The following is a 124,530-nucleotide window of genomic DNA, read 5'->3' as shown; positions in this document are numbered from 1 at the left end:
ATCATTTTAATGTACTTTTTTTCATTTTAGCAGTATTTACGAAATTGTGTTCTACTGACTCAATTTAATTGAATTGTCATGATGTATGTAGATTAGGTTGGACCAAAATAGATGTATTACGTGGAAAACCTGCCATCAGTCCAATTGAGTTCATCCAATGACTTATTTTTTTGAGTGCATTAGAAAGACATCTAAAAATGTACAGCATCTTTACTTTACATGTGTACACTACGCGACTTTTGCTACGAGGTAAAACTCGAACTCTTTTGCTTGGTGCGTGCTCTCTGAGCTTATGTGCATTATTACGTTCCATTGAAATATGAGTTGAAAGCAGAGATAGTGGTGTTATGCCTTCATTTCTTGTCATAACGTCTTCCCTAATCCCCTTTTCCTGCTTTAACTGTACAGTCCATGTAAGTACAAAGTGGAAGAGTATGAGTACCTTTTTTTGGCCCTCTTGTCTTCAAAAAAACCCGTTTTTGTTTTTTTTCTTGCTTTGACCTTGTGCCTCAGAGTCTCAGATTGGCTTTGCTGAGCTCCTCATGATCCCATATTAAAAAACATTGTATTGACAGTAAGGCATGCGACTTTCCCTCTTTTGGGATGCACAAGGCACATAACCTGTTTGAACTTAAACTTGAACGCTGCCAAGGCCGCCATCTTGGCTCAGAGCTTTCACTCTGTGTGGTTTCTCTAAAGCGCTTGCCCCTTGAAAAGCAGCTGCTAAAGGCTCCGATGTTTGAAGCCCATTCACTGGACAAAGCTTAGATGTGTTCACAGGTTTTATGCTACATGTGGATAACAAACTAAAATCCAATCAGCTGCTGGTTGATATCTGGTGCCTGCGAGCAGACTGTGCTGCTGAGTGCTATGAAACTCTCAGTAGGTGGACTGGAGTTAAAGCAGCAGTCATGCCCAATAAAGCCTGAAAGTGAGGGTGTCGGTTTAGCTCACTGGCTGGAGCAGATGACCTATGTGCCATAAGGCTATTGCAGAGGCCCGGGTGTGAATCTGCCCCAGGCTGTTTCCTGCTCTCTCTCTCTCCCAGCTTTTGTCTTAAATCTAAACTGTCCTGTCATAATAAAGGGTAAAAAGCCCCAAATAAGAAGAGGGAAAAAGGATGCTGATGCATTGCTGTGGTATGTGTGTGTGCGCTGAGCTTGAAAAAGTTAGAAAATTATAATAAGATGCTATGGAAAGCACGAGCTTCTTGTTTAGTGAATGATGATATAGGTTTCAATCAACAAGATAATTAAGGTTTTAGAGCTACACTGCATAAGATCTAGAAGTGGTGGGGTTGGAAGCCTTTTACAAGTCTGTCCATGCATGTTGCACTGCACATATTTACTGCTGACTTCTCTTGAGTTAGGGCATGTCTACTAATTGGAAGGTTGGTGGTTCGATCCCCGGCTGCTCTGGTTTGTATGCCAAAGTATCGTTACGGAAGAGTGAAAAAAAAAAAACAGCCCATTTACCATAGCCAGTCAACCAAATTTCACAGAAATAGCTCCCTTTAAAACCACATTTATTAAATTCATGATGATTTCTCTGAACACCAGAAATATCCTGTGTTTTTTCATTTGACTCTCAGATAAAAGGGCAGGAAAAAAGTCTGTTCTCTTTAAGATAAAATCAACTAAAACAAATGGACAAAATTAAAATGATTAGAACTGGGCCATAATTATATCCCACTACTGGTAAAAGCATTAAAAAAAGCCTAAAAAGTGGTGGTTGCCACACAACTCGGTCTCTTTCACTCTCTCTCACAAATGCACACACGCTGCTCTTAGTGCCCCCCTTTTAGTGAAGGACTATGTTTGTGGAAAGGCCATTTTAAGGGCACCAACTGAAATGTTTAACGTTCGCCGGTCGATTTATTGAGGTCAGGGGAAGGCTACGTTTTGAAAAATAGAAGAGCGGGTCGTGTTTGGATTGATTTTCATGAATGATTTTATGCTGTGAGCAAAAGAGAAACAAAAGACAATCACAGCACATCAAATCACGGCCACAAAAGAAAATAAGGGGAGGTGACATAAAAAATGAAGGCCACGGCCAGAGCCGTGTCACTGAGCGTTAAGCTAATAAATATCAGTTTGTTTCTTGGAAATGTGAAGACAAAGAGCGTGAAGAACTCTGCTGGATTAAGCTGTTACAAGTGTTGAAGGGGGGAAGAAGGGGGTATTAGCACATTGTTGCTATTGTGTAGTTGCTGATTTATTTCCAACTTGAAAATAAAGTCCAAAGAGAGTATTTGATTTGAAAATGTGGGGTGAAATAATAATAGCAATCAACACTAAATCATTTAAAAAACAAAAACAAACATCAGATATTACAGCTAGGAAATCTATATGGTGTCATTAAAAGACCTACATTCTGCTATATACAGGGAAATAAGGGTCTTCATTTTGATAAATGATGACAACACTGCCTTTTATTCATGTGGTTCAGTATTTATTCTGACTCTAGTATTGGTATTGGCTCAATACTAGCATGACAGAACTGCTACGTTGTTTCTATCCTCTATGTTCAGCATAGCTCGCTTAATTGTTTTAAATAAATGATTACCTTTTTGGAAATGGAAAAAATACACCTCAAAGACACACTGTGAAATCTGCCTGCACCTTTTTCTGTTGGCCGTCACGTCTATTTTATTTATAGCTTATGACACATTTAAAAGAACAGAAGTTCATCCAAAGTGCTTTAGAAACAGACGCGTTACATTCCAGGTCTCTAACAAACCCAGTTTCAAAACACATGAAAAGCTAAAAGGTGTTTTGTCGACTTATTATTGTGGAAAGTAAAACTCACAGTTATTTAGTCATCATTGAAAGCTGTTCAGAATTTGCAAGTTGATGATACGATTCATCTCATAAGTCATGACACACTCCTTGCCCCCACGTTAGCCTCCTTTATAGGTTAAGAATATTGGTTTTGGTATCAGTGATACTGGTCCTGTATGTACTTGGTGTCAGTGTTGCCAAGCACTACCGTGTGATACAGTCTGTGTGCTCTGTATGCTGGCAGAACTCTCTCTCGTTCTCTCTTTGTGAAATGAATTAGGAGAACATGAAAACTGAGCAGACCTTCAGCAATACATTATGTATGAGAGCGCTTGAAGGCTCCTGCTGAATTCTGTTCAGGTGGCATCAGAGGGTGCAGCCAAGTGGAAATGTTGCCGTGGTCACATCAAATCCACTATCTGTGGTAATCTTTCTACATGAAAAAGCCACACATGACTCCAGCCATACTCTTCCACAACGAAACCACGTTTCTATAGTGGCCGCTGAGGATTAAAGGCCTCGCTCTAACCTCCGGGCTATCTTCTACCCTGCATAACTTTGCAGCTGCTATTTGCAATGTAAATTAAAATCTATATTTTGTTTACCGTCTCGCACTTGTGTGTGCTAATCAGCTTCTCTGCATCGTTAGAGGCTCGCTGCGTACACCCTGTGCAGCGGTGAGTGTGACAGCTCGACGTAATTCTAAAAATCAGATAACCTACCATATGATTCCTCATCTTCTGTTGTTGCGCGATAACATCTAATTTCCCCATCTCTTGAGTCATCTTACAAAGACATCATCTGCTCATCGTGAAATCAATATGCTGCGGAAACACCATTACAACAGTCTTCACAGCGTGCTTGAGTGAATCACTCGAGAGCTGAGATGAAAAACGCACACACGCAGGTACACAAATACACCGTCTCCTGTGTCCTTGCATATAATAAGAATAATTCGACTTTCGGTGTGTAATTTAAGTTTGTCTCATTGCACATTCAGAAAAAAAGGTAATCAGGAGATCGGCACCGGTATCAGGATGAATTATGGTGGGTTCATAGGGGACAGAGAGATGTTGTTGGTGAAAGGCACAGTGCTGCCTTTAGTAGTAGCAAAAAAATCAAAATATTAAAACATGCAGGCAGTGCTGTCCCCTCACTGCAAAAAAGTGGGTTTAAGAGACAAGCAGGTCAGGTAGGGCCGCTCTGTTTCCTCACATGTAGATGCTTCCACAGTCCAAAGTCCCGCACTTGAGGACAAATTAAAGGAAAAACAGGAATAAACTGCATGGGTAAGATGATGAGTCCCAGAGTACTTTAATGGGGTTTGGCTCTGATTCCAAAGTTCCTGGAAGTCTAGCGGAGGGAGAACGAGGATCACTCTCATGAAAGACATTCCCTCATTTGGTGCTTTGATGGATGGTGGTAGACAGCGCTGTCTGACGCATCAGGCTAAAATCTCCCATGGACATTCAGCTGGGTTGCATAAGATCCACATCATATTAATGCTCATCAAACCATTCGGTGACTCCTCGTGCAATATTGATGGGGCCATTGTCATCCTGGAAGAGACCACTTCCTACAGGGTAGGGATGTTTCATAATGGGATGAAAGTAATCAATCAGGGCAATTTACTTAATTTTTTAATTTTATTTTATTTTTTACAATAACCCTTCATTTTAAGGAGACTATCTGACCCAAACCATGCAAACAAAATTCCCAGATCCTCCAGTTTCCCACACAGATGGAGCAGAGGATCCTGTTTTTCCCTTTCATTATTCACCTTTCTATATGCAATGACTAACTGGTGATTTTAAAGTAGCTCTAGGTGCAAATGAATGACCATGAATTGTTGTCTCTCTCTGTCAACCCTGTAATGGACTGGTGACCTGTTTGTACTGTACTGCCACCTTTTCCCAAAAGTCGGCCGTCAGCTTTGCAACCCTTTAAAAGATTAGTCAGTGGCAGTTACTGAAATTATTTGCTTTACTACTGACAACAGAAGAGTCAACCACCATGCTGGCGTCTCTGTGAGACTTTGAGCTAAATGCTAACACAAGCTAGCTCATAATAATAACGGTAACACTCTGATGCTGAGCAGGAACAGCACAATGTTTAACATGCTAATGTCTGCAAATTGGCACTAGACAGAAAGCAAAGCATTGAACCAAAGCATCAGAGAAAATAAAATATGGATGATGGTGGTTCTACACGATGGAGTGGGGCTCAGAATCACAACTGAGAAGTGAAATAAACAAAAATAAACAAAAAATCTGCATCCCTTGATATGATAAAATAAAATAATCTGCCTCCATCTCAGCCACGTCTCTCTGACTTTGTCTCCAAATTGCCCACCTGCCCTCTGATAGGCTCATTTCCAATCTTCACATCTCTGCCATACATCATACCAGGTCTCTCTATTATCTTGTAAACCTTTCCTTTCAGTCTTTGCTGTTATCGCTCTGTCACAAATCACCCCTGATACTCGTCTTCACCTGCTCCACCCTGCCTGGACTCTCTCCTTTGGGTATCTTGTGCACTGTCTATCGCTTTAGATCGTTGAACCCTGGTATTTAAACTCATTTACCTTCCCTACCTCTTCTCCTTGCACCCTTCCACCTGTCTCCTTTTCACTCACACATATATTCTGTCTTACTTGACTACTGACTTTCATTCCTCTTTTCTCCAGTGCATGCCTCCACCTCTCCAGCATCTCTTCCACCTGCTCACTATTCTCACTACAGTTCACAGTGTTGTCTATAAACAAACATCAGTCCACAGAAACTCCTGCCTGACCTAATCTGTCAGCCTGTCCATTACCAGCAAACAAGAAGGGGCACAGACCAGCTTAAACCCATGTGCCAGTCCTACTGCACTCCACACCGCTGTCTCGCTGCCCCATCCTCACCATCGCCATGCACTTCTGACTTCCTCATGCAGTACCGCAGTTCCTCTCTTGGCACCCTATAATATGCTTTCTCTAGATCCACAAAGACAGTGCAGCTTCCTCTGACCTTCTCTATACTTCTCCATCAAAACTCTCAAAGCAGACATCACATCTGCAGTGCTCTTTCTCAGCCAACTGACTGTCAGCTCTGTTTGTAACCGAGTTTCAACAACTCCTTCCCATAGCTTCACGATATGGCTCCTCAGTTTTATCCCTCTGTAGTTACTACTCTGCACATCAGCCTTGTTTTTAAAAAATCAGTACTGGTACACTGCTTTTCCATTCCTCAGCCCTTTCTTACTCTCCAGGATTGCCCACTGCCCTCTCTCCAAGACATATTCATACCTGCACAGGTAAGTCACTAGACAATTTAATAAAGACAGTAAGATTCATCTTTTTGGAAATATGAATGTATGTATAAAATAACTGAGCCAATTAATAATGTAAATGTTGATCACCTGGCTTTCAATAATCCGATGGTGCACTAATAAAAGGAAAGGTATCCTCTGAGTCATTAGGATTCATCCTCTAAGAGGAAATGTGTATGCAAAATCTGATGGGGATGCTTTTACTGTCTTCTAGATATTTACACCAGTGATGGATCAAGTGACTGACCAACATGCAACGTGCCTATATGCAGACATTTAAAATGGATTGTCTTTAGAATATTTGGCTCTGGGCCTATGATGGCCAAGTTAATATGCAGTAACCTGAAGTGGAGCCCAGCAGCTAGACAGTATCTTCCTAAGAATCAAAGCAAAATCAGATTGAGCAGTTAAAAACAATAACAACAACGAGCCGATGACAGCCTAGGAGAAGTCAGACCTGTAGACATCCCCTCTTTTAAAGTCCCTCTCTCTCCTTCTCTCTCTGGCACTGCTATAATTTTCCCGGGTGAAATGATGGATGAGGCGGTGTCAGCCCATGTTCATTATAATGCACACTATCTATTCTTCTCAGCCAGACTCTCCGCGCTCCAGGAAATGCCAGAGTGGTATTGGACCCACGAAGAGAGGCGAGAATCCCATCTGATTTTACCGAGAGGATTTGCTGCTAGGTGCATGTTAACTCAGCACACGGTAATTCATCAATCGCTAATGAAGATACTGCGAGGCGACTGCTCATTCTCAAAAGAAACACATTCCTCTCTGGCTGTGAATGATGAACTCCCTTTGATGCCCATAATCCCCTGCAATATGCTCGTCTTGAATTAATAATAATGTGGATGGCGGCCTTTGTGTGAAACATTTGGAAAACACAGCAGTGTTTGTCCCTGAAAACTGATTTTCACAATCACATTCAAAGTAACGTCTTCATGAAGTGTAAATCCATGGCTAGGAATGTCTCTAGTTCTGCCTTATCAAAAGCAATCAACTACATGTGCAAGCTGTATCACAACCTTAAAATACATTTCCTGTGGGTGAAACATGGCACGGTGGTGCAGTGATTAGCACTGTCACCTCACAGCAAGAAGGTTGTGGGTTTTAATATACTGGCTGGCTGACTGGGAAATTTGTGTGGAGAAAGCATGGATTGCTCTATTAGCCCTGCGACAGACTGCTGTCCTGCCCAGGGTGTACCGTGCCTCTCGCCCTGTGACAGCTGGGGTGTCCACCACCACTATAACCTTAAATTGGATGAGCAGAAGAAAATAGTTTTATGGAGGTGGCTTAACAAGATGACAATTATTGGTGTTTTTCTATTATTCACACCCTTATGTGACCATTTTTTGGCCCTCATATTAAATAAATAGCCTAATTAAAGTATATATTTTACAATCACGCTTGTTAACATGTCAAATTTGTAATTAACCGTGTGCTACTCTTGATTATAAACGTGACTAAAATAACGCAGTGGATGTGGATGTTATTTTTTGACATGTACCTAACCCACCCTGGCAAAGGCAGCGCCTTCCCCAAGTGTCAGCTACCTCGGCAGCAGAGGAGGGTGACCCAGCGCGCCGTATAAACACTGCTCAGTACTGCCTCCAGGAACACCGCAAAAAGCACAAAGTACTGATTTGGACTCCAAAGATCCCGATCAGATCAAGTGACCGTGAGATTTGCCAGAACAAATGGGATGCACAGATATCTCACCACCCCATGAATCCAAAGGCTCTGCTGCCCACATTCCCATGGGAGGTCCTGTGTCTGTGCCCACATGAGTCAGAGCTGTTTTGGTATCACAGGGGACAGGGCTGATTTCTGTGAACAACTTTTATTTGCTCCACAGCAGTTTCACAGTTATAGGAAATGTCTTTGTTTGTCATTGTTCATGTGGTGCAAACCTTTTCAAGCGTATTAGCAACAGAAAAAAAAATCTTACTGATAAGGATGTTTTCCAACTTAAACTTTGGCTGTTATATCTCATCATGAATATTTAATATCACTAATAAATATTTAAGAACCGCAAACACATTTTTTAGGAGCATTAATAAAACTTGATGTCCTGACTGATATAAAGCGTCCTTTTACATGTCAGGAGACACACTTCCTGAATAAAGCGCACACGGATGCACGGCACATCTAAACAGATTGTCCGGACAAACATATTATCTTTAATCACAGCAGTAATGCTTCCTTTCTCCTCGGTCAGCAGGGGCCTGACAAAGGGGAAATGTGTGGCATATTGAAATAGATTTATTCAAACTGATAGCATCTCATCCTATCAGCTTCACACCAAGTGGGCCAAACAGTCTTCAAAGCCTTTAAGGGTGTATTGAACAAAAGAGGGGGGAAAAGTGTCCAAATGAGTTCTGGATCATTCCAGGAGCAAAGGGATCGATAACCACCAGGCTAAGCTCCTCTCGCTCATCCATCTGATTCATATCTTGCCCTCTCTCTGCTTTTTTTTTTTTTTTTTTTTTGTGCAGATATGAGAGGAATCACCAGACTAAAGGCTTCTGGTCTGTGGCAATATGTACCAGCTTCTGGCTGTTTTCTCAAATACATAAAGCTGTATGTAGTGATTAATGTGAGAACTGAACCAGTGTCAGGATGGACTAGATAAGTCAGCATATTGGGATCTTCACTGGAAACATAAGGCAACAAAGGGAATATACAGACATCCGTAAATAGCTCTGTTAGATCTGGAATTAGAGGTAACGTCTCTTGTGTGGAAAGGATCTTCTGATTAGCCTGGAAGTGCCACTGAGCAACTGTTTATACACTTCAAATAAGGTTCAGATGGCTGCAAATTTCGTGAAAAGTTTGCATCATGTGTCCACCTGACAGTCATGACTCACATGATTAAATTAATCAAAACACTACATCAGTCAGTTATTGTTAGTATTATTACAAATACTGTTTTATATTACTAATTTCTTTTTATATATATTATTCATGTATGTCACTTTTATAATGCGTATAACGAGTCATACAAAGGCTGTGAGACACTGGTGGCCCTTCTCAGCTGCTTTTTCTTTAAAGATAACATCTCAGTTCAACAGAGGGAAAATAATACACGGGCAGGTGGTTTTGTAGTGTGTAAGCACTTAAAAATCATTATATGACTCCAAATGAAAAAGTCAGATCAGGTCAGTGTTCAATGACATATTTCATTTTTCTGAGGGCGGAGAGATGAAAAGCTTTTGGGCTAAATAAAGTAACTATTGAATCTTAAGGCCTCTAGGGGGATCCACATGCAAAGGTCTGCATATTCTTCTGTTTTGAGCAAGAGCAGCCCAGTTACTTCAGTGTAGTCAGAAAAGACTCTTTTCAGAAAAAAAAAGAGCATCAGGTTAGCATAACTAAGTAACTGCTGAGCAAGATTAAAGACCGAATCCAGTTAACTTTGATATCCAACCATAAAGAAAACCCAAGCAAATATAATGCATGTACAGCATGTGAGTCACTAACAGTAACACAAATATTTTATGTGCTGACTTCTGAATGGCCTCTGCAGTACAAGGAAAGAGTGTCTGCATAATAATGCTTTGTTCTTAAGCCTCAAAGGAGACTGCTTGACACAGGACCTGAACCGCATGTTTATGGATGGAGTTTACAAAATCTCTAACAGCACACTTGTAATATAAATATAACTTGTGTACACTGCATTGACAGAATAATAATCAGTACATATTATTATAATGCACTTCCACTGGATAGATTAAATCAAGCAAAAATTGGAATATTTCCAGGCAATTTCATGTCTTTGGTATTCTGCCTGGAAACCCGAGTAAGTATCAAATCAAATCAAATCACTTTTATTGTCACATCACATGTGCAGGTACACTGGTACAGTACATGTGAGTGAAATTCTTGTGTGCGAGCTTCACAAGCAACAGAGTTGTGCAACAATACAATAACGTAAAACAAGCAAAATATAAGAATGGCTAAATCTGAGACTAATAAATATATGTACAATATATAATAGTATATGCATTACTGGATGTGTATACTAAATATGTTTTTCTACGTGTGTGTGTGTGTGTGTGTGTGTGTGTGTGTGTGTGTGTGTGTGTGTGTGTGTGTGTATACATATTTTACAAATTAAATAGAGTAAACAATAAAATAAAATATATAAAAATATACAGAGTTGGTTGAGACATGTGCAAAACAGAGGCATTTATATACAGTGTGGAGTGCATAATGTTGAAGTAGTGGAGGTGAGGTGTCTATGATGTGTTCAGCAGTCTGATGGCCTGATGGAAAAAGCTGTCTCTCAGTCTGCTGGTTCGGGACCGGATGCTGCAGAACCTCCTTCCTGATGGAAGTAGTCTGAACAGTTTATGGCTGGGGCGACTGGAGTCCTTGATGATCCTCCCCGCTTTCCTCAGGCAGCGCTTCCTGTAGATGTCTTGGAGGGAGGGAAGCTCACCTCCAATTATCCATTCAGAGCGAAGTATTTGTGATGGGTTGAGTTTGTTGGCTTACTTAAATTTGAAATTAAAATTTAACAATAGCATGAGATTCTTTTCAAATTATTTATTTGATCTATTTTCATGCTAAAACAATAACTACACATATTACAAAGAAAAAAGCATCAATGACAGAATTTGCTAAGTGTGTACACAATTGTTGATCTTGAGAGGAAACCAACAAATCTCTATTCAAACCAGCATTTATCAAATGTGTGGCCTTAATGTCTTGGAATATGTAAAGCTGTAAGAAAATTACAGAGGTGCTTTCACTTTTAATGCTGTTTTAATGTATAGTAAAAGCTTTAGCAAACTATTGCCCAGTTGCGAAAGCCTGAATGGGGCCGTATCAGCAGGCTACTATTATCTCCCAATATTAGCTATTTGTTGATCTATCATTAATAACACCCGATAGATAAAAATGTAAAAAGCAAAGAGACGAAAGAAACACCCTTCAGCATAGTTTGTTCACCACCAGGCGAATAACTTAATAACTAACAGGAATTCGGTATCTTAATTTTTTTTAAAAAACTGCTTGACTGTTTTCTTTTTTTGTAAAACTGTACATTCGAAAATTCATTGATGACAGCAACAATTATATTTTAGCATTAAAAATATATTCAAAATGCATTTTAGCATTTTTAAATGTTTTTAAAAATAAATATTTAACTTTTTTGACACCATACACTAAAACAATAGTTGAAATATAGTAGTAAGTAGATATACAGTTAAACAGCCAACTCAACATGACCTTGGTTCTGGCGTCTTAGGCCTTGGGGCTAGGGTGGGGTTCATGGTGGACTTGACTCGTGATAACCTGTGTGTCTTTCAAATCTTGGCTGCGGCCCTGAATACAACCACTCTAAATAACTCCCAATCTTTGGTTTGACTCCTATTGAGTATTTTCATTTTTTCGCGTGAGACAAGCCTCAGAAATGTTTTCAGATTATATGTGATGCACATGCTGAGTGTAAGACTAACCTACATAGATATCTCTTATGAAACACTGTGTGCTCAGTAAGTCATTCTGACCTCTATTCTGTCACATCCTCTGTTGTGAGAGCACAGATACATTATGTAACCAATGCATCACAGAATGACACCGTGCAGTGATAAAAAAAATAATATATATATATTTAATAAATAAAATAATAACCCTTCACGGCGCGTTTCAGGCAGAACAAAAGATCACAGAAACAAAGCGCACTGTCGCGTCCGCCTCTAATATTAAATACACTCAACTACTGTAATCCTGGACTTTGATCACGTGAGTACAAACTTGGCCAAATGGAAAAGGCGAGTCTCGGGTAGTACGCTTCCGACCGCCATTACATTACAATGCGCGGTGGGCTGGACGATCGTGCGCGAAGAAACGCCACAGCGCTCGGCGTAAAACAAACAGACACGGAGGGTGAGAGTGACACATTCGGGCTGCGCGCACGCATACACTTCCATAGCTGCATAATAACGCCGTCTGAGAGATAAACAATGAGGAAGGAGTCGCCGCCGAGGAAACCAAACACGCCTTTGAGGATTTAATTCAATAGCGAAAGAGAAACAGGAGGATGCGCTTTTAAATGCCGAGGTGGTGCTTTATGAGACATTTCAAATATCTTTATATCTGCAGCATGCAACATATTCTTTATGTCAGCAACGGGCGCCAGACAAGGACGGACACTTCTGCTTGAACTGTGCGTTTTTAAAGAAATCCTACCTGATATATGTATTTTTTTTCTGGTGTGCAAGACTGAGGCTGTTGTGGTCGCGAGAGGACGTTTCGTAATGATACAAAGCTGAAAGGAAGGAAGGATTTTTTCAAACCTCCGTCTGCACAGACGCCTGTTTGTCGTTTTCCTGCTGGTGGAGTGAACCCTGCAAGAAGAGTTTTTTTCTTGTCTCAACGCTTTGACTCATGATTCAGGCTAACTGAGGAGCCCGCTCGACTTTGTCCGTCCTGCCGCGGAGGAGCACTTGGTTGGTTGGTTGGTGTGTGTTTGTGTGTGTGTGGAGGGGGAAGCTTTTTTTAGAGACCTCTCCGTCTGCGCTCCCGTTTAATTCAAGAGCAACAGAGGGATTAAACATTCCTGCCCGCACCACCCGTTTGTGTGTGTGTGTGTGTGTGTGTGTGTGTGTGTGTGTGTGTGTGCGTGTGTTTTCACGCACACTGGGGTTACATTATTGTGAGAGGAACGGTTGTGACAAGAAAGACGGCTATAAATAGCACACGCGATTCTCGAAAACTATCACAAGTGGTGCATCAGCTTGTGGAAACGGAATCAGATATCCTGCGTGCTCCTCAACTTGATTGTTTCGCAGTGCAGCGATTATATTTCAAGAAGTTTTGACTCTTTAATTTTTTTGTTTGTTTTAGGAGGAGGAGAGGAGGTAGGCTGTTCCCAGAGCGAGGAAGAAAAGGGAGTCGTCGTCGTCCCCCCCCCCCCCCCCCCCCCCCTTACAAATGGATTACGGTCATTTAATGATGAAACTATCCGCGGAGAGACTGATTTGGAAACAGGCGAATCTTCCTCGGGATTGAAATGGATACATTTGTGCGCTCTCCGGCTGTTGACAGTGATCAGATTTGGAATCGCCCGACCTGGATTGTAACAATGTTGTGATCCCCCGCACACGCTTGGATATATCAACACTACAACACAGGCTTTTTTTGTTTTTATTTTTTTAATGCATTTTGCACTTCTTTTTGAAAACGCCCATCCGACCACTCCGAGCCTATTATCCGGACCTCTTGTGAGGTTATAAACCTGCTTGTTTTTTTAAATTTCATTTTTTATATATAAATTGTTATTTTTAATTTTTTTTTTATATTTTTGGGGGGCAGATTCGTGAGGGAACCGATTTGTCAGCCCCTGCTCGGTGTTTGATAACCGATGTAGGATTTCGACATGCCCTGCGCTGACGACCCCAAAGGCGGACCATTATGACTACATCGGCGAATTGGGTGGCTAACGGGGCAAGCCTTGAGGACTGCCACTCCAACATCTTCTCTCTGGTACGGTATTAATAAATCATGTTCGTCACAGACACGCGAGGCGGCTGTGATGGACAAGTCATAAGACAGTGGGGAGGCACGCTTTAATGTGTGTCTGCTGTACGAAGGTGAACCAATCGCTGATGTTGTTATTAGGCAATCATTAACACGGGTTAGTGATTCGGAATAAACAGCATATTTCACCACTGTATGCCTGATATCATAAAAGGAGGGTTTAACGAGGATAATTCAACTTTGCTATCACATTTTCAAACCAAAACAAATCTCGTGGCGCTTTAAAACGCAGGGTTCAAATGCTACTACAACTGACTGGTCAATTATTTGTGTATTTGCATGTATCTGGCAAGTAAACAATAGATAAACAGTCATTTATTTTCTCCCTATGAAGAGCACAGTGGCCATTATCCTCCACCCCCTTTAAATAATCATTTCACTGGAAATCTTGCAGGAACTCTGACGCATTGCCAAGCAACTAACTTGGAAAGGAGCCCTGCTGCTGCCGCTGTCAGATATCTCTACAGCCAGAGAATAAAGCAAAAAAAAAAAAGCCCAAAAAAAACAAAACCCAAAGAACCCCCCCCCCCCCCCAAAAAAAACAAACAAAACAAAAACAACAAAAAAAACAAAAAAACCTCCGATTTTCAGAAAATAATAGTTTTATGCATGGCGCTGCTAGAAAAAAAAATGCTACCTATCTCATAAATTGGAAAAAGAAGAAGATCTGAGAATGAGAATTAGTGGAATAATTGTCTCACAAGAGAATTTTTTTTCAAAGCAAGAGAGATCTTGACAGGCAGCATCATGTATTAGGCACACAACGGAAGCAGCACTTTCACACTGAAAACAAGGTGTTTTTGACTCTCCAGGCAGCAGCATTTTTGCAGAGGGTGGAAGAGAACCGAGCGGCGGTGCTTTCACAGTTTTTCATCCTGCAATCAGCGAGTTAACTGTCTTACTACAACAGGCAGCCAAGTGGAAAGGCATGCGGTAGACTGAGCTCAGGCGCAGGCTGCCGCTGAGAACCACAACAACATATGGGTCCTGGGGGCTTTTCTTTAGGTGATCATGCAGGTTGTCGAACTGCAACAGCAGTTGGGACCCTGTTACACTACATACTGAAGTCATAGGGGCACATGTCACATGATTTAAAAAGCACGACACAAAACAGGAGATAGGGAAAGAATAGACTTTGTAGTTAGCACAGAAAGTCAAAATGAATCATCACTTCTTCTTTCTTGTGTACTTGAGTAATATTGGTGTCTGTAACTGGAACAAAGGGGGGGATTTCGAGCTATTTGAGACGCTTGTTTGGATTGCAGTTGCACAGAAACACTGGCATTACGCTAGAAGTCAGCCTGTCAGAAAAGAAAACATCGATTGCCTCTCTGTCACCGTGTCATTCGCGGATATTCCCTTGTGTGTGCGTGGGTGTGTGTCGGGGGAGAGAGCTTGCATTCACTCGCTGTGGCATTATTGGCCATCGTGAACATCCCTTTCAAACGCAGGGAGAAAGACACCATCCATCAGCTGACTTGTTTAGAATATTTATGACTGGCTGGTGCCTAAGTGGTTGCTCACTGGCAGGACTCATGCAGTTCCAAGACGGGACAAAACACTAATGAGACACCGAGTATCCTGATTATAGGGGATGATGGAGACAAAGAGACAGCAATGAAGAGTTGCATTTTGATGCTCATGTGACAAAATGCGGCAGAGGTGGAGGTTGAGGTGCTGTTAATATCACCCGAAGGGAATGAAATGAATCAGCAAGCAAAATCTTCAGCATATTCGCGCTTATTGTTTCCTGCAGGCGTCGCTTTAATGCAGAAACGGTTATTGATTAGTGGATGGAATATTGATCAACAAGGAGAGTAATTATTACCTTTATTTAACCAGGAAGTCCCAATGAGCTCAGATCTGTTTTACAAGGGAGGCTTGGCCAAGGTAATCAATCACAATATAATAAATATAATATGTTAAAAAAAAGAAAGCTACAAATACAACTTAAAATACAAGATCTACAGCATAATGTAGAATATATAAATACTCATAGCATTTAACATGCACAGGTCTCCTGCAGTGCATTCATTCCTTATGATGCTTTTAAACTCACCACTAGATGCAGGCATGATGGAGATGAGGTCTTTCTGTCTGAACTATAAGCACATCAGGAAACAACCATTTAGAGGAAAGTAGCTGGTAACTGTTACAAAGCTACAAAGGTAGAGTGGAAGCTTAGTTACTATTGCTTTGTAGATTAGATGAACCAGCTACTCCTATTCTTCTGATTTTATGAATCAGTCGAAGGCAGCATCAGGTTTTTTTTTCTTTTTCATGACAATAAAACTGGCTCTGAGGTGGGATGTTTGTGTTTTTTATCTTTCCCTCTAGGTTGTGTTCTAGTGGCTAATCACTGAGCGCTCCTGCTCTGACAGCCTGTTAAACAGCATTCTAGCATGCATTAACCTTGTCGCTCACACCGACTTGCTTACTGTTATTGCAACCCGCACCAGTAAAAAAACAAGGGTACCTTAGGAAGCATAAGCTCCCATAATGTGGGAACTTCATGGGGGCACGGGAGGATTACTGTCATGAGCTCCGTGTGGCCCGTGTCAGATTCTTGAGATTGCTGCAATCACACAACCCACAAAACAACTGTCTTGTGTGCTGGAGATCATCCATCTGTGACAGAAAGCAAACAAGAACCTTTTAGGTGGGAGGCAAAAAAAAAAAAAAAAAGAAAGAAAGGAAAAAGAGGTGACACGGTGAGCTAAGTCGAAGTGGCACTGAAACAGGGAAGGGTGGAGGAAAGGGAGAAGAGGAGAAACAGGAATGTTTTGGGCTAAAGGAGCGAGCAGAGAGAGAGGGAGAGGCTGATGGACTGAAGCAGAATCTGTTTTCATTTTAGGAAAGTATTATGACTGATGTGCATTTCCTGACTGCTAGCCTCAGCCTATTTGAGCGAGAAACTGAGAGTGAAAGAGTGAGACAGAGCACGAGAGAAAATTAAAGAGGGAGAATGTAATGGGAAAGAGAGTGAGAGAGAGAGAGAGAGAGAGAGAGAGAGAGAGAGAGGGAACAGTCATCTTTCTGTGGACTGGGCAGGTTCTTGTAAGACTGAGTCCCAGCCTGAATATGAAACGCAAGGAGGAGACAGTTAAGAGCCTCACAACACAGGAAGCCTGTGTGTGTGTGTGTGTGTGTTTGCACTGGGCACACTGTAAACCATGCAGACTCTGGAGGAAAACTTCAAACACCCGTCATATTATACACACAGGCAGACAAACACACCCGGAGATGCTTTCACAAACACAAGCAGCAACACAAAAAGAGAGGTGGTGGTTAAGAAAAATAAACACCCACATTCCCACACTCAAACATATGTATCGCAAAAGTGCACGGGCACACTAAAGTCCTCCCACTCTTGCGTGCGCGTACACACCATGCACCTCGTCGCCTTCATCCGGGGTGTGAATGTATCCTACATCCCGGGCTTGTGCAAACATATGTGGAATGGAGAGACCTTAATTAAAGGACTTCTCCTGTCCCCCTCGACAGAGGCACGTGGAGTGTAACACTGGTAATTAAGTGTCCTCAAGTAGAGGTCTAATGTGATCAACTAAAAGGTGCTCATTAGCCAAACTATTCCAATAGAGATCTTGCTTGTATAATGATGATGCTACTGTCTGGCGTGGACATAAAAATGCTAAGAGATGAGGCTGAGGGAATAGCATTAACAGCGGCGTCTTGATTTATGCCAGGTGAGCGGCCATGGCTTGTAAGAAGAAGCAGGTAATCAGGAGCAGTGCCTTTTTAATTTAAGCTGTTTGCGTCTGCTTGTTATTAATGGTAGAGAATATTGCAAGGTTGCTTAGGGATGAAAAAGAGCTGGTGGTTGGATAGTGTGCATGTCGTGGTCTGCTGAGCCAAGAAATTGTTAAACTGGGCATCATTTGAATTGTGTGTTGGAACTATACAGCAAGACTACTGTTTTTGGTATTTGGTACACTCAGAGAATGAAAAATGTATAGCTGTTTAATATATATATATAGGTTGTTTGTTTGTTTCTACCATAATGACCTCTAAAAATAAATAATTATTAGCAAATAATGTCACGTATATTACTAGTAGTAGATTGTCGGTCCTCTCAATACGATAGATATTTTTAACATTTTGAGATATTCAGAGATTTATCATTTTTTATTTAAACTGCTAATTATGATCACCTTACAAAAGCACCCAGGACCCATATGTTGTTGTGGTTCTCAGCGGCAGCCTCCGGCTGAGCTCAGTCTACCGCATGCCTTTCCACTTGGCTGCCTGTTGTAGTAAGACAGTTAACTCGCTGATTGCAGGATGAAAAACTGTGAGTTAAACTTTGTCAGTATTTGTTTTACCAAAAAGATAGTTATGTCACTTCAGTTTTTCTCTTGCTGCAAAATGAGATTAGATTGTCAAGCATCAGGGCGATCGTGGCTCAAGAGTTGCGAGTAATCGGAAGGTTGCCAGTTCGAGCCCCGCCTTGGACAGTCTCGATCATTGTGTCCTTGGGCGAGACACTTCACCCGTTGCCTACTGGTGGTGGTCAGAGGGCCCGGTGGCGCCAGTGTCCAGCAGCCTCGCCTCTGTCAGTGCGCCCCAGGGTGGCTGTGGCTACAATGTAGCTTGTTATCACCAGTGTGTGAATGTGTGTGTGAATGAGTGGATGACTGGACGTGTAAAGCGCTTTGGGGTCCTTAGGGACTAGTAAAGCACTATATAAATACCGGCCATTTACCATTTACCATACCAACGCTGTCACTGGAACCTGCTATAAATGAATAAAAAATTCAGACTAAACAATAAGTTGGCAGTTACATTCAATCTGATGATAGAGCAATTAACTGTGATAACTTTAATTGTGATGTCAAAAATCACATGTCCGTTGCTGTCTGTGTAGAAATTCACTATTAACGATTACAATTGCACTGAGCAATATTCCTGTTCTATAGTAACATAACCAGAATACAACCAGCTGGCAGCCAATTGAGTCGAGTCCCCTTGAATTCTGCTCATTGACAAAGATTCATTCAGACTGAGGGCAACATGCCTGCAGTCTGTATTTATAAACTACTTGCAACTATTTGCAAACCTTCGACAATCTCGCTGAGAGCAGTTGCAGTCAGTCCAAGTCAGACTGCAACTGTTTGCAGAAAGGTTGCCTCCTACCAGGTGACATGTACCAATCGCCTTATGATCAAAAGTGTGAGTGATTGTGCTGGTGTTGGATGTTTTTTCGGTTTCCTTGGCTAACATTATCTCAGGATTGTGGTACATGAGGTTATCCCGCTTATTCATCGAATTCCCAGAGTATTTTAGGATTGTCTGTCCTGTATCGATACGCTATCACTACGTGAAACTATGCTGCATCAGGTTCCCCCTACATCTAATAAGTAGCAAAACATACAAAAGTAGCAGGAGTATGTGAGTAATAGCTTAGATGTAGTGTCACCATGATGCTGTTTATTCTTCTGCTGTAAATGGCCTGCTCAGTGCACGTCTCAGTCACAGTTATTTACCCGCCAAAATCATGGGAGTCCAGCCATAAACCAGTCTTTAGTAACAATTTTTCAAACTGTAGCTAAAGACATGCAGTGATAGCACGCAGAATGACTTGTTTCCTTGTGTAAACACAAGCATTTTTTTAAGAATAAATTAGCCAATAAGCAAGAAAAGGTAAAGGAAAATTTTTTAAGAAGCATTAGCTACAACATATGTAGTGTTAAACTTGGTTAAGACTACATTAAGCTGTTGAATCGTGTGTTTTTAATGGAAGACACCCCACGCTGTCCTTGGTGAACATTATAAAAGCGGAGGAAGAAACTGCTCACTGGTGTGTTTTGTTATAGAATATGCAAGTGTATAGCACAAGGGATTAAGTCATTCCAGGCTTGTCTACACATACAGTTGTCAGTATAAATTTAGCATCTTTCAAATCTATGTGTATATAAATAAGAAAAAGATGATTACAAAATCAGGATCTGTCAGATGAAATGATGAGTAAACAAACCTTAATCTAGGCATTCGATATCAGATGCCGGCATTGTTTAAATAAATGCGCTGCGGCTTTTTTATACAAAGATTTTTAAGGGCGACACTGAAGCCAGGACAGCATTAAGGAGTGATCATTCCAGGCTGCTCGCTTGTAGTTCACACAGGTAGCGCTGGCTTCACCTAGCCTCTGTGCGACACCTCCCACTAATCTGCCATCGCCGCCGCAGAGGGAATCCTTTGTCATGGCAATAGGTCTTGTTCAAGCAGTGGCCCACCTGTCTGCCTGGACAGGGCATGCTCTGTGTCAGAAACACATGCTGCACTCAAATAAGTTGTGAATGACCAGTGTAGTAGTTACAGAAATAGGATAGAGTACGAGTCGAAAACAGGAAGACGGGAATCGCCTCGCTCGTACTTCTGTTTTCACTACACATCCCTTTTCTCGTAAATACTCTCGAGCGTAGTCATGGATCTTATCTGAGCAGAGGGCTTGTCAGGGACCTGCCGCAGAGGTGAAGAACGGTTCAAAGGCAGAGTGGGCGGGAAGGGAGGGAAGGAAGCGCCGCCGGTCCCAGAGCTGGATATGGGACAGGATGGTGCAGGAGTATTTTGGAGCACGGTGGCTTGAGTGTGAAATATGTAAACCCAGCAGTGCCAGCTGTGTTCTATTCTTAGCGCCCGCTGGTGCTCCTGCATGTGTGTAGGGCGACAGAAGTCTGAGAGGGGAAGGAGGATTGGCAGGAATGGGCAGTAGCTGGTGCCATCAGCTGCCCGTGACAGCTGGAAAGTTTGGTAGGTGGTTGGCGAATAGGCTGATAGACTTTTAGAGAAATGTGTATTGAAAACATCATTGTTTAGTGTTGCTTTTGCCATTTTCTTGTCATACTGGGATAAAAAGTACAACATTTTCTTAGCTTTGCACAAGAAAACATTTTATTCACAGAAGAAAAATACATATATATATATATATATATATGTATACAATTTAGACTAAATGGATACTGTGTATTACACAGTAGGTTATATTATTTGTATGATAATGACATTAAAAATAATCCAAAAGGTACAAAAGAGCACAAAGACAGCTGTGAGCTGTAGTTCAGACTTATTCTACCTGCCACTCAGAGTGGTCCCACCTCTAGTAATGCATATATTTCAGCCGTAATGAAATTTAAATGGGCCAGTTATAAATAAAAATCAGTTTCATGCAGCTGTTATGAAGGGGAAAGTAGCTATAAAAACCAAAGCTGTATTTTACCATGCTATAAAGACGTTTAACTCTATTGTAAGGTTGGACATTTTAACATGAGGGTCTGTGGGGACTGACTTGCTTTTAGAGCCAACCACAAATGGACATTGGAGGCACTGCAGTTTTTGGCACTTCAGCGTTGGCTTCATTTTTCAGCCCTGGAGGCTGTAACTTGGATGATGCAAAACAGCTCTTGATATACATTAAAGCCATGATTTAAATGTTTTATGAAAATATTTAGAAAATAAGGAGCCATGCATACTTTCCTAAAACAAGTTGACGTTGTAGTTAATTATAGATCCTAAGTAAATGCAGTTTCCATCAATTCAGTTGTTATTTGTTATCTAAAAAAAATAAAGATATCCCCAGCAGAGTCACATTTCCACCTACTTCTGCTGTTTTCCGCTACACATGAATTTCACTTTGCTCCTCCACATCTGGATTCAACACAAATTCCAAAGGATGGTACCTAATTGTTAGACATATTCCAGAAACCAGTCAAACTTTTGTTTTATGATGCCGCAGGTCTCATGTAGCATCACACAGGCGTGCTGGGCTTTCCTCGGGGAGATCTGTTTGCTGTCTCTCCACCTGACTGCAGGCCAATTGACAAAGAGAATTTCTTTTAAGGGAGATATTGCCCTGCTTGTAACTGGGCAAATATTTTCTGCAAGCCAGACAGCTTTGCCAATATCATGGCTGGCTGGGATTCAATTGCTGTTAGAGCGCACTTAGGTTAAAGGGTTTCTCATAGAGCTGCAAAACAAGAGGGGAGAGAGAAAACATTAATGTTGTCTGCCGCGCTGTTGCAAATTCTAATTATCGTGTGTTCATGTTCCATTGAGAGATTATCTGCGACCAATCAGACGGGTACTTGATGAGAACAAACACATTATGTGCAGACTGTTGATTCACGACCGTTTGTGCATTGATTCTCACTGCTCTGCCAAACGGCGCGCTCTCTCTCATCTTGAATTAGGCAGACACTCATGATTTTTCAAATGCTAATGAAAATTTGTACAGCTCAATTTCAGTCCTGGCTTGCTTTATGGAATAAATGGACATTGCAGCGTAATAGCGAAGCACAAAGAGGTTTGATGGAATATTTACCAGACAGGACTGAGTGAGTGTGAAGACACGGGGCTGAAAGCGTTCATGCCATGTTGTTGTTGTATCGGGTTGTAAAGAGTGAATGGATGCAAGAGGAGGACTTGAGTGGGATTACATAAGATTGTGTGAGTGCAGAGGACTTTTAGTGTAAAAGCTCTGATTGGCTACCACGCCCACTTAGTAAGCAAAACAATGGATTACAGACAGCAGTCGGGTGAGTTGCAGGTTGGAACCTGTTCAGGTGTGACCTACTGAGATACTAATGGCCTGGCAATGCCTTAGCCCTCCACCCACTCACCTACATGCAGTTTCGTGCTTTTCAGGTTCCTTCCTTATATTCTGTTTATCTGCTGTGTGATGAAACAACTGAAAAGTCATGTTGACTTATGGAGGGCTGTCTTTTTATCTGAAACGGTATCCCTGTGGGGGGGGGAAAAAAAAATCAATGCAGGAAATTACAAGCCAAATTAGATATTTTTCATACTGCTTATGCTCCATTTGCCCAATTTCAGGAACAATCAGACTATTAACTACTTGTAGGCATTTCAAAAAGCCTCCATGCAGTGCTAATTGTACAATTACTGCACTGAGTAATTTTTTTTTAATACAATTTAAGTCATTCTTGCTGCACAAAAACTCAGTGTGTAATCCTGTACAACGGTAATGTTCAGTCACATCGGAGCTCATGAATTCCAGCTGTATGGGGCGGGGGGGAGTAATGCTGTAATTTCTAACAAATATTCTTAATCTATTGTAAGTTCAGCATTAATGAAATTGTAAATAACATTTAGCTGTAAATAGTGATATGATGAGCAATAATACTTGCTAATTATTATTAACAATATAAAATCTGAGACTTTGGCATTCATTCATTCGACTAATTTGACTGAACTGTCATATAATATGTCTTGTATCATATCTGATAAAAGACTAAAATTTCCACTGTGCTGAAATGTGCCAACAAACAGTTTATTTTATATTATTTTTAATGAACAACAAATTTCTAATTAGTTGTTAATGATTAGCAGATAGCTTTGCTCATATTAAAATAAAGATGTCATTACTCACTAGCGAGCCTAGCTCATTCCCAGGGTGTCAAACCGCCGTTTTGTCAAAGCCACTGGCGTCCCAAAGATCCACACAAGGCGGCCTTTGGTGTTGCAGCTGTGACACAACTGTCCCAGCAATAGTGAGACTGGTCTGAGATCCAGCGTCACGTATTAGACTCCCTTGGTGGCATATCACTGTGTTCTGTATATGTGCCATATAACCCCCACACACTCCTAAACAAACTGCCATAAATGTCAGTTTGAGCTTAATAATATCTAATATTGTAAATACTTTATTGCATATTAACAGGAAATAACTATTAACAAAAATGTAATTAACAGTAAATTAAAAAAACTAATTAATGATCAATTTAGCATTTATTAACGGTGGTTGTTATGAAGTGTTGGGAGGTGTAGCTGTGCTCAGGAGGGTCATGCAGCATGCGGCTCTGTGATTTTGAGATTTTTACAGTACTGTAATGTTATATTTTCACTGTAACCCTGGAGACAGAAATCTCCAAACTTGAATATCTTGCTGAATTCCTACAGATGTTGTATGTTGCCTAGCAACTGTTTTTACTTCTCTCTCTTCCTCTTGTGATTCTCCGTTTTTCTGTCTTTTGTGTCTTTTGCTCATTTCTCCCTCCCCGTGGCTTGTCACAGTTAATTAAGTTACACCAGAGACACTAGTAAAGCAGGGGCTGGTTTATTTATTTGCACGTTAATAATTCAGTCGGAGCTGGACCGCTGCTTTAGTCTGTCCCTTAATGCTTTGAAAGCAGCCTAATGCTGCAGCTTGTGTTGTTTCATTTTGCAAATGGCAGGGGATCTTGTCTTTCAGATGTGGCTTCGCTACTGTACGCAGTGTCCAGCTGTCTTTGTTGGTCTTCCGCCGCTGCTCCTCCTACCTCCTACTTCTCTTTGTGTCAGGTGAGAAGTCAGGGTTTGATGGAGGCTTTCCGCGGCGTGATTGGCAGGTCTATCCGTCACTCAGCCCTGGGGACTCTCACTGCTCTAATTAGGTCGCTTGGCTTGCTCACCTCCCAGGGCTGGATGCTGCAGCAGAGCACAGATCAAATGACGGTCCCTTGTTTTGCAGGGGCTTGTAAAGGTGGTGGCAGAGGGCAGAGGAAAGGCATCTGTTTAGTGTCCCAGAGGCCTTTTTTCTACACCTGTTTGGCGCTTTGGTGTCGCTCTCGCTTCCTCGCAAGTGCAGTAATGTGCATCGCTCTTCATTTGTGTTGTAAAATGCCAGAAGGGAGCGCGACTCCTTGTGGGTTAATTTGATTTCAGCGGGTTAATTGATGAAGGGGGAGTCGTTGCCTGTTCTGATTTTTGCCACTGGCTCCTCTAACTGGTGCCTTCTCGGTGTTGACTTAGCAATCGCAGCCTCAGAGCTCACGTTGTCTTTGTTCATATTTAATTTCCGCACTTGATTTTCCGTTGGACTGCTTCAGCATTTCAGCGCTGAAGCGATAAACAAACAAACACACACGCAAAAAAAAAAACTGTCATTAAAGTTGTAAGATTTCACTTCCTTTTTTAAAATTGTGACATCTACTGTAGAACCAAGTGTGGCTCAATGCTGCAGCAATCACTGAGCAGTTACTTTGCTGAAAATACTAAAAGAATGGCAGCTACTATGTCTGCTCGCAGCATGGCCAAACAGATCAGTAATTGACCTTTCTCATCAGGCCGCACAAAAAAAATTGGAATCTGATTTCATTCTGCAAGCAGAACAGCAGAGAAGTGGCAACCTATTTCTTTATCCGACGATGTAAGGGAAGAGAACCAGGCAGCATGTGGAGAAAGAGAGCCGTGAAAGTGGAGAGAACTGAAGCAGGGAAAACTACTGTGCCCCAGATTAACGCTTTCTTGATTTGAAGATTGATTTTGAGGCTAACCAAGGAAAAAAAATTACATTTTGTTTCATTTAGCTCCTTCACAAACGTATCCAGTGCGTTCCCAGTTGCATGCTTTTAACGTGAATGCTTTCAGTTCTAAGAGAATAAGAGGATGTGATCTTGTTCACATTGGCCTAAATGTGACAGCCACATGCCATAAAAATGACTATGAGGGGAATTAATACGTGTAAATATTAAAGGGGATTTCCATAGATGGAGTTTCTTAATTTTATTCTGCATGCACAGCTAATTTCTGTCATGTCAAGAAAACAAAATCAAAGTCCAATTATTGCAAGTACCATTCATGAAAATCTTTATACTCCCAAGTACAATATGTAAGAAACGATGTTTAATAATCTCACATTTTACATGTAACAACATTATGTGTGTTTTCTTAAGAGCTTATCTAACTTAGTGTTGTGGGAATGCGACAGTCTGTCCCAGCTGATACAGAGCTAGCGGTTTACACACACCTAGGAGAGGATTCTAGTTCATCACTGGTCCTAAAACAACCAAACACTGTCTTAACCCACACCTACCAAATAACGGGACACGCACGGCTTTACCCAGAATACCCAGATTACCCAAAATCCACTGCTTCTTATTCGTATACAGCGTATGTTTCTTCCTACTTTTTTCTACTGTGTGATGTCAGTGAGGGCAGATATGCTTGCGATCATCTCAGGCGCAGAAGTCCTGCCCACCTGCTCATCAAACCTTCTGCTTGCGAGAGGCAGCCAATCAAAAGACACTTGACTTAAAGCGGCGAGGACTCATTTTCAGAGAGCAAATAAAGTCCTCTGACATTGAATCAAAGGGAGATGGATGCTGTTGTGTTTGTCTGATAAAGACAACAAGTCTTATCTAAAGACTCACGGGCATCACAAGCGATCTGAACACACCCCAAATATTGGCAGCTTGGCAAGCGGCTAATCAGATTTGACATTGATGAGAAAGCTATGCCACTCTAAGACAGACTAAGTGTTCGGCATGTGCCAGAGTAGGTAAAACTGCTGAGCCAAGCTATCTCTCAATCGCCTAAAGTGGCTCCTTTGTCAGCCGGCTCTTGCGCTGAGATTCCTAAAGAAGTGGCGTCTCTCTCAGACGACATTGTCTGTGTGCTTTCTGTCAGCTTTGGTAGAGTATTAGGCGCTTATCCTCTCAGATGATCACATCGGCTGCGTTCCTGTTAGAAGCTCAGGCATTTGCCAAATATATTTAGTCGACCAAGACTAAATATATTTCCTCTTAACTTTCGGTGTAAACGCGTGTTTTCAAAGATCTCTTCTGTCTTCTGCGGCTTTATGTGCTATGGCTTTTCACGGCAGTCGTTTGTCCTGAAAGTGAAAGGAAGTGCTCCGCAGAGTCATGTCTGAATGCTTTGTCAGTACACGGCTCTTTCTTTTTCTAGGGTTGGGCCAAAGGAGTGTGTGTGTGTGTGTGTTTTCCTGCATCAAAGTACTACTCGGGGAGTTCAAGAGGTCCATTCAGAAGGTCTGCAAGTTTTCAAGAGAAAAATGAGGGGAGTGAAAATATTTTCAGACTGCGGAGACGTTCCTGAAAAGTCTATGTCAAGTGTGTTTTCCTCTCAGCTTTGCCATCTGAGTAATGAATGTTTCCTGTTCATTGTAAAGCTCCCGGGCTTTAAACAGCATATGCACACGAGTTCCAGTTTGTTTGAGCTGCAGTATGACAAACATCTCTAGAAATGGGATCCACTTCTCTCTCTCTATTTTCCTCTTTAAGTTATGTTGTGTTCAAGCACAGTGCGCTAAAGATTAACGCACTGACTTCCATATTTTTGTGATTACAAGCGCGGGACTGGTGTACTGAGGCTGACCTCTGGTTTGGAGACAGATTCTGTTATTCTGAGCCCCCCCCCCCCACCCCTTTTTTTTCCTCCAGGAAATACCTTTTAAACTCTCAGCTTTAAAGTTTGGATTTCTGTCCGACACCACCTTTCAAACATAAAAGATTGAATCTATCCTATTGTGCGAATGGTGGGAAGATTTTAAAGCAGCTATAGCTAAAGCTAAAGCTGTGTTTTCTAGACAAATAAAAAAAAAACAACAAAAAACACATAAAAAGATAAATAAATTTAAAAAAAAAGGCAAAGAGAAAAAGTATGAGACACACCTGCCGGGATGTATTACATAGGCATCTGTGGAGGTGAGAAAGTGCTGAGAGATGAGCGGGAGAGTGAAGACGAGGAAGATAATAGAGGTGAGAGTAAGGTCAAGGCTTTGGTCCGTCTTAGCAATTGAAGGAAAAGCTTTTGTTTTTGGTCCTGCATTCAATCAGAAATTGAACCAGCCAACCTGGAGAACAAGGGGCTCGGAGGAGTGCAGGGTTTTATTGACAGTGAAACAAAATCTTCCCATCTTTTTTCTTGACCCCTTTGCCTTTTCCCCCTCCCCGTGGTAGTGTTTAAAATAGACAGAGACTGCAGCCTGGAATAATCTTTGATTTGCTCTTTTCTACTCCGACGGGTGATGAGGAATTTGCTGCTTTCAAATACATATTTGCTGTGCTCTTTTTGCCGGCTTGCAGACTGACAGTCGAACCAAGTGCGCCGACGGCACAAAAGGACATTTTTGTCCTAGTTAATTTCTCTCAGATTGATGAGAGTCGAATCCCAATTGGGTAATCCGTTCTTTTATAACATGTTTTTACAGTTTTGCCTCATTTAGCACCAAAATTGCTCTACTCATACAGCACATTGTTGTTGTTGAAATCCATTCTCTGATTTGGTGTGCACTTCAGGAACTTAACCCCCCCATTCCTTTAAAGAGCGGCGATGACAGAATTATACTTAAATGAGTCAAATAACCGTTTTTTTTTTTGTCCTTTGTGACTGGATTTTCTTCAGCAACACTGATTTGTCAGTGGAGTAGCAAATAATAGCTCCGCTCTTTGTCTCCAGACTCAGTTGTGATATCAGTTGAATTCACATGCTTGACAGATTTTCTCTTATGTGTTACAAGTGGTAATTTATTCATACAAATATGAGAATTAGCTGTTTGTTAGCACTGCTACTGATTTCGGAGGTCTGATAGTGAAGGTGAAGAGTGCTGAGAGATCATTATCATCCAGCAAGAGTGTAGCTATCACTGCCTCCGTGTACAACTCATATATTAAAGAAAAACACGGACACAGTATTGACGAACGCGCACGTAGCCGATAAATGAACGAAAACACACACGCGCGCACAGACAGATAGATGACCAGATCTTAGCTGTCACGTCTGAAAAATAACTGGACATCAGTCGGAAAATATGTCCGCCTCCTGATGCACGCCAGTGATTTCTTTTTCTAATTTTTTTTTTTATTTCGAGCACTTCTGGTCTGCACATCATCACAGCTGCAGTGTGTGTGCATGCCAGTGTTTGTGTGCAGGCATGTGTTTGGATGTGCCCGCCAGCGTATGAGCGCAGCTCTGTTCCCCCTTCCTTCAACTGTGCCACAGCTAATCCTCCACAGGAGTTCAGCAGCACTTGCCACATGGCCAAGAAGCACACAGCACCTTTTGACAGCGCACTCTGGCCCAACAAGACAAAAAACAAACCAAAAAAGCTCATTATTTGATCAAACCTAAGCCTTCTCCACACAGATTGGGTTTTGTCTGATTGTTGGGGGTTTCTCTGTGTTATTGTTGGCTCTTTACCTTAAAATCTAAAGCGCCTTGAGTTGATTAGAATTATACTGGCAGAAATTAAGGTGACTTCTTCCAACTTTTGCTATAAATTGCTGTGCAGACTTCTAAGCGGAGCATGTCTGAAGGGGGCCGTTTGAAGAATCCGTTCACGGGAGCGTGCGTTTCGCTGGTATGCCGCCATTGTAAATATATATTCTGACACTTTGCTTCCATCATCTCAGAGCTCCTGATTCAGTAGAAGCAGCAGACAGCTGTGCCAAACAGTGGAGGAACTTTTGACATTGACTGGGAGTGACGAGGCAGTGCAAGCAGATGTCTTCCTCTTTGCTTTGGGACAAACAGCATCTTTGACCTTGTCACGGCTAATTTTAGGGCTCGGCTTATCACAGCGCCAATGTTTATATCTTCTATTACACGCGCTGTCGTTATAGAAGGGACGCGCTCGTAATTATGGGTTCGTTTTGCTGCGAGGATGTTCCTGCGTGCCAAATGCATACTTTATTGTACGCTCACAATTTAGGACGTGTGCCAGTAGGTAATGTGGATATGTTCGTTAGGAATACTTGAGCATATACAGACCCTTCCTCAGAGTCCTTGCTTTCTCTTTTTAGCTTCTTATTTGGGTGCAGAGAGTAGTCGCCAGTTTGCAAACACACTTAACATTTCTATAAGCCTCCTTGTCCCCTCTTTTTACAATCATCACAACCGTAGAGCCTGCTTTTCTTCACCCACTCAAAGACACCGCGGGCTTTAATTTCCTTTGAGCTGCTCTTTTCTACCTGTGTCTGCGTTAAAGTGGGTCAGTATTTTTCTTCCCTTCGTTGGCCTTGGATGGCTTGGTGCCTGGGCCAGTGTGCCAAACATGATCCTCACAGCTGGGTGAACACAGGGGAGGAGAGGAGGGCAGCGCAGCACACTCGGAGATTTTCCCTCTGCCTGCCAAATCTCTGTCCTGTTCAACAATGCCTTTGTGCACTCTGCTCATTCATGCTCGAATGCAAACACGAAAACCCAAACAAAGATCAGAATATAGTTTCCGGAGCACACGTGATCATCACAGGATCACTGACATTTGTGTGTTTTGGTTTCTTTACCCACACTATGTGTGTGCTCCTAAAAAAAAAAAAAAATCAGCATTATGACAGGATTATGTCTCCTGTCAGGCTTTGATGGAGGAGACGTTTCCAAAGTTGCAAGTCTGCAGCAGGCGACAGAAACACCCTTTATCTCATTAGGCTAAATGGAGAAGATGTCAGTTGCTGGGCCAGATTCCAACCATTGAACCTGACACTTGTTTCCTCTTTTCATGTCTCTCTCGCTTTTGGCTTGGCCTGCATTTCAGTGCCGCCACTCCTGCAGTAGTTCATTCATGCATTTCACTCAAGGCCATCCTTTACGTCTCCCTGTCACTCTCCAGCTCGTCTCTCTGCAGTAGTTACACACTCTTTATGCTATCTTTACAGCAGCACCAGCAGCGGCGAGAGCGGCGAGTGAAAGCATCGATTAAATAAGGTTACAACAACACAACAGGGACACGTTAAATAATTTTAACTGTTTACGCAACGATCATAGCCGTGTAAACAGGAAGCCGGCGAAAATAGAAAATGAATGGACGGGACATGTGCAGATATTGATTAAATCAGCAATGTCTGATGTGATAACACCATTTATATGGTCACTGTTAAAAATCACACCTAATGGGTTCATCCATAATGCTCGTTTTAATTCATCTTCTATATAATAATGGTTTATTTAGAAGCTGATGTTTTTAGAAATCCTCACTACAACAGTATTGCACATTAACTATTAGTTAATAAATGATTAAAAAAAAGATATTTATTAAACTCAGGATCATTTTAATCATCGTTCTGCAAGACGTTCAACTGTAGTTCATTTATGCAGCCGACAAAACACAAAACAAAACAAAACAAAAGGTAAATGAAAAAGAATGAATAAATAATTTAGTCATGAAAAGTAAAGCTATTATCTGTGCTGAAGTGTGGAGGATGAAATCAGTAATCTCACAGCCCGGGGAAAGAAACTACTTTCTGTGGCACGGAAGTGGATACATCTGTATCGCTTGCCAGATGGCAGCAGGGTGAACAGGCTGCGGCTGGGTTGGGCATTGTCATTTAGCATATCGCTGATGTTCGCTAGATCGGTACCTATGATATTATGAGCATTTTTAATCACATGCAGCAGAGCCTTCCCATCCTGGGCTGTGCACAACCTATCAAAGTTTGTGATGTTTCCAAATGACTTTTTCTTGTGCGTGATTTAGGAAGAACATTCATTTCCAAGGGTGTAAATGTGTCATGTCGGTGTCCTAACGATTCCCAGGAATCTAGAAGCGTTCACATGCTCCAGCTCAGCTCTGCTGCTGTGTGCGTGTATGTCTTTGCCTCCTTTTTTTTTTTTCAATCATGGAACAATCAGTTTCTTGGTTTTGTTGTTGTCAAGCAGTAGATTGCTCTCTGCGCAACACACTGCAAGATTGTTAATTTTCCTCCTGATATAAACTCATATCGGTGTCAAAAATAGAAAAGAAGAAAACCAACCGTCGCTTTTTAACTGAAGCCAAGACAGCATCCTGTAATGTCTGGCCTGAAATGCAAAAATATTCAATGCAGAAGTATAAAAAAAAGCGTGAAACGGCAAATCCGCTCGCTTTGGTGAGGCTCGCACCAGAGAACAAGAGAAAAAAAAAGTGAAATGATTAAAGAATTGTTAAAAAGATTACTTGCTAAATTAACTTATAAATGAACTAATTATTTTACATTGCATTTAACTGTGTTTGCACTGAAGCCACGGGGAAATTACTCTATTATTTACTGTAAGTATTAACAATGCATTACAAATACAAGATTTAAGGTTCTTTTAATTGCTCTTCTCTTCCAGGCGGAGTTGACGGGCATTAAATGGCGTTGCTACAGGTTCTCCAGCGGCGGGGAGTACGGGCCCGTGATCTCCGCCCCGGCCCAGGACGACCCGGTTCTGCGCAGCTTCATGCGCTGCGTGCAGTCCAACCTGCTGTGCGTGTGGCGACGCAAAATCAAGCCCGATGCCAAGGAGCTGTGGATCTTCTGGTGGGGCGAAGAGCCCAACCTTACTGGTGTCATTCATCAAGAGCTGGAAGGTGAGAAAGAGGATGAAAGCGATGAAGGATGAGGGTCGCTCCTGTGTTCTATCCATCTCAATTATTTTTCCATCCCATCGGTCTTCGCCTCAGCTTCCATTGTGCTCTGGAAGTTGAGGTTGTAAGCTTTACGGGCTTGTAGTTGCTTTATATAGAGGGGAGTTATCATGTGAAATACAGTCTTCTTGTGCTTTTAGTGGATTTTATGAAAAACTGTCAGAGAATCGTGAAATATGTGTTGTGTGTTAGATACATACACACAATAACGCAGGGTTTCATAGTGTGGCATAATGCCTGTATGTTATACATGAGCCGCAGGGGCTCTCATATAGCAGACCTGAGTATTATGCAGATTCAGGCTGTTTAGTCGGCTGCACATTTGTTTAAGATGTTTTGGGGCATATTGATCCGGTTTGTGTGGAGCAGTCCTATTTTTGAGCCTCTTATAGCTCATATCTGTGTTTGCTTTTGCATCTCAAGTGTTTATATGCTGCTTCAGGACTATCACTATGATGAAGCGCAGCAAACGAGTAGATTTTTCTTGCCAGCGTGACTATGTGTGGCGGCGTGTGCTGGTGAAAATTACACCGAGATATCTCACTTGAGAGAGTGCTACTGTCAGCACTGTTGTCCCTATTTATAGCAACATTTGCATTATCTCACTGTGCACGTGTGTGGAAGTCTAACGTATAAACCGAGCCTGTGGAAGACGGGGAAACAGGAGAGGGATTGTGTTGGGTTTGGTTCAGCAGGACACGAGTCGGGAGCTGGGAAAGACAATATTGGATGTAGAGGTGGAAGCGATAGCGAAAATTTCCGTTTTTCGGTTATCTATTAAAGCTGACTTGACGTGAAAAGGCCTTTCAGGCACTGCAGTAGGTATTTGACAGATGTTTTTGCCACTGCCGGGGAGAGCCTTTTACTCTGCACAAACATGTGTAAGAGAGAAAGATACGCTGTATATTCTGAGTTACGTTTGCATCACTGACACAGAGAAAACTCACCTTTTTTTCATTGCTACCCCTCCCCTATCCAAACTGCCAGCATCCAAACTCCACGTTTATATCTACTCACATCATCCAACTCCGATATAATCTGGCCTTTGTGAAAATGGTATTTTTTTCATCGATTTAAGAAGATCTATGAAAGCTGATAACGATCACGCAAACACATTGAGTCAGTGTAGTGAGAACAGTGGCAGCATTTAGGCTTTCGGAGCAAAAAAGTTACCTGAAGCCATAAAACAAGCATGTAGAGCATGAAATTTTAGCATTACCTCACCAATTTACAAGCTGCTAACGGCAGCCTAAAACACTGATAATAACTCTCTTTGACTAGCACACTAAGGTCCAATAAAGCTGATAACAATCTAAGCCTTTTTAATTACATTTTATGGTTATTGATTTCTTCCTGTTGCAGTGGTGTCACTGTTCTAAGAATTTTATTACTATTTGTCTATTTTTCAATGCAGAGATATATCCTGCATATTAACACGTGCTAGACATTTTTCTTTATATGTTACTTTAAAAGAAAGTCAAGGTAATATTTCATGCACTGGTATATTCTGAGATTTCGGGAGGCCTTCTTTTAGAGTAGTAGAAAGAAAATGACCAAAATGTACATTTCTTATATTTTATATACGGTGTAAACACGTTTATATGTACTAAAATACAACATATTTACATTTTTACAAAACCTTATTTTGCAAAAGTAAGTAACAAAATGAAAAAATAATTGTAATGAAACATTTTTACTTCTTAAGTCTGAAATATATTTTTTCTGCATTACATGTGTTTAAAGGCACGAATTGATCTAATGATCGTATCTTTGTTATGTAAAAAGAAAAAAAGATAATCATTTACACATTTACACATCCATTGTTTTGTTTAAAAAATTGTGTTAATGTAATAATCAACAACAAAAGTCACACGTTGATATTTCTGCTTATTTTTTCTAACTGTAGACTTGTTTCTAAATATTCAGGTTGAATTAGATTCAACATAACTACCCAAACAAGAACCCAGAGATGTTTAGAGATGGCTGCCAAGTGGCAAGGCTTGCTTTGGTGACAATGTTGGCCGGCTGTTTATGTTCACAAATGGCCTGTTAATAGCTTTAATTGTGCATCAGCCTGTTGTACTCTATACACTCTTCTCATAGTGATTAACTGAATCCTGAAACTATAAATATTTCATTCTTTTATATTGATAAGGTGCTGAAACACAACGACAGCGTCACACAACTGAAACTGAAAAATGATGCATTCATTGAGCTATTGATATATCTATTTCTTATTATAGTCACTTTTATGTCTTGCTGTATATGCCGTTTGATTTAGCAGTGCCTTGTGTTACAGGGGTTGATCTCGCAATGTTGTTTGTTTAACTGAAGTCCAAGTGAGCGGGTTTCAGGTAGTCTCAGTCTATGAAGTAAGAATCTGCTGGATTATGTCTTTGACTTTCAGTACTTCCACTTCTTTATCTTATAGAGGCCAGTTTCGGAGCGATGTTAGTGCTGTGGGATCTCTTTCTACGCACAACAAATGTAGCCTACACATACTCACACACACATCAAGCATACACTTATGATGATAACACTTCTTATTTGTAAAATCTCACAGGTCTCCTATGTATAATTCCTATTAAGCATTGAAAATAGCACTTGGGGTGTAAGAAGTGGTTGATAATTGTTAATTAAAGTGAAGCTGGATTTCTTCCGAATTAGAATCAGTTGTAACACACACACAGGGGATATCAGTGTTTTAAGGAGTCTTAAAAAAGCTGCGCACCTGCATATCTGTTCATAGTGGAAAAGCTTGATCTTAGCTTGCTCCCTTTTCTGCGCCTCTTTCTCTGCCTTGCTTACTCACTGCTCTGACTTCTGTCCTCACTTTTGTCACATGCGAAAGTCATGTGATTTCTCACATCACATTGCTCGCCTTGCTTTCCTTCTTAGTTGACCGAGCCAGTCTAAAAAAAAAGTTTCATTTTTACCCCATTAAAAGCCTTACACCTTCATATATTCAACACACTGTTGAACGAACCTTAAGCTGGTATGCCTACCTTTGTACTTGAGCAGTTAGTTTGCATTACTGCTAATGCAAACTAGATGCAAATAACAATATGGGCTGGTGGAAATGTCACTAGTGCTGCAGCTGTTTAGTCGTAAACCAAAGTATTAAACAAAAGTTCACTACAGTTGAAAAGAACAGTTATAAAAATAGGGGATAAAAGTTATTACGTTGAATCTCCAGGGTACCATGTATGTCATACTTATTTTGGTGTTAATGGAAAAGTGAGGGGATAATTAGAGCCACTGGGATTAATCCATTATAGTCTACAAAGATTGTGGCCATTCCGTACTTACTCCCATCTGGAACAAGGGGACGAATGGATAAGAAAAGAAAATCTAAACTCTTTTTTAAAATGTTTTTTTAATGGATTTACTACCAAATGGACATGATTTCCAGATTCATATAACAAAATTTAAAATCCAAGAATTCATTAAAAAAAAGAAAAAAGAAGACTGATTCATACACATTTGATGGAACAGCTAGAGCTATTTAGAGTATTTATGTTTTGAGTCATACAGCAGATATTAAAGCAGTGTGCTCTGACATGTTTTTATATTAGCTGGCTGCTCCACTCAAAGTGTGACTTTACTGACACGATGTACAGCTTATCACTATATCCAACAATAACAAAGCCAAGCAGAATAACTTCACATAGCGACACTATTATTGACAATATTTTTACTAATGTCATGGATTTCCAAATTAATAGTGGCCTGCTTGTCTGTGATATAACTGACCACTTACCAGTTTTTACTTTGTGTGACTGTGATTTAAAAAAAAATAGATACCAAGATCATGATAGCAAAGCGAACAATAAATGAAGAAGCAATTCATGCCTTCAATTTCGATTTAGCACAACAAGATTGGAATTCGGTGTATGAAGAGTCAGATGTGGACAAGGCTTATGATAATTTCCTAGATATTTTTACTATGTGGTACAATAAACATTGTCCTGTAAACGAACACATGACAAAGAAAAAAAAGATAAAAAGTCCTTGGCTCACAAAAGGAATTATTAATGCTTGCAAAAAGAAAAACAATCTGTATAAACAGTTCATCAAAGTAAAAACAAAAGAAGTGGAACAAAGATATAAAGCATATAGAAATAAATTGACTGATATTATAAGAACGAGCAAACAACTTTATTATAGAAGAAGATTATATGAAAATAAAAACAATATAAAAGGAACTTGGGATGTGTTAAACAACTTAATTAAACAAGGATCTTCTGGAACATCATATCCTGAATATTTTACTGATGCAAATGGTGAAAATCACAACATGAGTAATATTGTCGATGGGTTCAATAAATTCTTCATAAATGTTGGCCCTGAACTAGCAGCAGACATCCCGTGTCATAAAAATGAAAATATCAGTAATATAAAATCAAATCCCTTTTCACTGTTCCTCTCAGCTACAAATGAGCAAGAAGTAATAAATATCACATTAAAATGTAAAAGTAAGTCTTCAATGGATTATCATGACATAAATATGTCTGTAGTTAAACAGGTTATTCTGAATATTGCTAGTCCCTTAACATATATCTGTAATTTATCATTTCAGTCCGGTTGTTTTCCAAAAAAAATGAAAATTGCGAAAGTAATACCACTATATAAAAGTAATGACAAACACAGTTTTACCAATTATAGGCCTATTTCTCTACTGCCTCAATTCTCAAAAATTCTAGAAAAACTTTTTAATTCAAGATTAGAAAAATTCCTTGAAAAACATCAAATAATAAAGGTTGGTCAGTATGGTTTCAGAACGCAAAGAACCACTTCAATGGCGATAATTGAGGCAGTAGAAGAAATTACTGATACACTGGATAAAAATAAATATGCAGTTGGTATTTTTGTTGATCTCAAAAAGGCCTTCGACACAATCAATCACTCAATATTATTGGATAAATTGGAAATATATGGTATTCGAGGGAAAGCTGGTAACCAGAGATGGGCAGTAACGCGTTACTTGTAACGCATTACTGTAATCCGATTACTTTTTTCAAGTAACTAGTAAAGTAAGGGATTGCTATTGCAAAAACGGTAATTAGATTACCGTTACTTTCCCGTAGGAACGCTGCGTTACTGCGTTACTAAAACCGTGATTTTTTTGCGAGAATGTCTCATGACAGTGACGTAAGCGAGTGCGACGTTAGTGACAACAGCTGTGTGCAGATCAACAATGGATCATATATCGAGTGCGGGAGAGAGTATGAGCGTGCAGCGTTTAAAGCGTGGAAGTACTGACCTTACTTTGAGTTTGATTCCATAAAAAGTGACAAAAACATTAGCGTCCATTAGCATTGTGCGTGGGAAGAAAACATCTTTTTACAGCGAAAAAAAACCCTAAACTTCCAAGCAAGCTCCGAGTGCGCAACGACGTAATGGGAAACTCACAGAGAAACTGCCGTATCCTTCCACTGACTGCTGCGGCACACCTGCACCAGGGTAAACCTCCGCCTACCCAACTCCTGCTGTACAGGTGAAAATAGAGCAACAGGACCGCTAGTCTTTGATTTTATTTATTTTCTGCTGTGTTTTACTTGCATCTATTTGAAAGAGTGAGTGTAAACACAAAAAAAAAAAAAATTTTATGTGCTGGAATGTGCAGAAAATAGGTTTAAATATTAAACAAATTTCTTCCAGTCAGAGAATGTTGCATATAATTAAATTTTTGCTTGATGCATAAAGTTAAAAGATTAAAATTAATAAAACTATAAAAGTTTTAAAAAGAGACTTTTCCATTTGATTACATTTTGTATGATGGATTATGCAGAAAAAGTAGAATTGGGCTGAAAGATCTATCACTTTATCACCTACTCAGGTTGTAAATCGTGTTTTTAAAAAGTAACTAAGTAACTAAGTAATTAATTACTTTTGAAAATAAGTAATCAGTAAAGTAACGGGATTACTTTTTGGGGGAAGTAATCAGTAATTAGTTACTGATTACTTTTTTCAAGTAACTTGACCAACACTGCTGGTAACTGGTTAAAAAGTTACCTAACGGGTCGGGAACAATATGTTAGCATAGGGAATTACCACTCAGAGAAACTTGGTATTACATGTGGTGTTCCCCAAGGGTCAGTGTTGGGACCAAAACTTTTCAATGTATACATAAATGATATTTTTGATGTTTCTCAAGTACTTAAACTCATAATGTTCGCAGATGACACCAACATATTTTTCAGTAGCGATGATTATACTGATCTTGTAATGACCGTAAACAGGGAGCTAAAATTAATAAAAAAATGGATGGACATAAATAAATTATCATTAAATATAAATAAAACTAAAGCAATGTTTTTTGGTAATTTAAAATATAATGTAGAATTACCAATTATCATTGAAGGTGTACCAATTGATAATGTGAGTGAAAACAAATTTTTGGGAGTTATAATTGATAACAAAATTTCATGGAAACCCCACGTCAGACACATAAAAACCAAAATTTCCAGAAGCCTCGCAGTTTTGAACAAAGTGAAACCATACCTTGATAAAGATGCACTTCGTACTCTGTACTGTACTCTGGTTCTTCCATATCTTACATATTGTGTGGAAGTGTGGGGAAACACATATAAAAATACAACTAATCCATTAGTCACAGTACAGAAACGAGCACTGCGTATTATTCACAAGGCTGGTTATCTAGATCATACTCACAAATTCTTTCTTCAGGCAAAGTTACTTAAATTCCAGGATCTGGTTAATTACAATACATCCATAATTTTGTATAAAGCTTTTACTAAACTTTTACCGGCAAATTTACAAACTAGATTTGAAATTCGAGAAAAGGTTTATAATGTGAGAGGCTTTGGAGAATTCAAATTACCCAGAACTCGAACAACCCGTAAAGGTTTTTGTGTGTCTGTATGTGGTGTGAAAATCTGGAACAGTCTGAGTTTACAATTGAAACAATGCAAAAATATTCATAGATTTAAATTTCTCTACAAACAGTTGGTCTGGTCACAGTATACTCAATGATGCTTTTAGTGTGCTCTGTAATGTCTGTCCTCTTACCATTGCTGGTATGGATTCCAAAAAAAAAATAATAATAATAATAATAAAGTGTGCGTATGTATGTACATATATGTACATGTGTGTGTAGATATATATGTATGTATATGTATGTGTGTTTGTTACTTGTAGTTATTACTGCCTGTTACCTGTGGTAATGCAATTTATAATTTATATATTCTGTATTCAGTTATGAAGGCTCTAATTGTTGTTTGCGAGCTGCCGTTTAGATGCTTGTATGTGCCCGGGGCTGTTGATGGGTCTGTATGCAATGATGGGCGTAGCTGCAGGAAGTTTTTTTTTTTTGTTGATGAGTGAGTATAGGGGTGGGATTTAATAAGTTTTCTTCGTCCCACTCCTTTTTCAGGCAATTTTTGTTTTTTGTTTTGTGCATTTTATGTTCAATATAGGTATTTGTTGTGCCTGAAAATGAACAAATAAATGAAATGAAAAGAGGTTGTCATCCTTCAAATTTTCAGAAGCTATATCAGACTTGTAATAGTTAAGAAGACGATGATGCTTAACATCCCTTACGCATCAGCTTAAAAAGAGACTGACTGTAGAGTTTTATTGGAATAGCTGAACTAAACTGTAGCCGTGTAAAAACAGGCAAGGAGCTAGGACTCTTAGATCATTTAAACAAATGCATCATCTTGGGAAAGTCATCTTGTTAAAGCATGTTGCGTGTAATGTACCCATGCTGGTAGGTGTTAGAAGAATTTAGAAGAAAGTAGATTGTCTTTCTTGAGGTGAAACGTTCCTGAAAGTCACTGTCAAGTAATTAAACATAATTTAGGGAAACAGAATTGTACAGTGATTGGATTTTACCCTTATTGTTATCTTTTGCTTTAAAAAAAAAAGTAACATATCATTTGCATCCTTACTCACTCGTTGTCAAAACTAAAAGTTACTGTTCGATTAGAAACTTGTTTACAGCAGCATCCCCATATGGAAAAGAAATAGTAAAAACTTATATGATTTACTCATGAAAGAGGCCACTTTCTAATTACTTTCATATATTGTTTTAGTAAGCATCCAAAACATACAAGTTTCATTTATATAATTTTTCAAGGGATCTTATATCTGTTTTCACTCTTGTATGCTTTTCATACAAGTTTCACACAAGACAGATACAAACTTTATAAGATTTATATATATCTTTTCCATATGGGTCAATATCAATGTTACCGTCTTTGTCTCATCACTAGCAGTTGAACTTTGACCTTTAAAACACTAAGCAACACTTGGAAAGGTCAATGAAGCTTCAGTTTCAGCAACATTGAAGTACTGAAGAGGTATTATAAATATTAACCTGGCCTGTGCATACGTCAGTGTTAGCCATTTAACTATTAGCAGTTACCTGAAAGCTGCATCAGGTGGTCACAAGCTCGTTTACTCCCAGTGGTGGTGTTGGTATTGGGAAGGTTGCATCAGGCACAAGCGCTTTGCCAGATCAAACATGTTTAGTTATCCATACACTACGTGTGTAGACCATGAGTGGCCACAAAACAACGTAGTACAAGTAACGCGTAGTGGCTACTTGAACACAAATTTTGGTGTCGTGCATGCTGCTTTCAATGTGAAAGAGCCCTAAGCTGTCTGGTGTGCTATCAATGAGGTAGCGGCTAAAGGCTAATGACTATAAATAAAATGATAACTTTAAGGTAGGAGCCCAGCCCGTCTGTAACATTATAATAAGTGTTATTAATTTAACTGGATAACAAATTTATTTGTGTCTAAAAGTGATTGTATTTCTTGTAAAGTCCCAGATTGAGGCTAAGAAAAGCCTAATGTCAGCTAGCCAAAAACAGTGGCAGCCTGTCTTACTTGTGGAGCCAAGTCACCAGAAGTACAGCACTACCTCAAAAAGCCTAAAAATCTTTTCTTTTCTTTTTTCTTTTTTTCTTTTTTTAGGACTACCTAAGACAACCTTAACCCTTTAAAGCCTGAACCATGAATTAATTGGCTAATTAAATTAATTGAAAATAGTGTTTCTTGACCCATCTGATAAAATAAAAAAAAAAATATAAATAATAAAAATAATATCAATAATGTTGGTTCTAATTTGTATCATATTTACTACGTCTAGCTTTTTTTGTAATTTACTGCTTAAAAATGTGTTGTGCAATTAATTTTGTTAGTTTTGGGGGTAAAAATCACAGTGATGAGGTAGAAGTCTCAAAAACCGATGTATATATACATTAGGCTTAAAGGGTTGAAAAATAGATGGAATTATATTTGGTCATTTGTTGTCTAAGCAAACACTGTAATGTTTATGTTCGACGTAAGTAGAATTGATTTAAGTGCTTTTCACACTTAAATTTTCTAACCCACTGCTGGACAACTCTACAAACTCATTGTGATACAGGACAGACATCTCCTCTGGCTGTCCTGATAGGCACTGGCTGGCACCAAGTAGCTGTTTTTAATATTTTTAATGTTCTGGTGATCTAAGGTAACAGGACAGGTTTAGCCGACTCCCCTGAGCTCATTTGTTTAAATATTCACAAAGTAACCCAATTCCAAAATATATCGATATGGGCTTCCGACTATTCAAAGTGATGGATATTTTCACCTGCTGTTTAGTCTTAATTAATTGCGGCTTTGAGTTACTCCCAGCAGCATGTGCAGCTTACTGTTAGATCCAGCCTTGCATCTTTTTCTACTTCCTCACTATACTGCAGCACTCTGTGGTATTGCCTTTGGTTAAATGACAGGCATTAAAGCATCATGTTCAACTCATGGTGACTTGCTGTCCTAAAATCAGACGGCATTGGCCCATAATGTATACAGCATAATAAAACCCAGTGTGGGCTGAGTACAGTTTGTGAGGAAACAGGATTAGTGTGCTGAATGGGCTGAGTCATCAGCGTGTTGCCAGCACAGCCAAAGAGAAAGTGACACACATACACACAAACACACAGGCTGTCGTGTACACACGCACACACACATATGCACATACTTAAACATGCATAATGGTCAAAGTGGTGGCTGAATACACAATCTGGACCTTATGATCATCCAGCAGAAGCAACACCTACCAAAGAGATTTACATACTCATACAGAGCCACAAAGAAGCCTGTGTGCATGTGTGTGTGTGTGTGTGTGTGTGTGTGTGTGTGTGTGTGTGTGTGTGTGTGTGTGTGTGTGTGTGTGTGTGTGGCACTGTCTCTTTACAGCAGCTACAAACAAACACACACTTCTCTTTTTTGTCTGTTTGCGGGACACGGCGGTGATGAAATAATTTATTACAAACGCTGAAAGTGCGGTCGCATCTTTGAAAGAATTGTTGCATAAATTACTCGTTAACAATTGCTCGTAATTGTAAATAGCACCAGAGAAGCTTCCTGGTTAAACAGAATTAACCAGGAAGCTTTCATGAAGCAGCATCAACTACCTGGTGTGGATGTTTCTTTGGTGTAACTTACATTTCAGGGAACCAGAAGACACATGCTGTGAGGCAACAGCACTTGGTGTTTTGAATATACCTTGAGATGATTAGGGACAGAACTGGTTTGAATGAAACCACAACACATTAGTCAAAGTGTCATAATGCAAGAACGAGGTAATGCATTTTACTGTCTGGTTCTGTTGGTCTTTTTTCCCCACCTTTGATATGCCAGACGAGGGAAGAAAAATCTTCGACATTAACGATGGCTCTATTCCCTTGAAATGTCCCTGTAAGTCATGACAGAGAGCCAACATGTCACTACACAGCCACAGTGAGAAAAGATCAGTTCAAATGGTTAAAATATCTGGCAGTCAGTAGGTGGGTTTTAAGTCACACGTTCACACATGTAATCACAAGTGTCAAACAGATGATTCGAGCCACTCTTGTGTGTGTGAGTGAGAGTGTGAGGGTGATGGCTCATAGACCTGTAAAGAGCTGCTCTGCATAGAAGCGCTGGTTAAAATGTTTCAGTTCTGAAGGATGCACGGCTAAAAATGTGTCAAAATTGTGTCCACTGTAATTACTACGGTAATTACTCAGCCAAACCAAGACAGTACATCAAATAATATCTTAAACTTAATACCCCATGTGGTCTTTAAACTAAAGAGGTGATTTATCGCTCTTGAAGCAAAACACAAAGAACCGGTTTGGTTTGCTCATATTTGCTGTAAATCTGTTACATGAAAGTGATAATTTCATGGTGGTTATACTCTTATAACCTAGTTTTGGAGTGAAAGCTTTCAGATTTACTGTTTTGTTTTGTTTTGATTTGAAGGAGTCAAAGCAAGAGCACAAGAGGCCGGGGTGAAAAGCTTTTTAGGAATAAGTTTTTCTCATGATTAAATAGTCAGTATAAATCTGTATGAAAGATTCAGACTAGTGGGATTGCTTTTCAGAGCTCTATCTTCCACAAGGAGTCACACGTCTTGGAAATATTAACAGTGAATTCCTGGGTTTCATTTTCTTATAACTCCCCAGACTTTTTAATCACTTGCTTTATTATTATTATTTATTGATGATCTGTACGTTCAACTAGGCTAAGCTTTTACTCCAGATGCCCCTTCCAATGCAACCTTCTCCATTTATCCAGGTTTGGGATTGGCACTAGGAGTATACTGGCTTGTGGCCCCACCATGGGGCCCAGGGTTAACAATGATTGCCTCCAGTTGGCTGACAGGATGCCGGTGGAAACTATGCTTCTGTTGGCCAAATACAAAGGAAGAGAAGAGAGGGAAGGCGTGTTAGGAGGGAATGAGAGAGAAGGACATAGATGTAGTGAAGGAGGACACGAAGAGAGGAGGATTCTAGTGATAGGATGAAATGGAGACAGATGATCTACTGTAGCACAGCTGAAAGAAGACTATATTGTATTCTGGTCCAATGGTACATGTTTTTTACATGGAGGCGTTCCCCAGGGTTCACTAGTGGGCCTCCTGCCATTCCTGTTAGACTTCTTTGAACAAGGAGGGCCTAGTCTCATTCCCAGTGCATCACATGCTGACGCTTGGTCACTTCCCTTTGGTGTCACTTTATAACACATAGGCTACCCTTCAACGTCACTGTTCAGTGTCCATTGTGATTGGTTCATTTTTAAAGTGTAAACCTAACAAGTGAAAAGTTTAAACATTCACGTGAGATATGACGAATGGCACTTCCTGTCTTCTTATGCTCCCATAAGAAGACAGGAACTATGGTAAATGCATTTAGTCATTTTTCCTCCATCAAAGAGAACTGTTCATTCTTACCACTAAATATTGCCTTTTGAGATGCAGTCAGCTATGATGAAGCAATATTTGCTGACGGGATATTTAATCATAAACTATGTATAAACGATACGGAAGTGCATCCTATCTGAAGGTTGCCAGACTGTTGGATTCTATAAGTTTCTATGTGAAAACGACCCTTTGGGTTACCTGGTCTTTGGTTTCTGTCATTAGTTTTAAGAATTATGTAATGTATATAATGCCACATTTAGAATTACTCAGACAATAAAGCAGGGTTGGTATGACTGCTTTGTGGTCGAAAAGACTTGATTGAAAAAAAAAAGTGGTGAAGACCGAGTGTGTACAACCATCTTTTCAGTACAGTCAATAATGATGACACTTTTTTTCTCAGCCTCACCACATTCATGCCTTCCTTCCTGCCTAACCCAAATCACAGCAATCATCTCGGCCTGCCACAGCTCCCAAATCGCACTGTATCCACTCCTGCATCCTGCTAACCTTTTCCTTCTTTTCATCCATACAGCTGCTGTCAGAATTGTCCTTTGTGTCTATTTATGGCCGTGGCTATACATACTGACTTTAAAAACAAAACTTGTACTTTCAGGTCGTGACCTAGACACCTCGCTTTCTGCTCTGGTGCAATTGTCTAATTATTTATCCCTTTCCCTGCAGTGGCCTTGCAGTCTCCTTCCTTTCCTGTGGTGGAATGACTTTCCCACAGTAGTTGGATGAGGATGAGTCATTACCTCTCCTCCACTGCGACTTAAAAAAATCTTGCATCTGAGTCACATCTTTGTATCTGCGTAATGGCCCAGTTTTTATTAAACCTCCTAAATTACGTTGTTTCACTGCCGATTATGTTTTAGAGCATAAAAAAAAGAAGGTCTGTTCAGTCTCAAAGAAAGTGCAGATGTGATGGTTAGGATCTCTTTTCTTTCATAGAGAGACATTTTCATGGTTTTCCCATTCTCCTGGCACAAACACATAAAAATATCAAACATGGCTTTCATATATATATATATATATATATATATATATATATATATATGTATTATAAAAAGACTTGGTAACAAGTGTTACATGTGCTGTAAAGCCACTGAACCTTGGAACCCTAACAGTGGGCTTATGAATTTCAAATTATTCTGCCGCTGCGGTCACAAATTATTCCGTATAAAAGCAGCAGCTTGATCACTAAAATGAAAATGTCAGTTTGCTTTATCAGCCCACAAATGTGTTCGGTTAACAACCGGACAAAGAAACCTATAATGGGATTGATTATGGATTTGCTGAAGAGGGTGTGTGGGTGGAGCGTTATCTAGTTAGGACACTCTGCAGCGGAAAACGAAAGGCTGATGACTTTGATAACACCATAGGCGGTGCTCCGGTGTGCCACCAAAACAGCATGTGGTCAAGGTGATTGCAGGAGGAAGAGTTAGAGGGATATTCACTTAAGCGTGTGTAGCAGGTGTTTGCAATTTAATCTATGCTGTATGATCGGAATAATTTCATCTGAGGCTGCTGAAATATTTATGACGTGCATCCCAATCAGGCAAATTTATGATATTTGCATTTCCCTGGCGTCAAGGCTCCTGCTGGAAATTCACACTTGAAAATCTATATGTTGTTGTTTAAGCTTTAACTAAGAGGACGACTTCCAGCACCCTGAATTTTCCTTTTCTTTCTTGAAACTGTAGTAAAGCTGAGGGGAATACAAAGTAGGAGTCGAGGGTGGAGGGGTGGGGGGGATCCAGCAGAAAAAGACTCTGACTGGAATCAATCCTAGCTTGGGGTGAATGTTGTTCCAGAGACGGGCGTCTTAACACTGTCTTAACACTTAACACCGCACTGTCTCAAGGAAATTATGTACATGTTTATTCAGAAACGATCTTAAGAGACCACAAACGAAAGAGCAAAGAAAAACAAGGCGGCAGAGAGATAATTATACATCATATACTCCATATACCTTATCTTACATCCAAATGTCATCAGCATCATTCAGCATATTTTTGCAGTACCAGTGAATGTGTGAGCCACAGCAGGAGTGAATTTTAAAAACACCCTCAATTGTGCATATCCATTATCAGTTCAGTGTTTGGCTGCTGCTACAAAGATGTGCGACCCAACAAGTGGATTAGAGTAGAAATGCTTATGAGAAAATAATCAGACTTAATGAAATTAAAAGAGAGAAGAAGAGTGTGAGTGTGTGTGAATCGGACATTACTGCAGGCAGTTGGTTTAAACAAGGTGAAACGGGGAAATCTGTGCCAAATGTGTACGGGGAGTCTGATAGTCTCGTGTGTTTGAATGCTGCAGCTGGGTGCTGCTGTGCCCTTCAGAAAGAGAGTGCCATATTTTGTGGCGCTGGAGGGGTTGTGGAGTGTGTATACGCATCATGACAGGTTATGTGTGTGTGTATTGCTTGACTGTGACTGTTATCATTCCTTTACTCTGTCCGTAATTGGACAAGTGTGTATGTGCGTGTGTGGGCTGGCAGAGGTCGCAAGGTAATTGTCCTGTGAAAAAACGGTTGCCAAAATGTGTGTGTGTGTGTCGTAGAAGAGAGCAGGGAGGAGGGCTAACCTCTGCCTCTATCTGTCCACGTCTGGCTGTGAACTCATAATCTGGCCTGTGGAGACAAACCCTCCTCACCACTTGCCACCTGCTTTAGAAATACAGGTTAGATTTAGGTTATTACTGTTATGGAGCTGCCGGCAGGAATGCACAGTTATTAGAGTGCCATACATACACAATTTCCAGGTTATTTCGCAGCTCTGCCTGACAGTCCTGGATTTGCATTTTACACATGGAGCAAGCTCATAATTTTATTGGAGGAATTCAACGGGGAGACACTGCAGGTGAACGGGGCACAATATAATAAAATAAGAAAAAAAAAAAATTTTATGATTAGTTTTCTGCGATATTATGTTTTAATGTGCAAATGATGCGTATTATTTATCCAAATATGCACTGCTGTGCTCACTTTTCCTGAACGCTGGATAAAAAACCAGATAGATTCTTGTTCTTGGTTTGTTAACATATCGGAGTCAGTGGTTTTTAATATCTTTTCATCACCTTCATGAATCTAAAAATACTGAATAAATTCAGAAAAATAGATTTTACGCCATATGTTCTATAAATATTGATAGTAATAAAACTGGATATAACAGTCTTTAAAGCTATGTACTGTGAAACCTCTCTAGGTTTTGATTGGAACAGAATAACATGCAAGCAACAAGAATCATCATAAAACCTCCCCACATACTTCATCAAGTTTTCTGAAATGCCGTCTTTAAACATGCAGATATGCTCCAATTTACACAAACATCCAACAGACGTCTCAGAATAGAGTAGCCCAAAACCTCAAAATTGACTATAGCATGAACTAGAGCATGCTTTTTCCACCAGTATCCCACCTGAAATAACAATGAGGTGACTGGTAATGGAACAAATGTCATCCTTAACTGAGATACATGCTTTGTTTGTTCCAACTGTCACTGCTCACGTCTTTTAAAAGTGATGGACTTTGACAGTTCCTGGTTCTGCCTCATTTCTAACATTTGTACTTGTTATTTCTCTGCATTAGAGAAGAATAAAGAGACAGCAAGTGTGAACTTCAAAGTTACAATTTTTCTTTAATGTGCAAACTAGATTACTGTCTGCTGGAACTACATAAGATAACTTAATTAGTTCAGAGCAGGTATTTGCACAGTTTCAGTCTCTTCGGCTAAACATAAAAGCCGTCTCATTAAAGAAATACTGACAATTTAGGAAAAATTCTTTCTGAATTGTTGTTCATCAGCTGAAGAATGTGTGATGAATAGCTTTTATTAACTGCTTTTCAGAGTCGCAAGGTGAGGGGAGCTGGAGTCTATCCCAGCTGACTTTAGGTACACCCTGCACAGAGACACAACAACACACGCTCATATCCACACCTAAGGCAAATTTAGAATCGCCAATTAACCGAACAAGCATGTCTTTGAACTGTGGGAGGAAGCCCACGCTGATAAAATGAGAACTTGCAAACTTATTGCGCTGCACCACTCTGGGTGTGTGTGTGTGTGTGTTTTAAACATTTGAAAGATTTTGCATGGATTAAATAGGAAGTACTGCTGTGTTTAAAGTGTCCTGTCAAGTAGTTTCATTATGTGTTGTTTTTTGAGGTTGTTCAGAGTAGATGCGGCACCATTCCAACACAGAGACAGATATTTGCATCATATACCTAATAGCACTATTGTGTCCTGCAGAATGTAGCCGGTCGGCTAAGGACCCTCTTCGAATCAGTGACAGATTAAGCGTTTTGCTGAAGTGCAACTCGGCAGCAGTTGTTAGCCGACTGGAATCTGTTTCACCTCTCTGATTATTGCAGCCAGGATTCAAGGTGGTGATCCTAAAGTGCTGCCTCTACACTTTTTAGCTTGAGCTGTGACCACCTGATCATTTTAATGACGGCAGCGAGCAGCTGAATACATAACCTTATGCTCCAATGGCACTCAGATCTATTACTGTATATAAAATCTAAAGATTGAGCAGATATAATCTTTTCTTTCTCCTCTGCTCTCCCGTCTCTTCTCTTTGCATATTGTTTTAGCCGAGCCATTGTTCCCCATATCATCATAATGATAACGTATAGTGGAAAATAAAGAAGTGAGGAGGAGTGAAGAGCTCGCGACAATGCTCTCCCTGCTCAGCAATGTGCCGAAGTGATCCCTGCATACACAGCAACATTTTTTAAGAGCTGTGTGCAAACACGATGAACCAGTCCTCCCTGGATGAATGTTGAATGCTGTCGCAGAAAACAGGTGCCAGTGCGCATAGCAGAGAGTGTGCTTCCGACCTGATAATGTGGGCTTCAAAGTGCAGCTTTCTTTCCACATAGGTTTTGTTAAACCCCCTTGAAATGGTGTATATATTTATATACTTTTTCTGCTGAAAGCATAACTTGCAGCGCTCGTTCGATCTTGTGCACTCTTCTGGAGATTTGGCAGTAATTCAAGTGACATATAGTGAATGAGGTCAGAGTTTTCTTAATTGCTATGATAATTAAATAAGCCACATCCTTTGTGTGGTTGTGAGAAGACATCCACACACTTAAGCAGACAGACCAGTTTTTAAACTGTGGCTTATTGTGAGACAGCACAGCTACCTGACGCGAGGAACACAGAGTGATTAGCTGTTAGATGTCGATTGATCCTGTCGTCATGCTTGCCGTAATGAAGTTCTCGCTATTGTTCGTTTGTTGTTTTGGGAGGAGCTCAAGGGTGGCTTCTGCTGTTGTCTGATGCAGCAGGCCTTCTAATAAACTGGGAAGAAAGACTTCTAAAATCAGCTGGAAGCAAGAAGACTGACTCACGCCAGTTAAAATTCAAAAGTGGGATTAAGTTCGCTACTTGCGAATCCTGTAAACTTGACCTTTCACAGCATTAAAGAACTGACATAATCGACATTACCCGAAACTCCTTTTAATCCTTAATCGGGAGTGCACCTCCGGAGAAATGTAACTACATGTTGCGTCGATGCCGCCCGCGATGACTTGAATGGCGTGAAAGGTTACAGCGTAGGGCTAAAAGCTGCTTCCAATTACGTCGTAAGTTAGGATGTAGATTCCCAGCAGAAGTGTAAATCAAGCTTTAGTGTGAACTTGCAGGGTTAAGTGAGCCAGGAAAGCTCAACTTTGGGATTTTGGGGAAGACTTTGTGTGCGTGTGCTTGTGTGCTTCTGGCCACTAAAGAAATGCAAACTGTATGTTTTGTGCTGTCTTTGTGATGTTGATGAACCAATGCAGGAGACGAAATGTTAAAATGTTCAGACTTTAACCTGTGTGGAGAAAATAAACATGTTACTTTTTTGGTAAATCTTTGAGGTTTTCTGCCAGATAAGTTCGGGCAGATGAAGACCGAAAGAGGATATCACGTGCCAAAAGTGTTTTTTCTCTCTCCCTTTTCTTACGTTATTGCCGTTTAGGGTATTCTCCAAAACAGCCGTGCCTTCAGGGAGATGAAAGAATGTAAGAGAGACATGTGCACAGTCACAATCTTGTGTCTGCCTTTCTTTAAAACAAACTTCTGCCAAGTTCAGAGTGACACACAAATATTACTAGGCTAGACTCACTGTAGTAAGATTGCTGTTGAGACTGTTTGTGGTAAAGTGACTACGATGTGCATTCAGGCATGAAAGCGACATGTTCAGATGCCATCAGATTAATGGAAAAGAGTTCACGTCTGAAAAGTAGCTTTAGAAAATCCTTGATATTTACAACTTGCAGCCAGAAGTTGGCAAATCGAAGGTGGAGGTTGTTAAAGACTAACGAGACAAAGGCCACAGGGTTCAGCTGGGGTAAAATAAAACAGACAGGAAGTGAATGAAAGAAAGTCGATAAAAGTCACTTCTGTGATTGTGGAAAGAGATCTTTATGGGGCGGTTTCAAAGAGAGATATTCATGGCGAGAACAGTAACCTGCTACATTTTTCATACATTGCAAAGCGTGCTTTTATCATAACCAGCCTTTTCCATAGATTCAATAATATGACTGTACTGAAATGTGTCCTTTTAGAGGCAAAAGCTCAACTTCACTTTATTGGCTCACAGCAGAGGAAATCTGCTGTCACTTCATCTAAAACTGTTTGATTTTGAGAAAAATAAAGCAATAAAATAATTTTAAAAAAGAAATTAAATCTATCTTTAATCTTAAATGACTCCCTAGTAGCCTCTTTTCTGTGTCAACAAGTTTTACTTGGCATTAGCTCTATGCACTGACGCTCTCCTTTTCTAGCCATCTCTCCTCCTCCTGCTAACCCTCCTCTTGGAGCTTTGTTGTGCTCCCCCCTCCTTTCTCCTCCCTTGTATTCGGGGTTGCTCTCTGTGATGTTAAGGTGGCGAATATCTGCGAGCACGCTTAGTTCCTTGGCAAATAAAAGGTGTGGGTGTACGGTTGCCAATCAGGGCCTACTCTTTCTCTTTATTCCTTCACGGTTTGTCTTAGGAGCAGCCCTCAGAAGCGAGACTCGAACAGAGGGGGTGAATAATTAGCCTCCCAAATTTTGCTCGAATCGTGAACTAGGTCGCTGGCTGACACATGTCTCAATAGGAAACAACCTCGCTGAAAGAGGGAGACCTATGGAGGTTATAAGAGGCCCCTGAAGGAATGCTGTTTCACCTAGTGAGAGGGACTTACTAGAGTCAGAGAGGCAATAAGACTCATGCATTTTGACTTTTTTTTTCCCCCTGTCTGGCTTTGGCTGGTGAAAAAGTGAGTCACATGTGGAAAGCAGCAATTCCATCATAGGAGAAAAAAAACATGAGCAAGAAAAAGAGAGGAGGAGGGGTGGGAAGAGTGGGAAGATGAAGAGGGAGGGAAAGGACAAGGCAGAGATACATATAGTGAGAGAGGGGAGGAACGGCGGGAGTGAGTGTGTGTGTGAGAGAGAGTGAGAGAGACGGGAATTCATGCTTCAGAAAGAAGAAAAGAGGTGGTTTGTTTGGAGGGAGAGCAGAACATCTGCGATTTCTCTTTAGGCCTTTAGATATGCAGTTGGTGTGGTGTTCTGCACATGTTTCTCCATTTTTTTTCTTTTTTGGTTTCTTATTTGCTGTGCTGCCAGCAACAACAACATACACTCATTTTTAAAATTGGTCACTTCACACCTCCTGTTCACATCTCTCTTATCTCGAATATGTGAGAAAGGATCAGTCTGTTCTACAGCTATGACTGTTTCTAACAGGATGGACAAATTTACTTGCAAATTCCAAACGCAAAGAAGAAAAACATGCTTTCGTGGGGGGAGAAACTTTATCCTCTGGCTTTTATTTGACAGATGGAGGCACACACACGCCACACGAAGGGAGGAGGGAAAATGAGTTAGGAAACAAGGAAAAAATTGCCACAGTCGTGTTTACTTGTCTGCAAATTTGTGGGGAAGGACAGAGAATCTCTGATTTCCCTCCTCCTCTTCTCTCCTCCCCTTGTGGGCTCTCAGGGCGTGGCCCGTGACCTCCTCACCCCGTGTGCGTGTGTGTGTGTGTGAGTATGAGTGAGAAAGAGCGATGCAACGGTAGGGGTGAAGTTTCCCAGCTGCACGGAGAAGGGGTGGGAGTGTACGCTTTTCCTTCACAACCTTTCAGTTTTGAAAGAAAAACCACAAACTGAAAGAATGAAAGCTTTGTGTGTGTGTGTGTGTGTGTGTGTGTGTGTGTGTGTGTGTGTGTGTGTGTGTGTGTGTGTGTGCTGTTGTGTGGGTGCGTGTGTCTTAGATAGAAAAAGAGATTGAGAGACAAAATGAAGGACAGACTGGGAGAAGGAGTTTTACAGAAGCAGGCAGAGAAAGAAGAGAGGCTGTAAGGGAATTGTGGGATTAAACTAATCTGGGCAAATGTGGACACGGTATAACTTTTCGATCTGACCTCAAAGACATGAACAGTTTGCTGCTGCTATGAAATATACAGCAGATTTAATAAAAATCTCTTTGTTTATGCATTTTTCACCAGTGTACTCCTCGCAAAGGCAGCTGTGCTGAGAATCTGTTTTTTATGATTAAGTTGAGGAAGGTTGTTGAACTTTAGCTGCGCTTTATTTGATGATGTGGCAGTACTATAAAAGGAGACAGTGGCACTTAGAACAGTTGCTAAACTCCACTTTTAACTTTTCTGCATGCATGGATACAAGATACAAGAAATCTATCTATATATGTTTGTGTTGTTCCTGCATGACCATAATAATGTTGATTCAGGATCAACATTGCAACTGACCAATGGCATTCTCATGATGTCCTAGCATTGCAATTTGGGGAAAAAAGAAAAAGAAAAAAAATGCCCTGGTTCATATTTAACACTATTCTGGAACAAATGGTAAGCATCTCAGATGTTTTCTTTAATAATTTATACATTATGATCAATATATTATGGAAATAGTTTGCTGCCAAATTTAGGTAACTCGCACTAGCTAGCACTAGCTAACTAGCATTAGCTAATGCTGGCTCTCTCTCTCTCTCTGTATATATATAAAAACACCCAGCACGCCCCTGCGGGCGGTTTATCCTTCAAGCTCGGGTCCTCTACCAGAGGCCTGGGAGCTTGAGGGTCCTGCGCAGTATCTTAGCTGTTCCCAGGACTGCGCTCTTCTGGACAGAGATCTCCGATGTTATTCCCGGGATCTGCTGGAGCCACTCGCCTAGCTTGGGAGTCACCGCACCTAGTGCTCCGATTACCACGGGGACCACCGTTACCTTCACCCTCCACATCCTCTCGAGCTCTTCTCTGAGCCCTTGGTATTTCTCCAGCTTCTCGTGTTCCTTCTTCCTGATATTGCTGTCATTCGGAACCGCTACATCGATCACTACGGCCGTCTTCTTCTGTTTGTCTACCACCACTATGTCCGGTTGGTTAGCCACCACCATTTTGTCCGTCTGTATCTGGAAGTCCCACAGGATCTTAGCTCGGTCATTCTCCACCACCCTTGGGGGCATCTCCCATTTTGACCTCGGGACTTCTAGGTTATACTCGGCACAGATGTTCCTGTACACTATGCCGGCCACTTGGTTATGGCGTTCCATGTATGCCTTGCCTGCTAGCATCTTGCACCCTGCTGTTATGTGCTGGATTGTCTCTGGGGCATCTTTACACAGCCTGCACCTGGGGTCTTGCCTGGTGTGATAGACCCCAGCCTCTATGGATCTTGTACTCAGAGCTTGTTCTTGTGCTGCCATGATTAGTGCCTCTGTGCTGTCTTTCAGTCCAGCTTTGTCCAGCCACTGGTAGGATTTCTGGATATCAGCCACCTCCTCTATCTGCCGGTGGTACATACCGTGCAGGGGCCTGTCCTTCCATGATGGTTCCTCGTCTCCCTCCTCTTTCTTGGGTTTCTGCTGCCTGAGGTATTCACTGAGCACTCGGTCAGTTGGGGCCATCTTCCCAATGTATTCTTGGATGTTCCTTGTCTCATCCTGGACTGTGGTGCTGACACTCACCAGTCCCCGGCCCCCTTCCTTCCGCTTAGCGTACAGCCTCAGGGTGCTGGACTTGGGGTGAAACCCTCCATGCATGGTCAGGAGCTTTCTTGTCTTTATGTCAGTGGCTTCTATCTCCTCCTTTGGCCAGCCTATTACCCCAGCAGGGTACCTGATCACGGGCAGGGCGTATGTGTTGATGGCCCGGATCTTGTTCTTACCATTCAGCTGACTCCTCAGGACTTGCCTGACCCTCTGCAGGTACTTGGTGGTTGCAGCCTTTCTAGCGGCCTCTTCATGGTTCCCATTTGCCTGCGGGATCCCCAGGTACTTGTAACTGTCCTCTATGTCTGCAATGTTGCCTTCTGGTAGTTCAATCCCCTCAGTTCTGACTACCTTCCCTCTCTTTGTTACCATCCGACTACACTTCTCCAGTCCGAACGACATTCCAATGTCATTGCTGTATAGCCTGGTAGTGTGGATCAGTGAATCGATGTCTCGTTCACTCTTGGCATACAGCTTGATGTCATCCATGTACAGGAGGTGGCTGACAACTGCTCCGTTCCGTAGTCGGTATCCGTAGCCAGTCTTGTTAATGATCTCACTGAGGGGGTTCAGGCCTATGCAGAACAGCAGTGGGGACAGAGCATCTCCTTGGTAGATCCCGCACTTGATGGTAACTTGTGCTATGGGCTTGGAGTTGGCCTCTAGTGTTGTACGCCACATCCCCATTGAGTTCCTGATGAAGGCTCTTAGGGTCCCATTGATCTTGTACAATTCTAGGCATTCCAGTATCCAGCTGTGGGGCATTGAGTCATAGGCCTTCTTGTAATCAATCCAGGCAGTGCACAGGTTGGTCAGTCTGGTCTTGCAGTCTCGGCTGATTGTTCTGTCTACCAGTAGCTGGTGTTTTGCACCTCTGGTATTCTTGCCAATTCCTTTCTGTGTCCCGCTCATGTATTGACCCATGTGCCTGTTCATCTTAGTCGATATGATGCCTGACAGGAGCTTCCATGTAGTACTGAGGCAGGTTATTGGTCGGTAGTTGGAGGGGACCGGTCCCTTCTTGGGGTCCTTGGGGATCAGGACCGTCCGGCCTTCAGTTAGCCATTCCGGGTGTCTCTCGTTAACTAGCAGCTGGTTCATTTGTGCTGCCAGACGCTCGTGGAGTGCAGTCAGCTTCTTCAGCCAGTAGGCGTGAACCATGTCGGGCCCTGGTGCTGTCCAACTCTTCATACTGGAGACCCTTTCTTGGATATCTGCCACTGTGATGGCATCACAGTGGCAGATATATATATATATATATATATATATATATATATATATATATATATATGTATATGTGTGTGTGTGTGTGTGTGTGTGTGTGTGTGTGTGTGTGTGTGTGTGTGTATGTATATATATGTAGTGCGACTCCAAGTGTGAATTTATTTGTCTGACATGTAACATCTGAAATTAAATGAATGGCATATATGACGGTATGTAGCTCGCTACAAAGCACTCTCTCAGTGTTATGCTGTGTGCTTTGAGATGATACATTAAAAGTTTATTTGTGGTGTCAGAAGCATTGGTGTAGACAGTAGGTGGTGTTTTATGTTGTACAGATTTTAAAGCTCTGTGAGGCAATTTTGTGTTTTCATTTATTTATTTATTTATTTTATTTTAGACTACATGCATAGAATTGACTTGACTGTGGGGAAAACATCATTAACAAAAGGCAGAAAACAACAACAACAAGACACCATGCTTTGTTCGAATAAATAAAGAAATAAATAAGAATAGCACTGCTCCAAATCTTCCTCCATTGTGACTTTTGAGATTAATTCTATTTCGCTTTAGGACACGAGTATTATGCAGTGCAGACTAAAGCCAAATTTGTTTAACAGCAAACATGACTCAAAAATGAAGCTATATATGCTTATATTTTAAAATAGATGGTATGAATGCTGTTGTTGTTTCCTTCGAGCCTCCTTTCTGACGATGAGCCAGCTGCCTTTGATATCTGCAGTTTGCGAGGCCTCTCAGCCCGCATCAAGTGACTGCAATGGCCAAATAGATTTTTTCCCTTGGCGTTTTTATCACAAGCAGAGAAATGCTGATTTTGTTGCAGTAAACAGACAATCAATGTCTCCACAATAGCCTGCGATTCTCCTACAGGGGCTAGAGCTGCTTGTTAAAACAATTACCAATCATGGAGACTACATTTTTTTGGATACTGAACACCTCCACATGTGCTCTTTGTTAGGAATGTGTTCAATAATGCCCATAGGCTACTTACACATCGGCCAGAAGAATAATTAAATAGTATTTTTAGCTACTTTGGTATTTTATGCTATTACTGTTATGCATTTTTTAAAAACTTTGTTGTAATCAGGTGGGAATAACGTCACTGCCTGTAAAATGAATTCCCACAGATTCCTTACAAGCTGTAGTTTTTCATCATCAGTATGTGTACATCTTTTTTGCCTATAATCATAATTCTGGCACAGTAAAGAAAAACTATTATACTCATGTCCAATTCCTGCTTTTTAACACTGTGCTGTGCTAGCTTAGCTATGCATGGCTCATGATTCCTGCCATGGCCAACTCTCTTGGCTTCTATGCTAAATCTAAACTGTATGTACGTCATAACTGCAAGCTCCTCTGATACCCTACACAGCATGATATTTAAAGTGCTGTCTGCAGTGTAGTTCTTGATGACCCTGATGAAGGCTGCAGGCCAAAAAGCACTGGTTAAGTAATAAACATAATGGCTAATTTTCCGCTGCAGTTTTGAATGGATCATTAAGTGCACAATAATTGTCAGCCTCTGTATAAGGAACCATAATCCTAGCCTCAATATAAGGACTCGCAGATGTCATTATTTCCTGGACAGAGATTGAAAGAACTGATGTGAGTGAATTTACAAAAAAGTGAAAGAAAAAAGACAAAAACAAGGAGCAGAGGATCATGGGAGGAATCCTCGCACTGCATGACACGACCACCAGGTGAAACACATAAGCATGAATGCTGGCAACGGTATCGGCCGCTTACATAGTTTATGTTGTACGTTCTACAAAGATGTCTAAACTGTTTTGGATAAAATTGCAATCACTTTCAGACAGATTTGTGAAGGTTTGCAAATAATTTCTGATCTCATTTAAAATCTAAAGGTCGACTGCCAACATGTTGCAGTCACTGTGAGCCAGTCTGTGCCGATGAGTACAATCTGTGATGCGCCTCTTTGTAGATGAGGACTCAACTGAACTGGTTGCCAACTGATTGTAGTTAAATTGCTGTCCTGCAGCAACTACATCGCTATGAAGGAATTTCTGTTTCAGATTTATGAGTTTCTGGGTGGACTCTTAAGTAGTTAATGTGAATTTTGGTGTATTTAGACAACAACATTTGTGATTTCCGCCAATTTATGATAGTTTATTGTCATATTGTGAGAAACAAATTGCATGTAGTTGCAGTTACTAACTGATAGCAGACTGACTTCATTTTATTGCCTTTTTATTATCATCTTGAATCACCGAAATCTGTGTAAAGACAGCGGGAGCTGACGGCGAATGGTCGTGGACTTGGTCGGTAATTTCAAAGATGGGTGTCTTTGGAACAACCGTTTCAGGCAAAGTTGACGGTTGCAGTAATTTTAGTGCGACGATGTCCATGATGAACCACATCCACTTTGAAAGCTATTGATTAAATGCTGTCATTTTTTCTTGCAATATATATTTAACAAACTCTAAATTAAGCTGCTGTTCTTAAGATAGCTGATAAGTGGTGGCGTCTCAGTGCCTGGCAATGAAGGCAAGAAAATGGTTAAAACTGAATAAAGACTTGATTCCTGTGTATCCGACACTCATTAGAGTAAACTGATGGCTCCCATTTGAGCATCTCTGTCCCTGCAGCCCTCGTGTGGCTCCACTGAGATGTTTAATTCAGTTTGATGAATAGTGGTGTGATGATCTCAGAGACCAGGCATATTTGCTGATGGGCTGTTTTTTTACCATCTAACTATTGATCTCTGAGAGTACTTTAAAATACTTCACTGAAATATTTCCTCATAAGTTCCTAAACTCTGTGGACCAGACAGGGACCAGCACAAATACTGCAATGAATGCTCCCTGGAAAGGGAGGAGGAGCAGTCCATTTCTCCAACATCCTCGAGAGAAAGAGACAGCGCTTCGGTCTCTGTCTCTCTCCAACTCTTTCTCTCTCGCCTCCCCTCTAGTGGCAGTTAGGAAACTCTGTGGAGGCCCGCTGAGCCTCTCCATGGCTGCCCTGCCTCCCACCTCGAAGCCCATTCACTTCTAATGAGGTGCTCAAGTGTCTGTGGCTTAACTTGAGGGTCAACACACAGAAATGGTCCCTCTTACATCGCTACCTTCTCCACTCTGGCGAGTGCTAAAGATTAAATGCTCTTATATTTTAATCTGCCGGCGTTTCATTTTAATAGGCATCAGTTAAAATGCTTGTCACACTTTATTTTCCGTGCACCAGACTAAGTCATTATAAATGAACACTTGCTTGCATGATACTATGCCTACATTACTCAAAGTCTACTTCTGTTTAATCCTCAGCCGTCTCAAAAAAACAAAAAGATAAACTGTTTTCTTTACTGTAGCACCGATGCTTGACTCATACAAATCCCAGCACAACTAGCTGCTCGACGCTTGACACATTACTTTGACAGTCTGCAGATACACCCTGGATGAATGGGGATCAAAAGGCAGTGCTTCCCCTCTACCTGAGCAACTCTCAAAATATCAGACCTCATGCACTTGAGAAGGCATTACTGACAACAAACAAATACCCCTTCAGCTGCAGTCACTCTCCAGCGTCCCACTTCACAAACACTTCCTGCGAAACCGTGGACATCAGACAAATTGTTTTTGATTGTTTGCCAATATCTTTTTCCCCGATATGGTGTGAACAGGCTGTGTGTGGTTTTTACACCATAACCTGTGAGCCCAAAGCGAGCTCACCTTCTCCTAATTGCGTGGATTAAAACAAGCACGGACAGGCGCAGGCATGCTTCGCCGTCAGGGGCAGCTATCAAAGATTAGTTGGTTAGCAGAAGAAGAAGAAGAAACTTAATTAAGCAAGGAAATGTGGTAGTAGAGGTGTGGAGACTCGAAGTCTACCTTTGTTTGTCTGTATTTGAGCTGCCACAACTTTTCCCATTGACACCACAATTAATAACCTAAATAAATAAATTATGGGAGCTCAACAACAGTGGCAGCTGGGCGAGGTGGGTGGTGGAGGGTGGAGTCTTGCACAGGCAAAAAATGAAACCACTTTCAAAGGCCTTTCAAAACTTTTGCCTCTCTGCTTTTTAGTAATCTGGTTGTGTGCTTTTCAATTACTGCTGCAGGCTTTCTGTTGAGGAGCTGAATATGTATTTATTATCAAACCTTTAACTTGTTGTTTTTTTAGGTATTTATTTATTGGTTTTCTGGACACTGAACCTGCCAGAATACTACTCGCTCTCTGACACGATGTTGCAGGGGGATATATTCGACTGTCTTTGTAACCTTCAGGACCTGTCAGTCCAACATCCATGCCCACTTCACGCCAAGCAATGAACAGAAAGCTTCTGCAGCTTTGTGCAGCTTCAGCTTTGTAAAGCTGAGAGCAACCGCAAAGGAAGGTCATAATTCTTTGAAGGCTGAACATTATAAGCAGCCCCTTTAACACTCTGCCCTGTCCACTTCTCATGTCGGTATTTAATTTAATCTTTTTTTGTGGAACTGTGTATCTTTTATGCATTTATATGCTTTTATTTAACGCTAGCAGGCATAAATCTAGGTGTAAACGCTACAGTCACACAGACCAACAGTGCAATAGCTCATCAGCATCTGCTTATATGAAGAGCAAACTGTAAATATGAGGCATCAACACCGCATTCAGCTCTGCCTGCTGATAGAAAGAGTTGCTATTGCTTCCTGTGTATTCAGCCAAATAGGATTAATTCTTAGAGGATGCATTAGACGGCAAGCATGGATGAGATGATTGACAGTTTATTCATGCAGCAGTCTGAAGTCCATAAACTTGAAATTGTGAAGGGAATACACATTAGTGTAATAATATGCTTGGCTAATAATTATCCCTGAGTAAAGACTTCACAGTGAGCTACGTGTACAAACACCTCTCATTTGAATACACAGTTTCTTGAGTTACCGTGCGTTGCTCTTTATGCAGTAGGATATCTAAAGGAATGCAAGAGACATCGTGTAAAAGTGCTAACTCAAACAGGCCAGTTTTGATGGTAAACATTCAGGTTTAGAGAAATGCAGATGAAAGATCTGTGAGTCAATACAGGAATAATCCAGACGTTTGAGGCGTTTATCTGTCTTGATTAATAGCCGTTTAATGCGGTTCAGCAGAGACACTGACGCGCGCAGATTTGATTCATTTTCAATTCCATTATTATTTTTTTGCTTTTAATTCTGTGCTAAAACCTAACAGGCTAATTGTCATTATGTGTGTCCACAGAGACAAAATGTGTTTTCACTGCAGCGCGTGACAAATAGTTGAGACGCCACATCCCGTTCATTCATTTATATATTTCCCACTGACTTATGGGACAACACTTGACACTTAGTGCTTAGCATCCATCCATCCATCCATCGTCTGCATCCTAGACATCAAAAGATTAGTGTGTACCGTTGATTTGTGTGTGTGTGTTGTACTGGTTTGAGAGAACTAAGTGACTGTCAAATTACATAAGGGTGTGGGATAAATCTGTTGGCTTTTCTCTGCAGACTTGGCTCTTTTTTCTTTTTTTTGATTGTCAGGGTTGGCAAGAGGCCAGCGTGTGTATGCACACACCAACACAAGTGTATTTTACTTTTTTTTTTTCAGCTCCGTATCTCCTATTTCCTGCCTGTGTTTCAGTCTTTTCCCCTGATTCTGTCCTCTATACCAACAAACGCACTAAACCTATAAACGCACATCTACACCCCAATTTTTTTTCTAGCAGGTTATATTAGAGATAAAGTGATAAATCTTATATTGTTCTTTTTGTTGACATAATAGCCTGGGCTTAGTCCTCTTCAGTCACTCTGATTGCACCATTGACTCTACATTAATACGGTAAATATCCCGTAAATTATAAATTATGGTGTCGACAAGCTCTTCCCGATTAAAAGCTGCAGAATCATGCACAGCATCGCTTCAAATTAGCGCCAGGCTGACTGGTGAGATGATAAATAAATCAAGAAGCTTACAGTATGCGCCACATTTGTTTACTGAATTAAAAATAAATGAAAAAAAAAAAGTCAAGAAGCCGACAAATGTAGAAACATGCATAAGAAACCGATCGCCGGTTAACTTTGAATGAGTGATGTGTTGGAGTCTGTTTTGTTGAGCTGATGAGAAAATCTGAGCTGCAGCAGCTGGCGTCTTTCAGTTTTAGCGTACGGTTGCAGTTTGTGAATTTAAAGATGTTCTTTGTGTTTCTGTTAATATTATTTTTCTTTCCCATTTCCGACATGCCCCCTGTTGAGTATATAAAATGTGCCGCTCACACTGAGGCTGACTTCTCAGAGAATTTTCACTCAGACTTTCTTGACTGTCTACTTTGAACCTTCAAACAAACAAACATACACACAGTAACCCTCACATTTTGTGCTTTCATTTCTTACTTTCTGCTCTCTGAACTTTTCTTCTTCTCATTAATATGCCTTTTGCTTGCCAGCGGAGGTGCTCCAGGCTCTCCGAGCCCTCTTCAGTCCGCAGTTGTAACATTTCACCATCTATTCCTGACCTAATGTACACAAGCACTTCATATCCCAACACCCCAGACGCTGAACTGTAGCTGTGTAACATTTTGAAAATATTAATACTGTAATACATATCATACTCCAAGTTCAAACAACCTAGCTTAGGCTCTTTTTGACCAATTTAAACAGCGCTAGTGTGTTTTTTAAATTTATTTTGCTTTTATTGACAGAAAAAGTTTATAGTATATGTGATTGTGAGGATTTGCTTTATTTTAGTTTAGTGTAGTAGAAAAGGCATACTTTTTTATACATATTTTGTAATGATTATATAAGTGATTATGTCTGAGTCACAGTTTGCAATCCTTTCCTCCAAATTCCTAAAAAATAAAAAAAGACATTTTATCCTTGATCCAAGGTTTGCAAAATAATCTTAAGAAAGATTTTCTTTTTTTTTCTCGTTCAGAGGGTTCACATCCGGCCATCAGTGACGCTGCACAACGTGCTTTTGAAATCACGTGAATAAACCTCAATTGGCGTTACTTGAGGTTGTGACTTCACTTTATCCTCTGCATATGTTTAACCATTCACAAACCATGGCTTTTCTTTCTTTTTTCTTTAACAACACGGACTACAAAGTTCACAGTGTTGCTGTTTTTTTCCCTCCTTTGTCGAGTCAAATTCCCCCAGTGTCAGAGCCAGCGCAGGAATACACTGTGTGAATCTGGTGCACGCAGAAGTAACGAGGGGAAGTTGCGTAAGGGAATAGTGAGAGCTGCTGTGTTGACATGGCCTGGGTCTGTGCCAGCCATCCGTTCTTGTGACCCACTCTGACCTTAGCTCCGGAGCGCTCAGCGGACGAGGGGCTTTACTGCGGCTTGACTTTACTGGTTAAAGAGATGATGTCAGGGCTAGCAGGTAAAAAGGCTCACACGCATAGTTAGATATGCCGTCCAATCAAAACGAGCGGGCGCATACTGCACTGAGCTTGTGTTTATATAGACACATTCACTCATGGCACAACACTCACACCCTGGTCCCTTCTCTTTCCCCTCCGCCTGACTCCCCACCACAGCTATGCAAGCAACTTCAGCTCAGTCACCTAATTGATTCCAGATCTCTCTCTCCCCCATCTCCTCATCCCCTCACTCTCTCAGAGCCTCCTCCTCCTCCTAGCTGTCACTGCTGCCCCCTCGCTCTCTCTCTGAACCTCCTGGGTCTGAGTGCCTTCCATGTGTACATTCCTTTTCTTTTTGTCTGTTTCCTAAAGGTGTTTCTCCTCAGGTCGTATACTATGTTAAAATTTATTTTCACCTGAAGGTTCATGGGAAACAATCAGTATTCAGTGAAATATGATGATAAGCGCACAGCTGACAATTAAATCTTTAACCAGAAGTTGTAAATCTAAACTGTCCAGGGTGGATTAAGGGAAACAGAAGTCATTGTGCCAGCAGTTTAAAGGTTGTAAACAATTTGCAAGCTGTAAAATTCAAAAGCCCACAGTGTTTCCTGTTTACCGCCTTCTGAATCCTGCATTGTTAGCGGGGTGTTTTAGAGATCTGGTCCGTTGCGTTGAAGTGACAGGTGTCGGTAACGGGTTTAGGAGAACGGTGTCACTGGATCATGAGAGTGTGTGAGGGATTGAGGGCACAGTATGAAGCTGAAATCAGGTGAAAAGGAAATATGTTCCTTTTTTGTGCGTGTGTTGATACAAAATTTAATGTTACATAGTGAGCTGTATGAATGAATGTAGAAACCTGGTGTTGATCTCTAAAGCAACTGCAAACAAGCAGCAAGCACAGAAACCAAGTTTCTTTTAATTTCAGAAATCCTTGTTGTGTTTGTTACCTCACATCTAAACAACCTCTGCTGGATTTGAAGCTTGTGATCCTACAAGCATATTACATAATAACTTTTAAAATGTGTAAATCTCACAGTAAAGCACCAATGTGAGTATTACAAGGATAAAAAGAAAGCACCGTACGACGCCGAGCCTTTGTGCCACTAATGTCAGCTGCTGCTTGTTTAACTGATTTCCTCTCATCTTATTCTCGTGTGTCATTCACATCATGTAGTCACTGAAGACAGTGAAAAAAATAGCACTGCTTTTCAGCCAGTTATCCAGGCAATGCACGCAGGATTCCTTTCTACCTAAATTGTACAGCTAATTTTAACACATTTGCACACCTACAACCAGAAAGAGTAGGCCGGAGAAGAGAACTAGCTGCTGTTACATAAGACAGCCACACCATGTCAAACTCATGCAGGGGGGAAAAATGACCATGTAAAACAGACAAGCTGTGGAGGAAAAAAAAGGCCCTTTAATATTTTAATTATCCAAGAATTAGCAATGCTAATTGCTCCCAAGAAAAATTCCAGTATGTCTAAAGTCAAACAAGAGAAGTTTCCAATACTGCAACAGGTTCTCGCTTCGCCTCACCTGTGAGCTGTAGCAGGTTTGGATGCCTCAGATGTGACCTCCTAACTGACAAATTAAGAACTGTGTTTTCATCTCCAGCTTAAGAAAAAACACACGTTCTGGCAGTGTGGACCAGTGCTGCGTCTCCTTTCATCTACCAGGAGACCTTATGAATGAATGGGGCTCGCGAATGATAGGAATGGCTGGGCTGGCTCCGGGCAAGCGGCTGAGGGGGGAGACAGGGAGTGATTTGCGTTTTCACAGATCTGCTTACTCAATAAGGCGCAAGAGGAAAAAGAGGAGAACAGTGATGGACAGTTCTCTTTCTTTGTTTATGACTATACTTAGGGTATAAGCTGCATAAACTCTGGCTCATGCTGCAGCAGTGCCATTTCGCCAGCCAGCAAACAGACAGCAAACTACTGTTACTGTACTGGAAAGCGGTTAGTAATCCCCTGTGGGCATCTGGCTTCTCCCTGCACACTGTTGTTTTTTATTGTTATGATGTCTGTGTGAGTATTAAATAAGAAATATAAAAGATAGAAGTTTGCTGCGTCATATCACAAACTCACACATTATTAGCTGGAATATTCCCCTTTATGTGGAGAGGGGAGAAAAATAAATTGAAGTGGGATAGCGTCATGGGCTAAATGTGCCGATCAATACATGAATAAAAAAGAATTGAACTTTGTGTTTGTGCTGATCTAAAAGATCACTGCAGGCATGTTGAAATGGGCCGCTTTCACAGCCTTTTAATTTTCCTGGGTGACATCTTTAGACCTCATCAAGCGTTAGCGCTTATTCTTGTGTGTGACTGCCAGGCATTGTCGTAAACTGTACTGTGAGCATTTCATGACATCAGCACATTTACATACACGCTGTAGATGTTGTCTGTGTTCAATTACAGCTATATGCAACTCTGAGTATTCTTAGTCTTTTGGTAACCTTATCCTGCTGGAAGGGTACGCTGTGGTCGTAAAAGGATCCATGCTTTCATGTTGTTTATACCAAACTCTGACCCTGCTATCTGAATGTCACAGCAAAACTCAAGGCTCGTGAGATTCAGCAATATTTTTACAATCTTCTATTGTCTAATTTCGAAGAGCCTGTGTGAATTGTAGCTTCAGTTTCCTAACATCTGCTTTGACATTCAACACATTGTATGCTTTTCTACATCCCTTGTAGCAAGTGGTTATTGGAGTTACTGTTACCTTCCTATCAGCTCGATGCAGTCTGGTCATTATCCTGTGACCTCTGGCATCAAGCCATCAACGCGGCGTTTTTGTCCAAAAGCTGCCACCCACTGGATATTTCCTCTACTTTGGTCCATTCTCTGTAAACTCAAGAGATGGTTGTGTGGGAAAATGAGCAGTTCTGAAATATCCACACCAGCCTGACAGGCTCCAACAAATATTACCTAATTAAAAGTCACTTGAATAATCTTTCTTCCCCATTCTGATGCTCACCTTGACCTTCAGCAGGTCATTAGGACATCGTGTCTACATGCCTAAAAGTGCCGTGTTGCTGCCGTGTAACTGGCTGATTAAGTATTTGCCTTAATAAGCAGTTAAACCTAATAAAGTTGTACCTAATGAAGTGTCCACTGAATGGGTGAAGTTCAGTTAAAGTTCAAATTATTTCTTTTAATAAAAATGTTTAAATAGTTACAAAAAGAGTAGTAAAACAGTTATAAGTTTTTACTCTGAGATAAAAAAAAAACTCAGTAAATATGGGAACAGTTATAAAAGATTTTTTGGGGGATAATTATGAAAACTGCCTCCATCCCCAACCCGCATTTGCAGATTTGTTATCCTCTCCTGAGATGTGTCGTTATCGTCCTCCTCCCTTTTTCTCTCTTTGCCACGTCTTCTTCTGTTTCACTTTCTCCCCATCTGTGCAGCCTTGTAATGTTTCTTTTCTTTCATATTAATGAAAACACACACTGTGTTGCCATGCATACCCAAGCATTGCAGACTCACACACATAGATGCTTGCACACATACACACAGAGTAAACAGAGACCAACCTCTGCTCAGACATGCAGCGGGCCAGCTAATTAGTAAAGTGGCAGCGGGGTTTGTGTGAAATTGCACACATAAACACACACACACACGCGCTGCCCAGTGAGAGCTCATAGTGTGCGCACGGCACAGACACCGGTGGACAGCAGAACTGCTGGTGCTATTGATCCAAAACAAGACAGAGAGCAGGAGGGGGAGACACAACAATGCTTAAGAAAGTCATGTATTAGACCTCACCTTTTGTTTCTTTTCATGAAGTAATTCAGCTGGAGGAAGTCATCTGCCACACTTCTCGTTACATTACTTTTGCATCGTCACGAGACGCATTGTTACATTTGTGCTAATAATTATGTCTACATATCAGCACAAATCCCTATACTAATAAGGGCGTATCCAGCATTCTTCACTTTAACCTTCACGTTCTCGGTCCCTTTGCACAATACATTTGAATTATACAGCATATTTCCAAACCTTAGAAAGTTGTAGATTGCTCTGCCATTTTTAGCCCCAGCTTTGCCACGGAGTTGCTCACATGGTTTTTTCACAAAGCATGAGGGATCATTAAAGAGCTCAGTATTAACCATAATGTGCTTTACCCACAGTATTTGAAAGATTGCAGACAAAATGTAATGTGATTACAGTAACGTGTTACTTTTTCAAGCGTGGAAAAAGGTCACCGTATGAAAGGCAGCGTGATGTCACCGCTAGACTTCGGATCAATACCGTCTTTGTGTTTATTAGCTCAGAGTTATAGTGAGCGGTCAGTCCCTCTAGTGGTGCCAGGGCAACACAGTCTGAGGAGCTGAAAGAGAAGGCGAGAGAGAGAGAGAGCACACAAAGCGAAAAAAAGAGGGACTGATGGACAGATGGAGGTGGAAAGCTGGGGTTAGATGCGGAGGGTGGAATGGAGAAAAAGAGAGGGAGAAGTTTTCAGAGTGGTAGTGGCGACCCAGTTCCATCACTGCTTGTTTGTGTTTGACGTGGCGCAGCAGTTAAGAGCATTGTGGCACGAGGATTGAGGGTGGCAAGGCCGCGTGAAATAAACATGCATTTGTGAGGATGTTACCTCACGTTACACGCATGTACACAAAGACTTGCACCCACGCACGCGCTCATAAAGATATTAGTTGAGCAACTGATTGCCATGATTAACAGCAGCTGCTTTGCTAATTGCGTAATTTTTCCACATGATTTTTATTTTTGACTTTTTCCTCCAGTTTCTCAGATGTTAGAATTTACTCCCATTTTTCATCTCTTATCGCACTAACAAAAGAAGGAATCGCTGTTTGTTTATGTGCTCTTCACTTTTCTACTTCACACTTGGCACGTCTGTTGCTAGGGACCAAATGAACAGTGGCGTTGAGTTTACATTTCTTAAAATGGGCAGTTCTTGTACTTTGGCTATGCTGTTCACGTCGTATGATATCTGCGGGTGAAGTGTTTAGGGAATGTCGTTATATTGGAGCTTACAGTTCGTCATCATTGGAATTTAAGGGTTTAAAAAAGTCAGCCTTGATTCTGGCAAAAATACTTTCTCGTTGTTCCTCTCACACAGCCTTAGTCTCGTCTCCCTCCTTTCCCCCTCGGCTGATGGTTGCCCCTCCCTGAGGTTTCTTCCTGTTAAAATGAGTTTTTCCTTCCACTGTCACCAAGTGCTTGCTCATAGAGGGTCATCTGATTGTTGGGGTTTTCTCTCTATTATTGTAAGGTTGCATCGTAATGAAAAAGGAAGAGATCCTGAAGTCATTAAACATATCATTTCAATTATTGCTGTTTACTTAGGTAGATTGCACACACACTCTTTTTTTGCAGTTGTTTCCCCTCATTTTTCTTTACTGTCTTTCAACTTCGACATAAATTTGAAGTGAGTGTAAGATGTAAATCAATGTGAAAACAGCTTTTAATTGCATCTGCTTCTTTAAAAACTGAGTGCTAATTAGTCAGACCTAGTAAAACAAAAACTGATGAGTCAGTTTAATCTAATGGAGACCGAGGTCGATTGCACCCAGCTCCTTTAAAATCTTTCAGGCGTGATGCAGTTCCCTGTAGCTCGGGATGGTATGAATGATTGATCATGATGCTGTAAAGCTGTATTGCACTTAGCTGTGCATTTAGCGTTGACAGTGTGCTTCTTCATCAGGCCTTCCGTGTTGCTCCTCCAATAAAACAGGCAGTTAAAAGTGGAAATGTAGTGATGGTCATCAGCCGACTGTTGGTGAAATGACAGTTTCATGGTATTTTCTTCATCCCCTTTTTGATATCACTGCTAGTTTATTTCACACTCCATTTTTTCTATATTTACACTAATAGCGCGTGCACGTGCTTGTGTGGATGCCTGACCTTGTTTCCCTGCAACAGTGATTTGTCACACCTCGTGTTGATGTGGCGCAGTGAGCTGGCTCTTTGACAACTACACTATAAACGTGAGCGTCCAGTGTGAATCGCGTGTTTTCTGGCATCTAAAGCGTACTCTGGTGCTACCGTTGGGATTTGCTACACACGTTCTTCTCTTTTATTAGCTACAAAATTACATGCATTAGGGGAGCGAATGTGGCAATGTTTCCTTTTAGATGGTGGCTCAGTTTGTTGACTTTTGGGTGGAAGTGCTGGAAAATGTGAGGCTGAGGAGTCTGTGACATAGTTCTGGAGTAATAGGGGTCAGGAGCGTGTTATGGAGCTGGTCATGAGGAGAGTAAATGAAGATGGGTTGTACAGGACTGCCAGAGTTTGGGAAGGTAAAAAAATTGTGGGATTTTTAATAGCGGGAGAGAGAAGGGGAGATATAGAGACAGTGAGAGCTAATGAGCTGGATTTTGTGGAGACTTGGCATTCTGCTCATGGTGTTCGCTCTCTCTCTCTCCTCTGTAGAAGAGCTGGCATGAGCGAGCTTCCTGTCTGAGCCCTGAAGCAGGAGTAAATGAGGGGTGGGTGGGTGGGAGGGCGGAAAGGGTGGGGGGGACGCGGGGGCACGGTGGAGGGGTGTTGGAAGCAATAGAACAGAGAAAAGGAGGAGAAGGAGGAGGAGGAGGGGTGAGGGGTGGGAGGGACCAGTGTTGAAATTGAATGCCAGGGCGCCATGCTCTCACCGCCAGCGTTTCCATGGTTACAGGGTAATTCTGGCGAGTAAGGAAATTTCATTCACTCTGGTATGGAGAAGAAGAAGAAGAAAAAAATAGGAGGGAAATATCAACAAAGCAACAGAAATGGAGAAAGACAGACACGGCGAAAAAGGAAAGAAAGAGAAAATCAGGGAGGAGATAAAAAGGAGACAGAGGAGAGAAAGAGGAAACCTCTTCTGGGGTTTGTGCCACCCATCCCCCCGGCGATCTGCCTCTGCTTCTGTCTCTCATTCCTTTTTTTTTTTTCCTTGTGTATTTCTGTGATGCTTGGTTTGTTTGCCACCACCCTATAAGCAAACACAACACCCACCCACAATCCTCCAGTTCTTCCAGCAGCCCTGCAGGTATATGGCAAAGAACAAAGAGAAACACTGTTAACTGGCCGCTGTGTGTGCATTTGTCAGTGTGTGTGTGAGAGTGTGTCTCCTTTTTTTTTTTTTTTTTTTTTTTTTGGGAGGAAGGCAGTGGGGGTTGGTGCCAGGGTAGGTTTTGGGTGGGAGCCGGAGTGGGGGGGTAAAGAAATCAGGAGGCAGAAGGATTGTTCACAGCATACTGCAGACCCAACTGCTTAGACAAACTTGATTTAATTTGTCTTCAGACATGTTTTTAAAGGAAAAGTGAATTGAGTTAAAACTCTTTATTCATGTAAAAACCTGAGCAGGGTGAAGCCTGTGTGTCAGCCTTTATAGATACAGGCATGCTCTCACTCTCAGGCTAACAGGGGCTGACAACTGCATGGGGTTTGACTGGGCCGTCGTTGCAGCCAATGTGACAGCTGTACAGCCGAGGAAACTCTCTGTCTTCACACACACACACACACACACACACACACACACACACACACACACACACACACACACACACACACACACACACACACACACGGGCATCATCTTGATTTTAAATATGATGTGTAAATTATCTCATCAGCACATGCAGCATGTTTTGACAGAGTTATCCATAAACAAAATTTCATTAACGTGTTGACCATGTGCTGTTTATTATTGTCAAGGTGGCGTGTGCAGATGTCCTACTGTCACAGTGAATGACGTTACTTACTGAGATAACAGTAATGTAATACTTTCTCATTAGAGATGCACCGATTCACGGCTGCCACATCACAATTTTCTTGGCTGATTCCAGTTTCGGATCTTTTGTGTGACCTCCTCATACTGATTTTTCTTTCTAATGACTATGACTGACAGCATATACAAACCAAATTCTGATTTTTTCCATGCATACGCCTGTAACTGCAAAACTTATTCACTTACACAACTGAATACATTTATATACAGTTAAGTAGTCTGCTACTGGAAAAAGAAATGAACTGAAAATGGGTTGCTGCTCACGCGCCTTTGCTTGAGAGATTTTACCTTACATCGAGCAAATAGAGGTGCAACAGATTTAGATAACAAAACAAGTGTCAAGTGTACATAATCTCTCACTATGTTTATAGCTTCACCAGCTTTGATGCTCATACCGAGGCTCTGGGTAGCTTTAATCACTTTGCTTTATTGTACTTTGTCTTTATTAGCTTCTTTATAATGTCCAGATCAGTCAGATGAGGGTGATTTTAAGTGTCTGATTGGGTTTGTTGTTATCAACAGCGAGCAGCTTCCCCACTAACAGCATGTTAGCATGTGGCTCGTAATTGAACATATTACCTCTATATCGTTGATCTATTTGAAGATTAGGGCATTGACTGGTTCTGATAAGGACACAGCAGAGCAAAGCATCCGAAAAAATGGCTATAAATAATAAATAATAATGTACAAGGTAATCATGAGTGAATAGTTTGAAGGCTAAAAGTGTGCGTTGGGGGTGGGGGGGTGGTTTACTGCAGTTTTACACACTTGTTGGCAGTTGCTATTGTAGGTGAGTTGAGATTTGGGTAACACAGCGGTGCCAAGATAGAGCTGAGGCAAATGAGCAAAAGATGTGCTAGTTGCAAGCTAGGCCTGTGACTGGTTAGGGCTAAGCATGCTGGAAATTGGTGGATGTCGCTCCATGGCTGGTTGATTGATACAACTACAAATTTTCATTAACAAAAGAGTAAAAAAAAAAAGAAAAAAAATCTTGACAAATGTCTTTGTTTCCTTTTCTTTCAGTTGGTGAGGAGGGCCTGTGGGAGTGTGGGCTTTCCTACGAGTGCAGAACCCTTCTGTTCAAGGCCATACACAACCTGCTGGAAAGGTAAAACCATCAGCGCTTTCTCCAGTCCACCGCGAGAGCTGTAAACAAATGTAAATAAATGGTGTCTAACAACACGCGTACTGCTGGATAACTCCACTGTGGCACCCATAAGTGTAGCCTGTTGAGGCAAATAATGAGCAGTCCTGTTTAACACAGAGATTTCACCATGCTGGTGTCCACGGAGACCCCGCTTTATGGCGCCTTTGCTTGTTTACGCTGAACCACAGCGAGCTAGTGTAATGCCACCAGAGTTTACACAGAAGGGCTTCACGTCTGACACAGCAGCGTCGCTTCATGCCAGCTCAGCCTTTTACACACATGTAGATTAGATTTTTTTATTACCTTTGCACCCAGCTCAAAGGTGCAACAACAAAGCGATAGGGGTAAAATAATAGTGCAATATGTCCTCAGATTCCCATTTCCTAAATATTTACACAGTGACTTCTAAATGCAAAATAGGGGTGTATTTCTTCCTGTTTTGGGAATTGAATTGTGAAAGTCACCAAACAAACAAATAAAAAACAACAACTTTAAGTCAAAGTGACAGAGCGTGTTAGTTTTCCTGCATGAGCTTCACCTTAATGGAATTATAAACTGAGTGCTGAATCACTTGCTCAAGTACCCAAAGCTCTCCTTTCTGAGTCAGAGCCATCTGTTAAATGAAGCAGCACATATTTGCTCTCTATTAGGTGAAGCATCAGTGATCATCATAGGGGGCATGCTGAATTAACCTTCCTATTACCTTGAAGCTAACTCCTTAAATAGCTCACTGTTTCAACACTAAAGGTATCAGTTCCACTTTCTCTTTTATATTCTGCAGATCAAGCTGACCTCTGTCTCAGGCTGCCGATATTATAGCTCTGATTTTAATTATGATTATTGTCATCAAAAACTATTCAGTTTTTTTCTTTTACAAGCAGTTTTTTTTTAATTTAAAGGATTGAATAGCATAAAGACAGAAATATAACTTTTGCTAAAGTTAATGAAAAAGTTAAGATGCTACAATAACTCTGTTGTGCTGCTCGTCAAGTTGGGATGAGAGACAGAGCGTCACAAGGAAACCGGCCAATCACAGTAAAGACGTTTTGCTGAATAAAGAATCAAAGTGTGACATCAACCACCAGATTTATAGATTTAAATTTATATCCCGACTCTCAAATGGATGGATGCTATTTTATTGTTATTTATTACCATAAATAATCCTCATACCCTTGATCTACTGGAAGATGAATGTATTGGTTGGCTCCAATAAAGACAACGCAGTGGGCAGAATCAGAAAATATGATCATAAATAAAATGCAATAGCGACACTCTGTACAGTGTAATCATAAGTGATTTGTTTGCCAGATGATTAAAAAAAAGCTAAAAGTGTGTTTGGGGGTTTTTCCTGCTGTTTTTCTCCTGCACAGCTTTTGGCAGTCACTGTTGCAGGTAAATTGAGATACTGGTAACACAGCGGTGTCAAGATAGAGTTAAGGGAAATGAGAGAAAAATATCAACTCCCCACATTTAAAGGAAAAAAAGGCAAGGCCTCATTTTACATTTTAGCATGCAGTTGTATGCGATGGCGATGACGTGACGTGACAACACAATTCAGTCAAGAATTAGTTTGCCAAAATGCATTTACAAACAACAACATACACACAGATGCAATGTTGATACAGTTCATTTTGAGATCAGTAACTACATAAATTATGCATAATTTGTGAGGATGTCAGTGTTATAAATATAATTCCCAAAAGCTGTATAGATGTTGATGGTCCTGGTACCCCAGCCAGTTTATGTAGCAAGTTTCATCCAGATTGATTAATAAATCTAGGAAGAGAAAAGAGACATACATACCCTACAGTCATTATAGTAATCTGTTCCTTATGAATATTGTTGTAAAACTCAGAAATAGCTTATATGTAATGGAAAGGCACGATCAGATGAGAAAATGTATTAATCAGAATGCACCAAAGATGGTACAGCTGGAGACTGAAAGTTTTGGATAGCTGAGTCTGGGTGAGTGAGGTGGACTTGAAATCACTGTAATTCCTTAACCCAGGTCAGAGATTTCAGCGGGGGATTCACTGGCACCTGCACAGAGAGACGAGTCAAAAACTTCTAAAAGAGCTGGTTGCACAGCCAAACAGGGAGCGTGATGACTGAACTGAACTTTGATGTGATCATATTTTGTTCAGATGAAAGAAGTGGTTTTGGCAAGCCATGTGCAAAAGTGCAAAGCACGTTGGGGAAACAGATTAGCAGAAAATTACTCTTCCTTCCCCTGTGCACTTGCAAACTACATATCAGCATTACTAGTAATAAGTAAAATAGTAGATAGTTCTGAGAAGCAAAGAGCCAAAGTAAAATGGCTCAATACAGGAAGATTAGAACGCTAATACAAATTTTGCAAGGTCATTTTTTGGCTAATTATAACTTTTTTTAAATAATTGTAACTGTGAAACTATTCGGCTGAAAATGATTGAAATTGCACGCTATCATGCAGCTGCCTTAAAGTTCATTCTGAACATCACTTTTACAAACTCAAAAACTCTTTCAGCTTTACAACAATATTATTTGTTACTTGATGCTTTGATTGAAGCGCACAATGCTATTCAGATGTTGCAGTTAATCAATCACTTGCTTGCTGATGATGAGAGAAAACTGACGGCTCTCTTACTCTCTTGTCCTCTCTTGCTCATCGCTGCAGATGTTTGACGGATAAGGGGTTCGTGAGGATTGGAAAATGGTTCTTCAAGCCGCACGAGCTGGAGGAGAAGTCTTTAGGCAACACGTAAGTCGAACACTTGGCACAAAAGTGCATGCACACGTCTCATTTGGTTACTTTTAATAGGATTTCTTCTTCTTTTTTCCTCTTTCATGTATGTTTGACTCTGAGAAATGCATGTTTGCAAAGCGTGACACAGCTTGGCTGTGCGAATAGCTGTGTCAGACTTTGTAGTGTCGTCTGTCCTTGATGTTTCAGCAGCTGGCCCATGGTGGGAGACTATTAAAAACTAGAGCAGTGTTGGAAGGTGAGAGCATAGCTGAGTTCTCACAGCTCCCCCTCTCTCTCGCTCCCAGGGTGAGGGAAGGGTTGTGGATCACGCTGTGTAGGCAGTGTGGGAGACAGTCACTGAGACTGAAACAGAGTAAAAAGAGGGGTGGGTGTGATGGCAGTAGTTCAACTTGTTGCTGCAGCCATTACACTTCCCTCACACAGCTCGGTCGGCCCACTTCAGCTTTTCCTGCTGGTGAGGAGGCACCATTCTTTACATTTCTAACATAGCAGAGCTCAAACGCTGAGTGGATAAATAAGTGGCTTTGTCAAACAGCTCCTTTTGGAAATCTGCTTTATATTGCGTAGCTGCAGCAAACACACACACGAGCACACACACGCACAAATCATGCATGCGTTTATATAATATATTTGGACATTGTTAAGTTGTAAATTGCATTGTCATTCAAACGTAGCGCAAAGGAACAAATGCACAGGAAACTCTTCCTGTAGAAAGTTGCTGACACGAGTGCACTCTGCTGTGATGTGCTGAGGCAAACTTGGGTTTAGCTGTTTAGAGCAGGTGGAAGCCTCTCAGCGAGGCATGCCGCGTGACATCTCGAGGAGTGTGTGTCACTTGTATTGCATATATCTGTGAAACACTGCGAGAAAGCTTGATGCGACGGTGACATCTTTGTACCAAAAAGTACTCCCGGTAGAACGTACTGTATGTATCGGTGATAAAGTAATGGAGGAATCAGATATAATTCAGAATGTGGATGTTTTGATTTTTTCGCTGACTGATTTTATGAAGATGGAGAGAATGTGAATGCTTGTGACACTGCCATCAGACTCCTGAATGAGACTGCTGAGTATTACTGTGACTGTTGCTATCTGCTGCTCCACTGATTTATACAGATGTGTTTGCACACTTGCACAAAGTTGAGGTACAGCTCAGTTTTTCAAACGCAGGTCTTTTGAACTCTTTTCGTTGTTTGCACATGTATGACTTCCACTTTCTTTTCCAAAGTTTATTTATTTTTTATTTTCATTAGAATTTTTAGAATTTTTTTCTGTGAAGGGAGAGATCGGTGAAATACAATTTTCCCAGTGTAGGTTGCTGTGTATATTTCCACTGTGCATATGAAGATAAAACCTCTTAACTTCTATAACAAGCTCGTCCCTCTAATATTTTTTAAAAATGCTTATAAATAACATATTAGAATGAGCACTGAAGCTCTGGCGGCTTGTGTTGGCTCAGGAGTAGTTTCTGGCGCAGCTTCTGAGGTGCATGGAGGAGGGGGAAGACTCTAAAGTAGCAGTAACTTTTATAGGAACTGAGGGACAATGAACTAAAGTGAATTGAAAACAAAAACTATAAATGAAATAGAAATAGAAACATTAAGTCAGGGATGCCAAGCTCTTTGTACATCATGTGCACATAAAGCTCTCTTTGATCTCACATGTGCCAGAGCGCTGAAATCCCCCATTTCTGTCAGTGTAAAGAAGTTTATTGACACATTTAATCCCTGAGATGCATTAATATAAGAAAAGAAGTGCAATTTCAATAATGCTGCTCGATTTTTATATGTGATAAATAAATTCTGCTGTAATTAATAATAGAAGTCTGTTTGGGCTTAAATTGTAAGAAATAAATGTGTAAAATTACAGAAAATGTTCTGGTAGCTGATTGGCCAGGCTGTCTTGTAATTATAAAACAGAAAGATTTTGCTAACTAACAGAGAAATGTCTGTTTTCAGAACTTTCAGCTGGAAAAACAAAACCAAAAAGGAAAAAAAAACAGCAACATTTTCGTCCTTCAATTGTTTCTTTATTGGTTCATCATTTTAATGAAGTATGAATGGCCATGCTTGAGCTCCACGATCATATAACTTGGCTCCATCGTACTATCAGATACTTTGATACTGTGTAGCAAACCTTTTGCTGCCTCTGGTTCAAATGTTTGGAAGTAGTACAGGTTTGTTTCAGAGGGGATGTTTGCTTTCCAAGGGCCTGTTTAACCCCAATGGGGTAATGCATTCAGGGCAGAAGAGTCCAGCTATAACGGCATGCAGCTTCGGCAATAGATTCTTAACATTTTCTTCTTCCTCTTTTTTTGAGGTCATGTGTTATACTGGTGATGTGTTATGGCTTGCTGTAAACAAGAAACCCCCCAACAAATGCTATTATCCTCCAGTCCAGTCAGGGCCTTTGATGTGTGACTTTGTAATAATTTGAAACATCTGGTAACAGCTGTTTTTTACAAATGCTATACGTTTGCATTTGTTCTGGTAAAAGAGCGACTACAAAGTAATGATGTGGTAAATTAAAAAAAAAATATTTTTCAGGGACAGTTCATGTGAGTGGATTTCAGTATAAACCATATTTACTGTGCAAAAGTTTTGATCTTGGAAAATGTGAAAAGACCTGTTGCCGCTGATTTTTAATCCATTTCTCGTGTAATTTGGTAAACGCCAGCCTTTTCTTCCTGTTTCCCTTCCTTAAGAGTGGCTTCTTGACAGACACCCTTTCATTGCGATCATCTCTGATGAGGCTTAAGTGAACAGTAGATGGATCAACTGAAGGGTCAGGTGCATTTCTCAAGTACCGTGTCAGGTCTTTGCTGGATTTTTATTCCTGTTTCCTAAGGACATGACTTTCAGATTCTGTTCATCTGCCGCAGACAGTTTTTCAGTCCAGCTGTTTCCTCTTTTATCCTTCACATTTCCAGTTTCCGCAAATTTTTTAAGAATACACTCCACACCATGCCAAGATTTGCATAATTTTCAGCGAGTTGCTCTTTGGGATTCACTTTGTATTCTAACAAAGTGGATCCCATTTGTATTTTTCTATTCATTTGTATAGAAAAATACAAATGAACTATTAAAATACAAATAATACAATAGATACAATTCAAAATGGGTTATGTGTAGACACTCTTCAACACTATATTCTATTTCTGTACCGGTGTTCTGTACCAGGCAAACTTGGCGTTAAAACGTAATTCTGATTCTGACTCCGTTCTTGCGTTAGGTGTTTGTTTTATGCTTAAATGATTCATGAGTCAAAGACTGACGAGCAAACAACACAAACAAAAAACATTCCTCTAGAAATGGCCGTGTACAAGAACTCAAGCGATAATGAGTCAAATGAGTGTCCAAAGAAAGCATGGAGAGCACTTTACAAGAATATAAATAAATCATGGTTTGCGCAAGACTTTTGCATATTAATGTAAGATGCCCAATTTTAGCAAAACTATAAATTTATCTCTGTAGACCCCATGATGGCACCATAAAACTGCACAATATACAAATGACGTACAAGTATACAACAAATCAACAACCCACTGCAAACAGTACATCTTAGTAAGTAGAGCTAGCAGTGATCACATATCTCGTTATTGGAGATTAATTAAATTATATGTGGGCAGTAGGGCGGTGTGAAGACGCTGTTACGTGTGTCCTACTGTAAGTGGACATTCATACACATTTGGCGTATGAACATGTGCCGTGCTTTTTTTGTGTTTGCGTGTGTGTGACTTTTGCACATCATGTAATTCCTCTTGAGTTCGACAGCTCTGTTTGAATATGTTGTCAGCTGGTACGCCCCCCTGCTATGCCAATCCTGACTTGTTCTTTCTGTGAATTATTACAAGTCCTGCGAGGGACGACAGAGACGGAGACGGAGAGGAATGTACTTGAACGCTCACACAAACAAATACAAGTGTTTTATAGATGTCTGTACATTTTGTACCTGCACTTGCCACATATCTCCACAGCTCACTTCCAGCACACAGCCTCCCCCCTCCCTCATTCTCCACACACACACAAACTATCCCTTGTTCCCACAATTGCACTGTTGCCCCACACTTGACAGTGTGAGTCCTAAAAACCCCTGCAGATCTCTGGCCATCAGCGTTTTCGTGCCATGAGGGGGACATTGCTCAGTTAGGCGTACAGTGACCTCCCGCCTCAGCTGTGTTACCACCTCCTTTGTCTCCTCTTCACTTCCACTCTGTGCCTTTTTATCCCCAACAGGGGGCGCTTTGGTGCTAATATCAATGGCATGCTGCCTCTTCGTGCCAACTCCTGCGCCTTGGCGCTGCTGCCTTTGTCAGGCTTATCTGGTGTTTATCTCGTATGTGTCCCTGGGGCACAGCGGGAATCGGCGCATCCAGGAGAACATTCCCAAACCCACTCCTCCCACCCACCCCCACTCCCACCAACACCACCACCAACAACAACACAAACGTCAACCCCTCCTTTCTTAACCCAACACTCCTGCTCTCTTTGTGTCTGAATGAGAGGAAAGCACTCTGGGTTGGTAACGCATTGCATCAGACGCTGAGGGGAGAGAGTTACAGGGGAGAGCATGAGAGGAGAAGCGTGAGAGGGAGGAAGAGTGGGGTGGAGGCTCAGTGTGTGTGGTGGGGCTCAGTGAAAGTAGGGGGTCATAAATTAATCATTACTATAGACGGCTGAATGGTTGTATTAGAGTCTGTCTCTCTCATTAGTTCAGTCAATTCTATGCATGTCAAGTGCAGTCCACAGTATGCTTGTTAATATTGGTGCTTTAATTTCACTAATGGTTATATACTCATGCATAAATAATGTGGTTATTTTAGTGTAGCATGGCTATAAAACAGACACGAGCTGCATCACCTACCTAAATATATATTTTTTTAAATCTCAGAAATTCTTACCTGACCTGACAGAACAAGCTTTTTAAAACACACTGCAGGTCCTCCCCTCTTCCTCTCCTCTCCTCTCCTCTCCTCTCCTCTCCTCTCCTCTCCTCTCCTCTCCTCTCCTCAGGGATAAGTGACATTGAGATATGAGCCATCTCCTAGGCAACAGACATCTGGTGTTAGGCCACACCACAAGGTCACAGAATCTCCAGAAATAAAAACATAACATAAAGAAATGAAAGGAGAAAAAAGATCCCCCCCCCCCCCCCTGTCATCTCTTATCCTTCACATTCTGAAAATTCTCCATGTACCTTTGCTACATCTCAGTTTTAACCTGTGAAATAATTTACCAGTCTTTGTTTATGTTTATACAGTTCAGATGCCACGGTTAACTGCATGAGCAGGAGAGGAGCGAGGCTGGAATTGGGTTTTATGGAGTCCTAGCTTAAAAATAAATAAATTCAGTCACATTCATTCACAAACAACACAAACAAGTTAGTAAAAACCCCAAAAACAAATATAAACAATCGGATGACCTAATTTATTTTCATTGTAAGTATGCAACCACCCCCTCCCTCACTGCAACAGACACAGTAACACATTCTTTATCCTCATTATTGTGTGGAGAGTAATACTAATGTGAAAGTAGGGGAAAGGATCAGCTTTGAATTTTTTGCACATATATATTCTTTGTTTTTTGAGCTATTAGAAAAAAAAGGTTAAAAAAAACTGATCATATATGTAAAACTGCAACTGGGAGGAAGTCTGCATCCCAGATGTGGGATCATTTCAGGCGAATTAGCTGCTTAAATTAAATCACTGTATTTTAATTTGTTTATATCGGCTCTTTAAAGTTTAGCTGCTGGGAGTTTTCGGTACTTTTTCCCTTCATACTTATTTCATCCAATAATTTGCTGTCGATTTTTCTCATTTCTGCGCGGGCGAGCACAAAAAAGTGAATGAACGGCAAAATTTCAAATCGTATTTTAGTCTAAGCTTTGATTGTATTTGTTTTTGACCGAGATGAGTGTTGAAGATTTAGCAGCTAGACCACATGACTGTGGAAGCAGGAAGTTCAGAGCTGTTGTTCAGATGATAATTACAGCAGTATTCCTGTAGCTTTGGAGTCTATTTACCAGGAAAATACGGGAAAAGTGCTTGAGTTTATTTATTTATTTATTTATTTTTTTGTATGCAGGAAAAACTCTAAGGTTCATGCAACTGTTTCTAAGCCGCTGTATTTTCATACTTATTTTAGAGCCAAATTATTATATTTTACTACACGGTACAGTATTGCACTGGAGAAAAATAATGGCTGACTTGCAAATGACTCTGAAACAACTGTTTGTAGTGAAAATTGACAACAAAAGCGATTAAAGATTAATCGCTTAAACTTCAGCAGTCAGTCGTGAATTTTGACTACTTTATGTTCATGTTCCCGTCTCTATTTCTTTTCATGAACTAGCTAAAAGTCTATACAATGGCTCATTGGTTGACTAAATGCACTGTGAGCCATAAAATTATTAATTTAACACAAGACAATGATACTGATAGTATCATTTCCAGAATTAAGTGATCATCAGTGGTCATCAGAGGGCTTGTTAATCATTTGGATTATTGAGAGGTTTGTATTTTCTCCTTTTGAAACGTTTTCCACGTGCATGTTCAGCCTCCCTATGGACAAAATGCAGAGAACATGCGATGCGCAATAACCCAGATTTCTTATATTACCAGGTGAGAAACCACAGAGAGCATGCGAGAGAGTTCAAGAAGGAGGAGAGAAAAAAAACATACAGATCAATAGAGAGGATGGTGATACATCAGAGCAACAACCTAAAACCAGACCTCTTCCTTCTGTTTTTAATTAGATCATAGATATGAAGTAAAAGCCTGTATTGGCTCACATTGAAGTTTTTTTAGCCACTTGGTAATGATTGGATTGAGCGTTTGCAGAGATTCTGTAAAAAAAAAACACCCAAAACAATCAATCAATCTTTGTGCTTTTTTTGTCTACATCACACCTTTTCATTTGAGGATTGTTTGAACACAAAGATTGTGATAGCAACACTAGCTAAGGCCACTCACCAGGGGCCGCTGAATAATACATCAAACTTACCACATGTGCCCCTATGTTACTTTTAATAGTGGTGTTGTACATGCAGCAGCATACGTCTGAGTCTGTTATGCGTTATGCATGGTAGGTGGCTTGGTTAGATTTGTTTGCCGTAATTTCAGCAATTCAGCAGTGAGAGGACTTTCGGAGCGTGTGTGTACACGCTCCTAACAAGAGCTCACAGGAGTGCAAACATCCTCCACAGTGGCCTGTGTGCACCAGAGGAATGTGTACACTCGTGCAACTGTGTGGGAAAGGTTAGACTGTGAGAAGGAACAGGGTAACCGTTAGTTTAACTCTCAGTTTTGCTGGTAACAGACAAAACAGTATGAGTGCAGATTAAGCAGATTAATCCCTCTAGATTTCAGAGAATCTTAAGAAAAATACTGATATGTGTGTTTTGTGCATGTAACTACAGTTGATTATATCTAAACATAGTTATCACATCATGGGCTTTGGGAGTGCATCTAACAGTGGAAACAGGAGCCTTGTGTGCCTTGCGCATTGTGATTGTAATGCTTAATGCTTTGTATCTCCTTTAATCTAATCTTGCTTTATCTTTGTGTCTCCTGGGTTAGACATGAGAGCAGCCCAACAACCGAGATAAACATTATTATTTTGTGTGCATGTGATTATATGCACAGATGTGTGTGTGTGTGTGTCTGTGTCAAGTCCATGATGCATGTCAGACATTAACCAGCTTCCCTGCTGGCTGGCTGGCTGGTACTGTTGTGATCGGGTAAAAAGACACACGTTGTCACACGAGCCAAAACACAATCCCTTCAAACACGCGTGCAGCATTTAGACCGTATGTTGTCGTTGTTGCATTAGCTGTGCTTGCATTTAATGCCACTTTCTGCATGCATAAGGCATTTGCTTGTTTGCACATACATAATACATTCGCTTCAACTACATTTATACCGTTACCTCTTATTGTGGGCACATAACATGCACATGAAACCGCACAAACAGTGTGCGGTATGTCTCTTTGTGTTGTCTGACTCTACATTTCCTGATTGATTTCACCATAAAAGTATGCTCAGTAGCCACCCATTAAAACTCTGATCTCATCGATATGTGTGCAGCAATTGCAGAGTGTGGCGCTGAATTATTCACTTCTTCCTCTTTCTCTCACACACTTGTTTTGCTCTCACTCCTCATTTTAACTCCATCTTTCTTTTCCTTGTCTTCCTAATTTCCTCTCCATCCTTCCATACCCCACCCCCCCTTTTGTCTCAATTTTACCCATGCACGGCTTTAATTCGCTCTCTCCATCTTCTTCTCCTTCTGTCTTCCCTTTTCTTCCCCCTCACGCTCCCGCTTCTTTCTTCTCATCCCACTCTCAGCCTTCCCTTTCTCACTCTCTCTGTCTCCTCTCTCTATCTCTCCTCCTGTACTGTCAGCCCTTAGGCAAGTCTCAACCATCACTCCTCTTCATTTATTAATACCTGTACTCATACAGCCCAGCACAGAGAGCTGCCTCGCATCTCTGTCTCCCATTCTCTTGCACACACATGCCTGCCGACTGCACAAATGCCCCAGAGGATGCAAGGAGCCCAGTGCGTCCACACACACTCACAGTCGCTTACTGTGCAGGAAAATGCCCTTTGTAAAAGGACAGGGAGCATCAATCTCCCAGCTGCATCAGCCCTACAGCTTGATGCTCTTTCTGTAGTTCTGCTTTTCCCTGACTTGCATATGATCGCATATTTATTGCCGTTGCGAGAGTTCCTTTGTTGCAATTGTTGCGCACTAGTTATTGGCTTCATTGATTGCTTTATCGGTCGGCATGTTTTGCACAAGCAAATATTTCCTCGTCTCCCTGCAACATTTTCACTTTTTTCGAGTGCACTTACTCGGCTGCCCCATTGTGAACAAGACGGTATCAGTGCACAGTAAATTGAGCTGAGATATCAGAAGGATCCAGCCCTTAATTATGCTGGATCAATGTCTGAGTTACAGACGGATAGTTAAAGAGAGATATTTCTCTACAGTGATTCCCTGCTATTAGGTCTCGGCTGTCTATAAGAGTCCTTACGGGAGTCATATTTTTGTGTATATATAAATAATGATATAAAATAAATTACAAGCATAAGAGGGCAATAAACAGCCTTCAACAGCTTTATTTTATTTGTGCAGGACTGTGTACAGTTAACCAATCAAGAGTCAATCAGCCAATCAGACAGTTGATGGACCATAAAATATTTAAATAAATAAAAACTTACTAATCCAACCAAGTGCTGAAACTATGTGAAAGAGTGAACACATTCAGAATCAAAGCATGTAAGAGTGGAGACACTAAAGATCCCTCAGTGATAATTGTAGTTGTTTGCGTATGTGCATGAGCGGTATTCATGACTTGCAGCTGTTTGCCTGAACTTCCCCATGCAGCTATATATAGCTCTTCATATGGTGGGATGATGCAGTGAGGCCAAGGTTGGAGGACAGTGACATTGAAATCATTTTGAGTCATGTCTTGCAGAGATGTGAATTGCAGAGATGATGAACTGTGTGTGTCTGTCTGTCTGTGCGTGCGTGAGGGAGACAGTGGGGCAGCGCCTGTAGGTGTGGAGGCGACATGCGCCTGTGCGCCCGTTTGTCGCAGCCCAGTGCATGCATATGCATGTGCTTCAGCTCTGCTCTTCTCCTGTGATTGTGCAGACCTGTGTTCAAACCACCTGCTGTTAGGAGGGTATGCGTGTTTTTCTCTCCAGGAGCATCAGGAATGTTTATGAAGCGGAAAAAAAATTGGCCTGCTCTGTCTTAGGGTGCATTCAGCGCCATCTGGAGGCCGTCTCCCTAGACTGCGTTTTAAGCTCTGCCCAAATGAGTGACTGTGGAGCTGGCCATTTTATTGAATTTGATGATCCATTACGACTCAAATGGAGGTCAAGCTCCCTCGGGGCAGAAGGGATATTGCATAGGCAGCAGGGTAATCGCAAGAAGATTACAGTACCTGCTGACTTTATTGTCAGTCTGATATCTATAAACCAAGGTAGCAAGGAAGTTTAAAGATTAAAAATATACATCAGTGAAGCTGTCGAGGTACTTGTGATGATGCCCAGCCCGCCCACTGGTACATAGATTGTAATAAGGCCCCAGCAATTATCCTCTGTGATTAAAAAAAGAAGAAAAATATGATGAACTATGCCCAGGCTGTGTAATAAAGAGAGCGCTGCATAATGTAAACATGTAGTCACCACAATCACTCATAAGCAAATGAGGATTTATACCTGCAATAAGGAGCATATCTGGTAACTGATGAAGATGATCAATGAAGGTGGAGCTCAGCGAGGCTTTTACCAAGATCCATTCTGAGGCTGCTCTCTAAATTGCTATTTGCAGAAATGCTCTCATTTGTTATTCTGTGGCCTAAAAGGCAACTTCATGTTTTACTTTTTAAACATTTTTTCTACAAGATCCAATCTTTGGGTTTATTCAGTCTCAAGTAACGTAATGATGTAATTGAATTTAAAATGAATTGTGTTACACTGAAAATTTTACATGGAATTAAAATGGACAGCGTGAACTGCATTGTTATTTGTTCAGGCTGTGTACCTTTACTCGCTCCCATGTCTCTGTGGTCAGCACACTTCACACACACGTACTCACATTCAGTGAGCGCGCCGCCACATTTCTACGCTGTTTACGCTCATCCCTGATTCCATCATCTGAATCTTCACTGTCGTCTCTCCTCAGCGAACACCTGTCGTGTTCCTTCTCCTTCTTCCTCCACGGAGAGAGCAACGTGTGCACAAGTGTGGAGATTGCCCAGCACCAGCCTGCGTACCACATCACAGAACACCACATCCGTCTCGCGCAGACCTCCGTCACACCAGTACAGGGTAACACCACAAACCCGATGTTTTTTTTTCTTCTTCTAGTGCTTATGCATGTAAAACAAAGCAATCCTCATGTTCGATATATATCCAACAGAGGTGTGATTATTATTATGTAAAAATGGAAGTCTCTTAATTTCCTTAATGGAAAATGAGATGACAGTGGCTGTCAAGTCAGCAACAGGTAGAGAGGAAGCATTTGAATCTTGAACGCTTTTGCTTTCACTTTCAAGAAACCACAGTTAAGTGAAATAAAAGTGATCACTGCTGGTAGCCCATAGAGTTATTTCTGAATAAGCAATTGTGCCCATGCTGTTTATAATAATGAAACATCACTCAGACCAGCAGTGTGGTTCAGTCATGTGTTTTTAGTATTACCGCACAGTTGTAATAACAAAGACACATGACTGCTTATTGCTTGGATGAATGAGCAAAATCTGTTGTGATGCACAAATAATAGTTATTTTTGGTCTTGTGAGTGTGACACTATTTTGTGCATTGTACAAATCATTATGTAATTAGAATAGAATAGATTAGCCCTTTCTTGTCAGTGGTCCAACTGTGCTGGAATAAAATATAAACATATATATCCTATATACAAAAACAAAAAAAGGCACACAATAGAAGAAAGAATTGGTCTGAATAGAGTGGCCTGAGTGATGGGGGCTACTCAGACCATGGCTTTGTTAACAGTGTTTGTTAACAGTCCAAATGGCCCAGTGGAAGGGTTGGGGCGTTAGGGTTAGGGTCAGGGAGGTGTGGGACCTGATTGCCCTGAGGGCAGCAGGTCAAACAGGTGGTGAGTGGGGTTCATGCTGTCACCTGTGATGGCCCTGGTTTTCCTGAGGGAAGAGGATCTGGCGAGGGCCTCCAGGGGTGACAGAGGGCAGCCAGTGATCTTTTTGGGCTGTGTTAATCACTGTATGAGCACCCTTCATTGTTGTAGCCCCTGTGTACCAAAACACCCAGGCAGCAGGAGTGCACGCTCTCCACTGAGGAGTGGTAGAAGACCAGCAGCAGCTTCTGGTCAGGCTTATTCTTCCTCAGGACACCGAAGAAGTGCAGCTACTGCTGGGCCTTCTTCAGCAGGTCGTTGGTGTCAGCAGAGATGTGGGTGCCCAGAAACCTGAAGGTGGAGACAGATTCCTGTTCTCCCTTTATAATCAGATTGGAGTGGACCTGTCTGTGCCTCCTGAAGTCAATTATGAGTTCTTTGTTTTTAAGGACGTTCAGCTTCGGACTAATTGAGGCCGGCTGGTTAGGATGCTGTAGTCCACAAAGAGCATCCTCATGTAGCTCTTCCTGTTCTCCAGATGGCTCAGCGCTCTGTGAAGGGTGATGGTGATGCCATCCTCCATGGACCGATTTGCTCTGTAAGCAAACTGGTGGGGGTTGAGGACAGGGGGTAGACAGTCTCTGATGTGCTGAGACATTATCTGCTCTAAACACTTCATGACTACAGACGTGAAGGCTATAGGTCTGTAGTCATTGAGGCTGTCTATACTAGTTCTCTGGGGATAGGAATGATAGTGGAGGCCTTCAGACAGGTGGGAACAGTGGCACCAGTCGGGGAGAGGTTAAATAGCCTAGTGAGGATCCCGTTGGTTACAAAGTATTTTACATACTGTACTTTCAGATTGCTTCGTTAAAAGTAATATCTTATATTTTAGGTGCTTCTTCTTGTGGGTTATATGTGTAAAAAGTCCAATTCTACCAGTGGTAGAAGTTTAAATAGCACAAACCAAGAGTAAGTATTTCAGCATTGCAGTTATCACTAAAGGTTTGCTGTGCAAAGAAAATAAAAATCAATGCAGAAAAAAATAATAAAATGGTTCAGAGCTACTGATGTGTGAACTTTGTTTCTTTCTCTACATTATTAATTTATCTATGCAGTGATCCTGAGTCCGTACGGTCTGAGCGGCACTCTTACAGGTCAGGCCTATAAGATGAGTGATCCAGCAGTGCGGAAGCTGATGGAGGAGTGGAGCTACTTCTACCCCATGGTACTTCAGCAGAAAGAGCTAGGTGGAGAGAAGGAAAAGGAGGAAACAAGCCAGGCCTACGATCGCAACAGTCACGTGGCGGTGGAGGTCGTTGTAGGTATGGAAAAGCAATGGTGGTGAAAAAGACATTGGATTTAAAATGGTATGCAATTCAGTTCAGTACAGTTTTATTCATATAACACCAAATCACAACAACACTAACCTCAAGGTGCTTTTTTATTGTAAGGCTAAGATGCTACAATAATATAGAGAAAACCCCCCAAATTAGATGACCCCCTGTGAGCAAGCACTTGGCAACAGTGGGAAGGAAAAACTCCCTTTTAACAGGAAGAAACCTCCAGCAGAACCAAGCTTAGGGAGGGGCAGCCATCTGCTCTGACTGTCTAGGGGGTGAGGTGAGGGAGACAGGCCTGCTGAAGGTGTGGAAGAGAGCCAAAAAATAATAATAACTAATGATTAAATGCAGAGTGGTGTATAAACAGATAGAGAGTCAAAGAGGTGAGTGAAGAAGAAACACTGAGTGCATTATGGGAACCCCCAGCACCCTGGGCCTATTGTAGCATAACTAAGGGAGGATTCAGGGTCACCTAATCAATGCAAAAAAAAAGAAGGAAAAAAACTTTTGCTGTGCAGTCAGTCTGCAATGAAACTCATATCCTGCATAAAATAGTACCAAAAAGCAGTACTTAGTAAAGAGGACTGCAGTTCTTTCAGATGAGAAGGAACTAGAACAAACACCAAGAGATCAGCATCATGTTAATTACCCTCTGTCCTCATGTAGACTCCCAGGCAGTTTGAGCTGAGGTATTAGTGGATGAGGTGCTTATACTGCAATGATCCTTACAGTCAGTTATCAAAGAGCAGAAGTCAGGAAGTGACTGGAAGGCAGGGGAGGAGAGAGCAGGACTGACAGAAAGGAAGAATAGTGAAGTGAAGTTGAGGTAGAAAACCCCGGGGAGTTACTCTAACAGTTACTCTAATCAGTCTGATTCCACAGCTTTGGTTTGACCTGATTACAATTAAAACTGCTTTGCATCTAAAGAGGAAAGCCAGAAATAATACTGAAGGAGTGAGTACAAACGGATTTTAGATTTGATTGTGTTTTCATGACTGGTGAGTACGAAAGTGGGTAATTACATTAACAGAAAAGCACCAGACATTATACAGCCTCTTTATTTATGTAAGGTTAATTATTAGCAATATCTAGAAATGGTGCCCATTTAAAAAATTAAGCCAGCGTTTAAATGTATCCTATAACAGCAGATCCTCTTTTCTTGTATTCTCAGGTGGAGTAAGAATGACCTACCCATCTGCTTTCGTGCTAATTGCCCAAGGAGACCTACCAGTGGAGCAGCCTCCACCTGTTCCCACAGCTCAGGGCCTCAACAAAGAGCTGAACCACTGCAGCGTGCCACTGACGCCACCAACATCACCAGAGCAGCCATGCTCCGGTAACAGGGACACAGACATGCCGCAGCGTTGTACACACATGCTGAAATGTTAAAACTACACAGTTTTACATTGACGGTGTTTTTTTCTTTTTTTTTCAGCGGACAGCGGCTTCGTAACCTCGGCCTCGAGTGTGCCCACACCAGACAGCAGCATGAGTATCACCAGCATCAGCCCAAAGCATTCTGGGAAGAAGCTGACTTGTCAGGTGGTCCATCAGGCCTGGAGGGAGTGCTATCTCAACCAGCCTCAACATGTGTAAGTAAATCTGGAGTTTACTCCCTGACTTTGGCCGGATTATAATTGAAGTGCAGTGATGCAGCTGAGCTGGCGCCCTCATGGATCTGTTCGTTCCCTGCAGACCGAATCAGTCAACTGAAGTAACGCCTCGAAAGGAAGTGCCAAATGGAGTTACCACGTGGGATTTCAACGATCTGGGAGCGAGAGCACCTTGCAGCTGCTCTAGGTACTCCAGAATTGCACCCAAGCTGTTCCAAATGTGTTAGATTCAGGTGTTCTTGTTTTCATGCTGATGCGTTTAAAAAACAGACTTTTCAGGTATATAATTTAGTTGGAAGTATTTTCATAGAATTTTAAGTAGATTGCTATTTATTTTTGTTTCAGGTTAAAGCAGCAGAAGTCGAATCTGACCACTGCGTCCACTGCCAACTCCCAAACTAGTGCCAACCCCACTCAGTCTTCTGGCCCATCATTATACACTCCCTCCCTGCCCAAACACAAGACCAGTGACAAGACAGAAAAGGGTGACAAACAGTCCAAGAGGCCAGCTGTTATTCCTTTCCACCATCGTCTGTCTGTCACACAGGAGAGTCCTCTGGAACAGGACTCTCCAGGAGGGCCCCAGCTCGGTGGCCTCGTGGCGCTGGATCCACCCATAGAGTCCCTGGCCACTCTGCCAACCTGCAAGTATTCCAAGCCCCACTCCAATGGCAGAAAAGCCCCCGAGTCCCTTCTCCATTCACCAGTATCTCCACTTCCACCCACTCTTAGCCCGCATCCCCGGGTACAAGACCCAGAGGCTATGGATGGGCCTGTGGATATGCCCGCCTGTCAAGATGGCGCTTCAGGATTGGGGGTGATTACTAGCGAGACAGCTGTGTATGCAGCTCTGCTGAGGCAGAGGGAGAGTGGTGCTGGCTGGTGGAGAGGCTTCAGGACTCCCAGGACTGATAAGACTGACTTTAGACCCTCTGAACTCCCCATTGATAAACTAGAGGAAGTGACAACAGACACAACCATCGAGGGAGCTTCGCTTAAAAGGTAGGAGAGTTGCACCAGTGTTGGGGAAATAATATTTGGAAGTATACTGAAAATACTGGGAATTTAGTGCATTTGTATTGTACATGAGAACGCAGAAGAATAACCTTGTTTTTTTGTCTCCTTTAGACTATACGCACAGGCGCACAAGAGATTTAAACTCTCAGAGGAGAGAGTGAGGCAACACATCCAAACTTTGGGCCTGTTCCAGCAGCCAGGTGTCGAGGCACTTCGGGATAATGGGGACGATCCCTATGACTTTAAGGAAGGAGACATTGAGTACACTTTCTCCACTTCCAAGAGATTAAAGGGTCAAGGGCGAGAACCCAGCAAGAAGGCCAAGGTAGGACAACACACAGTTTGAAAATACAAATACAAACAAAAAAACTGGATTCAGGGAAAATGTAACGTGGTTAAAATCAATATTTATCTATTAATTATGGATTGCATGACCACTTGTATGCAAGGAGGTCTCATAGTAGCTTTGTTGTTTAATTTAGTTTTACAGTTGCCATCAATCGTGCTGTAACAGGTAACTGTTTAGAGTAAAACATAAAATAAATAAAGCTATCAATCTTATCTGTCCAGTCACCCAACCAGCAGACATAGTTATCAACCAGGTCACGGCTTTCAAAGTTACAGCCCAGCGGTCAAAATCAGGCCATCCATTCCACTTTGCAAAATGTGACTACTGCAAAGACGTAAAGTATAAATGTAGATTTTCCTCTGGTTTTCAAGCTTAAAAACTGATCACATCATGAAAGTCCAAACTGAGGGTCCAGAGATCTGAATCATCGTCATTTTTACAGCCTTCGTACCGATAGACTTCACTGCTGACCTGCCATGCTACACCGAAATAAGTAATAGACCCACCATAAAAAAAACAACAGAATGAATTAATAGAGAATTTGCTATTTTATTCAGTATGGGTCTACAGTGAAAAAAAGGGCATTTCCTTTGAATTGAAAGAAAAATTTTTAATTAAATATTTTTTAAATTAGGACTAGACATGAAGTAAGTTCAGTTTACAGATGTATATCTTTAACTGTAACTCTCTGACCCTGCTGATCTGCTACAATAACATGTCTGTATAATTTATTAAGGCTGGTCAAATTAGAAACACTAATGTGTACCAGTTTTAGAAAACTAGTTCATGAAATCCAAACATTTCCAGAATGAACTTCTGAAACACTTCCTAACACTAAAAAAAGGTATATAGGTTATAGTCTTTATACGTTATTAGAAGTCTACTTTACTTAAGTTCAAATTTAAATATATGCAGCTCATGTAGTAAAATGAGTTTAACAACCGTGAGCCAGAGGGTGAACATAACAGAGCATTTTGCAGCTAAAGACTTGGATAAGCCACTAGTAGGGTGGACAAGTCAAAAAAAGCTAAATGGAGAGTGAACAGTAAACTTTAACCCATCATTTTGTCTGAGCTATACCAAAGTAGGTTCTATTTAATTCAATCCAATAAAGTTTTATTCATATAGCACCAAATCACAGCAACAGTTGCCTCAAGGTACTTTAAATTATAAGACAAAGACTCTACAATAATACAGAGAAAACCGCATCAATCACATGACAAGCACTTGGTGACAGTGGGAAGAATAAACTCCCTTTTAACAGGAAGAAACTGCCAATTAATACTGAAAATGCTAAAATGCTAATACTTTGTGTTCTTTGCTACAGAATGCGGCATTTTATTAGGATGAGGCATTTTGTAGCACAAAGCGTACATTATAATAATGAAGTGAGGCTCTCGACATATTTTATTGAATCTGTGCTGAACATAACCTGCGAATGTTCTCATTTTATTTGAATCCCTCCACTAGGGAGAAGAAATCACCAGCAATGGAGCGTTAACTGATGGAAAAGATGCTATGTCCATTTTTAACTCTGCTCCAAAATCAGGTGGGGGTCCTAATCACAGACATAAACATAATTTACATGTTCTACAAAACAGCAATTCATGTCACACATGAGTAGTTTTGTTCAGTCTAACGATGTTTTGTGTTGTTTTAGACGAATCAGGCCAGGACGACGGAGCTGCTAAAACCAATCCCTCTCTGACCAGAGAAATAGATCTAGTGGTCAACATCTCTGATCTAGACAACATACTTGATGAAGACGATGAAGACCCGGGGGTAAAATATAATGTTCTATCTATATTCTTGTAACAATGTTAACAGTGGTAAGACACTATGTAATTTTCGATTTTGATTTAAATTGAAACAAACAAACAAACAACAAACAAAACTCCAAACATCATATTAGAAAATAAATAGTATTTTAGTTAACGATTTAAGAATTTTAAAGAATACATTTTTTAGTCACATAACTTACCCTGTAATACTTTTTAGACTGTTTACCCAAACCAGCACTCAACTAAGGTACCAGTGTCAACAGAAGATCGTCCTATTGGAAAAGAAGGAAGAGTTGCAGTACCTTATCCATCAAGTGAGTCACTCTGATGAGTATCTAGTTTTAAAATCTCAAAAGCTCCCTCAGTTTGGTGTTTATTATTCCGCTCACCATCTATTTACCTCCCCCTGCTCTCTCTGTGTCTCCTTGTCCATCTCTTTTTCTTTTCAGCAGTAGCAGATCTCCAGCGGATGTTTCCCACCCCGCCTTCTCTAGAGCAGCACCCAGCCTTCTCTCCCATCATGACCTATCGGGACACCCCTAGTCAAGAGCCCCCTGCGCCCACTGGACCAGCTGACCACCTTCCTGCAGCAGCCTCCACCCAGCTGACTGAACACAGGATGGAGGTGGAGGATGACATTGGTAGTCCCAGGCAGGAGGATATCAAGGTGAGGAGAAGCGGTAGTTAAGATTGTTAGATCTGACACTCTGAATTGTTCCCTAGTATGAAAACATATCATTATCTTTTTGCAGCAAGCATCAATTTAGAAAAGTGCACAGATGGATGGAAATAAGATAAATTGTCCATTTTACTTGTTATTATTTAAATGTCTGACTTGGCTGAATTGGTGCTAGCTCATATCACACTGGAAGTGTTTCACTAATACCTTTTAATGTTAGAGAGCTGTACTGACTGCAGGTTCGGTGAGCAGGGAATGCTAATCATATGCATTATGAATGCATTTGCTCCGTACTGAGTGCATCTTCTTAACAACACAAGCAAGTTACTCCAAGCAAATCATATTGTTAGAGCAGCTTCGATATGAGAAGGAAGACTGAAATACATAAATATTAGATTTGAGTGAATATGACTTCATGATGAGTTGACATACATAGTGATCTAAAGCAGATAAGGGTTGTCATAATCCTGCTTCTTATGACATGTTATTGAATGTTTAAACGTGTGAATAATTCAAGGAGAACATCTGCTTTTAACAGTTTCGTAGAATCCTAATGCAGTCCCTAATGCAAACAGAAGATCACTGAGGAATATCTTGCTAACATATCAGTTATGCAGCTAAAGCTGAGAAAATGTCACTGTTCTGTTTGCTCTAAAAAACATATTAATATGAACATGGGTAGTTTCCCCAAGCCATCCTGTTGCTTTAAATAGTCAACAGAGTACCACAGACAGGGGATGTTTGCTAAAAAACACAGTTCTCTGCTCTTTCAAGAAATTATTTATGTTTTTCAAGAAAATTAGCAAATAGATTTATGACTGTAGACTTTGGCCTCCTGTGACCCTGAACTGGATAAGCAGAACTGAACTGGATGGAGGCATTAATTTTGTGGAATCACTGGTTTATTAATTTCAGTGATTTTCAGGAGGTATTTATAATTTGAAAATCTGTGATTAGTAGATAAGCAACAATTCTGAAACTCAAGGCAGGGACTGCTAATGATGCTGGGGACAGACATTCAATAATGTGGCCACTGAATTGTTTTTTCCAAAAATCTGGAAAAATACTGTCTTAGTTGATTTATTTGCAAGCCTGATTTCTAAATAGCCCTTTTAACCCTTGTATGGTGTTCGGGTCTGTGAGACCCGTGTTCAGTTTTTTTCAAAAGAAAAATTAAACAATTAATTATTTTTACACGTGTAAATGTGTTGTGTCTTTCCACTCACTCCACTTGATTATAACTGATTTATTTATAACATTTTATATAAAAGAAAAACGAGAAGCACATTAATTCATAAATGTGATCTACCAAAGGTAAAGGGAAAAAATTAACCATGTTTGCTGTTCATATGTCTTGTAATTGGGATGAAGTAAACATCTGTTGAGTAATTTAACATAAAATTGTTTGATAGTGTTAATTTGGAAAGCCAAAACTCTAGCGGGTCCACCAGACCCATGAACACTGGCTGAGTAACAAAAATACGAACACCACACAAGGGTTAATTGCGCCTACAGTAGAAAGAAGCTTTTCCTCAACTTCTGCTCTTTAACCACTTATTCAGCGTATTGAAACATGTCTTTATACTTGTAAATAACAAACATTTATTCCTCTCTTTGTCCAGCCGCTGATAGGCTCCTCCATGTTTGCTCCACTAGCCTGCCTACCCAGCCAGAATCTTCCACCACTCAAGATTCCTGAACAGTGTTATTACCGTCCTTCCTGGTCCTTGTTGCCCAAGATGGAACATTTCCCCACGGTCATGCATCCCCAGAATTCTGCTTTCACCAAGGATGGATACATGTGAGTAATCAGTTATCACATTAGAGAGTAAAACGACTTTCATCTTGTGCTTCTCTTGGTTGGTTGGTTGGTTGGTTGGTAATTTTATTTCAACATGTGAACAATATACAAGTACATTTAGAAAAGAAATAAGAGAGAAAAAAAATACTATACAAATTACATACAAAAAACCATTCTGATTAATTTACATGTTGAAAGGGAGTGGGAAGAAGTATACACTTATTTAATCCCACCCCTTTGCCATAAATTATCAGTGAATATTTAGTCAGCTTCCTTACTGATATAATTTGTAATAAAAATAGTGAACAGATTTCTGATATACTATATACTATAATATCACATCATGAATTTTTTGTTTGTTTGTTTGTTTTTAAATAGAGACATTCACTTAATTTAAATATTTTCCTTTTCTTTATAGATCGAGAAGATCATATTTTTATAACTCTTTTTGAACAGTTTTATGTTTGGACATTGCTTGTAATTATAAATCACTGTTTAAAATAGTTTAAAGCTTCTGAAATTAAGCTGTCAACAGAATGCAAAGACACAACTGTTTTGACTTTAAGTGTAGAACATCTGTTTACTGTGTTGGAGAGAATTAGGGCCCAGCTTTACTTTCATGTAGTTTTAGCGTGTACCTGTCACTATAACCTTTAATTACCCAGGCTGGTCATTAATAACACATTCTTATTTGCAATGATGGCCGGGGGGTGGGGATGGGGGAGCCTGGGGAAAATGGGTAGTTTAAAGAAAAGCACACATCCAAAACATCTCAACACTGGTGAAACGCTGCCCCCTGGCGGCAAGGATTTTAATCTACCAAGGATAATTAATGAGTTCATTTTAAAGGTTTTTTTAAGCATGCAGTTCCTGATAGGATGGCTTGTGGGCACTTTTTAGCCTCACTGGAAAGACTGTAGTGCTCTAAGCACGATATCACTTAGTTTTGAGGATTTCCTTTTGTGTTTGGAACAAACTGCACAACCTTTAAGAGATGCTTCCAGACAGTAACGCTAATCTTGTTTGTCTCACTATTTGTTTTTTCGATTCTTTTTCCAGAAATATTCCCAGTGTTCCCCTTGCTGACCAGGACTATGTGCAGATGAGTGGAGCTACTGCCTCTACCAGTACCACTACTGGCATCCTCCCATCTCCTGCCACCCCACGCTTCTCTGTGCCCACCCCAAGAACTCCACGTACACCACGGGGTATTAACACTGCAAGCTCTGGACAGGGTTCAGTAAAGCAGGATGGTACTGAGCTTAGCTCACCAGTTTCCACCCCTTCGACAAGCCTGCCTCTCAGCTCTGTAGAGCCCCTAGCTCGGCCGGGCCCGTCTCTGCCTGAGGCCCACAGCCTGTACACAATCCTCCTCCTCTCAGACTCTGTCCTCAGTGTCTTCAAGGATCGCAACTTTGACAGCTGCTGTATTTGTGCCTGCAACCAGAATGTCAAAGGAGCAGATGTGGGGGTTTATATCCCAGATTCCACTGGTGAAGATCAGTATCGCTGCATGTGTGGCTTCAGCGCCATCGTGAACAGGCGACTGGCCCTCGGAACAGGCCTCTTCCTGGAGGACGAGCTCGACATTTTTGGTCGAACCTCCGAAGTAGGGCGAGCAGCTGAGAGGAGGTTAGCACTTTCCAGACGGGACCCGACTATGGGAGACTCCAAGGCCAAGCGGCCGCAGGATGCAGCGCCTGCCTCTCCTGCGGTCATGGTCCTTTTACAGGAACAGTGCTCCCACCCAATTTCTTCTCTGGCTTCACTTCATTTCCCCCTGAGCTGCTCCTGCCACGGCCGCAAAGGGGCACTGCTCCAGAGCTGGATGTCTGAAAAGCAGTGGGCAGATGGGAGTGATGCCTGTACGGCCTGCTACAATGCTTTGGAGCAGGGACTTCAGTATGTGGATAACCCCACAGGAGGGAAAGTAGATCTATCCGTTGTCAGAAGTACCGCTCTCCACTCCTGGCCTCACACTAATGGTAAGAATTGTAATCTGGCTTCTAAAGAGTGGACTCATATGATAAATAATTATGATAAATCCCTTAAATTAAGATATTTATTATGCATGCTGGGCTGCTTTTATATGTAATCTATGATGTATTTTGTATTTCTTTATGTATTTCTTTGTTTCTTTGGTGTTCAGAATCTTGTTAACGCCTGTGCATCTGTACACTTTCTGTGTGTGTATGTGTGTGTGTCTCGAAAGTGGTGGATATGAGCATGTTGTCGTCACAGGATATGGTGCGTATGCTGCTGTCTTTGCAGCCTTTCCTGCAGGATGCCATCCAGAAAAAGAGAACAGGACGGACCTGGGAAAACATCCAGCATGTTCAGGGTCCGCTCACCTGGCAGCAGTTTCATAAGATGGCCGGGAGAGGTTCTTATGGTGAGTCTGTGCATTCTTTGTGTTTACGTGAACAGCTAGCGCTTTGTGTTGAATTTCACCTGTATATTTTGTGCCATAATATATATCTTAAAGATGTCATAATGTTTTCCTTTCTTAGGTTCAGAGGAGTCTCCGGAGCCCCTGCCCATTCCTACAGTGCTGCTGGGTTATGACCGGGAGCGGGACTTCTTGGCACTGTCCCCGCTGGCATTGCCTTTCTGGGAGAAGTTGTTGCTGGAACCTTACGGTGGGCAACGAGATGTTGCTTATATGGTGGTTTGTCCCAACAGCCCCTCGCTTTTGTCTGCTGCCCGATCCTTCTTTCTGGAGCTTAGTGCAGTTTATGAGGTAGGAGATTGAACTCCAAGTAAGAGCCACGGTCCGATTTCAACTCATTTGTACATACTTTGAGACTTTCATGTCCTTTTCCCAACTCCTATTCCAGACATGCCGTCTTGGGAAGCACCGTCCGCTGGCCAAGGTGTCCAGAGATGGCATCGTGCGCGTGGGAGAAGATGTGGAGAAAGAAAAGCTGGAGGAGCTGGATGTGGATCAGTGGTTGACTGGACCCTGGGTTGGACAGCAGCACACTGACAACCTCAACAAACTCAAACTTTATGCTTATGCTTGCAAGCAGCAGCTTGGTGAGAATCACTGAACAGAGTAAACGAACTGGATCGCATTAGCTCTGTTTTTGAATCTGTATATTTCTTTATCTTAGGTGAATAAAGATGGGCATGTGTTCTTTTTATCGCTTTCAGGCCCCCAGCTCTCTGCCCTGCCATTGGACAGCAGTCTTCTGTTACCTCCCAAAGCCCAGCCGCCTGTGAACAACACATCCTCAGCTCAGCCTTCTTCTTCCACTCAAGGAGAACAAACTACAGGTGGTGCCAGTTCAGTAAATGCTTCAGCCCCAACTGGAGCAACCGCAGGCCAGACAGAAGAGATCCAAGGAGGAGCCAGTGACTCCAAAGGACCTCCTAGTTCCACCCCACCAGCCAACACACCAGCAGAAAACCCTGAACTGTAAGATTAAGAATGATTTTAACATCTCAGCTGTTCTTCCAGCTTATTTACACTGAAGCTTGTTTCCTCTGCTCTTTTTTCAGCTCTTCCGAGCAGTCTAGAATAGGCATCCCCACTGTGGCTGACTCAGTGGACAGCCATGCCAACCCACCAGCTATTGTTATTTACATAGTGGACGCTTTCCTGAGCTCAAGCGGAGCGAGAAACGATGGAGGGGAGGAGGAAGAAGGTGACGAGGTAGAGTCAAGTAGCATTTGGCTGCTAGGGCTTCTCCGCTGCTACACAGAGATGCTGCAGACACTGCCTGAAACAACAAGACCCGCACTGGTGCTACAGGTAAGAAAATAATTGCGAGGCAGGAAGCAGAATTCACTTTTGATCGCCATCCTCAACATTTCTTTGCGTCATTTATATTTTAGGTGGTGCCGTGCCAGTATCTACTCCAGCCAGCTAGCGGAGAGAGCCATTTGTACCTGCAACACCTGCGCTCCCTGGCCTTCTCTTGTTACTCTCAGTGCAGGCGTCTACTACCCCAGCAAACACATATCAAGTCCTTGACTGGTTTTGGCCCAGTTTCCACTGTCAGTTCGGTACTTAAGAGTCCAGAGGTAAGCATGACAGTTCAATGATATGTTTGTTTTCAGTAACTGTAGTATATATCATAACTTCCCTTTTTAATAAAATCCTAATTGTTTAATGTAGCACCCCAGCCCACTGCAGCTGTACACTCCACCATTTGTGCTCGGTCCAAGCCGTCCCAAGCAGCCAGAACCAGGAGAAATATGGGCAGAGCTGCCTCCCAAATACAACGTGCTCTTTGTAGGATACTGCCTGTCACATGACCAGCGTTGGCTGCTTGTTTCCTGCACTGACCAGCAAGGAGAGCTCTTAGAGACTTGTATCATCAACATTGATGTGCCGAACAGGTGAGAAACGGTTTCAGTGAAAGGCCTGTCCTGTCATAGCGTTTGGTGTGACATGGCGGTTTCTAGCTTTTTTCATGATTTCTTCTCACTTCAGAGCCCGCCGTCCTAAGGCGTCAGCTAGGAAGATGGGACTACAGAAGCTGTGGGAGTGGTGCATTGGCATCATTCAGATGACATCGCTGCCATGGAGGATTGTTATTGGTCGATTAGGCCGACTAGGCCACGGGGAGCTTAAAGGTGAGTGACACAACTCATTTTCAGTTCTTTCTGATAGGTTTTAAGCAGAGGAAGTGTGCAGTAGAATAGTTTTTTCTTGCAAAATAGCAGTAAAAAGTCTTGAGGGTTAATTTAGGGTATAACTGACCTTTACTCTTCATACTGCACATCTATCAATATTACAGTGCTGAAAAAATGAAATTGATCATTAGAAAACACATCAGATCTCAATGAGAGAAAATATCTATTTGTAATATCTATAATGATACGGACTGGGCAATGTGTTAGGAATGAAAAGATGTTCAAGGCCTCCACAATCCAGACCTGGACCAGGACATCACTGAGCTCTGGTCATGCTGAATGATGTTGTAGTCAGCCCAATGTTTCACATCTGTCACATGTGCTCAGGGTAAACCTGCTCTCTCTGGAAAGCACAGGGTGCCAGTGGTGTACCTGCCAGTTCTGGTACTCTATGGGAAATGCCAATCATGCCCCACGGGGAAGTGAGCACGGGCCCACTAGAGAACGTCAGGCCCTCAGGCCATCCTCAGGAAGTCTGTTTCTGATTGTTTGATCAGAGGCGTTCATATCAATGGTCTGCTGGAGGTCATTCTGTAGGGCTCTGGCACTGCTAATCCTGTTCCTCCTTGCACAAATTAGTAGATACCAGTACTGCTGATGGGTAAAGGACCTTCTACGACCCTGTCCAAATCTTCTAGAGTAACTTCCTTTCTCCCGGAATCTCCTCCATGCTCCTGGGACTATGTTGGGAGACACAACTGGAGAAGTTAGCGTACCTATGCGAAGTCTGTAGGGTCCACGTATCACCTCATGCCACCAGTTGTGACACTGACCCTACCCTAATGCTAAAATAGTGAAAAAAAAGAAAAGATGAGGCTCCAAAAAGGCCTTCTCCTGTAAAACCATTCCTGTTTTAGGGATTGTCTCATTGTTGCCCCTCTAGTGCGCCTGTTCTTAACTTCATTAACAGCAAATCAGCTGAAACTGATCAACAACCCCCTCTGCTACTTAACCACATAAGTATCCCAGAAGTTTAACTAATGCGATGCTATACTCAGAATGAAAAGTGTTTAATTTTTTGAGCTCCATATAATCCACTGAAAGGACACTGGGACTCACTGGACTTGCTCAGTTTCTGGCTTTAAGCAAAGACAACTGGGCCATTCAGTCAGCAGACTTCTCTGACGAACTCTTCTTTTATTCTTTTATCGTAATTTAATTTTCTGACCTTTTGAATGGAGAGTTTCGTGTTACCCACCTGTACTGATTACAGATGTAGTCATAGACTGGTGCACAAACACACGCACACACATAGACACACGTTTTATAATGGAAAGACATTTCATAACTTGCTCTCTCTTAAAACCTTGGCTTTTCTTGCTACATCTCTATATCCCCTACTTTATCTCTCTTACTAGACTGGAGTTCACTCCTTGGGGAGCACTCCCTCCACTCAATAGGACGCCAGCTGAGGGAGGCGTGCCGCATGTGTGGGATCTCAGCTGCTGACTCTCCAACAATCCTCAGCGCCTGCCTGGTCGCCTTGGAGCCACAGGGCTCCTTCGTGGTCATGCCTGGTAAGTAGCTCACCCACTTTAGCAGTTAGCATAATAAATTATGAGTTTAGCTGTCATGTTTATGGCTGTGGCACTAATAATAGCGCATACTTGAGCGTTCAGACGTCACAACAGTCAGAGTAACAGATTAATAACAGAAATTTTTTTGCACCAGTGTGCAAATAAGAAAAAGTGTACATAAACAAATGTTTGTATTCAGCTATAATAAATAATTAAACATGTGCTGACCACTTTAGTTCAATAGCTAATAAATACAGTTTTCCCCTCACCTTTTGTGTGTTTCTGTTTATGCGGATCCAGATGCGGTTACCATGGGCTCTGTGTTTGGCCGCAGCACTGCTTTGAACTTGCAGACCTCGCAGCTAAACACACCTCAGGATGCTTCCTGTACACACATTCTAGTCTTTCCAACTTCTTCAACTACCCAGCTGGCGTCCAGCTCCTACCAGACAGAAGACAATAATGGTAACGCCACCCAGGATAGCAGTTATGCTAAAGTAATAAGATTATTTAGTAGTAGACCTTGAACAGTTGGATAAATACGATGGTGCTTTTTTGTACCAACAGGTGGCGTCCTTGTGCTTTGAAAGTCACATTGAAAATAGTTTTCAGATATGTGCTGCTGTGTGCTTTGAGTAGGCTTTTAATGACCACAGATAGTTGCTGTTGTTGATGAGTAAAGCATGCATTTACTTTACTTTTTCTCCTCAGATGACATGTTTGATCTTCCCTTTCCTGATGAACTGGAGAATGACATTGGCATTGGCATAATGCTGAACCTCCACTCTTCACCCAACACCTCTCCCGTGCCCTCGCCTGGGTCTCCATCTGGGATGGGAATGGGATCCCATTTCCAGCACACCAGGGTGAGTCAGGGTTCAGTGGAAAGAGGGTGCACAGGCTTGAAACAAGTGGCACCCTGTAACAAAAGAAAAAGAGCGACTGTCGTATATTTTAAAATGTAAATGAGCTATGTTTACACATAACCGTTTTATTTCGGTTGAAAAATGAAGAGTTGCCTGTCATAAAATGCTAACATACGCATTTCTGTTTAAGGAAGACAGCCCACAGCTGTCAGTGCACATGCTCAGAAATATAGCCTGTTGACAGATGAATAAATTGTACAGGTCATGACCCCAGATTGCAATGAAGGTAATATTTATTTGCTGGCATTCTCTCTGTCTGCAGAGCCAGGGAGAGCGCTTGCTGTCAAGGGACAATCCCCCGGAGGAGCTAAAGCAGCAGCCGCTGGCTCTGGGCTACTACGTCTCCACTGCACAGGCGAACGGACTTCCTCACTGGTTCTGGGCCTCTTGCCCGCAGGCTGAGAAACAGTGTCCGCTTTTCCTCAAGGTACCCACAACAATGCAAGTGTGGCTGAGAATGAATGTAAAGCTTTCAGGATTGGAGACAGAGGGAGAAACTCAGAGAGACACAAACCTCAAATTTATTGATTTGTTTATAGATCTGTTTATAAAATCTTCAGGTAAACTTCGAAAGCAGTCAAGCTTCAGTACTTTAAACTGCTTTGTGTTTCTTGCCCGCAGGCCTCTCTCCACCACCATATCTCCATAACACAGTCAGATGAGAACGTGTCAGAGAAGACTAAGAGGGCCCCACACCCCTTGGATTCAAAGACCACTTCTGACGTGCTCAGGTAACTTCATTATGTGCATTAAATGCTAATGAAATTGACAAGCGTGCTAAATGTATATGTTTCATATTAGCACCAACAATTCAGATGAAGGAAGCTGCATAAAGCCTGAAAATATGAAGCCTTCTTCTTATAGTTCTTGAAAAGTTCATAATTATCACCTTGATAATTATGCAGATGTTTGCATATTTTTGTCAGTGTGAAGAATGAGTTCAGAATTAGATGTGATCTCATAGAAAAAGCAGCAGTTACATTTTTTCCTCTTCAACAGTTTTCACCTAGCGCCTTGATAAAACTGTGTATATTTTCCACTCATAGGTTTGTGCTGGAGCAGTACAATGCCCTCTCTTGGCTGACGTGTACCCCTGCCACTCAAGATCGCCAATCCTGCCTGCCCGTCCACCTGGCCATACTAGTCCAGATGTACAATGCCATCCTAAACATGCTTTAGCTTTTGTGAGACTTCCAGGACAGCAGTCAAGGGCCGAGGGTTAGCTTAATTTCTCCTGTGCCTACACCTCTTTCCGACCACCAGAGGGCACCAGAGCTCCTCTGTTCTATTAGGTAGACATGGATTGATGGCAAATAAAGGACAGGACAAGCCAGACAATCCCATTCCTGGAATGTAACGAATAAAAGAAGAGCGAAATGTTTTCAACAGCAACGTCACTCAGCTGCGACGCAGTGGAAAGCCAGTGCAGGGTGTACCTTCAGAAATGGGTCTGTGAACATTTCGGGGAACACGGACAGATCCATCCCAACTATGCCTATCCAAGAAAAAAACTAAAAACAAACCATTATATCCCACATGGGCAGCATCTCTTTGTGTGTTTTGAAGCATCTGTGGACGACATTTACAGAGAAGCTCCGTACGGTTCTTTTTTAAACACCCTCAACTGTCAAAAGGGACTTCTGTGCAGGGTCACATGACTCCACATGGCGTGTTTTACAACCAGCAGAGTGACGTGAGATCACAAGCGCGTGTCTTTGTTACATCAAAGGTGTTTTTACATTTTTTGTATAGAACTGAGCTCCTTGTGTCTCTCGGTTGCTGGTTGGTTACAGAAACTTTTACCTTCACTCTGAGAGGAGCAACTCCCACTCGCTCCAGAAGGGGGGACTATTTGATAATGGCACTTTTTTCCCCCTCGTACCTTCCAAAGTGTTGTAGATATGAACACGATGGAAAATATTTGTACAGTTGAGTAACATGTGTTGTTTATAATGTATGGCATACATTTACAAAGAATCGAGACTTATTTTTAATATTTAAAACGAGAAAATGAGAAACTTAAACAAGGCCTTTTTGTTCCCATTCGACCATTAATCGTCTTGGGATCTGAAATAAAAATTTGTCATTTTAATGCAGTTGTAAAGACGCCATATTTATACAAATTATATCATGTCATAGAATTTGATATACATATATATATACATATATATATATATCTATATATATGTGTGTACATACATAAATATATATTACCTCTTTCAAGCAGGCACTTAATGTTACTGGGGATGGGCACAGTCTGAGCATTTATTAAAGATGCATTTTAGTTTCTTTTTGTTTTCTACAGATGCTGAACATTTTAACTTTTTATTTAAGTTAAATTAAATTCACGCAGGAGATACGCTATGAACTGTATATTTATAAAGTGTTCCTATTCTCCTAACAAAAACTTGAAATAGGCAATAAAATCCACGGTATTGCGAGATTATGAAACATTTCCGAATGATGCTTTACTTTATTGGCTCTCCTAAATGATGTCAAGAAAACCATTAGAAAGGCCCGTCTCTCTCCAGCTTCCCTCAGTCTGCTCTTTGTTAGATTCCTAGCATGTTTGTATATACACTTTTCAGATGTGCTTTTTGGAGTTTCTTAAAGTTGTACATTTAATGCTGGTTGGTTTACTTTCACTTAATTCATATCAAAGTATTTTTTTCCCTTTGAGCTTTTTTTTTTTTTTTGATATACAGTATACAGTGCAAAACTCATTTAATTACAGCCAAGAGGTTAAATTGCCAAGTAAGTATACACAAATGTACAAAGGCAAGTTTGCAGAAATTTGTTACATCTGTCATCACTTTGAATATCAAACAGATCCACTTTGGTGGGAGAGATCTGTTACTTTTACACTCTTTTTTTTAGTAAATTATTAAAATTCTTGCAAATGAAGTTGTGTTCAGTGTCCTTTAATACCAAATAATGCAAACTATTGACTTTTTGTCATGTTTTTGAACATTATTCCATACTATTCACACATTCTTGGGTTATCCAGTTTATGGTTAAATGTAAACAAGTCCTGCATCTAAGTAAAGTTGTGTTGTTTCACGTTATGCTACTGTTTTTTATTCTACTGGTGATATTTAGCGAGGCTTTTCACTAGGCACACCCTTTTTTCTTCAGAACTACCTTCATTCTTTGTGGACTAGATTCAACAAGGTGCTGGAAATATTTCTGAGATTTTGGCCCATGTTAACATGATAGCATCACACAGCTGTTAAAAGGGATGGACATGGTCAGCAACAGTACTCAGGTACACAAGGATGTATTAAGCGCCCCAACATGTGCCAATAATTGCAGAGCCAAATCTGCTATGATATACAACCTTGTCCATGCATCCGTCTTCTTCTCATCCAATTCGGGGTTGTGGGAGGCTGGAGCCTATCTGGGAGGCAGGATACACCCTGGACAGGTTGCCAAACTGTTGCGCGGCTACAACCTGAATTCATAATGCAAAATTCAATGGCAGAGTTTCAAAAAGTCATGTTACAGGCTGACTCACAGTTGCACTTGCTGAATATACTTCTAAATTATTTAATGTGAATGGCTGATGACTATGTCTGCTTCATTTACTTGACAGGGTACTTTAATCATGCTTAGTTTAATTCAAATGCACATGTGCACAGAATGTATCAAAAGAAAAAAAAGGCAAGCAGTGGATTCAGGATTCACCATTTACAGTAACTAATTGGTAAAGGAAGTGTGACTCTGACTAGGATATACATTGATTCAAAACCTTTTTTGAATCAATGTATATCCTAAATGCTGGCTGTAGGTCTGTGTAGTGCAACAGCTCAAACGTGAAATGGTGTAAACAGTGTGTGCACAGTAAGAGCAATCATAATTTGACAGCGTCATATAACAAGCTGTGAGACGAGGGCGATAAGCCTTTTATTGCGCTGCTGACAAGAGGTGTGAATCATTGTTTTTCAGCATCCGTCTTTCACAACACCCAAGGATTATCTAAGGCTGCGCAATGACAACAAGCTCTCCAGGCTCTTTGGAAATAAAACTGAACGTGGAAATAAGATTACAAGTAACCTTTGAAGAAAGCGACGTTTACTGACTGGTTCATTAGAGCAAATGACAACAACACACGGTTCAGTGCTGACTGACTATCACGCACGATCTGCCCTTCCTGTTCAACAAGACGGTCGAGTTTTATAGTGTGTATTCAGCTCACACCTGCAAACACAATTGCTGATTAAATTCCTTTTGTAAAAGGAATTAACGTCAATATGATTTTGTCACATTACAGAAGTGCTTTTTCTGCACGTCAACTGTCATGCGTCAGTGTTACTCAAAAGCAAAAATGAACTGACGAAGGAAATGTCACTGTAGCGTGACTCGAGGTGTGTCATATTAGACTTGCTAATGCGGCTGTAAACTGCTGAAAGCTGCTGTTGAAACCTGCAGGTTTGATGCTTTCTTTTTAAAGTTACATTATGAAAATAGTGAAAAATGCAGGATTGTGGGAGAGTTGGCTGCCTGTAAAGGTGCATGTGTGTATGTGTGTGTTGGGAAGGCTGTATGAAAAACAGTAAATACATTTCCAGACAAGGATTTTTAAATTAGCTCATTGGATACATGTAATGATTCTAAAGGCTGTCCTCTCAAAGGGAGGTAAGAGCTCTGCTTTTTATGTATGATCTAGAAGAGAGAATATGTACCAGCAAGAGAGAAAAAGAGATTGTGAAAGAGGTTGTATTTGACTGTCAGGGTCACATAATATTGCTAAGTAAAAAAAAAAAATTGCATTTCAAAAGAAGCTAGAAAAGCATAGTGGACAACAAAACTAGAAAAAAAAGTCTCTCTTTGAGGAACTGGGCAGCTCGAGGACATTGTGAATGAAAAAGAGCGAGTAGTTGAAAAGTAAAAGCCACTGAAGAGTCACTTGTCGTGGTGGGGCTGTGTAATGGCCATGACAACTGGAGGAAGTGGACTCTTAATTGACTGCAATGTGTTTTCCACAGATGGCCTATTAGGCCATGGCCATTCACCTGTTATCTGGCTTTCCAAGTGCCTTTTTGCAGCCAAATGGCCTACACACTGGACAAAGGAGGCCAGGGTCTGGTTTGACATAACATTAGTGCTACACAATTAGAAGTCAATTACATTTTATGTCAACAGTGCACCACATGACATCACAAGGTTGCTTAATAAAGATCTATTGTGGCTTGTCGTCATGAAACAGGATGCAGAAATAGCATTTTTAATTTGTATTTATTCCCTTTTTTACTGAATACTAACAGACATTAAAACATGTTTGGGGTATTACAAAATCTGCAGTTCCACAAATCGACAGATAAAGCTATGTGTTAAGAACGACACATACATGACTTTATTTGCAGCAAGTTATAGCAGCAGATAGGTGCTTGCAACCAGTTCCATTATATGAAAGCTCAATAAAAGAGTTCACAAAGGTAAAGCTGCTGGCTGACTCACAGTGTGCTAGCTGAAAATACTACTAATGTGAGTAGTTCATGTGATGAGCAAAAAATTGGGTGCAATTTAAAGTTCACCAGAATGACTGATCATTATGTCTACTGCAGCTACTTTGCAGAGCACTGTTATTGCGCTTAGAGCAATTCAAACGTTCCTGCAAATGTGTGTTTTAACAAAAAATTGACCATTCTGTTTCCCAGTGCTAAGAAAAAAAGCACAAAAAGTGCAGAGGTGCACAGAGGGGCCAGTGCTACAGCCAGCCTGTCACTGGAGATGACCCGTGAGAGTGCAGGGCACAGCCATGTGCTGTTTTGACACGCTCGCTCTTTTCAAAGTGGAGGCAGCTGGCGGCTGTATCTTCACGCAGCTTTGTAGTTGCTACTTACACTGCTGATCTTCCTATGGTTGATGAAAGAAATGCAAACACACACGCACGCACATGCGCACACACTCCTTGGATACCTTATTGGTCTGTCTGGTGTCTGTCATGGCGGTAGTCCTGTGGGGTTGGACAACGTGGTAGGTCTTATGTCCGCCTGGCTTTTAATATGCCCACCAGGTCATGGAGGGTTCAGAGCACTACACGGCTTGTGGGTGGTACAGGTCAGGATCACAACCATCCAACGTGAGGATAATGAGCACTGATACGATCTCTATGGATGCTTTTCACCAAAAGTTCCAGGAATGTTAACTTTCCGAGAACTATTCATCATTATCCTGCTGGCGTGTGTGAAGGTTTGCTCGGTTATTGATGATGAGATTAAACGACTGAATCTGCTGATGTATCAAAAGTGAGACTTTCTCAAATACTGCTTTTTGATGGATAAGTGCAAAAGCTACCAACCTCATAAAGCACTCTCTGAGGATGGGCTTATTGGGAGTTCCTGAATAGGTTTATTAAAGTCAAATCTTTACTGTTCTGTTGACATCGATCCTACACGAGCTATAGATCATCATCAACTTACAGTACATACAGCTGATGAATTTTATTTTAGTTTTTGAGGTTACGTTGCTTCATAAACTGTTAACATCAGAAAAAATGCAATGAAGGTGAGAACACATAGCAGGTTTTTAAATGTTTTTTATTTTGACCTGACACCTCTGCTGTCTATCAATAGTTCATTATAATGGGGAAGGCTTTTTTTTTGAAAAGCTCTGTTGCTCTTTACTAGATCATAAGCATTCATTTTAATTAGTGCCCTCACTTTTTCTTTCTCCCGTGCTCGGCCAGCTCCAGCCAAGCATATTGTCAGCCATTTTCCAGATGGCTCCAAGGAAATGCAGCTTTTGGCGCAGCTCACACTCATCGAAGAGCCATCAACAGCTTTTGTTTATGGGGTCCCCGCTGAAGCGACAGAACATCTGCCAACTCAGTCTCTTTGGAAACATCTGATTTTGTCTGAATTTGCTTTCCATCTCCAGACTTTCCATTTGCATAAATAGTTTTTATTAAAAAGAGGCCACAAAACGAGCACACAGAGTTTGCAATTTCCCTTTCTGTAAATCTCTCACTGCAGGACATTACATCCTTCAAGCCGAAGGAGAACTCCACTTAACACTTTAGCCAATCTAAACAGAGGAAGATAAAAGCTCTGCGGACTTCAAAGCAGTCCATGTGTGCGCCCCCTCTTACACACATCAAAACACTAGAGAGGACAGAATCTGTCATTTATGTCAGGCATAAAAGTTTGAAGGACATTAATCCACTTGCAACTGCGTGCCACAAACAATCCAAGAAAGCTGAGGGAGGGGCATGTAGCCTTAGGAGAAAACTGAGGATAAGGACTGTGCACTAAAGATTTGTGAGTGCAGAAAAATGGCAAGTGGGATTAAAGAAACCACAGATAGCCAGTAAGGAAAAGATGAACTCATTGTTATTATAATATTATTATATATATATTATAACTCATAATTAGTAATGTTGACAGGTCAAACAAAAATTGAAATTGACATTCTGCATATTTGGAAACAAAATATCAATTAAAGACACTCGATGTTGCAATAATTAAATGAGAACAGCCATTAAGCAAGATTATGCAATATAAAAGATAAAGACTGCCTATATGTACCTGCAGCTGAGGAGTCATTGGTTATTCACAGGTTATAATCAGTAATTGCAGGAAAGGGTGCACGGCCTTTTTCGTCCCTTTTTTTGGTGGTTATTTATTGGTTACAATATCAAAACTAACGCAGCTGTTGGCTGACAGATGTCAGAGTGACAGCTATGAGAGTTTGCGTGGGCGTGCGACTTTTGCGTGTTTGGCTGAAACATTTGGCATTGTCACATTTTCCACACAAGTCTGACAGTCACTGATGATAAACTGTAATCTTGTAACAGATGTTTGTCATCAGTCATCACATCACAGAAAGCACTGCTGTTACTAATTTTTTTTCAGTTACTGACTGATAGTAGAACATTTCTCGAATGCTTTCATGATTTTTTTTCTTTTACAAAATCTTTTTCTGCACAAAAGGACACAGTGCGTCTGGCTGATTCCTAAAACCAATAAGCCATCGGACACTTCAACCTCCACTTGGCATGGCGATGAGGCCCTATCAACGCCTCTGAGATGTAAAACTCAGGCTCATTGTTTCATTATTTCATTAATTATTTGACCTAATTATTAAGAGGAGGTTCCACTCAGCAGCTGCTATTGGCTGAGACATGTTTGAAGCTGCTGTAAACACGCAACAACGGCACACCTGGGACTGAATCACAGTGAATTTCAATGTTAGGTACGCTGATGGAAAACTGCCACTCACGCTGGTAATTATACACTCCTGTTTTGCCTAGCAACTGCAGTGTTTTCTTTAGCGACAGCCTGCATTTCTGCTGGTTGTAGAGTATCGTGCTTTTTAATCATTATTTAGTTAAATACAGTACAATGATGTAACCTTTAATTGGATGGTAAAGGAACCGCTCTTTATTCAACCAAAGCTAAGACGTGCATTATTAGTTTTTGCATTTGTAAGTGGCACACACGAGCAATATGTTTTATTGTGTTTTAATACATTCAGAGCTATTTTATCTGTATTTGTTAGAGCATGTGGATTAGACTGCTCGCAAAATGCCACATCTGCAACCGAGACATCCGTTTGAAATTGTGTGTGTGTTTAATATGTGGAGCAGTCGGACGATGTGATGGGACTTGTCTAGAAGGCACAACCAGCATGATTTGAAGCAGTGATGGAAGGTAAAGGTGTTCAAACCTCTTTCATTGCTAATGCAATGTCCTCTGTGCCCACAAGGGAGAGTTGTTAGTCAAGAGATCACAACTCATGCATTTGCACAAAACATGTCCTGTGTGGCACAAAATATGTCCTCTATGACACCTCCCGTCATCAAGAAGCATTTAGGATACGCAGATGACAAGCAGAGACATAACTATGCGTGCAAGAAAACACATAAGAACAGACAAAGTTATTGGAGTTAAGAACAAATCACGATACAGACGGTGATGAAGACTATTGTATTTAAGGACAAACACATGCAAGCAAACAGCAAATGACGCTGAACCAGTTCTGTGTCATTACACACTGATCTGAGTACACACGCATGCCAAAACAAAATCCTTTGAATCCTTTATTCAGATCCAAACGTTGTTGATTTATAGGTGCACTAACACTCCCTGTGTAAATGGAAGATTCCATGCTTAGTAGAAATAATTTCATCCTATGACCTTTTGTCTTTATGTATGCAACCATATTTCTAGGAAAACATAAATACAGCACAATTTGCAAGTTTGGTTTAGATCAGACTAAATGCAAACATTCTTCTTTTAGAGGATCTGGGCTGGATTATCTGATGGGCATGCTGGGTATGTGTCCAGGGGATCACCACAGTTGTAGACTGTAGACTGCAAGATCAAAACCATAAATAAATAAATAAACTTACTAAAATTTTATTCTCTTATGTATGTATGTATATCTTTTCTATCGGCAGAATGCAGTGGTCCTTTTTCCACCAAAAAATGGATGTGCCACTTTCATGAAAATGGCCATTTTTGCCCTGCAGTTAAAGGACTCCTGCAGCTCACAACTGAAAAGGGAGGTAACCAGGAGAATTTTCTAGGGAATATTTCCTGAAATACATCTTATTTTTCATATTTCATAAAAAAACCCCTGTATTCTTTTTGTCACATCCCAAAAGTGTGCTTTTCCCCAAAAAAGCTCTGAGCTTTACTTTATCATTAATCATTGTTTTTAGCACTCATCTGGCAGCAGGACTGTGCACAAGTGTAACAGATAGAGCAAAGTGTTCCTGGCAAGTGGTGCCGAACGGAAGTAAAGGAGGAGATCATCAGGGTGACAACCAGACAGAGAGGCAGGGAGGAGACAACAACAGGTGTGTGTGTGTAAAGACAATAAAATTAAATGCAGTATTATCCTGTTAAAAATGTGAAAAAGCTCTGCTTGCTCAACTTTCCATTTCATATCAGACACATTTGAAAGATTTTAGTGAAACAGTTCACTCTGAAAGTTACTTTTCTTTTTCCAGTAAGCCACAGCGCTCTCTATTGAAAACTCTTCTCTGTACATGTACAGTATCCACATGTTTCTGTATGATATGTCTAACTATTGAAGAAATGAAAGGGCCCAACTTACACAAACTGGTTAGAGGCCACCGGATATTTGTACCCAGGGGTCTGTAACTTGATAATCCGGGCACGTGGATGATGGTTACACAAAACTATCGGCTATTAATATTTATTGTGATGTTTATCTCATGGTGATTTTTATCCTTTAAACCCAAAACAATGTAAGTAAAAAGAAACGTCCTCTCTCTCTCCATTACTCCCTGTCTCCCAAAAGCAAGAGAGTGGGATAAAATCAAGTGCCAAATAAATAAAAAGGTCTTGCCAGAGGCACTTACACTGCAATCTTCTGGAAATCATGTCTTAGCTCAGCTAGTCCACTCAAGTCATATAGGAGAATGGGCTGCGAATCAAAGCCAGAACTGCAAAGCCCTGCAGTCATTTGAAAGATAGGGAGTGAGGAAGACATAATAATGATCCATTAGCTTTCTCTCTTTGCATTTTCTTAAGATCTGCCTCTTATGGTAAGATAAATCAGCTTACTAGCATGACTGAAACAGAGTCTATAAGCACGCATTCCCACTTCCCTCCTTTTCAGTTTCCTTTTGTTATTCATGTAGAGGATTCACAGTCGCATGTAAATCAACACTATTATGGTGGAGAAATTTCATGAAACACTCTTAGATCCAATATTGTGCCTGGTCGCCTTGATGATCACAACAACGGCATGCTGTCAAGGAGCAGAGTCCTTCCCTGTGCCATGAGCCCTGTATGTGGTGATTATAATTACAATAACAATGTCAATATTCATCCTTTCAAAACAAAAGCTCATTGGCATGGTGTCAGTAACAGAAAGAGCTGATCCCCTCTCTGGCACTTAATAGTTTCTCTCTTGCTTTTTGTCTTGGTTTATGGTTTTTCTGGTTCTAATTTAGCCATCCTAATCACGAAAACATCAGCACGCTGCTGCTGGAGACTAATCCAAGAGGTGAAACGTGCCCCTAAAAATTCCATCTTCGCTCAAGTGGACCAACACAACAAGTAACATGGAGTAGACAGAGGCAGACTTCTCAGCTGCCAGATCAAATGGCAGCATTATTGGAGACAGACTGCAAACAGCTCTGCAGATCCCGGTTTTGTTGTGGTCGTCCCAGTAAGCACGCAAGCTGAGGTGCGCCTCATTCTTTGTGTTCCAACTTTAGGTGAACACATACATGCTTATCCTCTGACTTTTCACTCTTTACAGAAACATTTAGCTGTGTTGGGTCTCTTCATTTATTTTTTTCTTCTTCTTCTTCATTTTTTTGTTTGTTTTTGTTTTGTTTTTACAGTCCACGTATGAGGAAGAGTTGAATTGTGTAGGGTTGGAACATATCTCGGGGCATTCAGTTGAATGATTGCTGTCTACATATTCTCTGCCATTTCATTCCCCATCTTCTGGAAGCTGGCAGCCCCTCGGACTGCACATAATTTGAATCATGAGTCTCTATTTCTACGCAGCAGATGTTTCCCCATGTCAGCAGGCCTCCTGACAAAGCAAGATGGAGAACCCGCCTCTTTTAAAGTGTTGCACATGAGTCCCCCCTTCTCCCCTTTCTGTCGCTCTGCCCACACGAACCTTTGTGATCCCATGGGATACTGTCCCATGTCCTATCCTGATAGTGGGTAAGCATATTTTAATCAATGCCTGCGTTTGCACAGAAGTATGCAGGAGTGACACACAGGAACACAAAGACAGTGACTTGTTGTATTTTTGTGGTTGGCTTGATGACTAATTTATCCTGAAACATAGACTGGGATCCTGGAACCGCTCTGAAAGCCTGGTAAGAGACCCTAATGGAAGGTGATTAATAGTCAACTGGGGCAAATGATTGCTATGATACTGGTATCATTACTGATGAAACGTTATTGAAGTTGACATAATGGATAATCACATTTCTTTTGCTTACATAATTCCAAGCCAGGGTGAGAAGTCAGGGTGCAGGAATGGTGATTTGAATTACCCTTTTGTTTCAAACAAAAATGGTGCTGCAATATTGCAGTGTGTTTTGTGGGTTTTTATATTAACTAGTATGCCATCTTAATTTCAGGGAAAAAAGTATTTTACACACACACACACACACACACACACACACACACACACACACACACACACACACACACACACATATATATATGTATATATATATATACACATATATACATATATATATATATATATATATATATATATATATATATATATATATATATATATATATATATATATATATATACATATATATACACACACACATATATATATATATATATGTCTCACCTGTAATAATAAATCTAGTGTCATTATTGTGGAATATTTTGCAAGGCCTATAAGGAAGAAAGAAAGCAAAATGAAAGAAAAAAACAAATGTGACGGTACTCCTAATAAATAAATAAATTCATAAATAAATATGTAAATAAAATTCGTTCGGGAAACTATGAGATTTTATTTTATTTTTATTTTTATTCCATGACGTTGTGATGTTAAACCATGTCTAATTCTTTTAATTCTACATTTTGTTTTGGCTTTGAGGGTTTAAAAAAATTAAATCACGTTTAAGAGCGAAGTTTAGCGCACAGGTTCTAAGATTCTAATACACCTCCCAAAGGTATTATCGTTGCACAATTTTAAAATAAGTATTAATTCAGAAAAACTAGCTTTCTAATTCAAATACTTAAAAAAAAACATACAGACACAACAAATAGCAATAAATAATATCGTATTCAATATCTCCAAAAAGCATGTAGAAAAAAAAATCACGATACGGATAATGAAAATGTAATTTAAAATTTTGTAAGTCTGTGTTGATGCTGAAAAAACAAAAACTCGTTGACTCTGGTGTGCAGTCTGAAGTCTGAAGCGCTAATTGGGGTCGACATGTTTTCAAACTCCCCTTTGGAGAGACCTGGAGAAATGGTTTCAAAGAAAAATCATCTCCTCAAATGGCCCCATGCAATATTTCCTCCTCTTGCCGGCAAATGAGTCTGGGTGGAAGAAAATTGCAGGGGTCATTAGACCAAAAGAAAAAAAAAGAAAGGAAAGAAAAACGTGTCACAGTTTTCTGTAGGTATCTTAAGCAGAGCGAGAGGATGTATCAATTTTACTTGATAGTCCCAATTAAGCTGTTAGAGTCTTCCGCCTGAAACGGCTTTTGCGCGGAAACGCTTTTGAATCTTTGATCAAAGTTGGGTCAAATTGATAGAGTCGGACGTTTAAAGTCGCGGAACAATCGCTTATTTTAAGAGTTGTTTTATAATCTTCCAACAATACTAAGAAAAAAAAGGGGGAATTTAAAATGATTGAATTTTTAGACTTGTCAGTGGGTTAATAGACAGAGAGAAAGAGAGAGAGCGAGAGAAACGAGGATGGAGTGAATTTCACAAGGTGACACAATAAATCACATCAGGACATTTTTAGACTTAAATTAACTCCAATTGAAAATATTTTCCCGCCACTGCATGGCGCTAGGGAACTGCGAGACAGGAGGGCACGCGCGCTTTCATTGCAGACTTAAACAAATAAACAAATAACGCAGATAATTTCAAAATGGTCTGTTTAATAAATTAGGTCAAATTATGTGAACATTCCACTAGAAAATAGGACACTTATCACAAGCAAACGAACACATGCAAGAACGATACAAATATTTAACTTAATTGAGAATTTTTTGAAATAACAATAAGAAATAAAATAAGTCAATAAAAATCTGCGAATTTATTTGTATTGTCAAAAATTTTAAAAAAGAGAGAGGGAGAGAAACGGCAAAAGGCACCTTTTCACTTCCAGATCGTTTTCAAATAGAAATGAAATAAAGTTTTAGGTCTCAGTATCAGGAAATGACAATGCACGCGCACAGAAACAAATCACTCAGAAATATTAGGATATTATGCTGCTCGGTTAGTTTTGGTAAAGCATAAAGATGAATGACTGAATGAATGAAAAAAAAATACATGCCTGATGTCTCGTCTTCATAACATTTTAGATGGCTGAGGCTTAGTTCAAGTGAGCTGACGCTATCGGACTCGGGCCTGCTGTCTCTCTGCTCCCGCACGGTGCAGACTGTGTACTTGCTCCCTACCTGGCGCCGCTGCGGCAGGATACATGACTGTACAGTGGTCGGCTGACACACACACACACACACACACACACACACACACACACACACACACAGGCACAAAGGCACTCACTCTGCGCTGCAGCTGCAAACACCTGAACAAAATATATAACATCAAAGTGCTACAGCGATTTGAGCCTGAAAGACAGGAAAATCATCACAGCAAATTGACGTCCCTCATTGTAAATGCACCGGTGTTTTCCACATTACAGTAGGCTGCTGCCCCCCTCCTCCTCCTGCTTTTGCTGCTCTCTCATTCACAGAGCTCAATAGAATGGATCAGCAAGAGTCGCACAAACAGCCGGCCCGTTGACATCATCATGAAAGCCTTTCCTCTGTTTGACATTGTCACTGTGCGGGACAGTTACTTTGCATTACCACAGTTTCAGACGGCGGCTTCGCCTCCAGTTTCCCGGCGCCCGTCACTAAACAGCACTGCAACGAGCGACGAGCAATCAGCAGATTAAACGAGATGTAGCAGCACGCGTTCAATCTGGACTTCAAATTCAGAGAATAATGGTTCAAATTTGGAGCCAGGAAGCGCCAGATGCAATGGTCAGTAGAATAGCCTAAATAGTCAAGCTAGAAAAAGCTGCTAGACTATAGTCCTAACCTGTTTTGGTTAAAAAAAAGAAAAAGAAAAAAAAAGAATGCAAATATTTTGAAAGTTTGATTAGAAATTAATTACAACTATTCTGTGCAGCTAATGGACCTGCATGCATTAAAAAAAAGCAAGAACAAAAACCCCCAATAAAAAACAAATTCTTTTAATCATGTTAATAGCTCAGGTGGCATGTTCTTTTCTGGTACAGCATTAATATATGTAAAACATATGACACGTGCTTACCTGTGCACACTATGGCTATTTTAACATATACACACTCACAGCGAAATCTCATAGCGTGGCAGACGTTCAACAATTTTGCATGAACTTGCTGTTTTACCTGAGTTTTGCTTGAAGGAGCAGACAGTGCAGGGTGATTTGCATAGCTCTCCAGGTTTACATTCAGCCGCTCATGAAGCTCAGACTACAGCAAATTTCTACAATATTATGACTCGTGTGAAAGATTCTTATGTCTAAACAAACTCTGCCTGTGATGGATGGATCATGAGTTAAACTGTTACAAATCCCATTCACGAGGACTCTCACGTTTCATGGAGTCTTTACAGGTAAATGCACATCACTACATAATGTATGAAAACAGTCAGCGGCAAACCGAGCGATGACGAATGTGTGATAAGAAGGGCCGAGTTTGACGCAAATGCAATGACACCTGAGGTTCTCTACGTTCAACTTGACAGAGCAGCAACTGTTTACACTGGCTTCTACGCCTGCGTCTGTATGGACTGAAAAACCAGGAGATCAAATACTTGCGCTAACACACACACACACACACACACATTTGTCACCGGTTGGGTATTCATAAACAGAAAAAGCTCAGTGCATACAGTCTGTGTTTGCTTAAAAAAAAGAAGAGGAATTCTTTCAAATGAGCATGTAAAAGAAGGTACAAAGACGAAAGCAAAATGTGCACATAAATATGGACAAACATACATTCAGATGACCGCATCTACAACAAACACACAATCACATGAATGTATGATACTGCAAAAATTGCCAAGACTAATTCAGCTGTCAAACTCTCAGTTTCTCTACCCTTATCTGACCCGCAAATCTACCAGTGCATCCTCGGTCTTCCACAAAGAACTTCATTTTTCCTCCTCTGTGTTTTTTCTAAGCTGCTGGGATCACGTCTGGGGAAGAGACCACGCACCACCCCCACCCTCACCCTTATCCCCTCAAAGAACAGCCTTGTTTGGAGCTGCCTGTCAGTCAGGAAAAAGTGCTCCTTGTTCCGTCTGTTCAGCTCATATCATCACCCAAAGATACCCCTTTTCCCCGGATCTCGTGCTCCCAAAATGGGTCTCCAAATCTGATTATTGATGTGCTTCATCAGGTTGAGAGATTTTGCCCGATGGCGTATTGACATTTGACTTGTGATTTATCCTCTCTCCCTCTCACCTGCAAATAGAGCGCTCCAGCTGGCAGCTATTTTTCCCCAAAACCTGTGGGGAGATTGTGGCTCAAAGAGTTGGCAGTCTTGTAACTGGAAGGTTGTCGGTTCGAGCCCCGGCTCGGACAGTCTCGGTCGTTGTGTCCTTGGGCAAGACACTTCACCTACTGCCTACTGATGATGGCCAAAGGGGCCACTGGTGTGATGTGGCAGCCTCGCTTCTGTCAGTCTGCCCCAGGGCAGCTGTGGCTACAATTGTAGCTTGCCTCCACCCGTGTGTGTGTGAATGAATAGTGGAATTGTACAGTGCTTTGAGGGCCCCGAAAAGCGCTATATAAATGCAATCCGTTATTATTATTACTGACTTTATTTCACACAAGCAAAGAACCTCACTTCTAATTTCTTGCTGGAAGACACTGACAGAAACACAAAAACACTTTTCACAGATAAACTTTGTAGCTATAGACACAAAAAAAGTGCCACAATAATGTTGCAATACTTTGACCTAGATAGCTAGAAATAATTTTTTTTCTGTTGCTAAAAGCCATTATTTGAAGGATCTCATTCACTCTGACACTATAACCATCCTACCTATCCCATCTGAGTGACACACCTCCACACCATTTCCATTAGCTGCCACGAAGGGTGGAGGAGTTTCTGAAGGTAAGAAGCAGATCTAAAGCGACAGCCAAATGGAAAATCCTGGACACACTTAAAGAGACGGAAAACGGAGTAAAAACACTCAGGTTGAAAGTTACTTCTTCTACCGCTATTCATGTGCTTATGGCTTTGCATTTTTCTTCTTAATCAGTTATCCCTCTCCTCTTTGTCAGCACTGATTTGATTGTAAAGTCAATTTTTCATGCGGACAACTGAGGACAGTGACAGGATTGCTTCTCATTAAAATTTGCTGTGGCTCGTCTCATTTGGGGGTTAAAGGAGGAAAAGCGTGTGATTGTAAAAAGTTACATTTTCCATGGAAAAGTTCAGTTTTCTTCCTGTTTCCTGACAACTGGGCCAACAAGTGGTTTGTTGTTACTGCTTAGTATTACGATGAAACGGATGACAAAATTTGCTGAATTCCTAACAAAAACAATTATTTTTCTCTCTCTAAAAAAAAAAAAAGAATAGAAATGGGAAATTGTGAAGCACTGTGAATGATGATGTCCTTCAAGAAAAATAAATAAATATTGACAGGATGTCTTTTTCACAGTATAATAAAATATTTGGGAAAATGAGATTTTATATGTTAAAATGGAATTCATATATTCAGAATATTGTTATTGTTATTTGTGTTTGACTTTAATAGTTGTGGATGTGGGATATGTAATTTGCTTTCCGGTGTTTATGGCTGAGATTGCTATATTTAAGTTTAGCTTGCAATGGACAGACATGCCCAAGACTCCCATGGCATTAAATCACCTCTTGCCATCTTCATAAAATGTGGAGTACGACAGCACCGTGCAGTCCAGCGAGCAGAGGAAGTGTTTATCTTGTTTAGGAAAGAAAAGAAATTGAAGTCGGCGTGCACGGCTGAGGAAATGCTTTTAGAATTTAGAGTAATAAACTATTTAGGAGATTATGGTTGGAACACTGAAAGAACATATAATAGACATCAAACAAATAACAGTACTGTAAATCATGTATGCTGTATAGTACCATAATTTTTTTTGAGCATTGATTGTTATTGATTACAGTAAGCAGACTGTAAAATAACAAGTGAAACACTTAACTGTAAAGTGACATTTTCAACAGTGTAGCCTTATTGAAAAGGAAAGTTTAAGCAAAGATGCCTTTTTTAAATACCGTACTCAAGCAAAACAGTATCTTCCACACATTTATGTGACATCTGTTCTAGATGGCATTGAGTAAGACTGATATCCTGAGGAAGGGAAACCTCCTGTGTTCAGCCAACGGTGCCAATTAAACAGCTTTTCTGTAGTATGGAAATCTTATACTCTTTGGATTGAAAAAAAAAAAAAAGAGAATGTAATAAAGGCAAAAATTATATTTTTGGAAAATGAGGAATGAATAAATATTTTATATTATATGTATATATATATATATATATATATATATATATATATATATATATATATATATATATATATATAGTATATGAAGTCTGCCATTCTGTGGATCTCCTAACTGGTTCCATTGTGTTTGAAGGACACGTGACATTGCGTGTATCAGTGTGGATTAACATTTGTTTATGTTTTGCCTGAGAGGGTTCAACATCCTGCCCATTAGTTCACACTTCCATATACACTCCCTCCACTTTGCTTTCCCAACAAAGCAACAAGCTTTCATGTGACACGCTTTCTGTCTACTTCCCTCATCTCTTATGGAAACACACCATGGCCCTCACCGCCCTCCATCAGCAGCCCCACTGATCAAAGACGCTGACAATACAACTAAATTTAGAACAAGCACCTGCAACCGCTGCACTGAAAGTGTATGCATTAAGTCTGTTTGTATGTTTGCGAATGTGCAAGTGCTGGTTTATTTTATCAGTGCATGTGTGCGTAGTGTACGTGCTTATTCCTACCCTTACTCACACACAGTACACAACATTCACAAAAGCTTTGTATTTTCTCTGGGCTCCAAATTGCATCTTCTCTTTGTTGTAGCAGCCACAGCTCAGAGAAATCCTGGTAAATTACTATGAAATTAAAGTAATGTTCAAAACTTTGCCCATTACATATTTCTGAAATATTTTATCTGTGTGTGTAAATGTGCTACATCAACCTGTGACACTTCTAGGGGTAAAGGTTCTATGATCTTGGCCTCCACGCCCATGTAAACGCTACTGCTTATTTCTTGAGTTGCCAGGGCAGGCAACCAAAAGCTCACCAATATTTTCCTCCCAGAATGGCCATTGTGCAATTACAAAGCATGCATTCAGTTGAATGTCCTTTCTCATCATGACCACATTTAAAGATAAATTGGCTGCGCTCCTCATGTCCATGGGTTTTATTTGGCTGAACCACTCCAGCGGATGGAGCCCCCCCACCACTCGTTTTACTGTGTTACTCTTTTTCGATGATGTCTCTGGAGAATGTCCAACCATTAGAAGCCAGCAAAAAAACAGGTCTGAAGACATGAAATTCAGAAGAAAGAGGCACTGTATTTTGGTGTGGTGTATAGATTTGACTTAAATTTGATCCTTTACATTTTAGTACTCAGTAGACAACCTGACCTCCAGTGCTAATTGCTGATAGATATGTTATAACTGTATATTATGCCGCGTGTATATTCCTGCCTTTGCTTAATTACTGAATTCCCTGAAGCTAGCTGTGACACTGCAAAGTGCACATTTGGGTGAAAATGAGCGCACACTGAATTAGTACACAAGAGATTAAAATCTTACCTCTGAGTTTGCAGGTTGGTATGTTAATTTGGAGGTGGAAAATTGGCCAAAATGAACATTCAGGCCAGTTCATTACAACCTGTCCCTGTGTTTTGGCACAATTTCCTCCATCCAGCTGTTGACCTTGGGCAATAATAATGGGGAAAGCTGATGAAAGAATAGCGTATTACTTTAGCTATACTCTACTGGTCCAGCGTTTGAAGCTAACAGACAACATACAATAGAGGCGCTTTTTCTTTTGGTTGATTTTTTTCCTCACTTTTTTTTAAAGGGGTGAAACAGTAAGACTGCTGCTGTGACCACAAATGGAACCGTTAGAAATGATAATTTGTGTACTGGGAGCACTGTTTCATATTATGCACTATATTCACAAAAAACCCAAACCAAAAAAACCCCAACCTTTTTTGAAGATTAAAGTACTGTATAAATTCATTTTTGCTTTTAAAGGGTAACTAGTGGAAAGTATTTCCATTACTGCTGCTACCATTAGTCAGATATCTGCATGATTCTAACTTGCTTTGTCTTTCTCCTCCCACTAAGTCAGAGGGAAAGTGGTACATGAGGACATGAGAGTGAAGAAGAGCAGAGTAAAAGTGAGCATACAGGAGGCTAAAAGCATGTTTCTCTTTTTTTCCCTCCCACTCCTTGTCTTCCTACTTTAGGGCTTGGGGAGATAATGAGGGCCTTGGCTTTGTAAACATTATTTCTGGCATATTGCAGCGGGAAATCAGCTATTATTTATGGCCTGAATTTTAATAATCTGGGAGCTAACACACTTCAGAAAGAAGGAAAACAACACCGTGAAGCAAAAGCACAGACAAACATTGCTTTCCTACCCTCAGCGAGGAGGCCACTCGACAGGAACATCAAACGCTGGCTCTCTTGTGCCTGGTTCACGTTAATTGTACAGCTATTGTTCCCACATAGATTCCTGGAAAACCAAAGAAAGAGAAAATGGGAAGAGCGAGATAGATGGAAACTGAAAGATTGAAACTGAATGAATATGCCCTAAAACAATATTAGACTAACAAAGACTGTGGACTATACCCCCTCGGTAACACCAGCCGCAATGACAAAAAGGAGGCTATATGAGAACAGGTGTATTCTGCACATATACAGCTCATACAATTGATTGCCACGTGTGAGAAGAGGATATCTAGCTGTTTCAATTTACTGCTGTCTGTTCCTTTAAAGTGGTAACATTTTGTATTGTGACATAACTTAATTATTTTTTATTCAAAAATGACTATTTCGTTAACTTAAGGCAATGGTTAGTGAACAATTGTGGTTTTAGTTAAAGAAACAAAGAAGCAAACACTAGCATTCACTGCTACAACATTTAGCTAACATTTAGCATTTACCCTAGCTTTCTCCATTGCTCTGCATTCTCTTTAAATGCCACCAGGGGGCGATACTTATGACCACTTGTGTTCCTATGGAAGTCTCTGGGAAAACAACCCTCTGCCCCCAGACCTCTGTGAAAACGTTGGTGATGAGTTTATGGGCTCAGTCACTCATTTTGTGTCTTATTGAATAAGAAATAACTCCATTTTATAAATTTTACTGTTAACTTATGCCTTCTGCAGCTGCTCTGTCATGTTATTGTCTCACCAAAAGCACTTGTGTTGTGTTTTGTGAGATTTATTGTGTTATTTTTTGGTGGCGTTTTCTTAAGATGCAGTGCATTTGACCTCACAGTACAAACGTGCCATTCCTCATCATGTCAGAACATGAGTAACATCATGGTAGCTTCATCCATCTTTTACATTGTAAATGTAATGTCACTTATATAGTGTTTTTTTACTCTGAGTTCTTGAAGCTTCATTCATAAAAGCTGCTTTTTTGACACCTAAGCACCTTATTCACACACACATGACTGCATCCAGATCAGCTTGGTGTTTAGTATCTTGCCCAAGAATACTCTAACATGTAGACTGGAGTACCCAGGGATCAAACCACTAACTTTCTGATTTAAGGATGTTCCACTCTTCATCCTGAGCAAGGCTACCTGAGATTACAGCAGCTGGTATTCCCAGGTGGCCTCCCATCCCAGTACTAACCAAACCCAAGCCTGCTTAGCGTCCAAGATCAGACGAGATCTGGCATGCTCAGGCTGCAGTGACACGTAGGAGTGGAAGGACACACACAGTAAAATTGGAAAGCACTGAACAGCAGCAATGCAGTAGATTTTCTTGTCACAACTATCAGATCACCAACTGTGTTCATAGTTTTGGTTGGATTTTGTCTGGCTCTTGTGTTTCCTGGTTGTAAATGAAACACAAAGTGTGACACACAGAACAAGCAGATATGGACACGGGATACATAATGCAGAGCTGGTCTGCTGGAGAATTACTTCAAGTGGTAAAGCAACTACCTAAGCAATAAAAATGCTGCTGCTTGTCTGCCAGTCTGCCATGCAGGCTGTGAGTGCACAGCCCAACAGGCAGCAGGACCAAGGTGACTGCAAGTTCAAAGGGCAAGGTTCAGAGAAGTAATCGACCCTGTCCTGCTTCACACACTCCCTAGCTGTCCATATTTACGAGGTGTAATTTTTATGTGAGCGCTAGGCAACAACAGGTTTAAGAGGGCCAGTATAACCTTCCTGGGGCTCGGGGTGACCTGCACCCCAGCTACAATAGTTTCCACAATTAGGAACAGGGCTTCACTGAGTCACTTAAGCGTCATGCTTCTATGGAAGCTCACACCCACTCACCCACACTTATTAGCTAGCTTGAAACTGTCACGTCTCTCTCTTCTAACGGCTCCGACTTGGGAAAAAACCTCAAGTAGAAGCACATGGCTTCGATCCAAAAGGTAAGAGCATGCAGTCATTCTGCACTACTTCTTCTTCCCACCAATTTCTGTCTTTGTTTCCCTTCCTGCCCCTTTCGCTACTTCTATCTCTCGGGCGTGGTGAGCTGTGACAGTTGCTGCAATGCCCTGCGACACAGTGAATATGCAGCAGGGGCTCACTGGGTCTGGCCACGCAGACTTGTCACCACCATTCATCATCAAACCCCAAACTACCAATTAACTCCTGAGCCTACCCCCCCACCTGCCTGAAGGCACAATGACCTGCCCCCCTACTCGGTCTGCTTCGTTCCACACAGCCCTAACCCCCACTGTGTCTCAACCCTGCTCTATAATCTCTAAACATGCCCCATAACTCCATGACATACAGATGCTCAGAGATATTCTTCCCCATCTGTGTGTTTCTGTCTGTTTGTCAGACCCCTGAACTTTACAAAAAGGATAAAGTCAATTTGTCTGCTCATTCCAGGCAGAGCCCAGCGGAGCTATAACAACCCATCATTTCACGGGTAACACAAAAAGACGTGCACCTAGGCTTGAGACGGAGGCAGTGTCCGGCTCTATTGCATGAATTTGTCAAGGAAATTCCCATCCAGGTGGATTTACCTATAGTTAAATAAACAAATGTATGGTCTTTGAATCACCTTGCGTGCATAATTGATTTGTCAAAGTCTACCTTGTGGGTGGTGTCAAGGTGTAGAAAGAAAATGTCTGTATAACACATGACATTTCTTAGAA

At 41.0% G+C, this 124,530-nt stretch overlaps 1 protein-coding gene across 3 annotated transcripts; it reads left to right on the top strand.

Moving 5' to 3' along the window:
* Positions 1-13,019: 13,019 nt before the first annotated feature.
* LOC146705896 (mediator of RNA polymerase II transcription subunit 13-like) lies at positions 13,020-104,510 on the top strand. 3 transcript variants are annotated; one of them, XM_085463771.1, is made up of 32 exons: positions 13,020-13,335; positions 13,422-13,592; positions 31,491-31,728; positions 71,302-71,386; positions 74,082-74,165; positions 84,869-85,014; positions 86,902-87,108; positions 88,298-88,462; positions 88,562-88,718; positions 88,822-88,926; positions 89,085-89,741; positions 89,868-90,081; positions 91,576-91,654; positions 91,766-91,887; positions 92,104-92,200; positions 92,336-92,553; positions 94,188-94,366; positions 95,426-96,351; positions 96,579-96,758; positions 96,877-97,106; positions 97,204-97,402; positions 97,520-97,784; positions 97,868-98,120; positions 98,204-98,392; positions 98,487-98,710; positions 98,805-98,947; positions 100,366-100,524; positions 100,825-100,989; positions 101,236-101,390; positions 101,713-101,877; positions 102,072-102,181; positions 102,497-104,510. In XM_085463771.1, the coding sequence occupies exons 2-32, from the start codon at positions 13,521-13,523 to the stop codon at positions 102,627-102,629; spliced, it is 6,321 nt and encodes a 2,106-aa protein (XP_085319897.1). In that variant the 5' UTR covers positions 13,020-13,335; positions 13,422-13,520; the 3' UTR covers positions 102,630-104,510. The 3 variants fall into 3 exon arrangements, with proteins under 3 accessions (XP_085319897.1, XP_085319898.1, XP_085319896.1); XM_085463772.1 differs by having other exon boundaries at positions 13,020-13,592; positions 92,339-92,553; XM_085463770.1 differs by having other exon boundaries at positions 13,020-13,592.
* Positions 104,511-124,530: the final 20,020 nt, after the last annotated feature.

The sequence above is a fragment of the Copadichromis virginalis genome, linkage group LG7, assembly GCF_057382275.1.
Source record: "Copadichromis virginalis isolate Kocher_CV1m ecotype Utaka linkage group LG7, C_Virginalis_male_GT1.1, whole genome shotgun sequence".
Taxonomy (NCBI): Eukaryota; Metazoa; Chordata; class Actinopteri; order Cichliformes; family Cichlidae; genus Copadichromis; species Copadichromis virginalis.
This window is presented reverse-complemented; position numbering and strand designations above follow the sequence as displayed.

What these genes read in the sequence shown, in the direction of transcription:
- LOC146705896 (XM_085463771.1), top strand. Translation starts at nt 13,521, where the DNA reads ATGACTACATCGGCGAATTGGGTGGCTAACGGGGCAAGCCTTGAGGAC. An exon ending in CTCAACCAGCCTCAACATGT is followed by an intron (nt 88,719 to 88,821) that starts GTAAGTAAATCT and finishes CGTTCCCTGCAG; the next exon opens with ACCGAATCAGTCAACTGAAG. An exon ending in GACCCGCACTGGTGCTACAG is followed by an intron (nt 98,121 to 98,203) that starts GTAAGAAAATAA and finishes TTTATATTTTAG; the next exon opens with GTGGTGCCGTGCCAGTATCT.